The sequence below is a fragment of the Cygnus atratus genome, chromosome 2, assembly GCF_013377495.2.
Source record: "Cygnus atratus isolate AKBS03 ecotype Queensland, Australia chromosome 2, CAtr_DNAZoo_HiC_assembly, whole genome shotgun sequence".
NCBI classification, from domain to species: domain Eukaryota; kingdom Metazoa; phylum Chordata; class Aves; order Anseriformes; family Anatidae; genus Cygnus; species Cygnus atratus.
In genome coordinates this window covers 124,333,952-124,455,847 of record NC_066363.1, presented here as the reverse complement: position 1 = coordinate 124,455,847, position 121,896 = coordinate 124,333,952, and the positions used below count along the sequence as shown (strand labels likewise).

General features: G+C 40.5%; 4 protein-coding genes, 1 long non-coding RNA gene and 2 other non-coding genes across 19 annotated transcripts; 5 read left to right on the top strand and 2 right to left on the bottom strand.

The window, feature by feature from the left end:
* The first annotated feature begins 1,454 nt into the window (after window positions 1-1,454).
* On the top strand, window positions 1,455-23,422 carry PPP1R42 (protein phosphatase 1 regulatory subunit 42). Its single transcript, XM_035563077.2, has 10 exons — window positions 1,455-1,562; window positions 2,412-2,626; window positions 4,827-4,993; window positions 5,374-5,512; window positions 7,389-7,505; window positions 12,259-12,376; window positions 13,687-13,815; window positions 14,672-14,817; window positions 15,575-15,722; window positions 22,408-23,422. The coding sequence occupies exons 2-9, from the start codon at window positions 2,498-2,500 to the stop codon at window positions 15,626-15,628; spliced, it is 999 nt and encodes a 332-aa protein (XP_035418970.1). The 5' UTR covers window positions 1,455-1,562; window positions 2,412-2,497; the 3' UTR covers window positions 15,629-15,722; window positions 22,408-23,422.
* A 4,532-nt stretch (window positions 23,423-27,954) lies between these two features.
* Window positions 27,955-30,978, top strand: TCF24 (transcription factor 24). Its single transcript, XM_035563154.2, has 2 exons — window positions 27,955-28,434; window positions 30,865-30,978. The coding sequence occupies exons 1-2, from the start codon at window positions 27,955-27,957 to the stop codon at window positions 30,976-30,978; spliced, it is 594 nt and encodes a 197-aa protein (XP_035419047.2).
* Window positions 30,979-33,908: 2,930 nt separating this feature from the next.
* On the top strand, window positions 33,909-37,611 carry LOC118256276 (uncharacterized). Of its 8 annotated transcripts, none has more exons than XR_007707818.1 (6): window positions 33,920-33,987; window positions 34,651-34,760; window positions 35,223-35,340; window positions 35,788-35,883; window positions 36,629-36,724; window positions 37,247-37,611. It is a non-coding gene; the product is annotated as an uncharacterized LOC118256276 (long non-coding RNA). The 8 variants fall into 8 exon arrangements; XR_007707820.1 differs by lacking the exon at window positions 34,651-34,760 and adding an exon at window positions 35,056-35,094 and having other exon boundaries at window positions 33,928-33,987; XR_004781177.2 differs by having other exon boundaries at window positions 33,909-34,997.
* LOC118256322 (small nucleolar RNA SNORD87) lies at window positions 36,476-36,553 on the top strand. Its single transcript, XR_004781193.1, has one exon. It is a non-coding gene; the product is annotated as a small nucleolar RNA SNORD87 (small nucleolar RNA).
* On the top strand, window positions 37,086-37,164 carry LOC118256323 (small nucleolar RNA SNORD87). The gene has a single exon (XR_004781195.1). It is a non-coding gene; the product is annotated as a small nucleolar RNA SNORD87 (small nucleolar RNA).
* A 141-nt stretch (window positions 37,612-37,752) lies between the features above and the next one.
* On the bottom strand, window positions 37,753-48,296 carry MCMDC2 (minichromosome maintenance domain containing 2). Its single transcript, XM_050708746.1, has 14 exons — window positions 48,197-48,296; window positions 47,974-48,104; window positions 47,818-47,877; window positions 47,428-47,623; window positions 46,342-46,464; window positions 46,055-46,162; window positions 44,613-44,741; window positions 43,856-44,087; window positions 41,446-41,651; window positions 40,959-41,125; window positions 40,420-40,596; window positions 39,748-39,890; window positions 39,241-39,350; window positions 37,753-38,725 (listed from the first exon to the last, which is right to left on the bottom strand). The coding sequence occupies exons 1-14, from the start codon at window positions 48,294-48,296 to the stop codon at window positions 38,559-38,561; spliced, it is 2,049 nt and encodes a 682-aa protein (XP_050564703.1). The 3' UTR covers window positions 37,753-38,558.
* A 4,311-nt stretch (window positions 48,297-52,607) lies between these two features.
* SGK3 (serum/glucocorticoid regulated kinase family member 3) lies at window positions 52,608-110,478 on the bottom strand. Of its 6 annotated transcripts, none has more exons than XM_050708744.1 (18): window positions 109,793-109,843; window positions 109,200-109,271; window positions 80,950-81,156; window positions 76,683-76,766; window positions 74,644-74,716; window positions 71,781-71,856; window positions 64,988-65,075; window positions 62,977-63,026; window positions 61,612-61,669; window positions 60,726-60,809; window positions 60,500-60,631; window positions 58,381-58,493; window positions 58,128-58,164; window positions 57,928-58,014; window positions 55,694-55,789; window positions 54,753-54,908; window positions 54,025-54,114; window positions 52,608-53,152 (listed from the first exon to the last, which is right to left on the bottom strand). In XM_050708744.1, exons 3-18 carry the CDS (start codon window positions 81,025-81,027, stop codon window positions 52,982-52,984), a joined length of 1,473 nt encoding a protein of 490 aa, XP_050564701.1. In that variant the 5' UTR covers window positions 81,028-81,156; window positions 109,200-109,271; window positions 109,793-109,843; the 3' UTR covers window positions 52,608-52,981. The 6 variants fall into 6 exon arrangements, with proteins under 6 accessions (XP_050564701.1, XP_035418954.1, XP_035418953.1 ...); XM_035563061.2 differs by lacking the exons at window positions 109,200-109,271; window positions 109,793-109,843 and adding exons at window positions 99,272-99,425; window positions 100,067-100,260; XM_035563060.2 differs by lacking the exons at window positions 109,200-109,271; window positions 109,793-109,843 and adding an exon at window positions 110,271-110,478.
* Between the last annotated feature and the right edge of the window lie 11,418 nt (window positions 110,479-121,896).

The following is a 121,896-nucleotide window of genomic DNA, read 5'->3' as shown; positions in this document are numbered from 1 at the left end:
AGGTTGGAAGGACAGGACTCTTTATACCTTGTCTGCATTTCTAACAAAGGTCAAAGTAAAATACGCTTGCTCTTTACAACATTCTGTATTTTTTCCTGTAAGAGAAATAAAGTCCTAGTCTTGGTTGCACTGGAAGCAATAGATTTTGCCACTGACTTCAACTGGTGCACTTTTATGTTCCAACCAAACGGCTGCACAACATGTATGCATTTTTTTGACTTACAGTGAGTTATTCATACGCTTATTTCATAGAATCACTGACTGGTTAAGATTGGAAGGGGCCTCTGGAGGCCATCTGGTCCAACGCCGCTGCTCAGCAGGGCCACCTAAAGCTGCCTGCCCAGGACCATGCCCAAATGGCTTTTGGAGATCTCCAAGGAGGGAGACTCCACAACCTCTGTGGGCAACCTGTGCTGGCGCTCTGTCACCCACACAATGAAAAAATGTTTTCTGATGTTCAGAAGGAACCTCCCGTGTTCCAGTTTGTGCCCATTGCCTCTTGCCCTGTCACTGGGTTCCACTGAACAGGGGAAGGATCACCTCCCTCCACCTGCTGGCAACACTAACACAGTCCAGAATACCATTAGCCTTCTTTGCAGCAAGGGCACATCACTGCTGGCTCATGTTCAACTTGGTGCCCACCAGGACACCCAGGGCCTTTTCTGCAAAGCTCCTGCATATGCTGATGCCTGAACTTTACACTTCTTGTTGAACTTCATGAGGTTCCTGTTGAGGTTGCCATGGATGGCAGTACAACCTTCTGGTGGTGCATCAGGCACTCCTCCCAGTTTTGTGTCATCAGCAAGTAACTAATTCATTAAAATAGGCACCAAAAAGGTTGGTACATTTAAAAAAAAAAAAGTTTCCTCATTGGAAAAGCATATTAAACATTACCCAACCTTTTTCTAATGAAATGATTATGTAAAGTACGGTATTCACTCAATCTATTAAATTTACACATGGGGGTAACAAACCCCTCAAGTTTAGCTTTGGTGTTGCCAGGAATTTGTGCTCACAAGAAGCGGCTGACACACAGCAAGAAGGGGCAACACCAGATGGAAAACCTGCAGCTAACCGAAACCTAAGTGCCCACGGCATTAATAAAATACTAGCAAGGCAACGAGCTCTTAGCAGCAATGCTATTCAACATCCATTTATTTTAACAGGTTTCAAAGCTTCCTCTCCTCCTCTTGACAATCTCCTGGCCACTGGCCTCCTCTACCCCCAGGGACCCCGCTGACAGAACCAGCACCCTGCCCGCCCCTGGGGGCACACACGAGGGACCGAGCAGCCAGAGCACCCCGCCACCATCACCTCCCACAGCCGTTACGCAAACGGCGTCGATTCCCCGGCGGCTGCGCAGCCGCGCTCCCCGCCCTCCGCGCCGCTGATTGGGTGGCGAGGGCGGGCGGCGGGAGCGGCTCCCCCGCCTTACGCTGTTGGCGTTGCGTTGCCGTGGCAACCACTGAGGGGCTGCGTGATGCCGGCGCGGTCCGAGCCCTCACAGAGCCCCCACCTCCGCTGCTGCTGTTGGGAGGAGGTCTACGAAAAGGCTCCGGAAGGTATTTCCGTGATAAAAAACAAGTGCGCTTCCCAATAAAACAAAATCATGTCCCTTCTGCTCTCCCCACCTTTATATAAAAAAACGAAATCATTTTTTTTGCGCCTGGATCAGGGGGGACTGCTGTGCTTCAGCCTTGCTTAGGGAGGGAGGAAGTTTCTTCTGGGTTTACGGTTTTAATCTTTGCTTTTCCTCAGTTTCTCATAAATGTAAGCCTGATAAGGTGGGTTCTCTGTGCCTTGGTTTATGTGGCTGCATGAGATGAGCGTTTGGGTGCTTTTTGCTCGCTCCTCCGTTGTTTTGATAGCACTGATGGGGGCTGTATCATGCACCGGCTAAAAAAAACACAGCCTGTTTGTACTGCCTGGTCAAGTTCCCTTCCTTGTGGTGTTTTCATCCCCAGACTTTACACGCCCAGCTCAAAACGTGTCTTGCCTTCCCTCCCCAACCCCGCTCCTCCAAGTTGTCATAGCCCTATAAAACCTGCCATAAGCAGCTACGTGGTTTTTATCTAGTCATCAGCTCACCAGCTGCCATTAATTAGTTATGTATGAGAATTACTTCCCTGGATCACTGTGCTCAGGTTTCCACATGAAAAAGACAAAGAATAAGGTACAACATTGAAACAACAAATATCACAATGATGCATTTAAATGCTATTGAATACACTAAAAGTTTGAAAAAAAAATACAGCAATAAAGGTGAGGTTTTTATAAGCAGCAAACACTACACAGATGTGTCATGGTAAGCAAAAAGACTTGGTTGGGAAACGTCAGATTTGAAGGATGCACACCAACTTTGTTTAAGACATGTGGTGCAAGTAGCGTAATATTTTGCTTTTGTTTTTAAGGCATTTTATGAAGCTACATAGAAGAGCACATGGAATACACTTAGTGATATTAAAAGAGGTAGAGCAGTTTGGCCTATTACGGAATTATGGTTCGACTAACGACGGACCTAATTGCTAAAAACGTCAGTCACAAGAATCGCAAAGAAGAGGACTTCGGACAGTACCTGCGAAAAATGACTCATCTGAATTTATCAGATAAAAATATAGATGCAATTGTAAGATTTATTTCTCTTTATTCCTTTTAACCTGTCTATTCAAACGTTTTGTTGTTACTCTTCTGATGAGTTGCTTGTAGTTGTGAAGACTAGCAAGCAAAGTTTATATTTTACAGCAGTTACATGTTTTTTTAACATTTATATTTATTTGTAGTTAAGCCTATTTCTGTGGAAACATGCTTCACTATACACAAGTGATGTTATTTTGTAGAAAACTGCTTGTACCTAAAAGTGTATAAATTGATTTTAAATGCAGATGCATTTGAAATATGTAAACAACCTTTTAGCTGTAAATTTTCATATAAAACATCAAAGCAAGTGACTATAACTCCAACAGTATTACTATTCATTAATAATAAATTATTTCTTGATCTGACACTTTTTTATTTCTGTTGCAAAAATCTTGTTGAAATATTTTACCTACCAGAAACTGTAGAAATATATTCAACTATGTGATAGACAAGAAAGATATTATCAGCGCATTATTTTTTGCCATTCATCAAAAAAACAGAAAATCCATATAAGCAATGATACAAGAAAGAGAGGTGAACTGAAATGTTAAAGTGAAATATTATTGCAGTCATTCACAGAGCTATTATTGAAATCTGTAGCTCTAAAAATGTAAACAATTTGCTATTTTGACAATTTTTTTATACAGTTGTTACATTGTAAAGGGCCTTTCAGGAAATCACCAGTATAGAAATAATAACTTTGCTGACTTACCTCTTTAGCCACTGATTACAGCCAGGTTGTTGCCACTGAATCAGTAGGTGCAGGACTTTGAAGGCAGTGCTCTAGCCATACTGAAAACTAGTTGTAGTGCTTTTGGAGACCATAGGTATGAGCTTAACGATAAAAAAAAAAAAGATTATCAGCAACAGTTTATTATTTTTTTTGTTTAAAGATTTGTATTTATTGATGGTTACATTTATAAAAAATATGGAGTGTGGAATAGAGGGAGAGGTAAGGAATTAGTAATTGTGCAGATCAGATTTATTTTTTTTAAGGATGTAATAATGATATTACATACTATTAAGTGCAATGCTTATTTTCTCTAATGCCGTATTTTTTCCATTCTTGGTAATTTTACAAAGAGTTATTAATTTGCAGCAAAATATTTTCAATCTGTCTGTGGTTTATTCCAGAGATTTCAGGGGAAGTCTGAAAAAGGAAAGCAGAGTTCAGGAACAGGATATAAACCAAGAGAGGTTAACGGATTTGGATTGGCGTAATGGCTTTTTCAAATTAGACAAGTTAAAATCTACATTTTTTAATTGCTCCCTGGGGCTTATTCATTAAAAAAAAAAAACATGACCTTTTTATTTTCAAAGATTAAACCTCCAAACTTAACCCAGTCCTCTTTCTGAGCTTAACAGTGTGAAATTTATAAGGTTTCAGTAAGTCCTGAGTTAATTCGAGTCCCCTCGAGATACTGAGCACATTTTGAAACTGCTGAACCCCGAATAACTGAATTGTTGTGTGCAATGGTTTTCTGTTTAAAAAACAAGTGTGATTTCAGTCAAGAAGATTTACATACCTTGTTCCATGGGAACAGACCCATGCAAGCAAATGGTTTTATTCAGCTCACTTTTTGGCATAGTGAGTTGTTACTTTGATCAGTCCATTTGATTAGTACTAGTTCATCAGATGCCATAGAGAAGTTTTAGAGAAACCCTTATAAAAACATGCTATCGTTCGGTTATTTAAGAAGGATACTTAGAAAGAAACTTCACATTTGAGTGAAATCTTAGGATCAGAAATATATTAAAATACATTGATGTGAAAGTTTTTGTAGGAATCATTACTCCTTCGCCAAGAAATGGTTTTTGTTACATCACTGAGATTTGATGGAAAGCACTCCACTAACAATTGGGCTTTTCTGAAATCATTCAGATGAAGGCAGGGAAGGGAATGAAGTCACACAGAATGTGATCTACCTGCTGATCCTCAGCTGTAATCCTCAGCTTCTGTACAGCAGAACAGTAATGACAGGTTTCTGTCATAAATCTATGCCAGAGATTATTATTATAGACTCTAACTCATTCTTTCTAGGAAAAATATCATTTAAAGTGTTAAAGATGAAAATGTAGAAACAGTGCAGCAGAACCTAAGGATAAAAACAATCAACAGCTTCCAGAAGCAGGTAGTGAATACACTTTTTATAGCATTAATTTGTTGTTTGTTTTTTTTTTTTTTTCAGGGTGACATCTCTTTGTGTAGAAATCTTAGAGTTCTGTATTTATATGATAACCGAATCAGTCAAATCCAGAACTTGGGCTTTGCTTCAAATATAACACACCTTTACCTTCAAAACAATTGTATTTCATGTATAGAAAATCTCTCATCACTGAAAAACCTTGAAAAACTGTAAGTTGAAAATCATGTATTTACTTTACTGGTAAAAAGATAGTTATTACACTAAGAAATTCAAAAATAATGTAGCCTTTAACATCCCTTCAACTGTTAAATTTCACATTTCATTGAAAAATCAATTTTTATTTGAAGTATTTATGATATAATGAGTGAAGTAATAACATCTTAACATACTTACTGACATTTAAACTGTTTTCCTTTTTTTCGGCTATCTAATAATAATAGAATCGATACATAAAATTTCTAAAACAGACTTTGACCTGTCAGCTGTATGATCTACTTGCATGTTGTGCTCATTTTTTAAGTATTTTGAAGCCTTGTGTTCACTTTTATATTCAAAGGATATTAAATCTATTTGGGGTTCTATTTTTCAGGTATTTGGGGGGTAACTACATCACTGTAGTAGAGGGCTTGGATAAATTAGAAGAGATAAGGGAGCTACATATTGAAAGTCAACATCTCCCCCTTGGCGAAAAGCTTCTGTTTGATCCAAGATCTCTTAGGTCCTTGGCAGTAAGTACATTTTGAGATTTTCAATGGGCTGTTAATCAATAGGTAGTATTTTTAGGAGAAATAATTAGGACTTGATCATTGCGTGTATTCTTTTTCTGCTAATTGGTAGCAGTCTTAAAAATTCTATCAAGGGACTCCCATCCCAGTTGTCATATAAGCAGGGAGTCCAGCAGATTCTAACAACTGCATTTATTTTTCTATGAAGGATGGAAATGAGGATAAAGAGAAAGAGGAAGTAAGGAAATGTGTGGATGCACTACCCCAACAGAATGTGAATAAACAAAAAAAAAAAAGAGGGTAGGAATTTATCAGAATCAGTTATTTTATTTTATTTAGTAGACTTTATTTACTAATGTTTGTAGTTTTATACTCCAAGAAAAAATCATCTTGCTGTATCTTCCAATGCAGTCAGAGCTTGATGATCTGTTTTGTGAAGATGAACAAAGAATGCTCACTGAGAAGTGAATTCTTTTCATGTGTATATCATAAACATTTTACCTAGCTCTAATTCGTGCTGGTTTGAAAAGAATTAATCCAAGACATGTATTGCTATTATTGCTATTTTCCTTTAAAAGAAATGGGCCATTCCTGTGACAGGACTTTTATTTTGTTCCCTCTATACCGGAGAGATGATGAAAGGAGAGATATTATACAGCTGCAATTTTCCCAGCATGGTAACTCATACACTTCGGTGTTTTGCAGCTTTCTGACATAGATGCACTAGCATTTTGTTCTTCCGAGCTTTTATTTAAGTTTGGGGGAAGGAAGGGGGCTGCTTTGTTTTTGTTTTGTTTTGACAAACACTTTTCATCCTTGACCATGTAACACCTTTTTTAAAGCTACATGTGAAAACGTTCTATTTTAACCCTGTAGGTGCTAAGTGGTTTGTCCCTTTTTAAGACATCACTTCTTTCTTTGTCATCTTCTCCTGTTTTTGGCCAAAAACATAGGGCTATATAGTTCTCAGTGCACTATGAGCAAATGTTTTGCTGATGACAATATCCCGACTCATTTGTCTGAGGAACTTGTCACACCATGTGTATCAGGATGATACTGGTAATTTTTGTCTGAAAGGCAGGTCTTGTTCGTAGCTCAGGTTTTAGAAGAAGGTTATGTTTCCAGATACATACTGCTGAAATAGACATTTGCTAACCAACGGTAAGTACTATATCTGGTATAATTCTAAACTCACTGGATTAGGTGCTCTTTTTCACCTTCTAGAGATACAAGCTTCTTGTTGCTTTTATGTGAAACTACATTAAGTATTTCCTGAGATAAATACCTGAAAGGCATTTACTTCTTATCTAGAATGTAAAGATCTCTGCAACTATTGCCTGTTAGGAAAGGCAAAGTGCATTATGTGACTCACTAGTGTTCCAAAGAAGGGACAAGGAGTAGAGAGATGTATACAGCGAACTGGCAGTATCAAGCCTGAAAGAATAACAGGATAATCCAGCTGTTAAATGAGACTACATGGGTATCAGATACGGCTTTGAGCTCTAGGTGGTTCAGATGTAACCATGGAATAAAACAGTCAATTTCTGTGTCTGTTATCTACTTCAAATGTAGAGTTAGTAACACTTGCAGAACTCTGTAAAGCATTTGAATGTGTTTAGGAAAAAAAAAAATCTGTATTTGTAAAGAATTCCCGAAATGATAGAGAAATAATTTTACTTTGGGTTGATTTCAAAATCAAAATGAACAGCACTTTAGGACAAGATGCGAAGTCAACAGAAAACAACGCTTATGAGGTAGTTGCATTTATGTGTTTCTGCTTCATATGCTTGCTTGTTAAGATAATTTCCTACAAAAATTTACAACTGAGTCATGCATGGCATGAAAAAAGTCATTTTCTGCTTTTTTTTTTTTCCACCAGAAATCCTTGTCTGTGTTGAATATCAGCAATAACAACATTGATCAATTAGAAGAGCTGGCAGTTCTGGAAAATCTTTCTTATCTTAGAGCAGCTGACAATCAACTTCAACATATGAAGGTACTAAAATCAATATTTGTACTATTTAGTATGGATGATTAAAACAATAGTCAAACTCATCTTTATCACAATATAGATGAGTAAAAATAAACTTTACTTCTACAGTTACTGAACCTCTGACTTTCCGAGCATGCTTTTCTCATCCAAATATCTCGTTGAGATTAAAAATAGAGAATCATTTATCTAGGATGTCCGCATGTCCTGTAATCCTATGCAAAGAGCAGTTGTGCATGCATCTGTCAACTGAGTACATTCTGTTTCTTCAGAAAAAGTTAACTTTCATCAGTTAGTAATTATTAAAACAAGTATGGTTACTCCTTCTTAGAACACATAATGCCTTTTACATTGAATTTGGCAGTTCTGTTTGCTACTGAGGAGATTCTAATACTGTATGTGCATAATTTAGCAAATACCTAGGTCAATATACTTTGTTTGGACTCTTAATTTTTTATATTTTAATATTTAAAAATGATGAATGATGCAGTCTTTTTTTTTTCTTCCCTTTTTTTTTTTAACTAGGGTATTATTAATGTCTTGTATTTCAAGCTGTGTCTCTGGCTGGTGGTTGTGACAGAATTCATATAGAAGTAGAATTCATGTAGGCTTATGCTAGATAATTAAAACCATATTGAATGTGTTGGCTACATCAAAATAACTGAAAGCTTTTTAAAATTGGTAGTCTTTCAAAAAGGACTCCTCAAAAACGAGTCTATTCAAAAGAAAGCTTAGTACAGTGGCTTTAATTGTTTCTTCCTTCTTTAAGTACAAGAGACTTCAGTTGTGATGATCTTAAAGAAGATTGTCATAGCCAAACAAGTGATTGTTACTAAGAATGAGGTTGCCAGTTTAAAGACAGCATTTTCAGTGTTTCAGAGGAAAAAACAGTATCTTCTGAAACAGAGCAAGTGGATAAAAAGATTGCATTATTCAGTAACTGGGTGTATGGTATTTAGTTAATTAGTAACTGTGTGTATGGTATTTAGTTAATTATTGCATTTCATTATTCTATCATCAGATAGACAAGAATTAATATTTATCCAAATCAATCAGACATTTCGATTTCCGTGTTATAAGCTCACAGCTTTTGAAAAAATTATGTGGTTAGCATTTGAGCTATTTACTGCTCCTGCTATCAGTTACACTTGGATCAAGCTGTGATAAATTTTGAAAGTGATTGTCCTGTGTTTCCTATAAACAATCTCCAAATTTTGAAAATACAGAGCGGGTAGAGTATTTCTATTCATATTCTTTGAGACCTTTAATATTAATGACCATATTAAATGTGACAAAATTACAGGGTAACACAGCTGGATATCCAGCTTTCCAGCTACATTTACTGTTTTAGAGATTATGTACTAGTACGTCCAGTTATTACAAATATAAATTCTTATTTAAATTAGAAAAGCATTGAATAAGCAGTAGGCCATGCAAAGTATTTCTTTAAAAAATGGTAATTTTAGCTCTGCTTAAGTGCTTTAACTTACACTGAACAGCTACCAGGAGAATGATCTTATAGATCCACTAACTTTTAAAAAATAATTGAGAGAAGTTTTGAGTATGTTTCAATTTTTCTGCACTCCTGAATTTCATGATTCCTTGGTTTACATTATTCTACAACTGATAGTTGAAAAAAAATTAGGGACTACACAATTGTACTACATACATTTAATAGGTTCTGCAGGCTGAGCTTGTTGCTTGCAGCAAAGGCTCTTTCATTCCCACACAATCTGCCTGCATATCCCTCTCTCTTGCTCCCATGTTTTCAAAACTCTGAAATATACCTCTTCTGCATGCCAAAGGCTCTAAATCCCGTTTTCCTATCCCCACTATCCCATCAGTGCCATCAAGAACACCCCCAGGAATTTTTGGCATCGAGACCGTGGTGGTACCACAAAACAGAGGAGCAGTGGAGAGTCTGTCTGCAGCTCTGCTGCACCCAGCGGGAAGGAAGCTGTAGAGGAGCCACCCAGATCTTAGCAGGGCTGGTCACAGCAGTGATCTGTGTAGCAGAGGCAGATGGCATGCAGGAATAAAATGGAATCTGTGCAAAAGAGGGAAATGTGAAACCCTAACAAATGCATGAAACACTTTTCCTCATGTGGACTTTTCTTCACTTTTGTATAATTAGTATTATTACTTTATATCAAACATTTATCTAATTTTTTTCACATCTTTATTAAAAAAAATCAAAAACATACTCCCTCAGTTTTCAATGATGTCAAGCTGATTTCAGCATAGTAGAAAATTAGGGCTAGTAAATTCAAGCACTTAAGGTTCTGGCTAATTCAGGGAATTGTTAGCATAATTAACAGACATCAAGGCTTATGACCTTGTTTCACATGACTGAAGTTTACATAATGTAGTCTGAACAGTAGACTGGTCAGAAATTAAGTAATTTTCCCCAGTTCATGCAAAGTAGCTTACTGTGACTAGCTACCACAAGTTAAAAAAAAAAAAAAAAAAAGAAAGAAAACATGTTATGCCAGTTATCAAGAATATAATCAATTTTAATAGAATTGGCTTTTCTTTGTTTTCTGTTGCTTGCTACTGCAATTATTATATCTTATTGAGCTTCTTGTTTACTTCAGTTAGTTTCATGAAGACTTCTAGGCCTCTGTATATTTAGGTAGGAATACTAAGGGGGATTTTTTTTCACAGCTATTCCTTATAAACTATTCCTGTTTACAGAAGGCCAGAGTGTATGTATGTGTGTGTACATACATACTACACAGTAGGTTTGGGAAGATTATGACTTATGTGAGTGTTTGGATGGGTGGATGGACAGATGGATGGATGGATAGATAGATAGATAGATAGATAGTGAAAATATAGCTAGAAATACCTATGAAAATTTGTATTTCCTAAGTCTTTAATTTATTCAACCTCTGCCCAGTATTGATTATGACAAGAGGATATCACAAAAGATGAATTCGTTCACTTCAGAATTGAGTCAGGAACAAGAGAGAAAGTATAGATTTTCTCAAACAGATTATGACAGGCAGTCAAAACGGTGACAAATTGCTGTCTGTAGATGTAGTTAGGGCAGTTGGAGTAGACTTTTCCGATAAAAAGTGGAGCATACTGGTCAAATACCAATTCTTAAACGGCCATCATTAATTGGTAAGAACATTATTGCCAGCACCCCAGCTGCCTGCTAAGGCACTTACCCTTCCCCCTCTCCCCCCCCCAGATGGAATATAATTTGTTCGTCGGTATTTTGTAGCAGACCTCAAAGTGATAGCATGACATGATCATTTATCAAACGGAGACTGCCCAGAAGAGTGTCTGGTCCCTTTAGTACAGCTTATTGAAAGGCTGGGAAGTGAAAGCACTTTATTAGAGACAGGAAGGCAATGAACAACTAGAGCGTATCGAAAGGGTAATCATATTTCAGCAAAGGATTAGTGTGCTCTTAGATAAACATACACTGGAGTAAGCATGTTCTGGGTCATTTATCAAGTAAGTAACAGCTAACAAAAATCTACAGGACTCTTTGTATGCACTCATCAAAGTTAAACTGTATACATTTTACTTCAGGAGTAGACAATTTTATATTCCAAAACTATTACATGAAAAAATATATTTCTAGTGAAATCCAGAACGTTACAGATTTCAGAAACAATGCTTGAATGGCCAGGTAAGAATACGTAAATACAATTGTGAAATCTTACTTCGTTTTTAATAGCCTAGCCTAAAACCAGAATTCTCCATGCTCACATTACCCAAGTGATTTTCTAGATTTGAAGGAGCTAAGAGACATCTACATTGCTATAAATTTAATTGTTGGCATCAAGCTACAAAATTCTGTAGACTTCACAAGTTAGAATCTATCAGATCACGATCAGTAGATTTTTATTTTCAAATTATTGCAACTGTACAACATAAAGAAATTGCCTCTTCTCTTGCATTCATACAGATTGTTTTGAATCCTTGCTTAAGCTTTTCACACATATAAGGAAGCATAACAAGAACAACAGTTAAGTGAAATTTTGAAAATAAAGTATTTCAGAAGGTAGAGTATCTGAGTAGAAAGGACCAATCTGCTAAGCTTTGCATCCTTTTAGCTTGAATTTATTGTGCTTAAAGGACAGAGCAAGTTTTATCTGGGTCATACTGCCCTTGGGTAACCAGACAGAAACCCAGATGGAGAAAGGTATATTTCAAAAATTTCACTATTTGGGCCAATGCTATAACTGACCACCCACAGTTATTGTAGGCTGGGGGTTACCATTCCTCCTGTAAAATACAATTTTTCATATGCGTAAATAGGCAATCTACCTTGGCTTATGATTTTTAGCCTTTTTATAGTCCATTCTTTGGAAAATATTTATTCTTTCACAATTTTTTCAAAACCTAGTTGGTCACTGATACTCTGAGGGCTCTGTGAGACCATGGGGCTGCGTTAAGAGACTTTATATATCATATATGCTTTCCGGTGGTGATTCCTCTGTTTTAGGTGCTCACAGGTGGGACTGCAGTAGTAATTTTCCATAGCTGGCATTACTGTATCCTTAAAAGGAAAGAGTTTTCCAACTGCATCACTGTTTCTTCTGTGCAATTGTGATATATTGAGGGAATGCTATACCCCACTCTATTTGAAAATGCACATTCTTAATTAAAGTACGTGAATAGTCTCACTGAAGTTACTTCTGTGTGCAGGATTTGGGCTTGACTGAACAATTTACGTTACTATTGAATTCTACGCTGGAGATGGGAAAATAATCACAGTGTTCTGTTCTTGTTTAAACTGCAGGATTTGGAGGCTGTATTAAACAAATGGCCAAAGCTATGCAGAATGGATCTTACAGGAAACCCCATCTGCCACAAGCCGAAGTACAGGGACAGGATTGTTGTACAGTCTCAAACTTTAGGTAAAAAAAATAAAACCAATAGCCAACCCAAAAAACCACTCGTAACCTGTACTGTTATAGAAAATAACTGACACATTATCCGTTCTTGAATTGCACTGTGTATGTAAACATAATTACTGTCATACATACTTACATCAAATGATAAATTTTTACTTTACATACAAGTAATGTAGCTAAAACTGTTCATGTCATCAACTGCACAAAGTTTATTACTCAGCTTTTGCTCGTAGCCGTAGTAAACATTAGTTTTAGTAATAGGTGAGTAGTGAGATTGTTATAAAACGGAACGATTTTTTTTTGTGTTCATATTCCAGATGTGAAACTGATTTTTCAAAGATAAGTTTAGCCTACCCCTCTGTCAGCCCATAGGAGTTGCGTAGGTGTTTTAGTTGTACGGTGACAGTTGTACAGTTTATACCTTATTGCGTTCGAATTCCTGCTATATACCATTTGTCCTTCACCGTAACAGCCTTTAACACTTATGTTTCAAATGTATCTTAACCTTCCTGTGATGCAGTTTATTTTAGCAGTTTATTTGATGCAGCTTATTATCTGTGATGCAGACAATTTGAGCATAAAAGGAAGCAACTTAGTACTCTGTATGCAAGTATTCATACTGTAGAAAAAAGTCAAAAAATACGTGCTCACTTTTTACTTTTTTGGATAGAGGGGGCACTTATCTTAAAAGTAGTAACTACAGAATTTGTTTTTCTTTTTTTTTTTTTTTTCTGAGAGTACAAAGCATTGGCTATTAACAGAAAGGAAAAGCCTATCTGCACAATAAAAATAACAGGGTCTTAAGAGAGTTCCAATGCAATCTACGTCTGTGTCCAAATGAGGTATCTCATTTGGTCTGACTCAAAAATGCAGATGCAACCAAGGCAATGTAGAACATAAGCCTCATGGCACCAAAGTGAGTAAAGTTAATCTTAAAGACAGAAATCTGGATTCCTTCATTACCAAGCTACACAGGCTTGCTCGTATGCTGAATTTCTGGATATATCTTGTGTAAGATCATGCTGTTACTTCAGAACTTTACTGAATATAAATATATATATTTCCCTTGAAAGTTATAAAAATAATAGGTCATTTCTTTTGTAGTTAAGACTTGTCAACTCAGTCTTGCAGCTGATTAAAATGTGAGTATCAAGCTGTAATGTATCACTGGCTTTTATTATTATTTTTTTTTTTACCAAAAGACTAAAAAGAGCAAAAAGATTTGAAGAGAGCAAATACAAATTGCATACAGTTTTGTTCAGCCTGTTAGTTAACCTCTGGTATCACAGAAAATGTTCTCTTCCCTTTGACAGAATTTCTTGATGGGAAAGAAATTAAAGAAATGGAAAGACAGTTCCTAATGAATTGGAAAGCCTCCAAAGCTGCCAGGAAAAAAAACAGAGGAAGAATGACAAATGAACCTGCAGACTATCAACGTTTTTGTAAGCAAACTAATCGCTTACTTCATGACTTTGCAATACTTTGCAATATTATAGAAACGCTAAAATAGCAGCTAACAGTAAATATACTAGAAATGAGACTTTTACTGGTGGTAAGACCAAAACACACGAGTAGAAATTGGATTTTTCCAATGTAAAATTTAATTTTAGTGCTAGTTTGTGGTTTTTTTTGGTTCACCACTGCAGCCTCCCAGAATTATGGAAAGGAGTAGCAAGTATGTTTTGAATGTCTGTAAATACCCATATACCCATGATACTGCTTTCCATATCTACTAAAAAAAAAAAGGGGGGGGGAGGGGACATTCTGGAATAAATATGTATAAAATACATCAGACTTTTTAAAACTCTTTGTTGATACTAATTTCATCGGTTTATATTGCCAATCCTATGAAAGACGTTTACAAGATACATGGCTAGCAGAAGTAAAAGTTTTAAACTTGGGAAAAAGAAATATTGGAGGAAAAAAGCCTTAAACCTAAAAGAATAGGCAGCAGGTTCCTGAAGTGGGAAAACAAATTGGCTTTGAAATGCAAACAACACCTGAAGTAAAATTTAGGATCTTTAAAAAATTGGTGGGAGGTTGTTGTTGTAATTGAGTTAACTGCAGATTAAAACATACATGATTTAACAGCATGTCTTGCCGTCTTGCAGGATCTGGAAACAGACGTTAGACTTCAAATTACTCAAAATTATCTGAATAACCATACTTATAAAATAAAATTGGTGACTGTTACACTCTAGTTTTCCCAAGATAAACTGCAATATGTAATTTGCAGGAGAGAGCAGGTTCATTGTAACCATATCATCTCAAATTATTATTTCATGAAATCTCATGAAGATCAGTTCCTTTTGAAGACGTGGAGTGAAAAGCACTCAGCCTGTCAGTCTGAGACCCAAGGAAGCTGCAGTCTGCTCAATGTTTGGAAGCTGTATGTGAACCACAGTGGTTCTGAAAGTAATATTCTGTCTTCTGAATATGAGGAGGTGCTGTCATTGAAGTTACCCCCGTTGAGATAATGCTGTTCATGTTCATGCTAGTCATTTTATGGTAACTGAAAAAGCACTGTGTGAATTCTCTCTTTGTTGTCATTGTTCTTTTTGTGAGACTAAAGACATTTAACTTGTAAGAATTCTGATTTAGGTAGCTGTTTACTATTTATCTCCATTTCTTGGATCTGTTGGATAAAACTGTTCTGCTTTACATGATGACCTAGAGATCTGTATTATTCTTTTCATCTGCTAAGATGGGTTCACACCCATGGGGCTTATAATGCAGTGAAAGTCAGAAGGCTTTTATTTTGGTCTTTGCTTTTATAATCTCTCATCAGAGTAAATAATTATTTTACAGGCAGTAAAGCATAAATCAGTTGTATCAGTGTTAAAAGATAAAAGACTATTTTGTGTTTGCAATGTAATATTTTAATGACTGTTATTTAACTGCAATTACTTCTGGTTATTATTAGATAAGATTAAAGAGAAATGACAAGAAGTAAACTCACTTTTACAAAGCTCTGACTGAATATCTGCTTTAATATTAAACTTCATCAATGTTTGCAGCACTTCCTATAGTTTCATATAAAGTGTTTGTTCTGTTCTCAATTATCAAATTTGAGGCACAGTACTCTAAGTTTTATTGTTCTGTTTTATGTAATAAGATGTATTGGAACCTGTGACCAATCCTACTGAATATTAAAATTGACTTGGAATACTGAATTCATTCTTTTTTCTTTGGTTTCTGCAGCTGGCTTTGAAACACTGTATCCTATTCTTCCCTTTCACTACAGTCCATCTCTGAAACAAAAACCAAATTTTTTAATTCTGTCCGAGATGCACGGACGAGAACCTCTGCCAAGAACCACAGAAAAAAAGTAAATCAGAGGAAAACTCAGGTATGTTCCTCAGATATCTTCCTCACAGTGCTGTTGGTGATTGCTTGTACAGTTCATGCTGAGTCAGTTGGAAATTCATCTGAAATCTTTTTTTTTTTTTTAATGATGTCGCGTTTGTTGTCTTTGTTTTGTAAAAGACGGGATAAATAGATTTCAGCGTCTGGTTATAAATCAGCAGAGTAGGTAATAACCTTACTCCAGTGTTACTAGTTTGTCATATAAATTTGATTGTCATCTTCAACAAAGGTAAAATAATGTAGATGTTAATTCTTGGAAGTACAGTTACTGTCAGCAACACTGGTGAAGGCTGATACCATGCACGTAGTAATATGCCGAAGAAGTCATTGCTTTTCATTATTGTAGCTTATTTCTAATGGACATGTTCCAGCGTATTATGTACTTGATTGGTGGTTTTCCTGTAGCATCAGCTTAAGACCATCAAGATAATCACGAGAGGAAATCTGATGTCTGTGCCTTACAGACATTCAGACATTAGATGAGCTTAAACAATTTGGAGTTTAGCATATGTATTCCTTATTCGAGGAATACAAGCATCCTCGTGAGCTCTCATGCAACTGTGGGAATAAAATCTCCAAACAGGGATGTGCAGTTTGGGACCTAGAGTTTTTCCAGTGTAACCTGCAGTACCAGCGTTTCTGTTTAGATCAGTATGTGGGATCTAACACCACTTCTTTCAGACTTTTAATATTAGGTATTATTAATATTAACTTTTGTTATTTATCAGCTCCACTGGCTAACAACAAAAAAAAATATAAAAAAAAAAGCAATGTTGTAGGTAAAATAAATGAATAAATTCAACTGACAGAGTCTTTATTTTGTAATGAAGTTATTGAACGTAGCATTTTATTTTACATTCAAATCGTAATTTATTAGTAGGTTGGAAAATTTCATTGAGCAACATTTAACACTATTTTATTCTTTATCAACTGATCGCTTTCCATTCCTTTTTCTTTTGTTCCTACTGATTTGTTCTGACTAAAAATATCTGCCTTTCCTTTGAGAAGGGAAAAGGAATTACAAATCACTTTAGAATTATTGTTTTTGCTCTTCGTATGGCAATAGATATATTCTGTCCTAAAAAGAAACTGAACTCACAGATGCGCCCATTCTTAATTTTTTTTCCTGCTGCAGAGAAGGTAAGTAGCAGTGGAGGTTTCAAAACAAGAATTGCAGGAATTCAATGCTAAAATGAGCTTAATGCACTCAAGTGTTCTGTCAGCCTGCACTTCATCTTTATTAGCATTTTGTCTTTTGAGCCAGGCTGAATAAAACTAAGTTTTTCACTTACCATGTCCCTTAGTCCTAACAAAGAATGGAACATGCTTGTACAGCACCTCTGAGTTATTTTCATCAATGAAAAAACTTCTGCTATCTCCTTTTAAATAAAGCATTCTGACTCTATTAGGTTAAAAAGCTGTTCAATTGTGGAGCTTCTTTGCTTGAAAAAAAATAAAATAAAAAAATCCCCTATTAAGAAGCTGGAGTACTGTCCTGGCCCTGCTGAAATTCCTTCTGACCCTAGAAAGGCAAAGATTGCATCTTCCATGATTGGAATAAAATGTCTGTCTTTGTTTAATTTGCAAATGTAAATAAATATATAAATAGTGATATAAAAAAAGAAATATTTTTACAATTAGGCTTGAAGATTTGGCTTTGATTCACATAAAGATTATAAGTCAGATGAAATGCATTTATTATTTTCAAAACCTAGTGTTATAAACAGGACTTCTATCTTGTATGCTAAAGGTTCCTGTATGTCACAAGTCCATGTGTAATCACTGAACTTAAGACATATTTCAATCTTGTTACTAGTGGAATTCCATGGAAGCGAAGAGTCTTGGGAACTAGTGAAAGGTTTGTGAATTCTTTAAAATATTTAGGGGAAAAAGAATCAAGTCAAAATACAAGAATATTCTTTCTCAGTCTGTATGCAGATATGAAGTAATCACAAATCACGGTATTCCCTAGTCAGATCCAGTAATTAGTGACATGCATAAATGTGCCCACATGTAAAGCAAAGGCAATTTTGTCAAACTGAACAAATACTTACATTGTTTAATTTGAAATTCAGTATCAGAGCAAAGAAATCAGTGAATTTTAATCCTACCCTCTGTGTTAGTCAAATAAATTATTTCAACAGATGTTTCCTCTTTCTTTATAAAAGCTAGGTGATGTTTGACCCTTGGCAACTGAAAAACAGGCATTAAATACCTTTCTAACCTACATCTAAGATCCACTGAGGATTACATAGAGCTTGAACAATGAAAAAAGCCAGTTATTACTGGATTACTGAAATGTGTCATTAATCTTTTTTTTTGATGATATAAAAACAATAGCAATTTCATATTGGATTTTAGAAGTTAGTTTTGAACACTTAGAGATATTGGCAGGAAGTAATTAAAAGAAAACAAAACAACTTAACTATTTTAAAGATACCTAATACCTTCCAATGGGAAACACTGTTATTAATTTTCCCTGAGTAGAGAAGTTGTTGAAATTCTGATGTTGTAAGCTTAAACTGTGACCAGCAGTCTCTGCCCACACTTCCATGTTCATTAAGTCAAATATTGTAATAGGTTTGCAATTCAGAATTTGGTGGGAAAGTCACCTTTTGTCTCTCCAGTGTATGGTATGTAATTGGAAATATGCTAATATATTTAAATGATATATTCAGCATATAACACCTCTCCTGGATTGTGCCAACTAAATATAAGCCATGCTCTGAGCCACCATGTACATACTGTATAGTTCAAGTTCTAGTTCAAAGGGGAGGAACTTTGTAGGTGGCAGTGTTAGTTCTCTTTCTCCATAATTCTACATCTTCTTAGCCCTCAGGCAGGTGCTCTTATCACTGTTTTATTTATTTATTTTATTTATTATATATTTATAAATGTCTAGAGGTGATTTGTGTGACCTGAAATCTATACAGAGTCAATTACACGTATAGCCAATAACAGGTAAGAACGTGCATGTTCTACGTGTGCACTGGGCTGTAGTTTATATAAACCTAACTGGCAATACAATAGATAGAATTGTTAAGGCCTATTTTATCAAAGTTTTTGGGGGGAGGGCTGGTACCGAGATTATAATGTTCACGTACTCAAAGAATAACTTCCAAACATACATTTATTTCATATTACAGAGTATAGTACTCTTATTTGGGGGAGGGAAGGGAACAGTACCTCCAGCAACCTTAAATATCATTCTCTTACTGAATGTCAATTTCAGCAAACGTCTGAACACTCAAAAATAAAGAATATCTTCAGCCTTGGCTTCAGAAAAAAAGGGGAAATACAGAGTTAAGATAAAAATAAGTGAAATTTTAGCTCTGCATCCTTGAGCTGCATTTAGCCACTGAATTGCCTGCAAGCACTCCAACCCTATTCAGAATTAGGTGCGTTAAATATTTGGCAATTGCAGCTGAAGCACTTTGGCAGAGCTGAGAGCATGTTTTCAACAGGCCTGGAGTGCCTTTTGCAGCAGCTACATCCCATCTCACTGCCTTTCCTTGGTGGTGGTGTTGAAGGAAAAATGTAAACATCTTCTTAGTGAGGTCTAGAAAGTATCAATCAGCAATTAATTATGAGGGCTGGGGAAGAGAAATGTGAGGAATTTTCTTGCCATTGATGAGATGTGAGAGCCATGAGATGGGATATGAGAGGAGTCAGCATAATGCTAGGTAAGTTGAAGTTAAAAGAGGAAGAGGTGAAGTTCTGAAATGTGCTGCTGGGGCAGAGCTATTTGAATGGAGAGCAGGTATATGTAGATTCTGGTTCCTGTGGTTCCTGCAAGGTTTCAGGGGGCAATTCAGCCAATTTAGTGGTTGCTTGCCTTTTTCTGGAAGATATGCAGTACCTGCAAAGGTGCGTATAAGTACATTTGTAGGACCAAAATTAATGTTACAGTATGGCATATCTTTATGGTAGTTTCTGTATCCGTGTTTATGGTTTGGCTGAATGTGGTGCTGAATGATTCTGCCCATAATAATTAATTCCTGATCTGTTTAGAAGGCAAAAGATAACGATATCAATAAAAACATGCAAAATTTTATAAAATGCCATTATCTTCTGCCTAAGCTTAAATTTCAGTAAAGGTAATTCCAAAAAAGCAGTTTTCATATATGCCAAACCTGCAGTACCTAGCACTGCCACATTATTCTGCATCACAGAGATAAAAGGCATCCCTTTTTGGCCATGAGTTCTGCTGCTTACGTGGAGGCTACTGATTTGGAAATTGCCGTTCTTTCCTATGCCTGTGCTCCCACACTCCAGCTCCCTGTGCTGCTGGCTGTGCCCAGAACTGGGAAAGAGGAAAATGATCCTTACAGTACAGAACACTTCATGCAGTAGCAGAACACGCACTGATAGACGCACTGAGCCTTTGAAAAGAACAAATCCTTTCTCCAATAGCTGAGAGAGAGTGGGCATCTCCTGAGGAGCCGATTGCCAGCTGGACCGCGCACACCTCTCCATGTCTGGAAGCCCCGATATCGTACACGCACGTTCGTGTCGGGAGGGGTGTGCCTGCTGCTTGGCACGCTGGCAGGAGCACAGTTCCTTGCATTCACCTGCTGCCTCTCGCAGGAGGTGCGTTACCCCCAGGCCTCAGAAGACCAAATGGCACATGCAGCTTGTCAGGCAGCAGTAGGTCCAAAAAGGCAATCAGTGTGCCCTCATCCAGCAACACGAGACGCTGCCTTTTGGAGGACAGCATTACAACCACAAGCCACTTGGTTCTAGGTATACCCCCTCAAAGTCACTTAGTAACAGGTATACCTCCTCAAATTCATTTCCAGATGGGTAAACCTGGCTTGGACTTTAACGACAGGGAAAGAAGAAAAAAATCTTAGCCCTCTTCTAAATGGTGTTTGAGTAGTGCTAACTACTGCTGTTCCCACAGGTTGCTCTCTGTCTCTTCATGTGCAGTATTCAGAAGTCTAAAGGGCCCTGAAGAACAGTGCCAGCTGATTTGGGTTTTAACCCTCTATGACCAGTCTGCAGGGATCTGTAAAACACACGCACAGCTTAGCAAACACTCCTATTTACAGATTTTGATCCAACATGCATGAAGTACATGCAAACCTAGGGTGGAGGCCACATGACAAAAATATCTCTAAAAAACTTCAAAATTTCCTATTTTTCTTATATGTCCCATCAAAAATAGTACAAGGTTTATGTTAATTTAATGCCATGTATTTCTTAACATACACGGGTATAAAACACTACATAGGACTGCCTGCTATACAGTTATAAAAGCCACACAATCCCACAGTTCTGACATTGGGGCAGAAGGAAAAAAACACAGCCAGTAAATGAAGTCAGTGTTCAAGATGTGCCCATTGATTTTTCAGGATGAGGACTCAGATATATGATCTGTTAGCATGGGAAGGTCTGTGTTGTGTTGTTGTGGTTTAACCCCGCAGGCAGCCCAGTGCCACCCAGCTGCTCACTCACTTCCCTGGTGGGATATGGGAGAGAGTGGGGAAGGTAAAAGTGCAAGAACTCGTGGGATGAGACAAGACCAGTTCGCTAGGCAAAGCAAAAGCTTCACACGCAAGCAAAGCCAAGGCAGGAATCCATTCGCTGCTTCCCATCGGCAGGCGGGTGTTCAGCCACGTCCAGGAGAGCAGGGCTCAGCACATGCAATGGTTTCTTGGGGAGACAAACGCCATCACTCCCCATGCCCCCCCCTTCCTTCTTCTTTACCCCAGCTTTTATTGCTGAACATGACACCACACGGTATGGGACATCCCTTTGGTCATTGTGGTCACTGTAACCAATACATTCTGCTTTGATTGGAACAAACAAACAAAAACCCTGTTTTTATTTTGTTAAGTCACCTGGCCTTGAAGGATTCTAGGGTTCACTGCTAAAAAAAGATGTACTTGAATCTCTCTTGATCTCAAATAACACTGTAACCAGAGACTCCAGAAATAACTGTATCTTTCTGTTCTCTTAATTCTGAGCAGAATTAATTGCTGCATCGAAACCAAGGCAAATCAGAGCCAGCTGTGAAATGATTCATACAATAGACTAATATTTTAATTCAGAAAGAGATTTGGAACAATAAGATCTTTCTTTCTCAGAGAGTTAATATACTACAGTATCGTATTCATCACTGATTACATGTCCAGTAACGTTGGGTATAATCAGTTACACAGAGTTTGTAGTAAAATGTTTTGGAACAAAAGACTGAGTCTTATCTGATTTCATTTATATGAGAAATTGCTTTGACTATTAGTAAGATTTTATTTCTCATGGAACTTGAAAATTAACAGTATTTGGTACAGATTTATGTGGCCAAAATTGTTAACTATCACCACTTTGTGTGCATGTGGAAAAAGCTGATCGATTTTGCATTAAGGGTGCGTGTAATACCCCAGATCAGCAAATAATGTCAATTCAGATTCATCTGCCCCCAAGTTTGGGATTGAAAAATAAAAGAGCTTTCACTGCATCACCTGATATCCTCACCTCACCACAGGTAAAGACCAAGCATACTTGGTTCATTTTTCATCTGCAGCTTTTGGTAACACTGATTATAAACTTCGTAGAAAGTTTGTTGTGTGGTCCTGAGACATGTTGATAAAGACAGGAGCTGTAGTGGCTTTGGTGTGGACCTGGCATGAAGATCTCATCTGTCTTTTCTGATCTCTCTCATGTAGGTTGAGGAGGAACCTAAAGCAATGGCAAAACTCAGCTGAATTCTAAAAGCCAGAAGTTACAGGATGCACGGAGTTGGCCATTATTGGATTTTTTTTGCTTTTTTTTTTTCTCCTCAGAACTTAAAAAGAAAGGTATTGGCATCTCTTTGGATATGTAATTTGTGTCTTTGTAATCTTTAAACCAGACAAGATGAAGTTGAACTTAACACTGCCTTTTAAGTCCATTCCACAATACAAGGTGTCTGCCCATTTATTTAGAAGCAATGTTTTGTGTTATAAGCATGTAAAAATATTAGCACTTGGTTGGCTAAACCGGTTGCCTTTTCCTTAAACTTCCTCAAAAAAGGAGTTGTTTTTAGCTAGTGTCTTACCTGGTTTGTGACCTCAGTAAGGTCACAAGGCTGGTTCCTTACGTGTAGGATACTCTTAATAATTATGCAGAGGCATGCTAACGGTCTCATACTTCAAGAAGAAAGGAGCACATGATTTTTGAGAACGTCTGCAGAAGATCTGTAAAATATAATTTCCACCATTTTAATTTTTCCACTTTCTGGTAAATGATGTGGAGTAGTTTGGAAAGAAGGCTCAATAACATTAATGATACCTGTACTGATGAATTTGGGGGTTGGGAATATTACAAATGAATTTGAATTCTGCTTTAAGTAGCTGGGACTTGAGTTTGGCTGCTTTACACTAGTTTGAGTAATTAAATGAAAGCTCAAGACTTCAGCTATAGGGAAATCCAGATGTGCAGATAAGGAAAGCATAGGCTGTAAATGGCCCCTGGAATGAAATCTTTCCTAACGGCGTTTCTCTGTATGAATGTCAGCTCAACATCTCATGCTTGAGACCCTCTCTGAGATAAGAAAGGATATGCTTTCCCACATAAAGAAATCAGGATCTGTCTTTTTGCATTCAATATTTGGTGTATTGTTATCATTTATATTTTATTGCCCTTTAGTAAATGTAAATCAAATAAATTTAACTCTTGTATTCATTCTCCCCCTAAGTAACAAAATATTTATCATTGTCAGAAAAGAAGCAGATTTCCAAAACTAAGGTAGTAAATGGGTGGTGTTATAACGCTGAGGAACTGTTTGCTTCTGCTAAAGCTAGCGAGTGATTTAGCATCAGAGTAAGAAAATAAAAAACAATGAATAAAGATCTGATGTGTAACTGTCATTATTACTCCATTACTGAAATTAGTATTAAGAGCATATGACACTTCTATTTTTAGCTGTCATCATCTGTGATATTCAGGTCAAGCCAGACAGAATTTTAAAAGTTGCTTCTTGTTAAGACAATTCCCAAAGACGAGTGCTAGTACCTGCGGTGAACGTGTTTGAAATGACAGCTGCTGGATCACTGCCCCAGTGCGCGGCATCAGAAAGTCACCTCCTGGCCTTGAGGGCGTGATGCTGTCTGGGGAAGCCTTTCCATCCTTACGCTTACATCTCCTTCTGCCTTGCAAGATACCCATTTAAAAACATTCAGTGGATTTACAGTATTTCTCAGTGTGGGTTTTGCTCTGTACATCATCTAGAGCGTGACTTAATTTTCATAGGTTCTGAGTGTTTTTGGCTTTCCCTTTAAGATTTTCGTTCATTACACATTACATACAATAGGTATAAGACCCACACAAACAGCACAGGCTGCGGGGTTTCACATAGAGATTCCCTCAGCCCAGCAACTCCCGTCCGGCTAAAGCAAACCCCTTTCAAAGCCGTCCACCAGTGAAATTGCAAAATGGGTCTCAGTCTCTTTGAATCTAATCTCCCTCTCACTTTCTATATTCCGTAATAGTTGGCCACGTCCCAACTGCTTACATGCATGCTTATTCCCATTCCTAGGCTTGCCCTAAACCCCTGCATTTTAAGCCTGCAATTCCCCATGAGTGCAATCAGTCACGCTGTCATTACACGCATAAATATTCACGCTCATCCAGCCCCAGCAAGGCCAGCCCTTACCCTGCTCGCTGCCCACGCAGCTCACCCTCCTCACAGTTCTCCTCACCTGGCTGCTAGTGAAGAGACAAGTTCAATGCAGGTTTCCTCTGGTTCTCATCTCATTTCTTAGATTGAGAAGGGCTGAGCTGATGGAGAGCCCCTCAAACTGGCCATCTCTCTCGTGAGCTGCAATGGAATAGCTTTGAAGTAATTCCTCAAATAGGTGGGGCTATGAAATGGAATTATGGTGGCATCTCAGTTCTTCTGTCTTAAAAAAAAAACCAAACACTTAATATTATGCTCTAACATGTACGTATACACACACACAAGAATGGAGCCGTTCCAATACACATTTTAGATGTATTTTAAAATTATTACTGAGGGAAAGGGATGCCTGCTTGTTGGGGGAGCTGGGAGAATGGCATGCGGAACTCACTAAAGCTTCCATTTTGCAGTGTGCCTCTGAATTTTGGGGGGATTTTCTAAAAAGCATTTAATTTTACATATTTGTGTTCATGACTGTGGACAGAAAAATGTAGAGGGAGGACAATTGTAGAGGGGTATAAGATATAGCACATTTCAGATGTTTTGGTTGTTTTAGGGTTGTTAATGAAAATGTTCACAAAAAAACCATTGTCATTTAAAAGGGAATTTTGATCAAGACAGCGTTTTTGGAGGTTAAACTACATTGGTCTGCGAATCCTATCCATCCTATCCTATCCCATTGGTCTGTGTCCTATCTTGTCAGTTTTAAAATCTTTCTGACAATATATAGGAGAGGCACGGATGGGTGTTACTATTCCAGCATCAAGAAGCCACGTTTGTTAGTAATTTAGAAAATAGAATAAAAAGTACTTTGCTACACTGTACTAGGACACATCTGACGTAACTGCAGAATCCCGTAGTCAGTAGTACCGATAGTCAGGCTTCGCCTTATCAGCAGACAAGCGTACTTTTTAAATCCTTATCCCAGAAATGGGAAGGGGTGATGGAACAGATTGGAGAGAAAGACCAGGCGTGCTCACGCCGAGCTGCAGGTGTAACACCAGAGAGTGATTTATGTGAAGAGAGCAAAGTGTACCTGGAAAAACAAGGCACTGTCTCCGTTTTGTACCTAAATCACACGTGAAATACGGCTCTTCTGCGAGCCTCAGAAGTGAAATACAGCGCAGAGGTACGGCGGCACAGCCTCGTATCTCTAACAGAGAAGAAGAAACAGCTGCAGCAGGGCTGGAAAACTCAAAGAGTGGGTTGAGGCAAAGCAAAAAATCACCCGATTCTGTGGGCCCAAAGCCCCCCGGGCTCCACCTTGGCCCGGGCGTGAGGCGAGGCCGGCCCCGGCCCCTGGCGGCCCGTGAGGGGCGAGCCCCGCCCGGCGAGGGGCGGTCGCTGCCCTTGGCCCGGTGGAGCTCTGCGGGGTGGGGGGGGGCTGAGGTGCCTTAAAAGCCAAACCTCCTCTCACAAAATCCGAAAGGGAGCGAGGTGGGGAGTTGTCGCTGCCCGGAGGGTTTTTATTTGCCTCAGTTATCAGCGGCGGAACCTGGCCCCGCAAGGTTTCGGGCTGGGCTGAGGAGGGGTGCGGGTCCCGCTCCGTGGAGCAGAAGCACGGGTGTGCGTCCCCTCGGGTGCTCCCGGGCCCTTGGGTGTTGCTGCAGCTACCTGAGGGGCACCTCCCGTGCCCACAGCTGGGTTTTGGCTTCTTTCTCCTCAGGCCCGGGGCTCCATCCCGTGTAGATGTGAAGCCGCTGCAAGGAAAGCTCCAGCTTCAGAGGGACGTGCAAGGAGATGCGGTTTTTAGGTACATGCTTTCCTATGTTCTGCATGTCATGTGCATTATAGTTGTAAATTTGGTTGCGCACCAACACGGCGAAATCAAAATTGCATGCAAACCTGCCTTAAGCCTGCATTTTGGTATTGCTAACCCAATGTGTCTGTGTCCTTGTGCAACTTGGACTTTTCCAGTAATTGGATAAAACTTCTTTGCTTCAGAGGGATTCGATGGGATGGTGAACAAGAAATCTTGTTGATGAAACCAGCAGTAACACAGACTTCTGCTTTTGTCCATGACTATATTGACTCAGCAGCGGCAAAGGAGATGATGTTTTTGCCACTAAAATGTGCGCAGAACCAACTGTGACTGGGAGGGAAAAATACCAAGAAAGAATACGCTATCACCTTCTTTTAAGTTTAAGTTAAAGGAAATAGACAATTTAAGGACTGCTTTTTTTTTTGCCCTCATTCAAGACAAGCTCATGTAGACTTGCATGAGTTTTATTTTATATAGATAATAATTACCACAGTCTTTGTCTGGGTTCCTTGTCTTTCTTGAAGCACTTCGCAAAGTCAAGGTCTAATTTTGGTAAATTTAGATCTTCACGTTTTAGACATTCATGTATATCAATTTTATTTATTTCTTTTTAAATTACATTGTCTCTGGCTGCTTTAAAAACTCGTTCTTGTCCTTGCTGTCTACCCAGGACACCACAGAAACAGCAGCTCTCTAACAGGGGAAAGCCAGGAGCTGCCTGAGGGATTCGGAAGGCTTGCCTGAAGAAGAACAACTGCCTCAGGTATTATTCTAGCTCCGGAGTGCTGTGCTTCGGGGAGGAATGATGGAATAGCGTATTGCAGGGGAACTGAATGAACTCCTTGAGGAACTTGAGTGGTAGTACAGGTAGAGCTGACAGTCTTTTGGAAGTTGGGAAAGACTTTTCGGCAGTTATTTCTGGCTTTGCTCAAAGGAGGTTTTCTGCCATTGTTTTCAAAGGATTCTTTTGCCCCCCAATGGCCAAAATACAGTTTGCAAGACTTTAGGTTTGACAAGCGCAGAAAATCTTGCGTAATGTTAGGTGTGCAAGGACAGGTGAACGCCGTTCCCGATCCTTTAGACTCATGGACCAAATTTCACCCCTCTAAAACACAGGTGCTGTGTTCTGTGGCTCCATTTCCATTTGCATTGGCAAATAACATTTTTCTTTCTGCAGGTAATGGAGCCCCAATCACCTGTTAGACCATCGACAGAAAATATACAGTCTCACACTGCAAATTATACAAGTGGTATATTAAAAAAAAATCACAGCCTAATTTTACTTGGTTGTAAATGGGAACCACTGTGGTAGCACTGGTTTTTGTCAGAAAAGCCGTGTGATCTGTGGAGTAAGAGTGACTGACAGAAAGCGCTTGGTGTAATAATACTACTTAAACTTTTTTAAGGGCTTATATTAAGGGTTGTGGGCTTATGTTTAAGGGTTTAAGTCTGATTCTGTGCCTGTGTGTGGCATCAAATGGACTGTTTTATGAACAGTGAGCCAAAAAGAAATTCATACACCTGCCTGTAGGCACCCCCAGTCATCCTAGAGCTGGCAGAACTCGGGTTTCTGATGATTGTTATTTCTGGAAGGCATTCACTTCAGCACGGTGAGGTCGACTTAATGCCACTCTGTGCTTTTTCTCCTCTGGGCAGGGAGAGAGCTGTGTTTAGCTAATTATTTTGTTGTGCATACACACAGAACCCACGTCTGTTTGCAAAGATGAGGTTAAAGAAGGGTACCCTGTGCCCAGTGGGAGCACCGGTGGCAGTTGCATGGGGCTGAGGCTGGGGATGGCGAGGAGACGCAATTCTGCCCCGGTGCCGAGGTCCAGAGCACTGAGGGGAGCCCACGGCCGGCAGAACCCTGGCTTTACGGACACTCTTGTCGCTTACAGGATCCTCCCGCTGGCGAAGCCGCCCATGGACTGTAGGCACTTAGCTGAGAGCAGCAAGGAGACTTCCAGCCCCAGCTTGGAGCCCGAGGCCCCGCCGCCCTCCGCGGGGCAGCGAGCCGGGGCGGCCCCCGGGCGACCCGCGGCTGCCAACGCGGCGCGGGAGCGCAGCCGGGTGCAGACCCTGCGCCAGGCCTTCCTGGAGCTGCAGAAGACGCTGCCCTCCGTGCCGCCCGACACCAAGCTCTCCAAGCTGGACGTGCTCCTCCTGGCCACCACCTACATCGCGCACCTCACGCGCAGCCTGCAGGATGAGGAGGAGGCGCCAGGAGAGGGCTTGGGGGCCCTGCGAGGGGACGGGTACCTCCACCCGGTCAAGGTAGGACAGCTGAGGAGCAGCCTTCCCTCAGTGAGGAGGTTAATCGGTGTTAAAATACTGAGATGAAGCTAAAGATTTCAAGCTGATTTACTTTGCTAGAATTCACACGCAAAAAAGACTGCCTTAGCTGAGTACGCCCGAGTGGTATGACCGCGTACCTAGGTGCCAAGGGCCTGGTGGAAATACCCTGGAGCATTTCTATTCCAGCTTCAGGGACTTTGCACAAAAATGTCAAATATAGTCAAAGCCCAAACGTGGTGGGACACCATCTCTTGGAGGTGAAGGAGGGGGCGGCAGCGGAGGAGTGCCAGTATCTTCTTAGTGTCCATGTGGAGGCCTGGGAGACCCTCACCAAACCCATCAGAAGCCACCGTAGGGCCACCAGGGTGGTGAGATGTTCCCCAGCAGTGATCCCAGCCATGGCAGCATCTGCAGGCCTGCGTTGTCTCCTGCTGAGGCAGCCAAGATACAAAATGTGACATTAATTACTGGCCGTGAATTAATTCCTTCTGTGAAGGTGTTTTTCTGATGCATTTACTTCATCTCGCATGTGCCACTATTTCCCTTGCCCCAATCAAAAAAAAAGTCCTGGAGATGCAGAGAGGGCATGAAAGGGGATCTGCTGCTAAAGAGTACCTGGGGATGGAAACTGTTTCCAAATCCATTGCACAGTGACCGATGCGACTCCGAAATACCATGAGGTGTTTTCTTTGGCTCCAATCTCAGGGAGTGAGTTAGAGCACTGCTGGTCTTTTTTTAAGAAGCTAATGAATTCAGAATGATTTAATTAAGATTAATTTGTGAAGTAATTTCTAATTCCTATAAAGTGACTAATTCACAGAGAGCTCCTTGTTCACAGTGTTGGTTGCTGTAAGAAGCATGACGTGAATGTAGGCTTCCTAGGCAATTCAAATGATTAGCAGACTCATTAGGGAAGCAAAACCTTTGCATAAATCAGAAGATGGCAATAATTTACAAAAAAAAAAATAAACATTGTGATGTATTTCAAAATAAGTTCTCACTAGCTTCAGTGAGTTCTCTTGGCCAGGGTAAGGGGACACAGGTCTCTCACGGCTCTTTTCAACAGCTGCCGACTACTGCTGGCACTAAAAATAGTTATTAAAGCAGTTAAATTATCCAGCTGCGCGTTTCCCAGGCTACTGGAATACAGCAACAGTCGATTCATTTAGAAATTACTTTTGATAATCCTATTTATGTGTCATTTACCTGTAGTTAGTTTTGCTAAAGATCCTACCAGTCTGACCAAACTTTCTAAAATTCTGGGTAGTAAATTAATTTTTAGTTGGAGCTGGGATGAAGGTGTCACAGATAAATCACAGTACGTGCTTCAAAAAAATCAAAGGGCAGGATATGAGAGTGCCGGTGCAGATAAGGACTGTGACCACACTCATATCAAGCAGACTAAATATAAAGCGTTAACTAACATATGCAGGTACAGTTTTGTGTACACCAAACAAGAAACGTGTTTAATGACTTTAAGCCAGGTAAAGTCTCAGATGCCTTATTAGTGATGAATTCATAAAGCAAAGCTTGAAATAAAAATACCGAATGAGATCCTACGGTCTTTACAATGTGAGAATGTTCTGCTTCTTTGTGTCTTTAAATAGAAGGTTTGGGATTTAACTGTGTTTCTAATGATTTGACATGTCCCTCTTTGTTACCCAGAGTAAAACTGCCAGCCATTTCCCAAAAGTGTCTTTTTAAAAAAAAAAAAAAAAGTAGTACTTGGAAGAGCAGGCTGGCTGTTTCAGGTATCTTTGCATCACATGTGTGTGACCCGTTATGTTTTCAAACATCCAGCTCCAATAGTCAACGCAGCGTATCAAGCTCGAGCTGAGCTCTTCCCATCCAGCAGAAGGGCACACACCTGAAGTAACACCGACTGCACGGTGATTTCTAGGGCTGCTGAGAAGTGTGAGCGGCAAGAATAAACCTAGCCTGTATTATGCGGGCAGGCTGGCACGAGTTGGTGTATGCACACGGGCTGCAAGCGGTGCAAACACTGGGCTACCCCAGCAGTGACCCTGTCACCACCAACAGGAGCGCTTTGGTTTGTCTCACTAGCAGAGCAGTGAGAGAAAGGCACCGTACAAATTCTGGTGCGATGCCTCACCAGCTTGACTTACAACTGTTTGTTGGTTCATGAGGATTTCAGGAACTGTACCTCACAGTTTACTCCCACAGAAAGTACCAAAGCTGCAATTCCATTGCTCAGCTCGTAGTAACATTTTCCAGTAAGTGGAAAAAATGCAACCTGTTTGTCAATAGGCAAACTGCTGCTATGAATAGCAACAGCTTCCTGTTTTCTGGTATCATGATTCCATCAGCGTTTAAAGCTTTGCTCAGAATTGCATTCAGACTGCAAAGGTCATAAGTATTTCAGCACCGTGCTTGTCTCTTGTCTTGCAGAAATGGCCAATGCGTTCCAGGTTGTACATTGGAGCTACGGGACAGTTTTTGAATCACTCAGCACAAGGAGAAAGTGCAAACCAAGGAGAAACTTCAACAAATTCACGAAACTAATCTCCTTTTTCATTAAAAAAAAAGTTATTTATTACACCATATATATATATATTTAAGTTTAAAAAAAAACACATCTACAGGCTATAATTCCTGAAGTACTGTTTGTGGATCAGAAGGACTTGATTCTTAAATGTAATTAATACCTCAGTAACTTAATGTGGCTTATCATTGGTTTCTGTCAGAGAGGGTGTTGCTGGTATCTGAACTGGGGGAACAGGAGAAGGCAGTAGCTGGCAGCACCAACATACAGCACAGCAACAGAGGCAATAGTGCTAACAACAGGTATTCTCATCTACTCCAGTACAGGAAGTTAACAGGTACACTGCAGAAAAAAGGGGGAGAAGGGGAAATGTGATATTGGCTAAGTATAGTGCAATACAAGCTCTGAAAAGAAAATGGCCAACAAGTCTGGAAATAGTGAAAATACCGCGTGCACTTTCTTCACCCCATGGAGCCAATGGCAAAAATCCCACAGACAGCAGTCAGGACAGGGCTTTGTCCCTCAGATAGTCATAAGTGTATGTAGTTATACTTTGAAAATGTAGGTGCATGTTCACTTCAAGTAAAAATGTGAAGAAAAATATTTACACACATACAGCAAACACAAACTGCTCTGCAGGTTAAATGTAGTTACATAAATTAAGTGCTGCCTGTATCAATCCATATATTTGTGTTGTGTGTGGCAGGGTTTAAAATGTATTTTAAGTGTTACCCCAGTACTAGCGTTTTCAAGACATCAAGATTCATTTATCTTGTCTTTTTTTGTGGGGTTCACACATTCAAGTAAATGAGCTCTAAGAGTTGGCTTGTTCATGGCACATTTTTCACTTAAACATCTTCTATATTTAGGCAAGAAAAATTGAAATGAAATGCACCAATACTGTCTAATGTATCTGTTCTGTTAAACACTGTACTTTTCATATCATTTATTGTTATTGTTAAGGTAAATATTAAATATTATTCACTGGACATTATTTATTGAGTTACAAAATCTGTATCACTTCAGTTTCTCATTGCATAGGACCAGTAGTTTCTAATAATAACATTCTACATTTATAGTAACTTTTCTGAAGACCACTTCATGTTCTTAAACAACATTTGACAGAAAAGGAAAACAAAATACTGGTAAGAACAACCATTTCCAAAAAAAAAACATATTGTTAATTTCATTCTTGGTTGAAACTTGTGACACGTTTCAGAGATGCTGAGCATGTCATTGCAAGTTGAGTCACAGAAAACTGGGTCTCCTGTGTAATAACGTGTATCAGAATTAGCAGAGCCATCAGAAGTAGCTGGATTGACCATCTAGGGTATGTGGGAGAAGCAAAGTGTGATAAAGTATGGTAAAACCTGGAGCTTTGCTCCACAATTTTGCATTCTGAGCTTTTCACAAGAGTATTATTTTTAAATACTAAAAATATATTAAATATTTAAAAAATACATATTTAAGTGTATATATATATTTAGCTATTTTAGGCATATATTTATTTACAATTGTAAGTGGCTTATTATAAGATAAGACCTGTGAGCACCATTCAAGCACATGAACTACTGTTTAATGGAAAAAAATACAAAAGGCCAGCTTTGCAGAGACAAGCATCTACTTGTAAAGAAGAGCCTCGCTTTTTAAAGAACAGTAATCATGGGAGTAAAAAGTGGGTTAGCACAACCTGTCATTGTTGGGACAGCTATTTGTATTGAGAGATATTAGAGAGGAGATGTGAAGGAGTTGTAAAGGTGGCAAAAGATAAAACGCTGACAACTGTGCAGGGTGCCAGGAGTACGTTGAAGTACCAGATGAAGGTGGAAGATGCAGATTATGTTTTGGGCTGAGAAAATGTCAGATAGCAAGGCAGAAGCATAGTGACGGCAGGTTTTGCATGTTACCAGGATCTAAATGAATGGCATCAGGTCAGGGAAAAAAGGACACGTGAAGTTTCAGCCAGAAGTCAGTGTCAAACCTCCAGCTGCTGCTGTGCAGCAGCAGGTGGGCAGTAACGTGCATGTGAATCATGCATATGAAATGGCGTGGGGAAAACCCAGGGTGTGAGTATTGCATGCTCTTACCTAACAGTGGTGCCTCTTAAATAATACACCTGGAGGGGACAGAACTCACGAAAGCCAGGAAAAAAAAAAAAAAAGAAAAAGAAAAAGACTGCCCACCAGATTTTAAAGGCTGTTTCCTCTAATTTAATTGAAAGGTTCTGACTGCTTATTCAGGAGGTAAACTTGTAAAACGGGTAAGAATAAGCACTTTAAAAGCATAGCAAGTAATGAATAGATGGCTTGGAGAAAACATCTCTCAGACATTTGTGAAAGTGATGGAGTTTTTATTTGCCAGAAGACATCTGATAAAAGGGACAAGAAAACAGAAGGGGCTGCTTTGCACCCATACTGTTCATATAAATTGTTGCCATATATGTTACAATGCAAATATTTTACCAGTATCTTAGAGAAGATTAAATCTCTATAGGAATATATAGAATTGCAGCTGCAGTTTTGTCCTTGAGGAGAATTGGACGTATTTGTGAGTCAGGAGTATTTTTTCCGAGGCAGGTTATTACAGATCTCCTGAACTTGTTTGCTTCACATCTGATGTCTGAAGGGAACATTAAATTTCCTAAGAACATTCGGTATTTTTGTGTGCTAGAATACAACTGTCTGGCATTTTGCACTGGCAATCTTCCAGCATTTGGGGTAATATTCTGCCAGCTGTGCTCAGACACCAATACCACAGGATACAATTTTTAACAGGGTGACTTGGGAAAACCTCGGTTATTGTGCTTAAACCGTGCTTGTGCGCACTGAGGAATGCCAGCACCCCACAGCCGGTGCCCCAAGTAAGGGCCGGGCCCCTCACGGGGCCGCCTCTCCCCGCCCCGCCCCCACTGCGCAGCAGGACACTGCGCATGCGCGGGCCCGCCAAAAGCGCCGCGGGCGGCCGCCATTTTGTGCTTTCCTCAGGCGGCACTGAGCGGGGCGGGAGCTCCGGGCGGGTCGCGTGTGTCGGTGGGTCCGGGTCGGTTGTGGGCGGCTGCCGTGCTGGCCGGGGCTGCCTTCAGCCAGGAGAGGGGTGCGGGGGCTCCGCGAAGCCGTGTGGTGGCGGGCGGCGAGGGTTATGTCCCTGTCCCGGCGGCGGAGCCCGGCCGTGTGTGAGGCGCGGTCCTGGGCTTGCTGCTGCCTCGGTGCAGCCCCTGGGGGGCTCTGTTTAAAGGATATAGACTAAAAGAAAGAGAGAGACAGTTTAAAGGATAGGGGTGGCACTGGGCTTTGGGGGCGTTGGGTCACACCTGGTGCTTCGCGTGAGGCGTGCAGCGATAGGTTTCTGAGCTTAAAGGCGTAATTGCTGGCGTTGTTTTATAAACGCCATAAGCTTTTCACTTGAAAGATGAGCGAGTGTTGCGCTCTTGTGATTCTGCCTCGGGTTTGGTCACCAAACGCAGCCGATCTGACACCAGATGGCATCACGCTGAGGCCGGAGCTGTGCAGTTGAGGCTGGTGCCCGCTGGCCGAGCACGCCTTGCAGGAGCGCGCACGTGGCTTGTGGGTGTAAAATGGGTCTAATTAGTGCGCTCGGCACCTGGCAGGCTGTGCCGGCTGCTTTATCTTCTGGTTCATCGAGTCTTCAAAGCAGTAACAAATTAGACATCTCAAGAGACTTCTTTTTTGCAGATAAGTCACTTTCATTGGCAAGCGCATGCCCTAATTCTGAAGATAAATCACCCGTTTTCCCGCTGGGGAATTTGGCTGGTGACCCTGACCATGCCCTTTTTGGATTGTAGGTACGGATCCCAAATGGTCAGAGAACAGGGACAGCCCCAGGGCTATAGCATGAGTACTGACCTTGGGTTCAATCTATAGGAAAACCTATGGTGTCAGTATGTTCCCCAGAGCAGGGCAAACAAAGTAGGGTTAAAGGCTGTCCTGCTGTACCTGGTGGGGTTCTCATCTCCCCAGTGATGAACGTTCATTAGGAGCAGCTTAATCCTACAGTCACTCTTTGTTCTGGAACTTCTTAGGTAAGGTGCTATCTGTTCAAACTTAATCTCAGCTGATGCTGTCTGCTTTTCTCCCCAGGTAATGATAAAGCCAACAATGCTTTCACTAGGTCAGCAGGTAGATTGGTATTTTTTTGACTGGCTTACTTTTCCTGGGGAAATGCTGGTGCCTTCTGCTAGTGGCTCAGAGTGGAGTTCTCATAAATAAAACCTCTTTTGTTCATTTGTTTCTTTTACTTGCTTTAGGCAGCAAAAGAATTTCAGAGATGAATTGGTTTCTGGCTTTGGGAATCTTCAGTCTGGACTGTGCTGTGCTGCTATCATGCAAGCAGAAAGATGTCACGTGAATTCTGGAGCTACAGAAGTGAGTATTTCTTACTGCACTTAATGTTGAGGAAAGCCTCCAGAGCTGCCTCTCGAACCTTAGGTCTAGATTTCTGAAGCTGTTTTATGGCTTTTAAATTTTCTTGCAGGTGGAACAAGGAGGAATATGAGCATTTGCATGTAGGGTTAAGTCTTAAACTGTCCTAGATTGTATTCCGCAGTTAGCACAGACTAATTACTGAGTGCTTGGACTGCTGGCTGGCTCTGCTGTTCTCAGCTTGTGGCATTGTCACAAGTCTTATAATTTTTGGTTAAAACATCATAGGGCATATGTCTCTACTAGCAAGCTGCTGTGATGGCTGTTACATTGTGGGCCAAGGAGCCTAAATATAAGCCTTATTTTCTTAGCCATCTTGACTCAAGTAATATTTCTTTGTTGTACTAAACTTTTTTGCTTATATAATGACTCCATTTGTTTATTATGCAGCTGAATTTTGCCTTTGTACAAACTATTTGATCTCTGGGACATGGACCAGTAGGCCTCTCTTTCTCCTTCAAATGCTGTCAGCATGAATATTGGAAGGTGAGGTTTTTGTCTACTCTTAAATGAACTTAAAATGTTGCTTTTTGTTCTTGACCTCGAACCTTGTGACAGTAGAGAATTTCTTGAAGGCTTTTATTTGATGTCAGAATTCTAAAAGATGGGTGGTTATAAAACATCTAATGCTTGCTCCTCAGAACAAAGCAATTGCAATCCAAGAATCCTGAAGGAATCAGGAGATGCTTGTGGTAGCACTGGAGAATCCAGACTTTAGCTAGAGAGAAACACAAGTTGTGCTTGGAAGCATGCACAGATGCTAGCTGAAAGCGAGCAGCTAAAGTAAAGAACAGTGTGCTCGATTCACCCTCCCTGCTAGCACTTAGCCACAGCAGTCTGGTGGAATGCATGCCCAAGGGAAAGGCTTGAACATATCAGCAGGGACCTACATTTCTTGTGGCCAGAGAGCTTTTCTCTTGGTCCTGGCTCTACTAAATTCATTCTGGTGCTTAACGGTTGGAAACATGCTTCTGCTTTGATTTCCAGAAGCACGTCTGTTGAGACGAGTGTAACAAATCCCCTTGTGTGTGATACCTGGAGAAATAGCAGCAGTCTTAGCACAGGCAGGAAGCTGTTTGCTGGCATAGTGATGATAACCCTTTGCCGTTTACCCAGCTGATTTTTTGATGAATAACATTGTATCTGATGTGCCAGCTCATTAGTATTTTTTAGTATCATGTTCCAATTTGACTTGCTACCTGTGTTTCTGATTTTACTTTGTCTTTTAAAGGCGCTATCAGATGACCTCTGGTGTCCTCAAGCTGTGTGTGTACGTACAGCCAGCAGCAGACTCTGCTGACTCCCAGAAGTGTGGCTGTTGAAGACGGTAAGTTGCTTTCCAGCTGTGGTGGCGCAGCGCTCAGGCTCCAGGCAGCTGTACTGGGAGCTGGTGAAGACGGGTACGGGGCACTGCTGCTGTGTGGAGCTGTGCTGGCTTATGTCAGCCAAAGGTGTGCCCTGTTAGCCAGGGATGCTTCTGGGCTGCTGACTGCCTTTGCTGTTCTTGACTTGTGGCACTGTTACAAGTCGTAAAGTTTTTGCTAAAAGCATCACAGGGGAGAAGCTGGGCAGAGGCAAGGATAGAAAGTTGTGCTCTTTGAAAACTTTTAAGGATATACATTCCTTAGTATGGTTTGTCAGAAATAACTTATAAAACTTCTATTGAAGTCTATTATGGAAGTAATTTTACTGGCATAATGATGAAATCTTTGCCGTTTACCCATCTGACTGGTTATTGATGTGTATCTTTCAATCTGAAATGCCAGTAAAAGTTAGTAACTTTGTATAAGGTTGATAAAGCTTATAGAAAACTGACTAAATTTGAAGTGTTTGGTTTTTTTTTCCCCAGATCAAAAACAGTCTGAAGTGTGGATTTCTAATGCACTTGGAAATGCTGTTGTGGCCCTTGTTGCTTCTCAGAAATGCTGCTTGCTTCAAAGACTGAGTTCAGGTGAAAATGTGAATAATACCTGAATGGAGTTCAGGTGGGAGTGTGACTCTAGGAGGAGAGGTAGCCCTGCAGACACTGTTAGAACTCAGCATTGGCAGTTGAGTGCACTCAGAATGATCAAATTTGGATAAAGCAAGTGTTAAAAGATGTAGGAGAACTTGTGTGTTACCTTGTCTAAGTGTTTATAATGTTAACAGTGGCAACTGTTATGCTCATTTTCAGTGCAGTGTTTGCGTAAATAAAATCCTGAATTTGTGTTTTCAGTGGCTGTAGTTCTTTGCTAAGGCAATGTGAGCTGTAGCAGCATGATCCTGCTGGGTGACCTGAGCAGAAGGCACACGAGCCTTCAGTATTTGCTCAGCTTGCCCAGATTTGAATGGAAGTCTGCACACGCTGCTGCTGCAGTTTTTTTTAACATGGACCTCTGATTTAAAACGTGCTCAGTGTTATGCCTACTGTTATGTCTTTACTAGGAGAACACAGTAAAGGAAAGTCCACAGCTGGAGGAGCATATATCTACCACACTACCTTTTACACTTCATTTTTTTCAATGAGGTAGTTAGACTTGGAGCTCATTGAGCTGCCAGCCTACTGGGTCTGCTATTTTTTTTTGCTTTCCTGTGGGGTTCTACTATCCCTTCCAGTTTTTATATAAGTTCATGTTGTGCAAATACTGTTTTTTTCAAACTGCAGGAGCATACCAACATCCTGGTCTAATACTGTGTTGCTATAGTGTAAAAGCAAGACATAAAACATCAAGCAGTATGGTGACTTTTTTAATACATTTTAAAATTTATGTCTAGTACATGAATAATAATTTTAAAAAGTTGTCTTACACTGGAAAAGTGGTTGTAATGTATTTAAACTATGCCTTACTGGGTAATACATGTGAAAAGAAGCAACAAGAAAAACTACAGAAGTTTCACATTGTTGAAATGAAATGCCAGGTTCTCTATTCCTATTTTAATTGTTAGTAGTAGCCTTAATAAAAAACTTGTCCATTTAAGTGACAGAAGTAGGGGTAGCCAGGAACAGCCACCTCTGCCTTTCAGCACCACTGTCAGAAAACTTGCAATTAGGTCCTGTCAGCTATGCTTTAATCCTTAGCAAAATAGCACTGACCTATCTTGTGAAAGCGTTAAAAAGATGGTTGTGTGTTTCTCCTTAACCCCAGGCCCAGAAGGGTAAAGTAGGAGCTTTGGGCTTTACTTCACTCCTCATTAGTGTTAACATGAATTCCTGGGCCATACGCACTGATAAACTTAAGCAGCTGATGGTGGCACTTCCGTAGGTAAATATCTCTCTGTTGCAGGGAGCTCTCGTTACTGAGGTCAACCGGAAATACAGCATTTGGTTCGATGCATAGTGCAGACTTACCTAAGCAAAGAAGAAATCGATATGTACAGTAAAGACTTGATAAAACTTCTGCCAGCCCTGTTAAGGAGGGGAGGGGGAAGGTGTGACGTAGATTCCTTAGTGATACAATCTTGTAAGTTAGCATTTTTGTGATACACCATTATTCTTTTCTCACTGCCAAGTTTGCGCATGAACAAACGTGACAAATAAATGAAGGGAACACTTTCCCCAGGGAGAGTAAATTCTCTATAGCTACAGTTTACCCTGGACCAGTGATGTAGTTCTAGATAAGCAGTGTCTCTAATGCGTTTTCATAAAGGATGGAGGCTTTGTGCTGTCCTGAGGCCTAATGGTGTGCGGCACTGAGACTCATTAGGCAAGTCAACAAAGATTTTTTCCTTATCTCAGTTCTTAACAGTGGAAATTCTGGGCTTTCACTTAAAAAGAAGTACCTTTATTACTGCAGTCAACTGAGAAACATTTTCTGAACTGACAAAATATGAAAGTGATATGCCCAAGACTAAAGACTTGTTTACCGTGCTTTAGGGTAAGAGACGATTCGAGCAGCAAGATGGCAATCAGCGCATCTTCCTCAAGTACCTTCTTTCTTAAACTTAGCTTGGTATGAGCCTTAGACAGTGAAATCCTAGGAGATGAATATAAGCATGTTAGAAACATTATAAAATAGTGCAGAAATGAATGGATTACGTATTGCCCAATTTCAAACACTACTGTGAATCACAAGTTAACACTGCAGTATCTTTGCGTTTCTTCACTTGTGCCATAGAAAGCTGTGATAATTTAAAGCCCCTTCTTGTTTGTCTAGGCAGCTTTAATAATTCTTAAATCACTTTTTAATGTCTTTATTTTTTTCGAAATCAATATTATAAATAGTATTAATAAATGTTAAGTAAGATTCTTTACACCTGAACATTTTGAAATTTAAGTGTCTTGTCTAGATTTTTACTTAAACTTCGGAGCTGGTTAGCACAATTCCCATTTGAAACGGAGATGTTTCTTTTTCCATGAGGAGTAGGACATACAGAATTTTTAGTGCAGATGCTGATAAGTTTGATCCATGCGTAGAATCTCTTCTCACTCTGCGACTCGCAAGATAGTAGCCCTGAATGAGGTTTTCTGCTTCTGAGCTCATTTCAACATGGAGATTCTTAGCAAACAAAATAAACTAGAGAGAGTGTACACATATTAAGTAACTGCGGAAAATAAAAAAGTTACCTTTTAACATACCCCTGGCATAGTAACATAGTTTAGACAGCATATTTCACCAGTAATTTTGATAAAGATGCATGTCACCATCCAGCTGTGCATAAGGATGGGTTTCAGATATTAATTTGATACCTGTTAATCACACTAGAGATACAGTTTATTTGGAATGAAATATTGTACAAGTGATTGTAAACTATTCTTGTCAAAAGGAGGTATTAGAGATCTGATCTCATACAGGGGTTAACTTAGTATGTTTTTCAGAAACGAAGTCAAACAATTTACTATTCTGACCCTTATAAAGAACTGAAGCTACATTTACCAATAATCCTAATTACTGCTAGTGGGAATGGGGGGGGGGGGAAGGGGTAGGAGGTGAGCATTGACAGGTTTAAAAATAAGCAGAGTATCAGGACAGAACCTTCTGATTCCAGAAACAGTATGATATCCCCAAAGTATAATGAATTTATGAATTATTAGATATTTGTTACCTCTTCATAATCCTGTGTTCTGAACTGCTGTGAGACTCTGTACAGGGTGGCTTCAGGATTAGTGGCTTTTTTCAGGACGTGATGCACAAGAGGAAAAGACAGTCGACATGAAGGAAATTCATCGTATATCAAAAGCCCAAAAACATCTAGAAGATTAGGTGGAAGCAAGCTCAAGTCCTAAAGAGAAAGAAAATTTATTTTGGGCTGCTGACTAGGAGAAACATTGCAGTCTTTTCAATCTGTAATGTACAATATCTGTGCGTGCTGAGTGTTGTAAGATTAGCTAATGAACTATCTGTAAGAGATGCAGTATAGTCTTGTTTCAGTAGTAGCTGTCAAAAGCTATTCTGAATAAAAGACAAGGCATCTACTTTTGGGAAAACTAGCTCATTTTAGAAGATACTTGATTTAAAGTCACTTAAGTTGTAGCCTTTTGAGGAATACTAATAGATTTGTTTTCTGTATTTTTCAAGTCGAAATAAGCATAAACAAATGACTGCCATAGTTCAGTTACTGCCGTAACAGGATGTAAGTTTTACCATCTGCCCGATCAGAAAGCTGTCCTTCGGCATGTGTTTCTTTGAGGAAGAACCCACGTCTACATAAGACCAAAAATTGGTCTGAACTGAAACAGTAACTTGTTGGTCAGCCTCTTCTCCATACTTCTTCCCAGGAATGAACAGTGTTGTTGTCCTGCTCTCTAGAACTAGCACAGGACAAAATACATCAGTTAAGTAACTAATCTGGTTCAACTAAATTCTAGTTCCAAACACGCTAGCTGAAAACAGTAACTATTATTATATTTCACTCCATTGTCACGATTGAGTCTTGGCATTTTCACACCACCAGTTTTGAGGATGGTGTATTTGTTGTTGCTTTTTGTTGCCCTTGTTTCTTCTAGACTTCTTAAAGTAGCTCTTACCTTTTCCCAGCATTTGAGGGCCATAAACTGAAGAACAAACCTAGCCCTGATTTTGCATGTTTGGTTCATTTTGTCCCCTCATTTGTTAGTAGATGTGAAATTACCGGATTGTAGAAGTTCCAGTTTATCCTTTTTGTAGGTACACAAGTCTCCTATGTAACAGATACCCCCCTTAGCAAGCAGAATGCTGCAAGCTTGAATACTAGCACTTCCAGTTCCATGTTTATCTTTGGATACAGAAGGAAAGATGTCACTAGAGGATGGGTGTCGTATGCCACGAGACAGAAGACACACGCTGTAATTCAAAAGCCTAGAAGATGAAATAGTAGTCATAAATTGTTAAAATTACTGTTCAGTTTTTACAAGCTTAACACTGTTCTTAATACTTTGTAACAGTATTTATATATGTGAAGATCTGCTTAAAAAGGATAAATAAAACCACTAGCAAAACTAAACGTTGAAAGTACATTTAAACACAAAGGTAGAAGCCCATGCTTTCTCTCCAACAGCTGCAGAAAGGACTCTGTTTCTTACACATTTAACATATGAGGCTTGTGACAGAAGTACTTCCTAGGAAGCCAAGGTCTTCTAATTCAACCCCTATTATTAACTCCTATTCCTGTTCTAGAGGAAAGTAGAGGATTAGCAGTTCTCCTGGCCGTCTGGGAAAAATGAACGGGCTGGTAACTTGCACGCTCTGCCTGCCAGGGTTGTGTCCCAAATTCTTTTTGAGAAAGGAGGGTGTAGGATTTCTTTTTCAACCCCTACACTATGTTCCTTGGCACAAAAAGGTTGCAAACTGGTTCCACAATCAAAGGCTCCTAATGATTTTAAGATGTCAGAGCATGACATCTCCTATTGATAAATGGGATAAAATTATTAATTAAAATACTAAGTAGGAGTAAATAGACTATTATATCAATATAAATATGTAGGAAATGTCTATTTTGACAGGCTAATGATAATAGAACGTGCACATACAAACAGTACTAATGACAAAGTACCAAGATTTACAGCATACAACCATTTAAATATTAAATATGTTTTGATTCTTAAAACCTGAGTTCCTATTATTTTGCCCATGAAAGCTTACTCTTACACCTTCTGGGGAAAAAAAAATCCTGCAGCCTACTTTTTTTTTTTTTTTTTTCAAATTCAAACTCATCTCTACAGTTAACTTTTGAAATGGTAAATTTAAGAAAGCGTTATTTTCCCACAACAAAAAGCAATAATACATTTGTTGAAGAACTCTCAAATGAAAATAAAATTCATGCCACTTTCAAAGATCTTTTCCCCAAGTAAAAACGAAGCCCCGTTTTGGGGTGGAGAAGAACACAATTCTTTTGAAATGCACATAAGTAAGTCTGAGGCTGAGCAGGTGGAGCGGGGATGCTGTATTCAGCTTGTGTTGGCGGGTCACAGTTCCATGAAGGGGTGAGCACACAGACGTGTACGTACAGAACAGCAGTTTGTTCAAGGCAACAACAGATGGATTTATGACCAGTGCGTCGTGATGTACCTGATTTTCGATACTTTATCAGAATAGTTCTTAGGAAAAAGAGCCATAAAAATACCAGTATCTGTTGTGGTTTAATCCCAGCAAGCAGCTAAGCACCACGCATCACGGGCCCACTCCCATGGCTAACACCCTAGCTGGATGGGGGGAAGGGACTCAAAAGAGCAAGGCAGTTAGAAGGACATTTAGACGAGAAGACAGACGTATAGAAAGAAAACAGGAAACGAAGGGAAAGGGAAGGGAGGAAAAGAAGGAGAAAAGGACAGGAGAAAAAGAAAACTAAAAGGGGGGGTCACCACCATTGGTCACCACCAGCTGACCAGTCCAGTCAGATGGTGCAGGACACCCCTTTGGTCACTGGGGCCAGCTGTCCTGGTTCTGTCCCCTCCCAGCCCCTGGTGCACCCCCGGCCTCCTGGCTGGCAGGGCAGCACAAGCAGCAGCAGAGTCTGAGCTGGTGTAAGCACTGCTCTGCAACAGCTAAAACATCTGTGTGCTGTCACCGCTATTTTCGTCCTAAATCCAGAACATGGCACCGTATGAGTCACTGTGAAGGAAAGTAACCCGATCCCAAGCAAACCAGGACAATATCTGATTTACTCGCTGCTTATTAGCAGAAAGTGCTGATAGCTGGGAAGTTGGTGATGAAAAGGCTCAAAGTGACACAGGATTTGAAAGTAGAGACCTTTGCTTTTATCATCACCAGCTTCTGGGGCAACCTTCAGTTTTGATTTTAGAATGTTTAGTTTGACCTCTGCTAAACAGTGCTAGTCTTAAAAGCTTACTGAGACAATTATGAGAGTGTCAAGTTTTTTTTTTTTTTAATTAGTGAACTTCTGATCTAGATTTATCACTTGAAATAGAGATGTCTCGTGGTCATTTTTATGAAGTCATAGCCCTGTATATTTTAAACATAGTCTTTTGCTTTTCATGCAAGACCAATCCTATTATCTTTAAAAATACTTTTTAACTTATGTAAGAAATTAGGAATCTCTTTACCTATCAATTACTAAGGCGTCGCTTGTCACAACCAACAGATCCAGGTAATCAGCACTTTCCTTTTCACACGTCTGTACTAGACTCAGCAATAGTGCGAGTTTCAGAGTGTTGTAAGTGCCTGGTGGAACAACTTGAGAAGCAAAGATATTGGCCAGTATGGCTGTAAACCTCCAGCATGAATCTGAAGTCAGTGAGAACAGATACTTAAAATTTTCACCGATAAAAGAAGGACCTAATAACAAAGGAGAGATTAGCAAACACTTACTAGGGCTGTGCAGATATATTAGACCATGACACCATTCCAATCCTCATACAGAAGCTCACAAAGAACTAAGATGTTTATACATCTTCAATTCACTTCAATATACAAATTCAGAATGTAAGCAGCTGACACTATTAATTTTAGTACTCTAAAGGCAGCAGACACAATCTTCTAAACCCAATGGAATAAGCACGGAGTAACAAAATAAAGTATCGGGTCCATTTCATGCATGACTTCCAAGCACCTTCCAGTAGGGGGAGATGGAAAGGAGCAGTTGAACTGCGGTAAATAATTATTTCATTTCCCCATGCGTGGAAAGAGAAAGGGGCAGAAGATATTCTCAGCTGCCTGAACACATTTAGGACTGTAGGAGGAAGGTCCCACAGTGGTTTTGTAATCGGGACCTTTAGGCAATAGAGAACTGTATGGAGTTCTCAAGGTTTTGTTCTAAAATGTTTTTCAGCTTTTTTGTCCAGTTTAATGGGACTTTCTTACCGTTTGGTTTACAGAGCCGTACGCTACTGACTTCTATACATGCTGTAGCTTGTGGGCCATTTTGTACACAAGTTGGAATTCCTATAATCTTGTAGTGGTCTCCTATTGTCATTCTATTGGCCAGTTCATCTGGAAATGAAAAAAAAAATACAGGGGAACCTGAAGATGTTTCAGGGCATAAAAAAAAATCAAAGACACAGTCAGAAAGCTTTTATTCACATTCTGACCGGTTTCATTTTTATCACTTAGTTGCAGAAAACAGTTGGATTGCAAGTTTACCATAGTGGACTAGGAGCAAATGAAGCCCGCAATTCTAATTAATTAGTGCAAAAGGTAAGGAAGGCAGGCTGGCTGAGGAAAAGTAGGTTCCTGATGAAGAAAATGGATGATTTATTTATTTCTGCATTGAAAGGAAAATGGACAGTTGTCTGCAAGTATACATTCCTACTCTGAAACTTGTGATGACCCCATTATCAGTTACTGTCCTATAACATGACAAAAAACAGAAGTGCACAAAAAAGAGATCCATAATATACAGATTTCAAAAAAGACACACAAACATAGCTTTGTGTGAAAGTATAAACCTTTGTACTTCTGTACTTATGTGAAGTACAAACCTTTGTACTTCTGTGCATTATTTTTTTCAAGTCACATTTATTTTTGGAAGGCAAAGTTATGTCCAAACACAAATCTCAGTCTGTGAGATCCCGTCTAACCTCACTGATGACTGAAATCTGTGGAATTTTAATGCCTGTGTAGATCACAGTTTCTCACCTATAGATTGTTTTGTAACAGTACATGCATAGTTGCAGTTTGAAGTGTATCTCATGATCTTGGAGCTACTGTGAGTTTTCAAGGAATGAACTGTACGATTCTACAGACTTTGTTATCATATCAAGTATAATAGCGTTGGTTTTTTTTGTCTGATTTTGTTTAAAGAACATTAATGGAAGCGTGACAGTGGGGTGTGATATTTGTTGGATAGTCACATCAGAAATCATTTAATGTTTGCAGTGGAAGGCAGTGGTAGTAGAAGCCAAAAATCCTGACAGAATCCGGAAAACAGCTACTTTGAGGAAGGATGTTAAAAACACACGAAATTAGTGCAAAACAGTATGACCAAAGGAAGTAGAAAGGAGGAAAAAACAAGCTTCAGGTAGAACGTGATACTGCAGAGCTGGCCTGGGGATTGTAATTAAATGAAGTTATAGAAGTGAACACAACAGTTTTGCTATGTGTATTTCTTAATCATCTGTGTATACTGTTTAGTCACCTGGCTACCCCTCTCCCTCCCCCATTTATTAGAGAAAGAACCTCAATGTGAATTATCACGATTTCCACCATTTTATCCACAGAAATGGATCTGTAAGAAAAATGCAAGGAATTATTACAATTCAGTTCTAAAACATTTTTGTCAAATGTCAAAATTAAAGTTCACTTACCTCTCAAGAAAACTGTAAAAGTCTGAATCCTAAAATGCGATTTATTGTTGGAATATCCTTTTAAAGCATTAAGAACTTTTGCATCAATCATTTCAACTATTTGTTTATCTTTCAAAATAAAGGCAAGGAAGAGGTTAGTTCTCTTTAAAACAATACCAAGCTTTTTTTTATTCTTAGATGACTAGTACATGACTAGCTTTTTTTCCCCCCTTAGCCATTTTGTTTACTTACTGTGTAACAGAAGTAGGGAAATAATAGATCTAAAAATAAAATTACGTATTTCCTACCACCAAGTACTCTAAACTTCATATCTTCTTGCAGGGGTGAGGAACATAAACTGCACACAAAATCATTCCTCACTGTGGCAGATTCTGTAGCTCCAGGCAGATGCACTCTTATGTACCTAAACCCTGAAACAAATGAATTTACCAAACGTTTATAAGGAGGATGTGGCTTTCATTTTAAATTTCACATTATGTATAAAAGTAATTAAAATACTGGACAATGAAATTCCAAATTTGCAAGCATCCTGTGTTTCTTCAGATAAGCATGCTTTCACGCGCTACGCTTCAGCTAAAATGATCTCGATCATTTATTGTAGGCTGACCACGAGATGGCAGAGTTTCCTATTACACGTTCCTAACTAAAATGGCTTGGCCTGACAAGCAGCAGGGAGCAACTGACTGCTTCTGCATTGTGTGGGAATGACACTGGATATGTATATTCCTCACTACTAGTACGTGCCCTCATCAAGACATCGTTATGATTTATTCCACTGTCTCCCAGCTTTGGGCTTTAGCTTCTATTTTATAATTTTATGGTCTCTGTTACGGGAAGAAGCAAACAGCACTGCCCTAAAAGTACTTAAGACCTAATCCTGCAAAGATGTATCAGTAATATTAGATAAAGTAGTTCCACAGAAATCAGTTTTCATTAAAGCAAATCTGCTAGAAGCTTTTGCCAGGCACTTAAGCATACTGTTACATGGTCTTTTTATATAAACAGAAGGAATACAGAAGAGACAGCTTCCAAAAAAAAAAAAAAGTACAGTATTCTACTGGTACAGACTTTTTTCCTTCCAGGGAATTCATTAAGTTATACCGGAAATGTATCTCTTCTCATATAAACTATCTTCAGGATTAGAAAATGGATTATTGGTATAGCTGTACTCACAAAACATTTAATAATGCTGAGCAGCCGCTGGCAAGGTCCATTGCTGATGTCAATTAATAAAAATCATGCTGTACTCATTACAAAAAGTCTACATCACAAAACTGCATAGGAAAATGACTCTCATGCTGGATTTTTAATCTGATAAACTATCTAAATTATTAAAAAGCTTTTGAAATAGTATTGATTTCATTTTTTACTACCTTCAGAGAATGGACAGGTTTCCTCAGTACAAAGAAATCTTGCTCCTTGTGTATATTTTGTTACAATTCCCATTGCAATGACTATTCCTTCAGACATGTAAAATCTATGAGATGTGTAGTTAAATGGAAATGCAGAAAGACTGAGAACATAACTTGGTAAAGGTGGTAAATGTGTTGGCTTCAGCAGTATACTAATCTAACAAAAGACAAAATTGCATTAATACTATAATTTTAATTTCAAACTGCTGTTTATAAGTACCATTTACTTACATGAACAAATGCAACATCATATATAAATAGCTATTAGAAAAAAAAAAATCAGTATTTTTTAATATGTCACCACACTTAAAAGATTTAAGATCTAATTGGGGGAAAACAATGCAGACTCACCTGGGCCTCTGCCTGCAATTGTTCAATTAATGATAATGTCTTAATAGCTACAAAACATACCTGTAATTGAAAAATACCTTAATCTTAGAAAGGAAAATCTAGTTAAAATATAAAAAGATGTATTTTTGTCAGCTCTGACTACAAATATACACTTACTGACTGAAAAATCTCTGCAGCTTTTATGGGATTATGAAGAATGTAGTTTCCAAGAGTTGCATCCAATTCAGCAATATCAGAAGGATTTATTGAAATAACAAAACGATAAACAGCATAACTTTGTTTTGAGTCTGCAGGAGCAAAAGTTGTCTTAAAAAAATAACAGAGATTTATTTAACAATACTTATCAACGTTAACAGATTATCTACTGAGTGTGCAATACCGTTATATTTTTTGCAGTCGTGCACAAATTTCTGAAGGCCACCACTTCTGTCAAGGTAAATAAGGACGATTTCCTTCATTTTCTGTATTTCTTCCTGCATCTTCCAGACAGATCTTCGTACTCTTAATCAGAATGTGAGAATAAGCTGTAAAGAAATTAGGTCAGAATTTGCCATGCTGAAATAATAATAAAGATATATGTTAACAAAGACATACAAAATTAGAGTATTTTTTTCAATGTCATTCTTTAATATTTTTAATACTACCATTAAATGGGAATCTCTTTCCAATGGCTGAAGCATTGTCAATTCTTAAAAGAATGCTCTAGTATTTTTCTTCTCTTATTAATGAATTATTTCACTACCCAACCCCTAACCCACCAAATTAAAGGCTGCATTTAGTCCTGCCCTATGTAATTTATAGGCGTAATCATCCTAGCAAAAGTAAGACTTAAATAACCACTTTATCTGAGAAGGCTGTCATAGCTGTTCGAAGTACAAAACCAGTCAACATCTTTTCTTAAATCAGACTTTCTTAGTCTGCTGTCACCTCCTGTAGCATTCATTTAAGGCGTAGATCTTGCACACACTTGTGTTGTGTTGTACACTTCATCAGCGTACACAGGTCAGTTCTTATTCTGATGGAAAAAAGCCTTCAAGACTACAGTTTTGGTCTGGAAGGTGACTGTGCTCTTCAGTGTTGTTTTCATTGCGTGTTACTCCCATATCTGCATTTTTAGAGTAAAATCTCACCACATGAAGCACTTCACTTACAAATTTACTGTAGAGGGAGAACTAAGGCCAAAATGTGGTACACGTGTCTATTTTACTGCCTTACAGGTTTTCTTTTAAAAAGTGTCATCTGTCTTCTCTATAAACGGCCAATATGAAACCACGCTTAAGTCTTCAAAAATAGATTTAACTACTTGGCACAGGACAAAAACATAGAATTAACAGGCTGAAGAGAAAGCAAAGCTCTTTGTTTACGAACGATAACCTGTAGGAAGTCACAGAATTGGGTGTTGGAGTACAAACAGATCAATATTTGTCAGTGAAATAACTGGGTACCCGTGGCGCACCCTTACAGCGGTTGTGTAAAACTTCTGAGAAATGCACCTTGTGGACTGGCTAGATGTGTTGTAGTGCCCTGAGGTATCAAATTTAAGCACAAACTGAAGAAGAATTTATATTTGGGATTCTTTTTCAGTTTCTTTGGGATTACTCCCACACAATTGCTGCTCCATCCCTTAAAATCTCCCACAAGAAGGGTCTCAAACCTAACAGAACCCCAAAGCACCTCAGCACAATGCCTCCCCTCCCTCTCTGCCCCAAGACCACTGCCCAACCCTTCCCACCACAGCCGAGGGGCTGGCGTCCCCCGAGAGGAGCGGGGCGATGAGGGGAGCCCGACGGCAGGAGGGGGCTGCCTGCGCCCCCTGCTCCGCCTCAGCCCGGCAGCCGTTGGCGGCAGGCGGGAAAGGCGCCGCGGCTCCCCGCGGCCGCTGAAGGGGGGAAACACCCAGCCCAGAGCCCAGCCCCAGCCGCTGCCCCCTCAGGCCGGCTACGGCCCTGGGCAGGGCACTGAGAGTATCACGCACCGACCCTACAATAAATAGTAAAGCCAGGATGGTTTTAAAAACAAACAATCTCTCATTAATTAGCGTTGCATAGTCTACTGCATTTAGCATAAGCAAACTTACCTCCCCAGACAACACCACGAAATTCTTTTTTTGCGTGTGTCTTATTTCGATTAATGTTTTTACAACTGCCATGCAGCACAGCCAGTCCGCTGCTCCTGCTATCTCGCTCGCTCTCCTCCCTGGTCAGAAGATGGGAGAGCACAATGGCAGCACCTTTCGTTTGCTTCCACAGCACCAAGAAGAAGGGCCTTAACATGCTTCTCTGGAGCAGGAGATGGATTCCAGTGCGGAACAGTCCCTTTCACTAGGGACAGGCCAACAGCTCAGCAAAGTCTGCTTCCCTTTATCAACTATCTGCCACCTGAGGAAGGGAATGGCACAGGTCATGCCTCTGTAGGTTCCCTTCAGCTCTCAAAATCCAGATTTTACTGTCATTTCAGATTTCATAGAATCATTAAGGTTGGAAGAGACATTCAAGATCATCTGGTGCAACCATCTCCCTACTACCAATATATCATTAAACCATGTCCCTAGCACCACGTCCGACCCATCCAACCCTTCCTTTTCAACTCGGTCTTCTGTGAAGGGGCTACCCCACCTTAAGCTTTTCAGTCATCTCTGAAAAGCATTACCATGAAATTCAGAGAGATACAGAACAAGAGTGCTAATATTTGGAAGTAGGGTGAGGGTTTATTGCTTGATGTTGTACAGTCTTGGTTACTCTACCTGTGCTAGTCCTGATCTAACTGGGGCATTTCACAATATGAAATACAGTAGAAGGAACAAAATGAACCTAAGTATTTGAGGTGAAATGTTGACACATTCACACTTAGCCAAAAAGGCAAAGCTTGCTGAAAGCAAAAAAATACAAAACAAACAACAGTAAGATTAATAAGCAATAAATCAAGCTGCTCTGCAAGAAAACTACCACTGTCATCTTAAAAAGGGAGTGGGGAGGGGGATGACACAATACATTTGACAAAAAAGGCAAAATGAAGCTCCAAGTCTTTTCACCCAGTTAGATGACTAGCTATAGACATCTTGGAAATAGAGGACAACAAGTGAAGTGGTGCAGCATGTACCATACTGAAATAATCTCCTTCCTTGTCATCTCTCCACAGTACTGTACTTCCTTGCTGTGAGAGGTAAAAAAAAGTTGTAATATGGTACATTTCCCCGCTGTAAGCAGAATGCAGTTCCAGCAACCTGCAGAATCATTCCAGGGGTATGAAGAGTAAAAGCTTAGTATAGTTTAGTATGAGAATGGATATTTCCTTTCTTCAAATCAATTTCTCCCTTCTACTCCATTAGAAAGGCCTACTGGAGAGGAGGGAAGAAAAAGGAAAAAAAGGCCTACTGCCAAACAATTACAACTGCAAGAACATGATTCATGTAGTTACTGCTGTCCTGAACAGCTGCATAGATTATTTCCACACTTCTCAAAACTTTACAGTGGCAGTATGGGAAATGAGCACTGCTCCACTCCCACAAATGATAGTCCCCCTTCCTTCCTTCCCTTTCAATGTTAATTCGTACATATTTTACCCAGAGACTCCTTCCCACACCTCACACACCAACTATTCAGCATTACTCAAGCATTATGCAAGAGAAGTGGAATAAACAAAGAATCCCGTTTTAGCTTTCACTTGCTGTTTTCCTGTTGACAACATTAATTTCAAAAGAATTATGATTTGACAGACGGTTGTTTGTGATGTTCTCAATTTTTACCTGATCTTGATGCAATATAAGTAGTACTTCTCTTAGCTAGTTCTTATTTTGTCAAAAAGGAAACCATTTAAATACTGAAATTTATCTAACACTTAACTCTGGCTGCTCCTCTGTGTCTTATCAGACTTCTCTCAAACCAAGGCATTTAACTGAATGCATTTATGAACAAAAAACCACAGAGCATTTTTTGAAGTAACAGACAAAAATAAGTTGTTATTTACAGGTAATATATAATACTACCATAATAGGCTTTTACACACTGTAACTGCAGTCAATTTTTGCATTGTTAAAAGTTTTCCTTAAACAGAAGTTGATCAGAATGATCAGTTTGTCCATACATGTGTATGTTATGAGAAATACAATAGCTTTTCACATTCTAGGAATTACCAACGTAATTTACATTACTTTTCCAAATATCAAGTGAAGATTTAAAAATGGTGCAAAATGGGAGACAGAAGGACAAGTAGCTATGAATGTTTAAGTACAATCGATTTGGAACATAATTAGTGTTTCAAACTACATACCAGTGAGAAAAATGCTTAAATATTTGGCATGATCCCCTCACCACCCATCCCTGGAAGGTTAAAGCAAGATAGCCTTTCAAAGTAGCAGTGATTATTGCTAATTGTATCTTTGGAAAAGCAGAGTTTTAACAAAAAATATTTTTAATGCAGTTGAAATCCAGACATTTATCTCAGGGAGGAAAAAAGGTAGAACATATGATCAGTAATGTTATCAATTCAATACAGTTAATTTGTTCTATCCTTGCTTTGAGTAATCCCCCATGCCTCAGATAATCCAGTTGAGTGAACTAGGTACTCCAGCAAATGCAAAAACGACGATCTAGTTTTACATGCCCAACTCTTCACTCTACAGAAATCCTCGAAGCATCTCAGTGTTAACTTAAATTAAACCTTCATTTAAGTGCTGACAGGTAAGTTAACAAATTTCAAACCGATAAAACAGGGAAAACATTTACCTTTTTTAAACCAGGATATACAAAAGACGATTTGCATAGTTACAATTCAAGCACAAAGTCACTGTAAATAGGTACAAAGGCATTTATAAATTTACTAAATTTGCTGCTTTTTGTGCCAGCCTAGTCTTAGATACATATGAATGTAAACCTGAAGGGACTGAGGAGAACAGTCAGTGTTTTTGCTTAAAAAAATACGTAGATGTAGAGAACATTATTTAAAGTTTTTAAAAATATTTTCTGCAGCAGGAATAAACAGTTCAAACCCCAAAGAAAGCCATCCAAAATGCCCAAATTCCTCCTATACAGCAGAGAAAGTTTGTTCATAGGTTTTAAACCTACATACAAAACGAGGCACAGGTTACACTATTTTGGAATGTGTTCATAACTCTAACATTTCAGTTCATCCCAAGACTTCCAAAACACTGTTGGCTTCTAACTTCCTAGGAAAACATATCTTCAGAAGGTGGTGCATAAGAAAATCCAACAAATGCATCATCTGCCTCTAGGACACTGGCATTAACAATGTTGTAATCAGAAGAAATGCAAACTGAGTATGGGACCATTTCTTCCGTAAACACGGCATCAAAATTCCCAATATCATCTGGGCCAACCTAGAAAACAGGAAGATCAATCATTTGTCATATTAATACTGTGTTTTAAAAAACTATGCTTCTCCTGTAGATTTCAGATTTAACTTCTGAGACCATCTACTTTGTGTAATTCTTTCCTATGTAAATACAGAAAGCTTAAAGCAGCACACTACAGCATCCCTGAAAGTTATTAAAACAGTTATTAAAAGCTTGCTTGTTTCTTTTAGGCTGGCATTCAGGCCAGAAGCGATACGCATTTATGATGTGAAAAACTTAGAGATATTCTTTAGTATTTCTTTTCTTAAGTGACTTTTAGGGAGCTGCAAAAACTTAAAAAATAATAAAAAAAATAATAAAAAAACAACCACAGACCAAATTCTTTCTCCCTTTTTCATTACTAATACTAAAGCATTAAATTCCAGCAACAGTATTTGCTTTGATAGACCACCTTCCCAGTAGCACACCCAAGAACTAAAGCACAGTAGGAGTTACGGAGCGGAGAGAAAAGACACCAAAGGTTTCTCCACCAAACAGATGTAAACTGATAGGAAGATAAACAAAAGTAGGGTTGAAACTAAGGCTTAATAATTACAAAAAAAATCATGAAGTCAGTAATTTGGAGTCTTCACTTAAAGAGGCTGTAAATTATTCTTCTTTGTCTACAGACCCCACAGAAATCGTCAGTCCTTTGATAGGAACGAGCAGAGGGAACAGCGATACATCCAAGTGAGTTTTAAGTTATGAAGACAGCACCACTGCTCGGAAGTGTCACTTCTCCAGAGTGCAGCCAGCACTGAGGGGTTCCCATCCATTCTGATGCACAAATATTTCTTCCAAACAGAAGAGCCTTTAAAGGCAGGATTTTGGCAGCTATGAACTGAAACAGCACCTACCACGTTAGGATTAAACGGTGGCGGAATCTTCTTCTGAAGGAGGTCAGTCCAGCTGAGAGATTCAAAGAATGGGTGCTTTTGAATTTCAAGCTGCAGTAGGGAATAGAGATAACACGCGTTTCAGAAATCCATCCTGCGCATCACAGTAAATACTACTTCAGATTGCACGCACAAACAAAACCTAAGGAAGTCAAGAAGTCAAGTCCTTCATTCGGTTTGTTTTGCAATAAAAGCTGTAGTTGGCAAAAAGAGCAATTCAAATTTGTTAGCCTGCCTCTAAGAACTGGTTTCTGCATTTAAGCCTTAAAATCAACCACAGAGCAGGAATGTTTCCCGATACTATTTCTGCTCCTCTTTTCAAGATGTTAGTTTTTATAAAGATCACTGTCTGAGAAGCAGCAGCTTAAAAAACTCTACAATATGCTTAATAGTTATGAGGCAGTAAACAGCTGTGCTAAACACTACCATCCTTTCATCATATTGCCACCGTGGAAAAAATACTGTCATAATCTACGTGCTCTATTACAAGGTCAACACATGATCTAACATTAAATGACCACAACTGGTGTCTTAGAAGAAGAAATAAAAAGGAGGAAAAAAGAGACAGACTCGTAACGGAGCATTTTCTGCTCTCCCACTATTAAACCTGTGTGGTGCACATAAATTTGGTCATGTCCCTTTAAATGAAAAAGGGCTTGATAAATTTGATAAATTAGGACATTACATACAAAGTCTTCCCTTGCTCCGAGTCTGCTTTGCCGATCTTTCTCCAAAAGTTCTTCCAGAATAGACCAGGCTGTGAGACTGATTCCTGGACGCAGAACCAGGGGCTTATGAAGAATATTCTCATACATCTCAGCAACATCACGGCAGTAAAAAGGAGGCTAAAAAAACAAATGTTATATATGATTTTGAAGGCACATTCAGCATTTTGTTTTGTGTGTATGCATCAATAAACACTTCTGTAAGAAATAGGAACTGCTAGCAACGAAGGAAGAAATCCGCTTCTTACACATTGCTAACTTTAGTTCAGTCATCCCCACTGCCAAGTCTCTACACTTGATAGCTTTCCCCGCCACCTCCTCTTTTCGTAATATGTCCTCACCCTCACAAGTAGCTACAGATGCCCTCCAGATTCAAAGCTCCCACTGAACCTGCCTGAAAAGAACAAGTGGAAAACCAGATCTGTTTCCCTACTTAAGGTCCAGATGCATATAAAACTAAAGAAAACTAACAGAACACATTGTTATTAGAGTGATCACATGTGACTAGAAGAAGCACAGTAAGATTTTTTTCTTTTAATATTGCATCTAAAAGCAGAAGAGCTAGAAGAAATCCTGGAAGACCTAAGTTAAAATACATATTTTAATTTATTGGGTATTATCACTATTGATACAGTTTACTCTGACGTTCCCTCAGTCATGGCTACCTGTCTTCAGAGCTGATGTTCAGCAGTTCACTGGAAAGCAAAAGTTTAAACATCCAGAGGCAATGCAAAATCCAAGAGAGAAAAACAGATGCTATGTTAACACAAACGGTTCATCCATTGAAGTGGAGTACTTCAATACTCTACAAAAGGCAGCATCTTTAACACTCTGGTGTACTTCAGGTAAGATAAAGAGGGAGAAGAAGGGAAGCAATCCCTGCCCCACATGTATTAAGTACATACCAGCCCGTAAAGCATTTCATAAAGAACTGCACCAAGGCACCACCAGTCTACTGTGTTGTCATAGGGCTGCTTTTTAATAACTTCTGGTGCAAGATACTAAAATTAAAATAAAAAATAGAGCATTAGTATAGCAATAAAAAAAACTACGTTTTAGTCACATAACAGTAAACATCTTCAGGAAAAGTTGCTTACAGCAATTTTAAGACTGACTTACTTATCTTATTCTTCAAGGCAAATACTTCATCACCGTCTGGTCATTTAGCAAGTAGGACAGCTGTTTTCCCAATTGAAACAATGCTTTCCAAACACTATCGTTTTGCCAAATTACGTTCCCACCTCTATTACGAAACTTGTTAAACATTTCAAGTAGGCTGCTGTGATGTACTAGAGGCAACGTCCTCCCGGTATACCTCTCTCTCAGCAAGCTGGCCACCAGCCAAGCTGACTTCTGCCATTCCAAGCCTGAGTGCTCCCCATCCACCACATAAACATGAAAGGAGAAGCAGTTCTTTCTGCTTCAAGCTTATCACCGAGAAACAGTATGCCTTACTCTGAATTTCACCGTAAACTTTAGTGAGGGCATAAGTTGTGAATTGCTAAATTATCTAAATTAGAAGTTCTTGTAAAAGAGCTGTCATCTGATTTGTTATAAACATCTGGTATCAAACAACGACAATGATAACTGGTTTCCATCTGCCTTGCAAGAAATCTACTCAGCATCTCAGAACTTACTAACGCTACAGTACAAGCGCAGCACTTCACAGTACAAGACTATTCTTTGTAGGTATGTAATATAAAATTAGTACAGCTGGTTCATCACCATCATCTCAGTTTACAACACCACCACACATGCAGTTTCTAACCCTTTCCCTCAAGGCAAGAGGTTGCTCACTTTTATCATTCCAGTATCCAAATTCTGAAAGTTAACGTGTAAAACATATAGTAGCCTCTCTTTGTAAATGGACAAGGCACAGATATCACTGTAATGACAGGAGCTGAAAGTTATAGCTTATTTGTAGCAGTATTTCTCAAACTTTCTGTATGCGTGAGTGCCCTGTACCTCATTTGTCTACAGATGACCCTGCAAAAGCATGAAAAGCACTTGAGTATTTTGAACTTGTTCTAACCTTTCATAATCTCATTTGAACTTTATAGGTGCTGGAAGTCAAACAACTCAGTGTGCAGAAACAGAGAATACCATTGTGCTTTTAGCAGGATTATGAAATACTTGAATCTGTATCTTGGATTAGAAAGAATAATACACAACTGTTACATTTAGTCTTTACATTTTAAAGAACAAATATTAAGCAACTGCATTAGCATCCTCTTATGCTGCAACTCATGGAAGTCCAAGGTAAGCATTAAAACTAGCTTTCTGAACACTAGACAGAAGTCCCATAGATTTTCCTCAAACAAATTTGAAGTCAGTGTTCTATATATTGTTCGATGAACTTTGTGAAGCATTCAACAAATACTGTTTCAGCTCACATTTACCACTTGGCCTTTTGGATTCCTACTTTGATGATAACAAGGATAAGTTGTCAAATGTTGCTTTTTTTTTTCTTTTTAAGTTCAAATGTTTCAGCTACACACCACTCCTTACCCATCCTTCTCTGCCAAAGGCCTTTTCCGTAATTTATATTCAAAGTAAAAAAAAAAAAAAAAAAGCCACTAATCTTGGCATCTCAGTCAATCCCTAGTACATGTTTAACACTTCCAGATTCTGAGTCTTCCAGTCTATTTTTCTTAGTAAAAAGAGACAAAGTTAAATAAGCTGTCATCAAGTTCAAAGTTTCAGTCATATACAAAAGTTGCTCAAGTCTCACGAGATACTAAGTGCCTCTAACCCTACTAAAAATTAGTGGCAGGATATGGTAAATAAATTCGTACTGGCAAATCTGTCACAGCTGTTACAAAAACCAACTGTCCTGTGTCTAGCCAGTGGTTAGGAGACATGGGAAGAATCAGAGTATGTGAAAAGGGTTGGGAAGAGGGAGGACAGAAAAGATGATTTATGAGGATGTGGGTAGTAAGTAGGAGATACTCTATATTAGCAAGCAGGACAAAGAACAGATCTGCAGTAAAGTCTCCCTTGGTTTGGTTCCATGGAAGAGCTTGTAAAAAGAATGCAAGTCTCCAACAATACAAAACAGAGTATTTGATCTTCTGTTTACACAAATAATTGTCAACAAACAGTAGTTATTAGTCAAAAGATACGGAAATCGTCAACATACTTCTGGTGTCCCACAAAAAGTTGCAGTAGTTTCAGAACTTGCAATCCCTTCTTTACAAAGTCCAAAGTCTGTCAACACAACGTGACCCTGTTTAAGAAAAGAGGGATATTTAAAAAAAATAGAACACGCTCAACATGCACATGAATAAATGTCAATTTTGTGAGAAAGATAGAAAATCAAAAATCATGTTGCGTACTTACTAGTGAGTCTAGGAGAATGTTTTCTGGCTTTAAATCCCTATTAAAAAAAATCATTGTATTAACTCAAAGCAGAAGTCACTAACACAAAAGCTTCAAAGGCATTGGCTTTTATTCTTCAGTTGAAAGAAGCTTTATGTTTTTTGGAAACATTATGTTCAAATTTCTCCCAAGATGATTTCATGCAGCATTTTTTTACTCAGTAATTTGTCCCATTTGAACTTCTGCAGTACAAGAACACAGTTCAGAAACTTACCTGTACACTATATTTATGGAGTGTAAGTAGCCCAGTGCACTGGCGATTTCAGCAGCATAAAATCTGGCTCTGTGCTCAGGAAAGGAACGTTCTCTTTGTAAGTGAAAGAACAGCTGTAAATATGGAAAACAGTAAATAAGAACAAAACACACAAAATCAGGTTAGTAAGGTGCAATTTTAACAGTAAGAAGTCATTTTACTTATCTGTCTACACTTTTAAGAATGGAAAATGAAATAAAATTGGTTTTGCTGCATTACAACATTCCTTTACTCACTTCTTTTCCAGTCTTTTACACTTCTGAAACACACAGGTAACTCAGCTACAAGGATATCCCCTTAAAACCAAGACTAGTCAAAAAAAATAGTGAAAAACCACTAAGCTGTGAATAGAGGCTGGCAAGATTCAACCATGCAAGACAAACCTCCTGAAAGGATATAGCCAGGTGTCAGTCAAGTCATCTTCCATTTCCAAGTATCCTTGCATTCAAAGTTTTGTATAAAAGTGCTTATATGATTGTATTCTGAGAACACCTCGGGAGATGTATATTCCAGGCCGATTCACAAATGTTTTCAACTACAGAGCTTTGGCTTTAAATAGTTTGAGCAGATGCAGAAGTCTAGCCAAAGATTAAATCATATACATATGAAGTTGTGCTACACATTCAATTTTTTTTTTTTTTTTAAGAGAATAGAATTTTTCTGTTTTCTACCTGCAAAATTTAGGAGAAAAACAAAGCCACCAAAAATTTCCAAGTGCTTCATTGAACTTTGAAGGCTGTTTTGAACTGTACTTTAGTTTGCCTGGAAGAATGCCAAACTAAGCTGTAGCCAAAGATTCAGAGTAGAGCAAACCAGGAGTTTGTTAATGCTGTCTAAATTAGATGACAGTACATTAGACTAGAGGAAGGTCCATCAAAGTCCAGACTCCAACACTCAAAGGAGTCAGAAACCCAGGTCTGGGGGCATCACGAATAGTGGCAGTGGGCCTTATAAGTATCTACTAACATACACCACAATTCATACTTCATAATGATTTATTCTACATACTTTATTTTTGTCTGTGTATAGACAGCTGCAGGGACATAATAGGTAACCCTGAGGTATGCTGAATCGAACTGTTTAAATTCTACCCCTCCTTCTCATGTTCTCTGTCAGCTACCAGAGTTTTATCTTCTACAACAGCATCCCGTCTCCTCCTCCTCCGTTCTGCTTTACGACTTTGTAAGGCCTTTGGAAAACGTATGTGTTTTACAGCTATAAGTTACCAAATTGAAAACAGCAACTGACAAGACAGCTCCCCTTTACAGCATATACGTTGGACAACTACTTTCACACAATCATTTTTCACTACACTTTGTGATCTTCAGTCACAGTTCAGTCTGCAATACCCCAATTTTCCATAAAACCTTATGAAAAAATAGAAGCAACATTTCATACCCTTCTCACGTTTATTAGCTATTTGACCAGTAGCTTCTTGAGCACTCCTGGAAGTACTGAGTACTTTGAAAAGCAACATGGCTCTGGCTAAAGACAAAGTGGTCCAAAACATCTTAGTTAAATATCTACAGATTTCTTCCATTTCTTGCACACATTTTCCTCCAAGTTACTTAGTGACTCCTCATACTCAATAGCATCACTTCAAGGAAAAGAATCCTGAGAATAAGGCTATTTGGCAACAAATAATTAGTCAATGCAAAGCCACAGAATAATCCCAAGATTCCTATAAACATAGTAGCAAATTCAATTGCCCATTTCTTTCCTTCCACTTTTGAAATACCAGCATCTCAGCTAATTCAGATGAAAGAGAAAAAGACAGTTTTACATACTGAAAAATGTCAACATATGATTAATTCATAACAGAGATAAATTTAGGTAACTGTAAAAGAGACAGTATTTTTATCTGACAACCATGAATTAATTCTGGATTGAAGTTGTTGATAAGAACAGGGTCTGTATAGCTACAGAAGTCTGCAGGAACAGCATTGCTTTAGATAAAGTAATACGAGGTTCAAAACTTGGGATAATACTGATCACAGCCCACTGTAAAGGATCATTTTATTGTGCTAATTCTAGGTGAGAGGAATGAAGAGACTCAAATCCAAGTAGAATCACCACATACCTCTCCTCCATTAATGAAATCCAGAACAAAGTAAAGCTTTTCTGTTGTTTGGAATGAGTAATGTAATCCCACTAAAAATGGATGTTTCACATTTTTCAGAAGCACGTTACGTTCAGCCATAATATGTTTTTGCTGTAGAGAAGTAAAGGATCAGTAGGTAAATAGGAACAATTTTGTAATTAAGGGAAAGAGAAAGGGGTGAGGGAGATAGCATATTTTTCTTCACCTCTTTCCTGTTAAGAACAATTTTTTTCTGCAGCACTTTGACAGCGTAATATTTCCCATCCAGTTTTCTTTTGGCAAGAAGAACCTGTGAAGTTCAAAACAAACGAAGAAACGTGGTTGCTGTATTTCACATTCTATTAATAATTTCTTAATTTCAGCATAACTGAAAAGCATTAAAGCTATGTGTTCTCAATAGCATCTTTGCTTTTCATGTAGTCAATCACCACAGAGCGAACAGAGTTTAGAGTAGCTAGCACCAATACAGTGATACAGTTTAGCATAATCTGTCTATATAGTGATATCATGAAAGACTGAATTACAGCATTTATTTTCCAGGAGCTGCTGGCTCTCTAGAGATGAATTTCAGCTGCTTTTGTAAGTTTTAAAGTTAATTCTGTGGAAAAACAACACTTTGAAAAATAACTTGTTAAAGATTTCAAGAGGGTTTCTCTGATGCATCTCTTTGGAGAATATCCATATTAAAGTCACTTTTCAAAGTGCTGCTCCATAGCATTAGGTGCTTGACAAAGCAGCCCATACCAACAAAGGGAAGCACAGGATTTGTACTCCAGCTGCCGCACAAGCACAGGGGTACCTCCCTTCCTCCCTGGGGAAAAGAGAGGATCCCTACTGCTCTTAACAAGAGAGGAAAACACTAATTTGTTACTCCCAACAAGTGACCAAGGCAGACTACCACCACAACAGGAATAAATAACAGCACTACTATGAAGTGGCAGCAACAGGAATCTAATACAAGAATTTATATACCATCCTAGGATGATACAGCTTCCGAAGCCTCCGGCAAGGTCTCCAGCCAACAGTCGCTATGCACAAGACACCAGCTGGAACCCTTGCACCAGGTAAGACACAGGAATTAGAAAGCTCACCTTGCCAAAGCTTCCTTTCCCAATAACTTTCAGGAAATCAAAGTCTGTTGGTTTAGCGCTGAAAGATATTTAGAAAGGATACAGGTTATTTGGGTATCAATTACAAGCTTCACATCTGTACAGATGTCTAGCATAACACTTGAATTGTAACACAAAAAGAGCAGTCTGTCAACAGCCTTCTTTATTCTTCATTCCAACCAATACCTGGACTTCCACAAAGCTGCCCTTTGTTTTGCAATTCTATCTTCCTCCAGAAAAAGTGGTAGGGTTGCATCATTTGAGTTTTATTTTTTAATTTTGAAGGTTAAGATACAGAGTAGGAGTAAGACTATTCTTTTGTCCTCCATAGCCTCTAGTGTCTTGTAATTTTTAAGTCTTCATTTCCCCATGACTTTTCCTGGAGCTCATCTCCTGTTTCCCAAGAGCCAAATGGATTCTAAAGCTTACATGAGGGAAGGACGGACCACGTTTGACATCTATTCTATCTTTCATCAGCCCATCCTTCCCTCCATCCATTGCTCCCCCATTTTAAATTAAAGCAAGAGGAGCGAGGCTGTTACACCTTCCTCTTCTGAGCGTGTATTTGTATAAATTCAGTCTGTTTTTCCACTTCCCACATCACCACTCCTTTCAGTTATTTCCAACAATCCCCTCATTTTTTCCTAAGTACAATTCAGAAGTATTTTTGTCAGCAAAGTAATTATCCATCCCTTCAGCTTCTGAAACAACAGTAATGTCCCAATACACCTCTTCATTTATTGTTCCTCAAGGGAAGTACTCTTAAAATTTAATTTCTCACTGCAGTCTGTTAAGCATTTCCCCTGTTAGCCCAGGACAAATCTGAGGAGAAAAAAAAACAAGAAAAAAAGACAAAAAGCTTTGTGCTTCGATGACAAAAGCACAAATTCAGAGACCTGAGAACAGAAACTCTGCAGAAGACACTAGAGAAGCAATTTGTGACTGCAGTGACTAGGTTTGTATTATCAACAAGGTAAGTTGCTCCTTTGTAATGTACTAAAAGGAACTTGTTTTCAGAAACTGGTCACATTCTTAACAGTTGTGGGACCACTCCCAAAGGAAGAGAGTTTTGGTGTTGTTTTTTTTGCTATATCATCCTTAAGTAAAAGGACAGCAGTGTAGTCCCAGGGCACACCGGGCATGAACCTACGGATAACAGCAGACTAACAAAACCTGAAGGTAAAAAGGAAAAAAAAAAAGGGTTTGTTTATTTAGCACAGGATTAAATGTCTTGCTTCCTTCCAAGCAAGGAAAATAAAAAATACAGCCGTATGTCCAAAGAGCTCTTCATACTATTACCAATTATATTCAGTCTAATTTTTCAGTTTGTAGTTAATTGAAACCTACTGAGGATTTCCAGATGGTCCCAAGTTGATATTCTGTGAGGTAGAATTTAACTGTTGGGAGAAACAAAGAGGTTTGTTTATTTTTAAATTTTTCTCTTATACTTCAACCAGTGGTAATTTCAAAATACTTTACTGATTTGCTCCATCTATACCCACTTGTTAGAATAGGTTTTTACAGATATCTAACATCTAAATTGGGAACACTGTAAGTTGAAATATCTGGCCATCACCACGTTGTCACAAAGTATTTCTACACACATCATATTGCAGGATAAAGATAATAAAGTAGTCATGTGCAGATAGAAAGGACAAGATTAGGAATGAAAATTTAAGACTGTCAACAAATGATGTGTTCCTCCTGGAGGACCTAATCCCTTCTGTATTCGCTCTAGGAATACATTTTCTACCTTTTGTTCTAAATTCTCCAAGACCTTACCAATAAAATTATTTTTAAACCCCACTGTTTATGCGAGAGTCTAATTAAAGATGTAGTGCTTTAAAAAAAGAGTGCACATTCCCCCCACCAAGAAAAAACATTCCCAACCTTTCCCATCCTGACATTAAAGGTTAACTAACTAATTCCAGGAATGGTATGAGTCTTACCAGTACACACCCAGATGGGATTTGTAAATTACACAGACAAGAGGAAACCACCTTCGTTTAAGTAACTTTCTCCATTTTGTTTTTAAATAAAGAAGCAGTAGCAGTACCCTCAGCATTATTTTGGATTTTATCAGAGAAAGATAAATTTCAAAGACAAGTTATCTGGAGATAGGCAAACAGGCATCACAAAATCAGCACCCCCACAGAAGCAGAGAATGCCCTGACCAGCAGCACTAGACGTGACTACTACACTAGTAAGAACCAACCACACCATGGCACTAAACGATTTTTAAAGAGCTACTATGTACATTTTAAGACTGGAAGGGAAGCTTGTTATTGTTCCTTGTTGTACAGCTACATCACTTACAGGAACTGTGAGACCATTAACTTTCTATCAAAGAGTATGGCCCAGGCCACTACACGTTAGCTCTCCTCCTATTTTGGAATTTGTTGTGATATGATACATCATGTATTTTCTATGGAAGCTTTCCACACTACTTAAAGTATCTTCCAAAAGAGGAAAAGAAAACTTGTCTTTTAAATTATAGTATTCTGCAACATTCTGCTGTATGCTCGCTGTGCTGTCAAGTACTTCAGGAAAAAAAAAAGCAAAGACTGGCATCTTTGAAGTGAGACTTTCAGAAAACACACTGCATTGTGTGTGATCTACAGTAGATTCAGAAAGGCAACTCTTGCATTCTTTAAGAGGGACTGAATAAAAAGAGAAGTGCTAAGGTCACAGCTATATGCCACGAAGTAAACCAGAGAAAACAAGGTCAATCACGGCACTTCTGCCTTCCTAGAAAGACTCTTTTTTCCAACCAGTGCTGTTTCTGGAGATTGTAAATCACCTTTCAGAGAATCCATCTAAGTTGTACTTCTGTAGTGGCTCTTCTGACAAAAGAGGCTTGAGACCTCACACAGTGTTCAGTGTGAACTGAAATTAAATCCATCTTTGCTCCTGAGTGACTTCTAGAAAGACTGATTTTTTTTTTCCTCCAAGAGAATTACATTTCTCCCTCTCTTTAAAAACCAAAACAAACATAAAACAAACAAAAAACCCCACACAATTAAAAATTCAGTCTCCGCTGCTCCTTGCCAGATGTCCTTAGCAAGAATCTTTGAAGAGACTGAAAAGAACTGTGACAACTAAACTGTGACTAAATCTGAGTCTTTCACCCATAGCAAGTGGGAAAGAAGCAAGACAAAGCTAGCAATCATTCTAAATCTTCGCTGCAGTTCATATCTGACAGGAAAATATCTTACAGCCCACAGCAGAACAGTTTCATTTAAAAGAGCGGAGAGGAGATTTACTGCAAAACCAATTGGTAATTTTCAGTAAGCAATATACTTAAGATTGCTGTCGAGTAGCTAAGGTTTAGAAGACTGTTCTATGTCTGTTTTATTACCTTCTGATTACTCCTTTCATCTTCATCTTCTGATGGATCCGACTGGTGTTTGGGGTTATCCATCTGAAGGAATGCTCTGACGTCTGGGCTAGAAGCACAATTAGATGCATTAGGACACCAATAACCTGCACGATTTCAGCCAGAATCGTAGAAAAACAGTAATGGCTTCAACAGCAGTGGACCAAGAAGTTACTCATCACAAAGTTTTACGCTTCTGGTAATTAAGGACTGTATACAATAAATGTTTTTATAGCAACATAATTCAACTGCTGAGTATGTTACATAGAATAAGTTTTCTACTCACAAAAATTTGACATGTGAAAGTACACGTATGTGAAGACTTCACGAGACAATGCTCTGTAGAACTACATTAAAAATATTAGAAGAAAAAGCCATATGTAAAGCATAAGTTCTAACTAGCCAGCAACCACAAAAAAACTTAAGTTCTTTCCAAAAAAATGAACAGTTAAAAGATCAATTTTAGTTTTCTAAAATTAATGAAGTAACACAACAGAATGAAATATTCAGTCTGTATCCCAAAGAGAGATGCATGTCCCAACAGGTACATGGTAGTAGTAATGTTCCCGTCCCCATCTGCTTTTAAGTGGAAGGTGGTGGTTTTGTAGTCTCAGTGTAAGCTAGCTGGGCACTAACAACAGTGCAATAAATCTTTAAAATTAATTGCAGGTCCAAAATGCTATCCTTCCAAAACTGGCAAGAGAGACTGAAAGCTTCCCATAGTACACAACGAAATGCAAAAGTGGGGCAAAATTAATTCCTAATTGGGTGTTGCTTCTGGCTCGCATACCACTTGAAGAGATGACATTAATCTTTCAAGTTCCTTCAGTTCACTACCATGATAACTCCAATACCAAAATCATGAACAAATCATCCGAGCAGCCAAGGATCAGGTTAGGAAAACTAAAGCTCTATTAGAATTAAATCTGGCCAGGGACATCAAAGGCAACAAGAAAGGCTTCTATAGGTGGGTCACTGATAAAAGGAAGACCAGGGAAATTGTGGGCTCTTTCTAGAAGGGAATAGGAGACCTGTTTACCTGGGATATCGAGAAGGCTGAGGTACTCAATGACTTTTCTGCCTCAGTCTTCACCTGCAAGAGCTCCAGTCACATAGTCCAAGTCCCAGAAGACAAAGGCAGGGACTGGGAGAATGAAGAACCACCCACTGTAGGAGAAGATCAGGTTTGAGACCAACTAAGGAACATGAAGGCGCACAAGTCCACAGGACTTGATGAGAGGCATCCGTGAGTCCTGAGGGAACTGGTAGACATAGTCACTAAGCCACTGTCCACCGTATTTGAGAAGTCATGGCAGTCTAATGAAGTTCCCACTGACCAGAAGAGGGGAAACATAACCCCCACGTTTGAAAAGGGAAAAAAGAAAGACCCAGGAACCTACAGGCCAGTCACTCTCACCTCTGTGCCCAGCAAGACCAAGGAGCAGATCCTCCTGGAAAATCTGCCAAGGCACATGGAAAATAAGGAAGTGACTTGTGACATCCAACATGGCTTTACTAAGAGCAGATCATGCCTGACAAATTTGGTGGCCTCCTACAACAGGATCACAGAACTGGTGGATAGGGGAAGAGCAAGTGACATCATCTCCGTGGACTTGTGCCAAACATTTGACACTGTTCCACATCATCCTTGTCTCTGAACTGGACATACATGGATGTGAAAGATGGATCACTCAGCAGGTAAGAAATCAGCTGGATTGTTGCACTCAAGGAGTTGCATGCAGTCAAGGGCTCAAAATGTCCAGGTGGAGACCAGTAACAAGTGGTGTTCCTCAGGGGTTGGTATTGGGACTGGCACTGTTTAACGCCTTTGTTGGTTTGCTGATGACACCAAGCTAAGTGGTGTGGTTGACACGTCAGAGGGAAGGGATGCCATCCAGAGGGACCCGGGCAGGCTTGAGAGGTGGGCCTTTGCAAACCTCATGAGGTTCAACAAGGCCAAGTGCAAGGTCCTGCAACTGGGCCAGGGCAATCCCAAGCACAAATACAGACTGGGTGGAGAATGGATTGAGAGCAGCCCTGAGGAGAAGGACCTGGGGGTGCTGTTTGACAAGAAGCTCAACACAAGCCAGCAATGTGAGCTTGCAGCCCAGAAAGACAACCATATTCTGGGCTGCATCAAAAGAAGCATTGACCAGCAGGGTGAGGGAGGCGATTCTTCCCCTCTACTCTGCTCTTGTGACCCCACAGCATCCAGCTCTGGGGCCCCCAGCACAAGAAGGACACGGACCTATTAGAGCGAGTCCAGAAGAGGGCCACAAGGATGATCTGAGGGCTGGAGCACCTCTCCTATAAAGACAGGAGAGTTCCTATAGCAGCCTTCCAGTACCTAAAGGGGTCCTACAAGCAAACAGGAGAGAGACACTTTATTAGGGAGTGTAGTGATAGGACAAGGAGTAGTGGTTTTAAACTAAAAGAGGGTAGCTAAAACAGGTTGCCCAGAGAAGCTGTGGATGCCCCATCCCTGCAAGTGTTCAAGGCCAGGTTGGATGGGGCTTTGGGCAGCCTGGTAAAGTGGAACAAGTCCCTGCCCTTGGCAGGGGGGTTGGAATTAGGTGATCTTTAAAGCACCTTCTGTCCCTAACCATTCTATGATTCACTAAAAGGTAGCTAGCTTATTCAGGAAGAAGCATTACCCAATTTCAGAGGAAGTTTTTAGAGAAGCTCCCAGGACAGCCTCAGATAGAAAACTCTGCATGAGTCATTCAGTATGAACAACAACAAAAAAAATGGAGCTGCCCTTTCATCACTAATATATACAAAATAGGGTAGCTTTTATATCAGAAGCAGATACACTTTGCTCTTTTCCATCTATTTCACCCTCCACACTTCCGTAAAGCAAGGATCAGAAGTGAGAGCTTAGCTGTTTTTGACATTTCTCCAGCTACTGTATTTCATATTAGCGTTACTGAACCTAACTCGTGTCATAAATTACTTGAGGCTCACAGTCTCCATCGCTTACATTCTGTACTCCTAAACTCTGCATGAAATCTATTTCAGTTACCATTAGCCTTTCAGGTTAAAGTACAGCGACAAGATTGTTCGTGCAATTTCACACTACCGTTTCAGCTTAATTTTTCCCATCTTACATGAACTTCACATTCTGATCTATTTCAGGGTATGTTTTGTATCCTCGCTCCCCAGAATAGAAAAATCACTGTTGTTTGAAAATTGTGGTAATATTGACTCATCACACAATAACTGAAGTCTCAGAACTTCTGTATATTATAAAATGAAGAACAAAAAGTTAACATTTTTTTCACTAGACACAGAGTATCAAAACCTGACCTTAATTATCTTTCTGCATTAATTATGTTGGACAACTGGCTGATTAAGTAGAGCATGTTGTAATACATCTCAAATAGTTACTATAGTAACTTTGTCCACCAGTGAATTCAGAGCAGAAAAAAATAGTTCAGTGAAAGACCACTGTACAGTCAGAGTATTCAACAATTCTGCAGTATGTAGCAGCCAGAGGCATACCTGATCATTGTTACACAATTCTCATCTGTAATTTTAGAAGTTGTGGAAGCATTGCAAAAAAGTAATGAATAAAATAAAGTCTAATGAACCAATTCCTTAGCCAAGACTGCAGCAGCATCATTAGCTCATGCTGTATTAATTCAAAGTATTTTAAAATACACTGAAACTGTTCCTAAAGTAACTTCACATATCCAATTAAAAGAGTTAAGAAAATAGTTTAGAAAGGTATGTTCAATATACATTGTATATTTACTACCAGAACGTTGTTTTTGTCTGGACTTACACGCTGGACTAGGTAAATTTAGTGAATTTAGTTTACGGATCATCTCTGAAAATCCATGAAGGGGTCCCAAGCTCTGCCTAAATATGGTTCCTTCTAGTTCGTAAACACATGAACCCCCACAAAAATTGCGGATACACAATTCTGTACACACACAGAAACATGAACAAGCTCAAAAAGTTAAAATCTTTGGAACTAAATGGTAAAATTAATAAATATTAAGACCCTGTCAATAGCAAAGACATACTTTATCTAAATAATGGTGCCCAGCTACTCCCCCTTCTCTGCACACCTTTTTAAAAAATGCAAAACACTGCTTTCTTTCTTATGCAAAAAAGATAGTCAAAAAGCCATGAAGTACAGGAAGATTTTAAAAGAACCAGACTACTCTAATGCAAGGTTTAACTTTTCCCAACGTGTATTGCAATCCCTTGAAGTCCAGAGGTTCCATATTCATTTTTATATCCACCAGATTTTGACACCAGAAACTCTCGTCACTCTAATTCTCTTCTAGGGAAGTAATACAGATACCTGCTTCTCACTTAAAGAACTGATAACTCATTTCCCCATAGAGGTTGCAGGGTATTGTTATCCTCAAGTTCTTCAAGTGTTATGCAAACGTACTCATTTTCATTAAGGAGCTACTTTGGTCTATTTAAAAATAACTATGGTACATCTTTAATGCATTCACTATTATACACTGGGATTCAAACATTTTCTTTGGACATTATCTTTTCAGTGAGGACCCACGTTTGAGGAGGAAAGCAGCTGAGTGATTTAGGTGATTCACAGTGTTCACAAGGAACAAATTCGCAGATCCTATCATTCATCTATGGGGAGGAAAGACCAGATCTCTATCCCTTATGACTTTTTTTTTTGTGCGTGCTGTATCCGCATTCTACCCATGAGAGCAAGTTCTCCTACAAATACAGTTAACTGAGTAAACGCAGCTTGAAGTTGGTCCACCTAATTCCAAATTCACTCTAAGACAATGGTTCACCCAGCCTGGTATTCCACCTGACAGGGACTGCAGGAAAATCATCCAGCAGCCCTCACAGAGTCTCTGATCACTCTAATGCACTTCAGGTTTTTGTTGGGTTTATTATTGAGCAGAAACATTTGGGTTTGATACAATATTCAAAAACATGACTAATCCAAGAACAAAATTCACTGAAGGATAAAAAAACCATAAAGCTACATATCAGAAAATCATGTAAGCATTTCTATCTTGGACACACTGAACCTGACATTTGTGCTTTTCAATTGAGATGTTCAGGTGCCTTCCCTTCCAGAAAGAAGAAAGCATCACAAACAAACCTTAAGTTTTTTAGTGAAAGTTTACCCAAGCAAGACTTAAAGTATGAACTCCCGATACTGGTTTTAATGCTTGAAGATTTAGTGGAAGGTGAGCTTTCTTAAACGTCTCTGAAAGTGCACACACCCCCAAGTCTTCCTTGTACATTACTAACTTTCTATAAGTTATTTTACTTAATATCAAATTTACTGGCACATTGAAGCAAAACAGTTTAAGAAAGCATGTATACGGGCTTACTGTAAAAGACTCAATTGCCACATATTCTTTGAGCAGTTTCTAGCAGGCTGTACCAGAAAATACGGTTGTCATGTTTTGGTACTTCTTTACTGCTCATATTTATTGGCACATAGGAAAAGACAACAGATTACGTAGCTATTAATATGATTTGCTGCAATGTGTGATGCATATAAAAAAGAAAAGGATGGCTTTCCATTTAGAGAACAAATCTAAAATGTTTTGAGATGAAATAATTGGTATTTGGAGAAACTGAAGACCAAATGAGAAGGGGTTGTGCTAAATTAAAAAAAAAAAGTATCCGTTCCTAATTGAACAAAACAGATTAGCTTTCAACACATTATTTTACAGTGCTTTCTATTTTTTCCCAGAGAAGAACAATACTATGACCACAAAATTCACAGCATTTCCTTTAGTGGAAAACTATTTCACCATAAAGACTGTGTTTCAAAGTTTTTTCCACTTGTCACAAGGAATACATATACAAAGACTTTTTTTTCCTTCTTTTTCAAAAAGGAAAGGAAGTACATACGTCAACTTAATAGACATTAAATAGTTGGAAAATAAAATCTGACTGCATATTTCAAATATCTGACTGCATATTTCAAACTGCAGCAATATGCTCAGGTATTTTTTTCCTGTGGGAAAGGGACAGTTTCACAGGTTGTACTGATAGGCTAATTAAACAAAGCACATGCAATAAGGAAACTCAGTAATGCCAGACAGAGCTTTGCTGTTTTACGAGATCAAGCAATGTAGAAAGCTGCATGGCTTTAGTTTAAATTTATTAGGTCTAGATTTATACTGAAAGAAGTGTGGTTTACCCTCAAGATCAGTTTGCAAACACACCCCCAAGATTTAACTGGAGCTGTTTATGATGTACGACCATCTATCTCATCACTGTCCCACTGACAGAGGTCATCACGCCTGCAGTTCTTCTGCGAGAAGAGTCTACACAGAACCATAGTTGTGTGCTCTAAGGTGGTCAGTTTGGTTATCCCAAGCCACCTAAGGAAGCTGATTAAGCTACTTGATTGACATGCTTAAAAACAAGTTCTGGAGAATTGCTCTAACAAAAGGATGCAGGCAGTCACTCCTAGAAGAGCAACACAGCAGCAAGTGGTAGAGTTCTCAAACAGTATAAACAAGCATCCACCCTAGAGCAAGAGAGTTTATACTGGAACTTGCACCCCTTAAACTAAAACCAGTTCATTGCAAAACTTTATTTTTAGATTGGCTTTGAGAAAACAAAAACATTTTTTATTATTCTTCAGCCTCAAGATTTCTCTTCAAGAAGAGAGCCACCATATTAAAGATTATCTATTATACTTAAAAGCACTGAACAGGTAAAATAAATGTAGTAAGAAGTATTTAATTTGCAGTTTTGTATTTGACATCTCATGTCCTTTAAATAGTCCTTATAAAACAGAAATGAAACTACTTACTGGTTGCATAGCTCTGGCTGTCTAACTAAGTTTTGAATGAATTCATTCAGTCCTGCTCTTCTCTGTTTAATAAAATCTGAAAAAAAGATTTATTAGGAATGATCAGTGAGATCATGAAAAAGACTTGTTTTCCAGTTTAATTTTTCCTTTTGAGGACTTAAATGGATAGCAGTTAAAAAGAACAAATGAAAATCACAAGCTTAAAAACGTTCAGGTGAGGTGAGAGAACAAATTTCAGTTTATCTGTAACACTACCTTAAAATGTAGTAAGACAGGTGGATTAAACATGAACTGAAGTGCTCCAAGAGCAACGTGCAACCACAGTGGGCTAACCTGTGCAGCCTCCATTGCATGGATGAGCCCTTCAGGTCCTAATTTCACTCAGAAAAAAAGCCAGAGGCAAAACTTGACCTCAATTGCACAAGTTTTTACACAAACAGTCCCACTGAGCAGCATATTTCCATAATAAAGGTATGGCAGTGGAAAAGTTGCACAATCAGCCAGCCAGCAGGCACTCAGATGTTACCATGATAGACATTTAAGTAAAAATACATCTCTTTCCATATTGGACATCACCTCCAACTTTAAAAAAAAAAAAATACATAAATTATCAGAATCTTCAACCTCAGACAAAGCTTAAAACATGCAACTCTTTAAGCAATACGGAAAGATATATGAGGGACTTGAAATAGGAAAATAACGAGAAAGCATCGAACAGAAAAATCTCATCTTTCACTGCTCGCGTCAACCACAAATACTTATTCCACAAACATTAATTTGTGTACTAACTTTTAAGGTATTCCAATGACTGCCATAAGCAGGTTCCTGATAACTTACAATTTTCAAGTCCCCCCCTCCCCCAAATATTAAGAAAAATGTTCATGTTTTTTCAGGAATATAATCCCTAAATCCTTGCTAGGTTATTAAATAATGCCCAGAAGGAGGTAAATTTGCATAAAGATTTTACCTAAGTCACCAACATCTACACCAGCTATTTCAGCATGGTAGATGTAGAATGCAATCTCCACTCTAAGCCTACAAACCTATCCATGTTGTTGAAGAAAAAATATCCGCACCACATCAGCTCAAATGTATGCTGTAATTTCCTACTTCTGTATTTTGACTGGTTCCTATGATTTCCTTCTGTCCTGTTTTTAAAGTTAAAATGGAATTAATTTTGAAATAACCCAAGTGACAATAAAAACAGTGTTTAAATGATAATGTACATTATAACAGTATTTTAAGTAGATTTTGGGAAAGGGATATTTCAATTTCACTCTGCTACGCTTATGACTACAATACACTACTACAATACTGCATACTCAAGTTGCACATTAAAGAATGGACTGACGAAATTAAAATACTTTTCCAAAAATCTGTAAAATGTGACTTATTTCAGAAGCCATCAGAAACCTTATATGAAAGCTTTAGTAAATCAGTTTTAAGATAAAGAATTATTTAAGTGTGTATCGCCCTGCCCTGCAGCAAGAAAAATCTTAAGAACTATTTATTTTCTCATGCTTCAAGAATTTCAGGATAGCTCTCAGAAATTGAAAACAAGACTGAGAACTATGTTTTACAAACATGGTTTTATTAAAGTTTTATTCCCTCCATTCCCATTTAAAATCCCATTTTCTAAATTTCAGTCCAAGAAACCTCACTGTATATCTGGCTGTACAGAAGGCCAGGCTGTGTGACATTAATAGGTCTTCAGCCAGTTCTGAAAGTCCCAAGTTTGGATAAAAGAAACCAAAATAAAGCAAGAAGTCCCTGTAGACACAAGACATGTAGAACTTTTGGACGTCCTTTACATTTTTATCAGAAGCAGCCATCGGAGGAAGGCAACATGAAAAGGAAGCTTCATGTCAGGTTCCAGATAATTAACTGTAGCTGCTAAAAATTAAGATGTTTGAAAGAACTCTTAAAAAAATCCAAACACACACCAAGAAGGTCAACACTTTTAAATCTACTTGTACTTGAAGCACATCCCAAGAAGGTCAATAACTTTGAATCTACTCGAACTTCAGCAAAGAAGAATAGGAAACCTTTAAATAGGTGCATGAGGAGGTGAAACTACCAACTCCGATGGATCACATCAACAAGCCAGGGGAGGGAGGGAATTTCCCAATGACCCTCAGCAAAATCCTTAAGTAAAAAGGGTCTGAACGATGAGTATAAACACTCAGAGCAAAGACCTAGACTGCTCATTAGCCTTTGTATTTATTCATCCATAGTGCCACTTATGTTGATTAGATGCACTTTTAGGAATGATTTTCCATTAACATTTTGATGCAGGCAGGGCAAGCTTAATTGGGACCTATCACTCCTAACTGGATCACACCATCATCTCATCAGACAGGCTTCCATAAGCGCAACAACAACAGGAAAAGGTTCGTTTTCGTCTGAACTGTCCAAGGAAGCACATTTAGATACAAAGCTCTAAAGCCTTCAAGGACAAATCCCTTAGTTATTTATTTTTTAGGGGGAAAAGAGTCACGCAAAGTAGATTAAAATTTAATAGGCATCTGTTTAGAAGAGTCTGTGATTTGGCTTTTGCTCTTACATAAGGGAGATTACAAGCGACAATTCAGAATCTCTCACAATCCAGAACATGGGACAGTTTGGAAGAGCTGGAGCACTCAGTACAAGAAGTATCAGGCCACCAAGCAATAGTTTGTTCAAGATCAGAAGGCAGAATACCTACCTACGCTAGCTCCTGTTCTTTACTGAAGTATGACTAACCTTTGGTTTAGTCATTGGTTTGAGGATTGCTGTAATACTCATCTAAGATAGCTTCTTGTAGGCTGCAACAAATCAAGTCTAAAATGAAGACATTGACAAAACAAGTAACAAGATAACTTACCGGGATCAAAATTATCTCCGAATATTCTTTTAGCTGGAATCTTCAGGTTCATAGTTGGAAATTGCTTCTTTAGCTGAAAATAAAACACGTACAATTGAACTGTGCTTAGACATCAAGTATCTAGAAATAATTGCATTTTGTTTGATTTCTGAGGAATGGTTTGAACACCTGATTATTAGTAATTCTGCTCTTCTTTTCCCATATGCTTGGGAAAAAAACAACTTGCACTCAGCTTGTTTGTGCCAGTCACACCCTTTTAAATCCACATTGCAGCTCACTTTAGAAAGCTATGGACTGTCTTCTTGCAGTGTTATCAAAATGGCTTTCCACTTGTCCCAGATTAAAAAAACGTAGGCTAGAATTTCCATGTTGGTTTTATTCTCCTTGTTTCTTCCTCCATCAATTTTCTTTCTCTCTTGGGTGTTCCCTGTCCCTCCTTTCTTTTTCCTTTTTTTTTATTTTCTTGCTTCTGTATGCTACATATGTATGCATGTATGCTTTTTTATGTATAAAAGTCACAGGTGGTCTACCCCAAGTCAAAACTGCAAACAGATGCACAACCTATGCTTTATGATACTGCATTTGATAATTGAATTACATTCTGTACTGATAAACTGATCAGATCATGCACAACATCATTGAATTTCACCAAAAAAATCTGATGTGAGCTGAGCCAAGCCAAGCCTTGATCATATTCACTTCATCTTCAGGTACTCCCAGGAAGAGCAAATCTTATTCTCCCATCCTCTTTTAAGAAAGTAGATTTCTAGTACAGTAGCTGGCAGCTGTTCTTCCCTTGCAAACATCTGTATCTCTTCCAGTTAGCAATACAAGTTATTTTTGATGTTTTACACTGTAAAACTAGAATGTAAAAATAGGAACTAGATGCTTCCCCATGACCTCCATTTCTACATGCATTAGAAAGATCAGCACTGAACGAACTTCAGCAGAGCAATGACAATCTGAACAGAGAAGGAAGGGAGTGTAGCAACAGGAACAAGATCATTGAAATGTCTTACCAAAGGGAACGGGATCACCAAAACACACTCTAGAGGCACTGAAAAGGGGATGCTTTGTTTGCACATCACTTTCAAGTCTACCCCAAGATACAGGCAAAGCATGGCATGCTGTACCTAGGATGACTTCAGCTCAGACCTTAAGACAGCACCAAGCTGATTGCCTGCATTTGTATACCACTGCCAAATGTAAATCCATGTACAGTGAGGAAGGGGGAAGAAAGACTGACTACTTCTGATAAGGGCAATGGAAGGGAAACTGAAGCACCGTTAAGCGGTTGGTATCATCTTTCCTTACACAGATCACAGAGAATTATTTCTTCATTTATTAAAGCAAAAATTGCAGGCTCCAAACACGAAGAACGAGAGATCAGTACTGACACAGGACAGGTAACAGACTGCACAGCTGAGGAAGTATTTGCTGTACCTACCCACTACATAAACAGGGCAAAATCCTCTCCTAGCAATGAGTCAAAGAAATCCTCATTCAGTTGCTGAAGAGGCCTCTTTCATTTGGACCACCACCACCGAATTTGGCTATGAAAATACAGGTAGCAATTGCTCTGACTGACTTCATGACTGACTTTTGTATTAAGACAAAAGGTTGCTTTCAGTCCTTCATTGCTTTCAGTCCTTCAAAGTAAAACACCTACTTGAAGAGAAATTAATCTAGCTAGATAGTTCAAGTTTCGCTATGATTTTTACCATCACAAACACACACTTCATGTGCTTTGACAACCTGTAAATTGGAATTACTACACAATGATCTCCTCACTCACAATGATCCCAAACAACAACAAAAAGCAGTGACCAAAGAGCCAATTTTCAGTTTAAAATTCAAACAAACCAAAGTTTAAAGAAAATTACAGGGTGGGTTTTTTTTTTTTTTTTAAACAGGCCTCCATGGTTATTGAATGTTGACTCGAACTCCTCGATGAGGAAATTAACTCGAGCCGTAACACTGCAAACAAGTGTTACCCTGTGCTATCCTGGCACAATGCCATAAGCCTGCCTTTTGCTTACCGTATTGTAGAGCTTATCAAACTCCGCATACCGTCTGAGGACGAACCATTCATTTCTGCCAACCGAGACCAACACTTTGTAAACCTGCAGTAACACAAGGATAAAGTTAACGCCAATAGCAAAGTTTAGAAAAAACTCCCACGTTTAATCCTTAGGTGAAAGTCAGGCCAGCTTGTTAAGTTTATAGTGTATACATAGGTGAACAATTATGTTTTTCTGACAACGAAGGCATAAACAGCAATGCAAAGGATTAAAAGAACAATCAAAAGTGTCTTGCCTTTTACAGAGATAGCTTTTGATTAGCTGGTGCTTGAATAAATTAAAGAAAAAGCAAAGCTGATTTCATTGAGTTTGATAAATTCGTTCATATCCAACAGGATCTGCTAGGGAATGTGTTAACACCTTGATAATTCATAATGAATGCCACCATTAAGGAAGGAAAACATTTAAAAGCTGCAGATTGCCTTCACCAAAACCTAGGGAGCAAGCACATATGGAAGACAGGTATATGGAGAACAACAACTCGCAACATCTTGAATGCATATTATAGTCAGGATCCTGACAGAATGCTGAGGACTTAGAACGATTTGGGCTGGATTTAGAGTTGTCTATGATGCCATGAATTGTTCAGGGGGAAAAACGTGCTGTGGCTGACATACAGTGCAGGTTACGTAATGCAGTTTTGGGATCAAGGGAGGAGTAGCTGGAACCTGCTGCACAGTTGTGGACATTCAAACCCGTGGTAGAAGAGGACTCCAGTAACCAGGCAGACTGTGGATCCGGGGCTTTGTAAACCTGGTTGATGGATGAGCGTCCGTGGTGACTTCTCCTACCTCTCATCAACACCTTTCCTCTTATGCAACCTGTTGAACTCCCTTCCCTATCTTCTTGTGCTTCCAGAAAGGGTCTGTCTCTTTCTTCAGGGGAGAAGATGGAGACGGCAAGGAAACAAGTACAGAAGGCTGCTAATTCCTGATTTAGAAAGCTGGGAATGCCCCAGCAACAGCAGCTCACCCCTCTCCTTTCAGCTCCCTTAGTTGAAGCGGCAGACACCACCATCAGTTCCTTAGCCTGAGATCTGTATTCATGCAGATTAGCTTCTCAAATAAGCTGCCCTCAGTCTTCCCTGGGGAACACAGGAAGCTGGATGGAAGCATCCACTTCGGTGATGATGAGACTCTGCTTGGATAACTAGCTCTCTCTTATACTGTTAAACATGCTTTAGCATAAAGCCTAGCTATGCACCTTTCTAGAGCCTCCCTAGTTTGTTAACAGCGAAAGTTTCAGCACAAGTTTCGGCTGCAAAACAAGACTGAGATACTGTGCTTATTGCTTATACAGCAATCAAGTCCCGCAAATAATGCTCACACAAAATCACCACTCCCTGTGACTGCACGGCAGATCAATGCAAACCAACTTGAGCAGCAAGCCATGGACATAATTTTAAATTAGCAGGGCAAAATGCAGAGATGAGCGTAACTTCAGACGCAAGATGATATCCCCCCAGCTGGCAACCTCGAAATTAAAGCTGTTTTGTTCTTGCAGCAGCTAGCTGTAAGAACAATGACTCAGACAGTATGGGAGAGCATAAAGACAGAAGAACCGTAAGAGGTGAACCCAGCTCACACCATCACCTAAACTCCTGCATGCCCAGCTAAAGAAAAACCCCAAGTTCAACAGATATAAAAGCACTGAACATCATGAACACGTATGGCATCAGACATATTAAGATTTCTTAGTATGTCCGTATGTGATAGTAGAAGACGAGGACAGGTCAGAAGACAAGATTAAGCCTCAGACATTAAAACAGCACAGGCATAAAAGCAAGAAATCCAAAACACAGCTGTTTCATCAACACAGGGAAAAGAAAGCAGGCCGCTATAAAGCAGGACCGAACGGCAATTAATATAGCCTAGTATAGTCCAAAACAAGCAAATATTTTTTGTCCTCCCCCTTTTTATTAAAAAAAAAAAAAAAAAAGACAGTGAATGTTGAATCTTTAGAAAAAGGCAGGACAGTGATCTGGATTGGATATACAAAGAAGCTGGCTACCAGGAATTAAGTGGAAGCAAAAAAGCTTCCTGGTCAGAAAACCTAAAAAATTCAAACATGAAATTATTATTAGTCAAAATACGTATATATGTTGGTAATAAACATATTAAATGCAGGTAGAATTTAATAAAAACAAATGAAATGTTCAATAAAAGGTTATGAAGATGCTCAGGAGGAACTAAGAGCTCATTTCAAAAAGACAAAACTGAAAAGCTTGACTTATCAGAATAACAAGTACACAGACACGTGTTGTTTTTAAAAACGCTTCAGCATGGCAAGTGTGAGAAAAAAAAGAAGAGCTAGTAGACACTAAGTTGCATATATTTATGTTGTTTCTGTGCCAACATCAAGTGAACCACAATAAGGTTTGAGCTAGAATTCATAACTTCTGTTGAGACCAGTGAGATTTTAGAATAGTTTCACAGTAGACACATCAGTGATATATACTGTAAGTGATATTAAGGCAAAGCTTATACAAAGTGGTCACCTGAAGTCTTAATCTTTTTAACGTTTTCTTTCGCCCTCAGGCTTTTATTGCTGTTCATAGAGATTGAACTAACACTGCCATCAGAAACAGACAGCTATGACCTACCACAAATTTGTTAAGAACAAAGTGTTCACCCCACCCTTCTCTCTCACTGCTGTCCAAAAGCAGTACTGACAGGCTCCACTCATTATAGCGCAGCTACAAAAGAGGAGACAAAGCAAAAGCACTCTCAGACATTCTGGAATTCACAGTTCCTACCACAACGTTCAGCATTACCCTCACTACTGTCATCAAATCGTAAAATACATGTGATAACAGTCAAAAGCTTGGCTGTGAGAAGTGGCTCTTGTCAAGCTGCTTGATGCAGAAAGCAGAGAATGCTAAGACAAGGCATACCTCCACACAGCCAGGATGGATTCCTCTTTACCCCCCCACCTCTCTACATTCTGAAGTTTCCTACCGTTGCTGGTAGAGCTTTCTGAAGGGCATGCCCGGAGAAATCACCTTTAAGTAGCTAAGGTTGTCACACCCCTTAAAATGACCTGGACATCTAAACACTAGTAATGTGCCACAAATGTACCACACTGACACATTTTAACAGCAGGACTGCCAGCACTGAGGCAATAAAACAAGCCTGTTTTGCTGAAGTTTAGACTTTTATCAAGTTTTTCTTGCTCATTTGAGTTTCCCACACATGCAGCAAAGTTCTCTTTTGCTTGTTCCTTTTACTAGCACGCTCCTGCCTCCAATTACATCTTGATAAACTTGAATCAAATATCACTCTTCTCTGAAAGGAGGGGGAAGAGGATAGACACAGATAAATAGCTACGTAAATCTTTGTTTTGCTGTATTCTTCAGGCAGCAATTCAGCCTAAGTTTGTTTACATTCCACTTCTGAAGAGTGACTAATTCAGAGAGAGACAGACAGAGAGAGAGCAGGCTCAGAGGAAGTTTCACAAGAGCAATGAAGCAGTTTGAGCTTTTTAAAGGAAGAACTATTAAGCTGTCTTTATACACTAACATAAAGAAGTGCAAAACTAAAATCCACCCTGCACTCCTTTATTTTTCAGTCTGCAATGCAGAGAGTTTCCCCACCGAATGGTATGACCACTTCCAGAAAGAAAGTCAAACTGGGAGACCAAAAAAGGAAGAAAGGGAGGGGAATGACAGGGGTGGAAATGGGAACAGGATAGGAAAAAACTCATAGGCATTAGAATCAGGAAAACAGGAAGGAAGACTGAAAAAAGGTCTTTCACAAATGTGATATTTTACTTTTTTTTTCTTTTACAAAAAATAAAAGCATAATAGGATACCTATATGGGGGGAAAAAGGCCATTTCAAAAACATTTTATTCCTTTAGAAAAATGTTTTTCTTAAAAATAATCATGTAGGATGCCAAATCTTAATTTGATTTGGTACTAAAATGTTAAACCCGCATTTGAACACTTCCATATTTTTATGTGAAAACGCTGCTATTTGGGGGTGGGAAGTGGAGTATCAGAAATTTGCAAAGCCAAATCCTTTTTGCAGAAAGCAGAGTTAAACACTGTAAAACATTCACAACCTCTCACACTGGACTATGGCCAGTGCTCAGAAGAGCAAGTGAACGGATTTCTGTAAGCCTGTTGAAAATAACAATAAACTCACTACTTAAACCAAGAAAGTAGCACTTCTAAGTGTTAATAACCTATGCATTTGCCTACAGTGCTTACGCTTCTCTATACTTACAGTAAATCTTTTCTTCTTCTCTCTGTGTTCATCAGAGCTGGGAATGCTAACGCTTGGGCAGCTTTCTTTGAGATCCATTGTACGTGTTCTTTTGACAAGTTTGTTACAGGACCGCGCTTTGGGCGCTGCGATCAGAAGGTAACTTCAGCGGTGCTGATCCGAGATACGCCGCTCTTCTTGAGAAAATTTGAATTCCATCATGTAATCCTGAGGTGAACAGAAAAAGGAAAACTGAGGGGAGGAGCACTTAACTGACTGTGCTAAAACCCGTGTGACACAGACTTTTCCTCACAGGAAAGACACTTTACTATGTATATATACAGATACAAACGTTACAATTTAGTAAACTTTCCTGCCTGTGGTCCTTTGGCAGCTCACTGAAATTACTCACGTTCGCCGAGGACACGAGTACACCCCAGAAGCATCGCGCTGTGTAGACATTCTGGAAACAGACCGAGTCCATACAGACAGTACTTTGAAAGAATAAAGATAGACCATGGATAAATACTTCCAAAAAAAAAAAAAAAAAGATCACATATCAGCTGAGAAAAGCCAGTAACATGTATGTTTGGAAGGGTTTACTTCAAAACAAGTATTTCCAACTGCACAAGTCTGAACCAGAGGGCATTTCGGGTTTGCCAGAACATGCCGAGTGTGTTTAATTATCACATCAGAGATCAAAGACGACAAAAGAAATTTTTCTTTCACGTGAATTTCAGAGAGGGACACAGGCACCTTGTGTCCATCTGCGTGTCCACCCCCCTACCTGGGGTACTTTGTGTTTAGCACAACAGAAAGGTTGTCCACTCCTGTCTCAAGTTAGCTTCCTTGCAGAACTCGAGGAGGGCAAAAGCCCAGAGGATAAAGCCATCAGTAAGACGGCGTACTTCACCTTAATGAGATGCCCTCTCATTCACTGAGGAGGAGTATTCTCCACACCTTTACTCAGCACAAACCCAGTGTTTACCAGACTGCTGCAAGTAACAGGAACTTCAGTACTGCCTAAAAACACTGGGCATTCACGCTAAATGCCTTCAGCTCCCTGTTCAGGCCTGCACAGCCAGCTGCAGAGTTTTAGTGAATGTAGAACATCGTGAGTCTGACCAAGTTACAAACATGAGAAATTCAGTTGTTGTTGTTTTGGTTTTGTAGAAAGAGGAGACCTCTGTTCTCTCCAAAACACCCAGAGGAAAAAGGAGGGCCCCATTCAACATTTAACTCCCTGTTTTCTTAAACCAGGGAAGTATTAAACTGGACCGCATATTTCATATCATGGATTTCCAAAAAGCACAAACTAATCTGATGTAATTCTGCTGTTAGAGAGACACCCATATTTATGTTGGCAAGCAGGCTAAAGCCCCTGGAATCCAGGGAAAAGATGTTCTTGATACCCAGCTAATCTCAGTCAGTCACCTATTTTTCTTCTTCCCAAAAGCCAGATCATCTCCCTGATGCAAACTTCCATGTTATTATTCCTCCTGCGGTCATTAAAAAATACTTAATTTTTAAAAACCTACGTGGTGACTTTAAACAAGGAGCGTTTGAAACTCCTGTAATCACAGCTGAGTAACAGAACAGCCAGACTGCAACAGATCCAGAGAACGGCTTTGCTACATTTGCACTCCCCTGAATTGGACTGTTCCCTACTTCACTGATTAGGCAATCACAGGCGTGAGCATCTTTTTCCTTCCCCTTTTAATTTGACTACACCACACTTAATCCAAGCCAGTTACACAGACCTAGAGTTTCAAATTGGTTCCTCTATTCCTTTGGCAAGCCACTGTTTAAAAAAAGCCTTATTACAACAAGGCCCTTTTTACACTGGCATTTCCTTAAGGCTGTTCTTCACCCATTCCCACGCACTAAAATTAAGATCTAAAAAGTTAACTGTGCCCTTCTCCACCTTAAGAGGCCCACGAAAATAGTCCATGTGCACTGCTTTCAGTGTTTCACTCAGCTTACACTTTGCTGAGATACAGCGATCTGAGATACTTCAGATACAGCGTCAGGAACTGAAAACAAGCCCCATCTTCCTGCTCATCACGTTAAAAAAATAAAATAAAATCGGTAAAGCTTTAAAAAGAATGAGATGTTTCCTGACTAATATCACTCACCATCCTTCTCCTCTTTTCAATTGCCATTCATTACAGAGGTTGCTAACATGCTTGCAGTCATTCTCACACTTCTCTCCTCCCTTTCACTTTTGATCCTTGGTGCCATAGCCTTAAATACTATTAGAGCAGTACGGATTAAAGGCTGTAGTGCAAAATATATCAATTGGAAGAACGAGTTTTATTCCAGATCTGAAGCTGAAAGTTCTAGGGAAAACAAAAGGAGGAAGTGTCACCCAGATTAATTCAGGAAAAGTTTATTCATCTTACTGGAGGGGGAACAAAAAAAAAAAAAGGAATCAATCACCCGAAACACTGAAACTGCGATGCTCGTGTTTCTTTCCTTAAGCCGCCTGGAAGCTCACTGGCTGCAGTTATTTTCCTTCCCTGAGGCATCTCCTCTGAGCTGTGCCCAGGTCACCAACACGACGCCGAACTGGCACGCTGGGAAGAAATGCATCACCGGCACCAGCAGTTTGGCCACTGCGCTCCAGAGGCTCACAGCCTTCTTTCAACTGCTATTCACCACGAGCATATTAGCTCTCAAGGGCTTCTACCTGCACTACAGACCTGCCTGTACAACCAACCAGGGATGGATTTGCCTCAATCTTTGCCACGCGGTAGTTCTGGAACATAGCCGCAGTGTCGGCAGCAGGTAAAGCCACTGCTGCTGCGGTAACTACACCAAGTAGTGATGAGAAGCAAAGGGATGAGACACATTTTTATATGTAGCTTCGAATGTGTAAACTGTGGTGTCTTGTGGGTTGCCAGATACAAGTGAATTTAATAGACGCTGTCAGTTGTGAAGTCTCTGCCTCTGGTTATAGCTTTTCTTGTAACTAAGAGCAAGTAAACCCTGGCCTCCGCTTGGTAACAAGCAGAGAGGAAGAGGAGCTTTTAGAGAACAGATTCTAAAATAAACATCCCTTAAATCTTACTTGGGCACTAGTGAAAGAGCATGTAGGTAACACGAGACATTACCACTGAGACCAGTGGCGTTAGAAGCAGTTGTGACTAGCTAAAACCTTCAAGTCACTGCAGTATGAGAGATCTGGGACAGGGGAAGGCACGGTCGAATACATTAGGGAAGAACAGAAGTCACACACGCATCCCCCTGGCAAAGTTAAGCCTATCAAACAGCTCCACTGTCCAGTCCCTCCCCGGCGGCTGTCAAAAAGCAGGCAGTATTTTCCCTGCTTCCTGCAGGAAGCCACAACGTCGAATTTCGGGCTAAGTCCTGCCTCTGGTGAAGCAAGAGCAGAGCAGTACAGACCTGACACCATGAGAACAGACACAGACCTACTGTGCTCACAAACGAAGAACCTACTGAACGCCTCGCTATAAGGTATTTTGTGTAATCTCCTAATGGTTACATGTAACAGGCAAACGCTATCTGGGATATCTGGCAACCTCCTTTCTACCTAAACTCAAAAAAAATCAGGAAACATTTCTGAAGTATAATCAGATACTTTGTTCTGTGCTAGACCATTTTTTCTTTTTCTTTTTTTAAAGCAATAACAGCCTGAAGATGCTACCACTGTATAACCAAAGACCCTTGTCCTGTGTGCTAGTGAGTCAGCCTCTCCCAAGACTAGGCTTGGAAGCTACGTACTCACCTGCTGCCTTCACAGCAGTAGCCAAATTGCCTTAAAAGCCTCTGACTAAGGCCAGAACAAATCAGCTACCATATTCACCCCTTGTGAGTAACAGAAGGGAAGCGGAGAGAACAGTCCAAAAGCCAGTCACCCAGCAAGCCTATCTGAAGGCTCACCGGGATCCGTACTCACCTACCAGAACAGAACAGGCATTTCCCCTACGCACTCCTAATCCACCTGGAAAAACTTACTCTGGGACTGAGTCACAAGTGAGAACAGCTGCTGGAAATCCCACCTGAATGCAATTCCAGCTACAGAAGGAACTTACATATACAGAAGCCAGAGTAAGAAATGGGAGGCAGGCCTATTATTTGCTATAAACATTACTTTACGCCCTCTTACTTTAGGGAGGGTATCATCCTTGGTACACTTTTCAACACTTTCCCCAGCCTTCTCCACAAATACCCTGACAATGACTCAACATATCGCTGGACATGACATTTTTCGAGAAAGCCTACGAGGTCAACTTGTTCTCCGCTGCTGTGTGACAGAAGGGAGCGTCACGCTCACTTGTTACCAGACCGGCAGCTGCCACGCAGGAAGCAGGAGGCGAGCTATCCAGAACCCAATGCAGAAGGACCGGGCAAGGACAGCCAGGGGCTGCAGAAGTCACAGGCTTCAGGAAGAAGAGTCAAAAGCAAAGCGCAGATCACTGATCTGGAGAGAGGTGGGTGGCAAGAAGCTGTCGAGTAATTAGGCTCTGAAGAAAACAGGCTTCACCTAGGCCACCCTTTCGCACACCACATACCTACCATTTTAAAATGAGAACACTCAGACACCAGTGCAGACCTCTAGAAATAGCAGAGGCGAAGAAAAAGGAGAACAATAACCAAAACACTCCGGCCAGTCCCTGTCTTATCTCCCAACACCCTTTTAAATATAATCTGAGAAGAGAACTGAGAAGAATTCAGCTGTTAATATAAAGGAAAGGAAGGCTGCTCCCTGTTTACACACCACGCACTACCTTGCTTTTTTGGAAATCTTTAGTAGCACCACCACAGAAAGCAAACCACCACTCCGCAGCAACGTGGGCAAAGTCCAATTCAACTGCCGCTTTCTACGTGTAGAAAAAAACAACAGGTAAAGTGAAAACAACCCAGGGAAAGAAAGAAGTAACTTTTTTTTTTTTTGAGGTCTCTATTACTTCCCACGATCCTACTGCACAGCAGAAACAACCCTTTCTCCCTGCCCCACCTCCCAAATTAAGCTCCATTAAGTTCCTGTAACTGGCATGTAACGAGATTCAGGGCTCGGACTGGAACCATTTACATTCCTGTTTATTATTATTACATGACAGAATACAGGCTCTTTGCTGTGGTAAGCAATCCCCGAGTCATAAAACGGTTCTTAAGAACAACTACTGCCAATAAAAGATGTCTGTCTTTTAATCCTGAGCATAGGTGTCTAATAAATCCATTTTTAGCCGTTGTCTAATGTATCTGGAAAGGTCACTGTGTCTCAGGTGGTATGGCTTACTTAAATAGCAGATCAAATGAAAATCAAGTTTGCATTACACATGCTACCTGCACGTCCCTGGCACGCTTCTGCCTTCCTACACACAGGGTCCGATTGAAGTTAAACGCAGATGCCCAGGGACAGCACAGAGCAGGAGTTGTAGCACCAGCACCGCGAGCTCCTTTCCAGAGGTCATGCACAGAACAGATACCAGCCACTTGCAGCATATTCAGTTCTACATAAGAGGGCAGTCAGGCTTCAGTAAACACAATGCAAATAATCCCAGCCTCATTTTGCCCCTCTCGCAGAAGATTAAGATAGAGAAACCCAAATTTCAATTCCAGATGTACTGCCTGTTTATTTATTTTTTACATGACCTTGAACAAAAGTCACCAACTGTTCTCCCTGTTTCACTACATAAATAGATCTGATTCTCCTTTAAGATCAATGTTGTTATTAGTCCATCGAGCATGGGGAAATTTCCTGGATTTTCTGTACTGTCATTGGCAAAGGATCCGCAGAGCAGAATACATCAGGATTTAAAAATAATCAAGTACGTAAATCCAAGCTACAGTTCACAACCCAGAAAACACTTTTGAGGTCTGCGCTGTACAGAAGTCATAGCTGCCTAGAACCACAGAGCTGTTGGACAGTGAAAAGGCAATGATGTAAATATCAGAATAATAAAAGACAAGTAAGAGAAAGAGCTTTTAGCAATATCCAAATTACACGCCCAGCTCACCACCGCTGGACTCCTCGTGTTACACCAGGGCAACTACTTCTAGTATTTTACACCCCTTTTGCAAGGACAGCTTACTTATTCCTATAGGTAAGTATACACATGGACCTGTTGTATTTTGGAGCTGCACAGAGAATACAACGGCGTTCTAATTCAATAAATGCAGGGATTCAGAGAACATTTGTTTATGCATGTGTAACAGCTTGGTGCAATAACATCAGATGTGGTGAGGCTGTAGTTTACAATCAAAGGGGGAAATTAAGGCTGGAAAACAGTTTTCACACAATTCATCACCATCCTATAACCACAGGTGATACTTCAGCTTTAAACTGCCGTGGTAGTAAAACAACTAGCAGTTCTCACTGGCCCATACAAGTTAAACATGATGTATTTCTGGCCAAAACCAGCACCTCAAAATATCTTTTACGCAATAAAGAGGTCAGTTTTCTAGCTGTAAGTTATTAGAAATGCCACGCACGGAGACAACCCTGACAACGTTAACAGTGAACTTTCCAAAAGGCTTTCCAAAAGTTTGGAACATTTTTTTCCTGAAATCTAAAGTGTCTTCAGGAAAATACTCCTCCACACACACCTTCCTTTTTTTTTTTAATATATAATTAGCTCGAATTGCTGTCATTATAGACACTGATGTGGAGGTGAACACTTAAAAAGAAATTTTAATCAGAGCTATATTCAGATACTTAGGCTGAAAAAAAAAAGCACTGGAGTGGTTATGAGGAAGCGTATTTGAGAAGAATCAAAAATGGAATAAGAGCAGCCTTTAGAAATCCAGATTCATTTCTTTATGTGTCTGTAAACATGCTAAATATATGTTTGAAGGGAGTTATATTAAAAAAAAAAAAAAACACAAAAACAACAACAACAAAAAAAAACTTAGCTACAAGAGGAGAGCAGCAAGTCATATTGAGGGATTTCTCCAGTGCCAGCCAGCTGGGAGAGCTGTAATGGTACTGAGGCGATAACACCGTGCTAGAATAAATGCAGAACCAGCGCTAAAAGACATGTATACAAATACGAAGTGGGCTAAAAAATAACCATACCACACTGCAAAATTACCTCACAGCTAGAAGCGGCACGGCTGCATCTTTAGGAGCTGCTAGAGGAGGAAAACCACATAAACGTTAACAAATAAAGGAGAAGCAGGCAGGCTGTCAGAACAGCTTTAGTCTCGGCAATCAGAAGAGAGTCGCCGAGTGACCTGCAGACAATTACACGTGAGTCCTCTGGGACCTTTGGGGGGCTCGCTGCCCGTCCTAAAGCCTCCCCCCCCTCCACCCCAAAAGCCTCCCCCAGAGCCGCCAGCCTCTCACCTCCGCCGGGTCGCAGCTCCAGGGCAGCGTTTCGCCTCCTGCCCGCCTCCACCCCACGCCCGCCTCAGGAATGCCGCGGGCGAACGCACGCCCGTCCTCCCCCCCAAAAAAAAATAAACGGGAAAAAAAAAGGAAAGGCGAGGAGGGCTCCACCTGGGGCCGCAGGACGCCCCCGCCTCGCCGGGCGAGCAGCAGCCGCCAAATGGCCGCGGGAGAGGAACGGAGCGGCGGCGGCACCGGCCCGGCCCCCCCCGCCCACGCAGCCCCACACGGGCAGGAGCGGGGCGGAGGGCAGGGAAGGGGAGGGAAGGGCCGGGCCCCCAAGGCTCAGCCCACCCCCGGCCCCGCCAGGTGGGGAGGTGGGGGCCGGGCCCGCTGCAGGCCGAGGGAGGAGGTCCCGGGATCTTCAGGGAGCTGCCTCTGCGCCCTGCGAAGGCATGAGGGAGGTTTGGGGTGGCCCGGGCTGGGCTCCTCCTAGCAGCGGGTAACCGCTAAGTTGTACCTGATGCACACCAGCCCTAAGGAAGTCGGCAAAAATAGGGAATCCATGGAAAAAATCCCACCCTCTTTCAACGGCAGTATCACTTCTACTTTATTTTGATAACCAGACCTAAATGCACAGGAGTTAGAGGGGCACCTGTGCATGTTGAGGTACACACAGTCTGTAAGCATTTGTCATTGAGGCAAGGCTGAAGAGGCAAATACCTAATGCTAGCCATAATACCAAGTCTGAGGCAAAAGCTTATGGTGTTTTCACCTCCTCTATGTAAATCCCTGATGTGATTCTTTGGATTTCAAAGCGATTCTTCGCTTTGTGACTGCAGCATGAACGAGCCGAAAATGCCACGCAGCGCCCGCGTGCCCCCAGACCCCAGCAGCTCCCATCAGCAAACTGCTGGGGAGCGATGACGGAAGAGCCTCACATTCTGCAAGCACGTCCTCACAGGGCTCGCACGCGGGCCTGACGGGGCACGATGATGCTCATTTACGCAGAGTCACAGGTATTGGCATGTACACCTAGCGAAGAGCAATTGAGGAGAGCCGGTTTCCGAGGAGCCCCGCTGTGAGTGCTCATACCTAGCGCTGCGCTCGTGCGTCAGGCACCAACAGTCATCCGAGCCGAGCGCGCTCCAAAAACCAACCAGCGTGGCAGCCCGGCATTGTTTGAAATACGTCAGTGTGTTGATGAGTGTGTTGTAACCCCGTACGCACAAGCTACAAGTCAACTGGATTGCGGTCTGCCATTTTAGTGGAGCCCTCCCAGGAAGGAATGAGGAGTTTTCCCATCCCAGCCCGCCCAAATTTCCAATTTGGGAATTTCATATTTTGGGGCAGGCACTGCTACAGTCCTCCTTCTGCCTGTTCAGATCAGGCCTTACAATCACAGAGGGTTTTTAAAGAAAATGTGCTAGCACTTCTTGTTCTGATCCCAACATAGAAGGCTTTGAACTTCAGTCAGTTAAAGTAACTCGCTGGCAAATAATTCAATCAGGTAATCTGTATTCAAGAGTTATTTTCAAGTCGTTTAGCAGTGTTCATCTCCTACCCGGCTGATAGTTTTTGGTTAATCATTCACTTGTCGGCAGATCCACTGAATGGAGCCACTCGACTGATTTACAGTAGAGGGGCCTCAGTGTGGGAGAGCAGAGAGAGCCCTGGCCAAGAGATAATTTAACTCTGCCTACCTGACCACACAGTCTAAGCCCTAAAGCTTTGAATAAAGAGATAAATTTGTCCTTCCTTGCAGCTGAAAACTCTCCGAAGACCGGGCTGTCAAGCGTTTAATCTTACGTAGTTCCTCTCACTACTCCAGAGCTGTGCTCAGCCTAAGTAATTACAGAGCAGCCGTGTGGTACGTATCCCTAAACTGTAATTTGCCAGAATGAATTCCACAGCAAATTTATCTATATATTGCATCACACCATACAAACCACTGTTAAGGTCCTAAAATTTAAAGAAACCGTAGTTCACAAGTTTCTTTGGTCAGAGCTTTTAAAGGCTAGTACTCTAATGCCAATTTCCTTCGGAATACCTGGTGGTTACCTGTGTTTTTGATGCAGAAACACATAGGGCTAAACTTGCCTTTAAGTGAACTTACAGGTCAGCATTCACTCTGATGTTTTTATCCACAGGAACTCCCTTGCATTCCCTGTGTAAGTTTCCCTGGCAAGGAATATACACAATGATTCTCGCTTCCACCAACTGCTTTGCAGTACTTGGCTTCTAAGGAATGTTACAAATCCGCGAACTGTGCTGTCTTCCCAACTATTTCAAATCTTTGTTGAAGAATGCCAGTAACTGGGTGACAGAGCAGGAAGAGGAAGGGGAGAGGAAAAAAAAAAAAAGGATAAGGGAAGGAACCATCTCATCCCATTTCAACTGGATTTCTCCAAGCCCAGTATGAGCAGGTAGCAGCACTCTGAACTATTAAGTGTAAAGTAAATACTGTTTTCATTGAAACTGTGCTTAAATTAGCATGAAAAACCCTGTCACTGACCAAAGATCAGAAGTATAATCTTAACGGAGGCCTAAACAGACAAAATACAATATAAATAAAAAGCATTGTCATAAGACAAAGAGAAGCAGGAATGCAAAAGACCTGCTTAAACATAGCCATGAGCTTTGTTAGTGAACACTGTTCCCTATGTACATTCTGCAGTACTTAAATATATGTTCAAATATTTACACAACAAGCACAACCCCAATCATTTGATAAGTATAGTCCAATATTTTTAATTACTGTTAAAACACTGTGGGTCAATTGACTATGACCTTGAAATAATCATCTCACTGCCAGCTTCAAACACTGAGGTGAGAGCTTTCTGTTTCAGTTACAGTATCTTGAAAATACTTAGCCTGTCACGTTTAACACAAAGCTTGCTATCCCGCTCCTTGTGCTCGGGGATAACACAACTTCCTTGCCCCAGAAAGGACAATTAATAGAGTCATCAGTTTTGGACACTACGCTGAGATGATGTTTGGAATCAGACACTCCTCTGTGATGGTATCTCTCACATACCAGCAGCTCCAGTTAAACCAAATCCATGCCTATATAAAGCCCTCCAAAAGGCATGAACGTGACAATGCCAGATGAAGTGATCTTTTAAGTAATTACTGTTAGCCTTTAGCCTATAAAGCCCTAAACTTGGACTTCCCTCAGGAAACAACTGAGGGCCATTGTACTTAACTTCACATTTGCCAAATGATTTTTATCCAGGAACCCAGCTCCAGCTACCTCCAGATACACAGCGCGTTTCCAGAGGACGTAACCCTTTGGAAAGCCTCGAGCTGTAACAGGTGGGCCTCATGATGGCACAGGCATAGCAGCTCGAGGCAAATATTGTCTAATACCCGAGATTCTCACTGCCACAAAGACCCCATAAAACGTATGAAGACGTATATACACTTGCCCTTTTCTCTAATTTTATGCTTGGTACTTATCAGTTATATTCACACCTCCCGTTTGGATTCACCTGATTAACCCATATCCATTCCCACTGCCTGCGTAGGAACTGGACTTTTAAGAGGCTTGGAAATGGGTCAGTTGGGATCAGGCACTCAGCGCTGCAAAACGCAACAACAGTGATACATCTACTGGAGAAAAACATCTTCTGAGAGACTCCCTGAGTACATGAGATTACCAGAAAACATGGGCTATCAAGGATAAAATCAAGTAAGAAGTGACACACAGTGGGCATGTGCTTTAGCTGAAAGTCTTAAGAGTTAAAACTACAGAAAAAAAAGATGGACGAGACTTAAACTCCACAGTGCACATGCAAGCAACAGTGTCACCAGGTAACTGTTCTTTACCAAAGCTGGTTTTGTAACACTTAATGCATGTATGCATATTAATGGCTTTCATTTAACTCATTTTCATAGTTGCGTGCCTGTGCTTATTAAAGGAGTCTGAATAATGGTTCAGTTTTACATGAGCTCCGTAGGAGAAATGTTTTTTTCCCTACTTTCTTTTCATGCTCTAGATGAACCACAAAATGTCTTCAGAATACAGAGACAGTCTTTCAGTTTGGAGGAACTGAATAAATACTTAAGACACTGATTTGCAGTGAACATATACTTCAGCCCCTACTCCCAAACAAACCAACCCACCACCCAAGACTACCACATGGCACCTCAACAAGCACTGCCAAAAGATTCAGTATTATTTCAACAAAGCATAAGGTCTTGAATGTAAAGGAGGCTTCCCAATCCTGAGTGACATTCACAGCGAGCTGACAGTTTTCCAGAGCTCCAGTCACAAAAATGATCCATGCATTACAAGAGTGTCCTGTAGCACAGAGGCTGGTGGAGATCCAAACCGGAATCTACAACACTACATGGACCCACACTTCGCATAACAAACACCACAAACCAGGGCAATGAAGGGATAACTATAGAAAAACTGCTAAATTGCATCATTTCACAAACATCACAGAGGATGCATAACATGGACCAAAAGAATGACAGCAGCACCAGATCAAAGAAATCCTTCAGAGAAAAGAAAAACAGATTAAATCAAGTGAAGCATATGCTGGAGATGAATGCTGGTACACAAGCAAGCATTGTGCCAAAAACAACAGTGTCACACGGAATTAAAGAAAAACAGGTAAGACTGAATGATTAAAAAGGCGAATTTATCCCTACCTAGGGGAACATGTATGCCAAGTATGCTGTTGCATACACTGGAAATGCAGATTGCCTACCAATGCTCTTCAGAGTAATTACGTTTTTTGCTTAGAATATGTTAAGCTCTCAGTCTCTTTGACAGTGCATTTACACCCCAGGAAGATGAAGCCAACAGTTCAGAGTTTCTCTGGCAAGCAACTACTTTCAGTCACAAGAAAAAGGATTTCAGTAGCACCTCTGTCTTCAGTGTCTTGATATTTACATTGATCAACAATACAGCACGTACGTAGCTCATCCTAGAAGCAACAGCCTCGCTCTGGATGCTCACTGGACCTATGTGGGACCTCTCAACTTCTACAGTCTGGACTGAATGGCCACTCTTACTTGTCCGCTGGGTATCCAGAGCTCCAAAATCAATGCAAACAGTTCACGTGCTCTCCCAGTACCACCTCCAGCAAGAAGAAAGGAGGCATCTCTGGAGAAAATTAGATGTGTGGCGCTTTTTACACGTCTCATCTCAGTCCAAGCACTGCCCTCATTCCTCACACAGCAGAAGAGACTTGGCCTACGAATGCCTCCCTTTCCCCTCCCAAAGGCCACTTTCATACCCCGGATCTTACTGAGCTTCAAGGAGTTTTAATTCCCTGAAAGACTGTGATCACCATGCTCTGAGCTGCTTTCTTAAGCCACGGCATGTGGCTGTTCTTCATATACTTCATGTTCGGGTATGTTGCATATGGTCTTTCACGAGAAAGAATCTGTTTCCAACAACAACTATGGGCAAACACCCAGCAGAGAGGGGAGTTTATGGACTTAGCAGCTACCAGCACACTGTGGGGAAGTATGCATAAAGATCTGGAGACAGCAAGTGCAACGTGATGGGCTGAGCGGTGGGGGAGGAAACCTCAATCAGTCATTCCACTAGGAAAGTTATGTACCTCAAACACAGCAGAGACACCCCTCAAGAGCAAGGTACCGACTTGTAATCCATACCATACCATCATCAGCCTCACATTTTATCCAAATAAATATTAGGGAACACACATACGTGCAAATCAAGTTGATGTCACAAGCATTAGACAGGATTTTAAGTGATGGAAAATAAAATGAAAATATGAGGACAAATAAGGCTATAAGTTATCCTTCTTATCCTTTAATGCAAGAGTTCTAGTTTTTTACGTTCTCAGCATATTTTTATAATACAGTCTATAATTTTTATCAATGTTATTTAGGAAAATTCATTCCTTCTGTACAACACTACGTTGTAACTAACAAACCTCTGGGTAATTTGATATAGGCAAGCAGTTTTGGGCAGAAATTGCATAAATGCATGATGGGATTTCAAGATAAAAAAGCAGTATCAGGCAGTGAAATACCATATCTGTGCTTTAAATACACGTAACCCTATTTTCCTCACTTAATCCTCCTCATTTCCCTCATACATAAACCAGAATATAATATTAATATTGCAGCATCAGTCATTTTTCAGTTAAGGCAAGCTGAACAACGCATTCTGGTACAAAGCAAACAACTCTGAAGATCAGTTTCTAAAAATTACTTGCAACGCGAGGCATTTCAAGTGCCATAAGCTGCCTGACAAGGCTCGCTTCAGATCCGAAGCCCCCCGTTTACACCCTGCTCACTTTCCCTGCTCGCTGTCCACCAGGAGATGCAATCCAACTACAGCCACCTCTTCACGAGGAGCACCGCTAACCGCAGGTGAGTGGACGTACACCGGTATATAAATACACCCACCCGTACAGACAGCCCTCTGGGCCCCGATCTCTTTTCCCTTACACCTACCGTCGCTCACTGTGGTGTGCAGCGCAGAGCAGGTACCCAGACAAAATCTCTACAAACGAGTTCAGCTGCCAGCTGGAGGATCACGGTGTGAATACTGAACTCAAGGTAGAATCATAGAACCATTTAGGTTGGAAAAGGCCCGTAACATCATCAAGTCCAACCACAGATTGCCCAGTTTACCTCAGCTTTCCATTATCGTACAGACACACGCTGTAGGTTCTGCCTCGAGCCACCTCTATTTGCTTACATAGAAGTTTTATATGGGTTTTACATAGGTTCCAAGTACATGAGGAAAAGAAGCATGCTAGACTTGATTTACCGATTTATAAACCATACAAAGTCCTACAAAAAAAAAAGAAAAAAACCCACACATATAACAAAAGGGCAAAAAAAACCCCAACAGCTCCCACCTCACAGTATGGCAAGACCTGCATTTCATTCTCAACACAGACCCTTTGGTATTCAGCTTATAAACACGGTTCCATACAACAGGTCAGCTCTCTGAGTTTGCCCAAGATATGAGCAGTATGTGCAGGAAGGTATGCTAGAGCTAAGCTAAGTATAATAAAAAAAGCTCTCAAAGTAGTAATTCTGTATGGATGTTTCTTAATTCAGCCTCCCGAATCCCAGCTACAGCACGTTCTGCTAGAATTGCAAATACGGGCTCGGGTGAACAAACACGCTCTGGTAAACAAATGCTTTGGCACACAACGGTATGTAGGTGGGGTCTACCCAGAATGTCAAGAATTCTTCCCTAAATCAGAGAGATGAGCGAGAACACAACCGCTGCATTTGCGTTTTCAAGCTATTTACTGGTTGTTCACCTCTACGGGTATCGTATTTGAATGAAACTAAAGAAGGGTGGTGTGGGGGGGCTGCTCCTCATTTTCCCCCCACCCCGGTCAATATCTTCACTGGTGGGCACCAGACCAAGAAGGTTCACTTGCTATTGAGATTTTCCACCGTCAAGCTACTCTCTCACTTCCTGGTGTGCCCAGCCTTGGGAAATAAGCACAGGCATAGCAGGGTGCAGAAGCCCTACTCTGACAGAAGGAAGGATGCATCATGGGTCTTCTTGTTTGCCAGTTGTTTTCCTATTTGCATTTGCTCACAACCTCTTCCCAAAATAGCAGCACTTTAAAGGCAGCCTAAGATTTACAGAATAGGCCAGATTTGGATTTACTATTCTATTAATACCTCTAACGAATTGTTTACGTCAAAAGAGGGCGTGCGTTCTGCTACAGCACTGATACACGTCAATTCCAGAGCACAAAATGGGTAACAACAAATTAAAATTGCTAAAATTTAAAATTCCTGCTACCGAAGCAGGATGCTCTATCTCGTAATCCAGAAAGGACAGAGACTGAGGCAAAATGTGCAAGTTTATTATTTTCTGTCCTCACGTTGTTTACTTGTTTATCTAGCCATTTCCTCAGGTTTGTCAGGTGCCCAGCCCGTTCCCAATCCACAGAGAATAAGTATTTCCACCTACTAACCACAGTCTGGTTTTTGTTTGTTCTCCAAGCATGAACAACTCTTGTTCAGTCCTAGGATTCATGAGTCAACGTTTTAAGTGTTTACATGGGTCTGAACTACTAAGTGAGTTTCAGTAATAGATTTATATAAAGATACATACATCCTGTCCTCTTACATCAGGTAAAACCAACACAATACAGGAGGACGTCCAAGAACAAGCTCGGGCAGAGGACACAGGATCAACTTTTGGACTCTACGAAACATATCTTTCTTTTTATGAGAAACAACGTGGCAACCTAGCAGAAGCCAGTTAACAGCATATTGTTCATCCTGAGAAAACGTAGATCCGAGTGTGAAACATAACCAAAAGTTAAGCACATCCCTCTAAATCTCAATATTAACTCAATACCGCTGTTTCATTATGCCATTTTAAACATGGAAATGTCAACATTTAATCTTTCTGGTCAGCATTTTTTTATTGTACTTGTTAGCTATTGTGGCGTTGGGTGGTAAAACAAACAGAGAAAAGGGAAAGATGTTGTAGGTTACTGCATGGAATATCAAAACTAAGTAGGAGAAGTTGTCACAAAATTGTACTTGCTGACATCCTGCTTCGATGTACATACAGCCATTTTAAAGGGACAATAAGAAGCCAAAGATTTCAAAGACATCGTATGTTCTTCATCATTCAAAACAGTCAAACGTTTCATAGGAATACGTTCGTGCACCCCGACCTAAACTACCCTGTTTTCCTTCAGTAAGACATGAGAACATATCTCACTCCAACTTCAGCCTTCTCTAACAACGCTGCACGAATTAAAGTAATTTTTGTAGATGGCAGAGCAATTTTAAGCTTGCGTAAGAACACAAAAGAACAAAATGCCAAAGTTTTGTAATTACATGGCAATCTTACTTCATGTCAACTTGATTCATTAAATGTTTTATAAATCTTCCAATTAAGCAAAGGAACGTTTTTGTTCTAGAAGTGAGATGAAGTTTGTAAAGCCATGAGAACTGAGCATGTTGTACATCTCACGAACTGAAGCACTCAGTAAATATACTGCTACTGCATCGATAGTAAAATATGGGAGCTGCTCATCATTTGCACAATGTTTGAGCAACTACCAAAAATCTCTGTTTGGATGCAGGGGCAGTGTTGGTGAGGATATCTAAACTGGAATATGCACCACGCTAACCAAAGCCAACGGGAGGGTGTTGGAGAAGGGTGCTGGTATCTTTTGCTCCTGAATAACCAACGGAAACTTAACTTCAGTTTGAAACAGACACCATGTCAGTGCTCCAGTATCTATCTGTGTCACAGTAGCTCCGCTTCCCCTCAGGTTTGGGATGAGTCACTAGCAGATTTCTACAAATTGCAGCGCTTTATAGAAACGAAAGGTACGTTTGAATCGGAAGCAAACAACAGCCCTTCAAAATACCCTCTTTAGAAATACTGTTTCATCGTTCACCTTTACATAAATAAGGTTCTCCCAGCCCTACACTAATCAGCTTTTTCTTTGTCACTGATTCACGCCTACCTGCAGACAGTCGAGAACACACACGCAAGATTTGGGGAGGTTGGTACCTCTGGTAGGAAATGGCGGTGGTGGGCAGATGCCAAGCCCAGCGGTCCTCACCCACCCCTGTGAAACCACCGCTGGTTCCTATGGCAAAATTAACCAATAAAACCATGACACAATTCCTTTCCTAGAGCTTCCTTGTGCTTTCAGTCTGCCTGTCACGGACCCTTTACCATGCCTTTCCCTAAACACATGTCCCTTGGGAAAAAAACACAGATCTCCATTAAAATAAAGTCGGGGTAATGGTGGATATTTCCATTCCTTCACCCATTTGTCTCTACTATTGATTTGAACGTACCTTCAAAATCAGAAAACACAGCACTGTTATTTTCTCACTCTTAGAAGAATAATGGCTAATTTTGAAAAGAGAAATGCTTACGAACTGAGGGGAAAAATAGTTAATTCCTTAAATGTCAGAGCAAGCAAGATGGCTGTTGATACTGCTGATTCCTGGCTCCAGTGTTCTTACATGCATAATTGCTCAGTAAAGCTTTTCATATACACTTTATTGTGTTCATTGTGAACTTGCATAGTTAAACTAGTACCAGATTTTACAATCTTGTTTATGGGAAGGATGCCTCAAGTCACATTAGCCAGAACAACTTAACACTTTTATTGGATCACGGAGCAACAGCGGAGTTTCTATCAACTAACAAAAGGACCAGAAGCTGAGGGAGACAAAAAGAGAGCACACAAAACATTAAGCTAATGCCATAGAGAAAGAAATTTTGGACATTTCACAAAAATGCAATCTTGAAAGCATTAATGCACCTATCATGGTGGTACAGAGTCAAACTATACCTATGTGGGTGCTAGAATTGTTGGAGTAACAAAACATGAAGATATGAGGATTAGTTATCGAATTTACATAGGACTATATTTTTGTTTTATTGTGTGTCCAGGAAAGCTGAGAGCACAACCCATGGCTTCCTGTAGTGTCAGGGGGGAGCAGACAGGAAAACGCACAGAACTCCCACTCCTCTACTATATAATGAAGTGAAAAACACACAGAGATTTTCTTCTGTGTGAAAAAAAAGGTGTATATATGTATATGTGCATGCATATATAGGGGTGGTTCCAGACTTACACAGAGGGAAAATACATCAGAGTAACAGAAAGTCGTTTCAGAAAATACTCGTCAGTATCTTCTGAACACATAAACCATGGGATTTGTATTTTACATTATAGAAGAAAGTTTTCAAATACTGTTACGTAATCTGCCCAGACATGAAAAGTTAAGCGGTCAGTTTACTGAAGAGCCTTAAATAGAGAATTGGTCTGACACTGGTCTGTGGTTACTTCTGTAGAATGCTGGCATGGAATATATCCCAAACTTGGAAGAAGTCAGACTAAAGAAACAAACCAAATCCCAGATACTGGCTAAAGAGAATAAATTAACAAACCAAGGTCTGAATCCCAATAAATAGACTAAGTCGCATTTTCTTTGCTTGTAGTAGTGTTTTCTTGGCCGAACTTGCTCAGATTCCAGTGAACAATAAAATTAAGACCCACTACATTGTAAATCATGGAAACAGCAATAAAAAAGTACCTGCAACACACACTAAAAGATTCAACCAATGCACATGGAAAGGTTTTGCAGTAGAATGAGGAAAAAACGTTGAGTCTTCAAAATTTCCGTCAGCTCTTAGTCATTGTCCCACAGTGGAGTAAGAGTGCTTCCAAAGGACAGCCTTTTCATCCAGCTAGGAAAAAAAATCCCAATTGGTCCACTTCAAAAAAAGACCTGCACTTGTTACTTTCTTCTGAAAGCACCCCAGTCCTTACACTGATAGCTCATTTGTGTTAACAGCTTAGCAACAGCAGAACCACTGGTTTATGTACAAATTTTTGGTACACAACTCAACAACCCCAGCGAGATTGGAGCTCCCTATGAGTATCTGGGTGCATGCATCAATATGTTCAGGGAATTAGTTTGCTAAAACTATTTTAATCTGTACTTAGGCACATGATATGAAGGGTTGCAAAAAGTTAACATCAAAATCCCAGTCAGTCTTACTTTGCTGTAGACATTAGTACAAGCGGATCCTTCTCACACTGCAGCTGTAACTTGGCTCATCTCACCAGTGAGGAATAAAAGCCAGAGCACAGTTCTTTGGGAAAGAAGTTATCTTTAGTAATTTTGTGCAATCCATCTTGCATAATGTGGACTTGATGCAGCTCTGAGTGCCTAGCGCTTGGCCATGACAAAGACAACTATGTAAACTTACATATACACCTATGTATTTTAACACACACCCTCTTGATCATGCTCAATGGACTACAAGGCTTTACATTTTCAAAATCTTTCTATTCCTAGCTCTTAAGACTCAGGTCAGATCCACACCTTTGTGTTGAAGCTTCAATTCATAGGAAACGTTGCTTGGATTGACATCCCAAAGAGGGCTGGGAATGCTCGTGTTGTCCTTTTTTGCTTATTCTGGCTTTGAAGAAAGTCAACAGTAAGCATCTAGCAACACTGCTCTCTCTGAGCGTGGATTCATGAAGGATGTCTTCTCTTTCTGGATGCAGTACCATATTCCCTTCTGAAAACAGTAATGGGAAGCATGTAATCGATGAGGTCACTCAAATCACAGAACTGTTGACTCTAATTATGTGTTTTTGCTAAATATTTTGCCTTATGCTGACGGAACAAGCAGTGGACCTAAATCTCACACCTACATCCATGGTTGGAAGAGCCTGGATGCAGCATCCCAGCTCTGTGGAAGGCAATCCGCGCCCACCACAGACGGGTGCAGGTTACTGACCAGAGCTGGGGACATGCAGTAATGGCACATCTGAAAGCGTGCCTGCTCTTTATTTCACTTTCAAACCAGCTGTGGTAGATCTGCTGGCAGTGGGGACAGTGATGGACAACATGGGGCAGCGGCCTGCAGGGTCTGAAGCACTGCAGGAGCCAGCCTCTTGTGCCAGCAGGGCTGGTCTGTTTGAAGAGGCCTGTAGCCACTTTAAAATATCTAGCAGCACCAGAGTTATCCGTTTGGTACCTCAGATGGAGTTATCACACAGGTAACAAGCTGGACACAGAACTGAAAAGCCTGGAGTGGGACTAACAAGGCATGATACCTTGGTATCTGCACGGTATCGGGAGCAAAGGCCTGTGAACCGATGTGAAGCTTTGTCATCCTTTAGACTCACACTCCTTTTATTTTTTAATAATTTTTTTTTAATTAAAAATGGAGAAAATATAGAAAGCAGCAGATCATTTAGATTTGTTTCTAGGCAAGTGGAGAGCAACCAGTTCAGACAGCAAGCTGACTAAACTCATGACATGGGAGGTAAGGGAGGGAGCTCATAAATGTAACGAAGGCAAAGGCAACACACTCAGGTACAGAACATCTACCTCAAAAGAGAAACTACTAAAAGAGAGACATGAAAACAGCAGTTTCCTTTCAGGAACAATAAAAAAGAATAATCTGTACTTGTGCCCTCTAAAAATAAACCATAGAAGTTGTAGAAGGAGACTTTTTGTCTAGGTCTTGTGTTTCGGGATCTGAGAGAAGCTCAGGACAGAATGTGAAAACACAGTCACATTGCGAGCAGTATGTGTAACATCTCCATGAGTACATAGGCAAAGGAATCAGCATGGTTAAGACAGAATTATAATGCAAGTAAAAAAAAAAAAGGGTAGCAACAAAAAATCCATATATTTGTGTCTTAAGAGCAAGGAAAACCTTGCTGCCTTACATCCATAAGGAAAGCGTGCATGCAGGTGCCTACAATGAAGAAAACAAACAAGCAAACACAACAAAACAAAACAGGTAAGAATATTAGGCAAATTAGAGATTTACAAAGTGCCTGGCCTGATGAATTTCCTTCTAGGATGTAGCTCAGGGTTTTAAGAGTTACAGGTCACTCATGAAGGATAAACAATGTACTACAGCAGAAAACTGGAAACGAGCAAACATAGCACCTGTATCAGTTAAAATGAAATTACAAACCCAATGAATCAATTTAACTTCAAATCCCTGGGGAAAAAAATAAATAAATAATCCAGAACGAATGAATTAGCAGCACCTTAAGCTTAACCAGCAGCCAAACGAGATTTGCTAAATCACATTGCTAACCTCCTTTGACAGGCCTTCCAGATAGCTAGAAGACAAAGCACAGATGTCACATCTTTCCTTTAGTAAGGCTTCAAAATTGCCTCAAGATATTGTAACAATTAAACTACAGATGCAGGAAGAATAAATAGTTTAGTGTGTGAGAAACAAAGGTTAAATAGACAATTGTCAGGATAGAGTACTAATCTCAAAGGACAGAGTGAAATGTTATATACAAGATAGTGCCCACAGGCAGGAAACATCAAATACAGGATGAGAAACAACACGACAGCAGGCTACAGTAGGTCACAAGAGACAAGTACCAAGCTGTTCTAAGAAAGGCAAACGTTGTTATGAGATATCAAAAGAAGTGTTGGAGTGCAATGCCTGAGCATCATCTGCTGAACTCAAAAAATCTTTCTACTTCACTCTGCTTGTAGCTGAATCCCTAGGAGACACATGGACCCACCAGAAAGGGTCTAGGGGACAGCAATGAGAATGTGAAGTAGTCTTGAAAATATGACCTACGGGTGAGGTGGACAAGCTAGTTGTTAGTACAGGGGAAAAAGATGTAAGGGGTGGATGTTATTTTACAAGACTTCTACAACAAGAAGGGAATCATCTCTTTTTCAGTCAACTATAGACAGGACAAGTCCTAATGAGCTTATAATGAGCACAGTAAAGATTCACTGGAGGAAGGGAGGCAAGAACATTAAAAAAAAACAAGTTAAAGTTAAAAAAAAAAAGTTAAAGTAAAAAAAAAAGATTAAAAATAAAAATAAAGTAAAAAAAAAAGTACTGAAGCACTGAGAGAGATTCCACAAGAAAAGACCTTTAAAAACAGCTGAGGCAAACACTTAATAAAAGACAGATTTCACCTTTGGGGCAGAGACAGTTAGATGACCTCCTGAGAATGAAAGCTCATGGCTGGAAGCAATGTTCTATGAAAGAGATGGTGGCCAACAGGAGCAAGAGGAAAGGAAAGTGGTTTGAAAGCACAGAGAGGGGAAGCACTGAGGGAAGTCAAGCGATAGGCAGGAAACAGAGGCAAAGAAAGATGAAAAATGAGACTGCTGTTTGCAGGGAGAGCCTTTTAGTAGTATGTTAGACTTCCATGAGCAACTGCTTACGAGGTTGCATCTAAAGTCAAAAGAAAAAGCAGGTTCCGGGTGCTTGCACCTGCTCTTGCTGTAGTTTTTGTTCCAATGTCTATCTTAGCAAGTAATGCAGTGCAAGGAAAGCACATCCACTGAAGGGAAGACAGCTGATGTTGAGGCCCGCCTATGCTGGCATGAGAAGATTTGTAGGTTTTTCTTGAAGACAGCTCTAGCCTGACCCTGTGGGCTGAGCACCTGGGGGTGGTGGCTAGCAGCGTGCTAGCAGCACTGTGGCAGAACATCCTTCAGTCCGGCTTCATCTGAAAGGACTCCAAGAAGTTCACGTTCACCCAGCAAAGCGAACCAAGATGCAGTAAGTGGAAAGGATCAGATGGCGTACTTTACCATTGCATATTGACCATTCTCACTGACATCTGATGTGGCATACGGACATCTTTGGTAGGTCTGTAAACAAACTGTAGCAGACAATCACAAAGCATTCACTTATTAGCTACATCTGCTTTAAAATGCCATTGGTAATAATCTGTGCCCCCTCCAATGAAGAATGTCTGGGGGCTTTCTGACTCTTATAAAAACAGCAGAAGCAAACCAGAAGGCCAAGCAGCCAGGCCATCAATCTCTTCCAGCTCCTGAGTCAGAAAGCAGTCACCAAGACAAAGGATGTTCCAGCTTCCCATTGCCAGTTCCTCATTTCTTGTCAACATATTTTTAATTCTTGATGCAACTTTTTTTCCCTAAGAAGGGTGAAATTGTGCACACGTGTGTGCAACTGTCTTTGAAAGACACCTCTTTACGTTGAGACATATGGCCAGCCTCTTTTCCTTATGAGGCCCTTGCTCTGCAGCAAAGGAGCTGCCAGTGCACCTTCGGAAATATTCAGCACCTACACATTCCTTATCAAGGACTGTCTGGTTTGCTAACCTCACGCATCCAGCATGATTCCCTGAATAATTATCTGTGCTTTGACTGGGTGGTTGATGATAGAATTTCTTGCAGGTCATTTCAAGTGATGCCCCTACACAAAATATTAAACTGATTTTTGCACGTCAACAAGTTTGCGATTTCATTTCTGAGTAAAACCCTGCAAGTGTTATGCCATTCCTTATTCCACCTCTATTTTAATTCTTTATAAACTAATTCATATGAAACATGGAAAAAAAAAACCAACAACCTCAACTACTACCAACAAATACAATTAAAATGTTTACACACAAATTCTGGATACCTTTTAATACACAAGAAAAGCTACAGGATTCTGGTTTTATTCCCAGATAATCACACAACAGGGAGAAGGTCTGAGGGCATCAAACACATAAGAGTATCTTAACCGAGGATCCTAGCCAGCTCATGTTGCAGAGCTATGCCTGCAAGACACGCCTTATTTACACATTCTGGGGAAGTACTCCACAAGTTTGACATTTTAAGGCTGTTCATGAATTTCTAATAGCCTCCGTCAGTTCACATAAAATGTGCTTAACTACCCAGATGCTATAACCCAAACCAAGTGGATCATAAATCCGACGGCATGCTGAACTGGTGTAGGTTAAGTCAAGCTTCTAGTTTATATTTACATTGCCTTGGATGTGTAAATTAAAATCCAAGCAGAAAAATTTATTTTTAATTGGCGGGGATGGTAGGTGAACTCTTGTTTTCAGTCTGCCTTCTGATTTTTAATTGGGTAGAAAACTACTGTAAATATTTTCTTCTTTCTCACCACTTCTTCCCAAGCATTTTTATAAACAAGTGAAGTATTGTTTTGCTGCTATACACTACATCCCACACACCCCAAACCAAAACAGAGAAAAAGTACACATTCAAACTGCTACGGGGCACTTGGGTTGCTACAGATTTTTTGACCACACTTCAGAGCAACTTGCATACCTCCACATAAATCGATCGGTGCAACTTATAGCATATTTTTACCTTTGCTTTTCGTTATAGGCTGAAGGAGAGAAAAGTAGAGTTGGAAACCTCAGCAAACGAACCTAGAAAGATTTGCTCAGCAGCCTCTGAATCGCTGGTCAACAGCTCTGCGCTGTTCAAAGCACAAGTACAAGTGCATCACTGTTCTCTCATTTAAATGTAGAATAATTCTAGGATTCATGGCAATGCCAGCTTAAACTTAGCTCCAAAGAAACCCTTTGTTTTCAAATAAACCAGTGCCCGGTTTTAGATAATTCTATAAAGAATCCCATTCATCCACCACATAACGTATTAGTGAACATGAAAAGCGCACCAAGAAGGCAGCCAACCTCCAAAAAAACCTGAAGTGAAGTTCAACCCATCTATTTAGCATATGCCTTTAGAGTTACATATAATGTGTGTGTACGCGTACACAAGATGTAAAACATCACTGGGAACAGCACCGTTTGTTCTTGATACAAACACTTTACAGTAAGACATTTGAAAATTTACGAGCACATCAGCCACCCTCTCCTGACAGAGCCATGCAATTACTCATTTTTTCTGTCACGCTTCCAAGCACCACGTGATTTTTTTCAAGGGACGCTACTGAGGGCCAGTTCTGTGGTCTCCTTACAGAGAAGCCCCATATGTTTTCAATAAGGGCTCTGAACACAGAGGGATGGCAGAAAAGAGTTGTTAGACGCAGCGATTCCAAAGAAAACAGAAAACATTTTAAATATAATCAAGACGCATCACTCCTGCTTTGCAGCAAGGAAGCAGAAGTCCCCCGGTCCTTTGATGTCCTTGTCTCCAGGCACTTGACAGCCCGGGTACTTCTGCCAGGTAGCTTTTATTTCTGAGCTGTTCTAAAATGTCTCCATTTAGTAGTTTCTGGTAGCACTCCAAACTTCTAGGCTTAATGCATCTTCCTTTTGCAAGGTATGATTAAATCCCATCCAAAAGTGACTTTTTTTCTTTAATTACCTCTTATCCCAATTCCGTGCTCCTTCCAACATTAAAGAAAAACATATAACATAAGCTGGAAATTCCAGAGCATTTAAGTATTCATTTTCTGAATGCTCAGTCCTTTCTTATTTACTAAACTTGGTAAGAAACATATTTAAGGGCTTGATAGCAATCCTAGTTCATAAATTGCAGAGCAGGAGATGGGGCCTCCAGGTAGGAAACACTAAGCTGAGGCTGAGACTTTTTTTTGGTGGCATCTCTCATGGTCCAAATACACAGTTGTCACGGTAATACCATGTTATAGGCAACATCACAGAACAACAAAGCTCACAAGCCCCCCAAACACAGCTTCTCATTCAAATAATAATTTCAGCAAAGATTAATGGTGCAAAGCTGTGAAATAGCCATCAAGGTAGTTTCTGAAAGCATGCACTGTTTCCAACTGGTACCATGTTTAAACAGCAAATAGGAAAGTTGTAATACCTAAAAAACCTGACACACACTTTGTATATATTAACAGATTTTGCATCCTGCATTGTTTAGATAAATAAAAATATCTGGGAATAACTTCATTTCTACAGTAGTTCAATAAATACTCAAATACGAGGTATAACCACATAGACAATTATTACGGTCTCTCTATATATCTGCAATATACAATATTGCAGAGGTATAACCACGGCAAGACCATTTTGGCAGGCCACGTGTCATCTTGTTTCTCAGCTGAGACCCACCTGCACTTGAGCAGCACACCACAGACAGCGTCGGATGTTGGTACTCCTTTGATTTGCTTTACTCCGAGAGAAATATAACGGTGTGTAAAGTTACACAACTCCTACGGTGGCAATATTTTGCAATAGCATTTGGCAAGGCAGTTAATACTAGCAGGTTGCCCGTCACCCTCACAATTTCAGACAAGACTGCCAAAAATAAGATGTGTTATCTCTTTGAATAAAGGAGCTTTGAAATGAATGTAGACACCAGTGTTTCTTATCCACACTTCCCCCAAAAAAACAGGTGCTTTCCTGCCCTAAAACAAAGGAACACTGTCCTAGCAAAACAAAGCATTGCAGCTATCACAGAATGAGGAATTCCCCTTTCATCCTCAGATGATATGTGCCTTAAAGACCCAAGTGAAAAGACCATGCGAAGATGTAACCTGATTTCTTCCTGTTCCTCCCTTAACTGGCCAAGCGTTCCTCCTCTCTTCAAACAAGGAGGATGCGGAAATTCCCACCTCTGATAACAGCCTTATCACCAGCAACCAAGCCCTGTAAGATGTGGCGCCCCAGCCCTCCTCCCGGGAAGCACAGGGAGCGCTGCAGCAGCCAGGTTCCTGCTGGTGCTCCCTCATTTCGGTCTCCGGCGGCTTGCAGCCTCTTCCAGGAGACGGCCCGGGTTAAACACAAGGGTAGAAGCACGCCTCCCACTCGCTTACTTCAGCCTGTGCAACAGCTCCGGAGGTGGGGGAAGACGTGGGTTTGATCCCCCTTGTGCACAAGGACCAGGAGGCCAGGTTTTGATTACAGCCTGCCCTTAAGGAGTCCCACCGCCGCCAGCTTGTTATGGCAAGGTGAACGCTGGTTCCTCTTCTGGCGATGCTTTAACGAGAAAGCCTGTACAGCCGATCCTATCAGCGTGCGTGTTTACAGCACGCTTGCCAGGTGTCCCAGTTTCTTGATCTCCTAAGAGCTTTGATGCTCGACTCCAGCAGCTCTAGATAAGGCGCTTATAAACTTTCTGCTTCACCAGGGAGACACACCACCTTTACGACAGTTTTGGAGTCTGGCAGACACCACGTAAGGTGGTTTGGAAGACTTGGGTATACGAGGTCCGTCTGTTTGAGGATTAGGGATGCAAGAAAGAACCCGATTAACACGCTTTTAAGTGTTCTCACACTATTCTCCGGCCTTCCAGTTCCGCTTTGGAAAGCGAACGTGTTTGCTTTGCGGGTTATTTTAGCATATGGATGCTACTCAAACTAGAACAAAATGAATCCTTCAATGCAAACACTCGAAGTGCTAACTTCAGATAAAAACAACATATTGCTTTACTACAGCTCAGTCTATATAAATACATAGATTACTTATGCCAGTTTCTAGGATCCTTGATCCACAGAAAAAAATCATAGCAGATTAAGTCTTCAATGGCTCATGAGCATCCAAAAATGAAGTCGAAAGAACAACCAACAGTGGCTTTGCTTTTGGGAAGCTCCCACTCCTTAAAAGTAACATTTTTCTAAATGCCAAATTAGACAGCCAAAAATAAATATTAATTCACAACTACAAATATGTATAATCTGATCTCGATTTACATGCAGAAATGCTGGGCATTTCTGTACAAAACGCCTTGTCTCCGTGGGACAAAAATGCCCTGCTGCTTTGAATGCAAATTACAAAACCGAAACCATCTGGAAAATGATCTGGGATATAGGCAGGATAACCCAGGAAAGTGCTGCTGTGTGGATGCGGCTGAGGGATCAGAGCTTATTAGAAGCTTATCCCGTATGGATGGGATGGAAAATAAGATCTGACATACTCTCTTACACGGCGGTGATTAACCTGAACTTGCAATTAGCATGCGTGGCATTATGAAATGACAGATGATTTCCATCATAAATCCTAGATCCCAGGGGAGACAAGAGTTGCCACGCATCTATTTTTATTTGCTAAGACCTGTGACATTTTATTCAATACACTTTATTTTGGGAATTCAGCATATTCTTTTGAAACGTCTTGTTGCTGGGTCAAGTCAGCTTTGGAGGCTGGCAGCCAATCCAGCTACCTAGGCTGAAACAATTCTGCATATTAAAAACCAGCAATCACTATTTTAAACACACAGCGTTACAGTCAAATTATCTACCTACTTGTGGATTGACTTCAAACAAGTCAAAAAACGAACAGACTAGTAATTTTAAAGTGCCCACATCTTAAAACTTGAACTACTAGCTCCCTGCAATACATTATTTTATAAGCAGATGACAGCAGAATGGGCTAGAAACCACCCAACTAACGTCCCTTGTGGGTCCTCTGCAGACCTCTGCTCAATGAGACGTGAACATCCAGCTTGTGAGGCTTCTTAGAAAGCCACCTATCCTTAGAGAATGAAAATGCAGACAGCAATAATGAAAAGCAACAATTCCTATCAGTTGATTACCGAAGTGAAGATCCCCTCAGAACAACTCTAGTGCATTACAAGTCTTTCAATACTCTGGATGCAGCCCATGTATATACCACTCCTGACAGCTCTCATTCTCCTGAAGAAACAATTAATCCTCTTTTAAGATAACAATAGATACTGATTTTAACAGAGTAATATGAAAGAAAATTAAACAGAAGGGTTGTCGGTGTCTATTTTGAGAGTACAAGATACATTTCCATGCTGTTTCAGTGCTCAGAGCACATAATGAAGAGGCTGTAGCACTTACGAGAGAGGAATACAGAGACTGCTGACTGGTTTTTGCTGCCAACAAGTGCATATTCATGCTCTTCATACACTCCTAAAAATTAAGGGAAAGCCAAGTTGACAGAGCCTGCAGAGTTCAGACGCAAACAAGCCCTGCGGGAGCACGTACACCTCTCCGAGGAGAAGCCAACAAGAGAGGAACAATGCTCACAGAAGCACCACAGACGTCCTGCAAAAACCAAATCGTGCAGGTGAATGCCGCATGGTATTCTTTCAGTGCAAATCCCCTGAGTTTGTGTCAGGATTTTACCCTTTCTGTCAGAGCTCTGTGCAGAGAGCACAGACACACTGCAACTCCTGCACAGGAGAAAACACCGCTTGCATTTCCCCCTTGCCTCCAACCTTCTCTCACATTTAAGGCATTTAAAGGGGTGGAGAGGCAGTGCTGGTGCTCACCTCCCTGGCACACAGACCTCGGAGCTGAACGGCACTCACTGCCCGTGCAGCACGGGGCAATCGCAGAGCAATAGGGTCTCGCTGCTCCTCGGGGGGCTGCAAAAGGGCTTCCTGGAGCAGGGCTCCTTCAGCTGCCCTAATGTACAAGCCAAGCCTTACCTCCTGACCGCCTGCTTCCAGCCCAGCGTCGCTGTGCAGATGGAGTTAAGCAGTGGAACCGAAACAGAGCCTGGTGCTGGCCACAGCCGCAACCCACAGACAACTGCCTCCCAAACGCAGCCGAGCAGAATAAGGCACAGAAGCAGCGCGCTTACAGACAGCAGGGCAAGAACACCACCAGCAGCAAGTCACGCTGCTGGAGGGGGGAAATAAGGAACAGATGAAAGGAGAACATGAAACGCAGAATGACTTGGCAACTTTTTTTTTTTTTTTTTTTAAAAGAAATGGAGTATATACATTTCCAGCGAGTGGGGGGGAGGGAAGGGAGCACTTGCCCCCAGCCTGTAGCGGAGCACCCCGGTTCCTCCGGGGAGCGCTTCTCGGGCTCGGCCGGGGGCTTGCACCCCCACCAGCCCCCCCGGCGCCGGGGGAGAGGGCGAAAACCCAACCCCCCCGGTCCCGGCCGCCCCGCACCTACCTCAGGCGGCCTCGCCCCTTTCTCGCTCCGCTCCGCTCCCCGCGAGGCGGCGGCCGGGCCCCTCCTCGCCGCGGCCCCGGGGCTCCCCCCGGCCTCGGCACGCAGGGGCGGGCGGTGCCGGGACCGGGGCCGGAGCTGGGGCCGGGGCCGGAGCCGGGTCTGGGGCCGGGGCCAGCGGCCGAGCTGCCCGCGCCGCCCCCGCAGCCTCGGGGTCAGGCCGGGACTCGCGGGCGGCGCCGGGCGGCTCCGGGCAGCGGCCCCCTGGCGGCCGGGGGGGCCTCAAGGGGCCCGGGAGGGGCGAGCGGGGAGCTGAGGGCGGGGGGGAGCCGGCATGGGGGCACCGGCACGGCCCCGCTGGGAGCCCGCCCGCCGCGGGCTGGGGCTGCTGCTGTGGGTGGGGGAAAGGGGGCGAGGGGGGTGAGGCGAGGGAGGGAGCTCCTGTAGGAAAAATAGGAAGCACTCCCTTGGTAGGGAGTTTTGATCGGGGAGAGTAGTGACAGGACGAGGGGTAACGGCTTTAAACTGAAAGAGGGGAGGTCTAGATTAGATATAAGGAAGAAATTCTTCACTCAGAGGGCAGTGAGGCAGTGGCACAGGCTGCCCAGAGAAGCTGTGGATGCCCCATCCCTGGAGGTGCTCAAGGCCAGGTTGGCCGAGGCCCTGGGCAACCTGGTCTGGTGGGTGCCATCCCTGCCCATAGCAGTGGGGTTTGAACTGGGTGATCTTTAAGGTCCCTTCCAACCCGAGCCATTCTGTGATTCTCCGATAAAACACACCAATCTGAAGGGCCTGGCCTGCAAATCTCAATAGGAAGTGTTTAAAAGCATCTCCTCCTCCCCCTTCTGTCTTCTTGGCATTACTTTGCTCATTTTTCAACGCAGTTGCTATCTGTGTTCATTTCTCACAGCAGGATGTGGTAAAATTAGGGCTACCAGTTTGTCTCCAGCAGCATTTGTTGTTTCTCTTTTGGCTGCTTTTTCTGTGCTTCCTGCCACACTTTCCTCTCCACATATTTCCACAGGATGCAGCCCCCTGCCACAAAAAGTCCCACCCTTAATTTTAGCAACCCTGGCTCAGAAAACTGTACCATGCTGATCGTTCTCAGTATGCCTGTCTGAGATTCCCTTGGAGCACACCTGTGAGGATACTAACAGCTTGGAGGCTTCACAAAACAAGCAGAATTTCAGGAGGACCTTGGAGAGGGGCCATGAGACGAGGGAGTTGTTCTGAGCACAGAAGTGGCACAGATGCAGTTCCTGAGTGGCAGAAATAGGAAGGCAGAGACTACTGAGAAAGGCAGCAGCTCCTGCATCCTGACGTGCCAGGAAGAAGACAGAGACTGTAGTATGGGCAAAAGTGAATCCTAGACAAAGAGCTCAGTCCGATGTTCCACTGCAGTTAATCTGACGTCCTACTATATCTTAAAATAACAATCACCACCTTACAGTCTCCCTTCAGCACATTTTGGATGGTTCTTTCCTTTCTTTCTTGCAGAGAAGCAAAGCAGTGAGATGAAAAGGTATAGCTAAAAGCCATGTGTGTTTGATGAAACATCAGAACAAGTAGTTCTTGTCAAGATGGCATGATTTCATACAAGCTTCCTTGTTGCTCTTTTAATTTACATATTTTGCTAACATGTTTTTAGTGGGAATGCTATTTTAGCCAATCATTATGCCCAGTCATTTGACTGCACCTGTAATTCACCTCTGATCTTTGTCTTTTCTTTCGTTTACCACCACCGTCTGGAATTGTGAACCCGAGCTTATTCAACAATTGCTGTTGGGTTGAACATTTCTCTTTCTGACTGACAGCTTCTTTAAAACTGTGCTCATGGTCCAAAATATCACAAGCACGAAAAATTGCCAGATTATTTAGATCCTTTATCCTAGAAAGCTGAAGTACATTTAATCTTTGCTCTAACCTTCTGCTTCAGGAAAGTCTTGCATACATTTAACAGTAAATCTTGCATACATTTAACAGTACCTCCAGGTGGGTGTCCTTGATCTATCTTCCATGTGTAATTGTTCAGAATACAGTCATACACAAAACTTATTTTCAGGACAATTTCAAAAGGGCAAAGCTCCAGACAGCCTGGCAAAAAGTTTCTAGTGTAGACCACAACCTGCAGATGTGGCCTCATCCACTTCATGATGTTGCTGTCGTGGTGGAGCCCCAGACAAGTGTAAGTTCATTCTCATTTCCAAGTTGCAGCTCTCTGCACCAGAGACTCAGCCTATTTCTCTCCTGTACAACCACAGCATAAGACCTAACTATCAATGAGAACCATTACCAGTTCCCTTCACTATAAGCAAATTTCACCTAAGGTGAAAGCCTCTTAAAAAAATAAAAGAACAAAGACAAAAATTACTAGCCACTACAGTCAGTGTTTTCTTCCATCTTAATTGCACTGTAAGAACAGTATGTCTTCTTTTTGTTCTGGTGTTCCTCCGTGAGGACATAAGTACACACTCAAGGTTCCTAATGCCACATCATCTATAATAGGAAGCACTAAAGCCAGAAGATCTGTAAAAGGTGAGTCTCAGTCCTTGCTGCTGAGCAAACAAAGCTAATAATGTGCCTCATTTGTTCTGTCGTCTGTTTGCTCTATCGTTTGTTTTCTTACACATATCCTTGCAGACAGGTTGATTTGTTTAACTACACACAGGTCAATGTCTGAATAGCTCACCTAGAAGCACCAGCAACACCGAAAGAGAAAATGGGGAAAAAAGCAGGTGATGATGACATACTGTTTTTAAAGCACAGCAACATCAGCAGTCTGGTACACAGATTAAGGACAGAGTAAACCCTTTGTGCAGTAACCGAGTATTTGTACAGATGTACTCCCCACCTTATTGTGAGATACCAAACCACCAAAACGGGGAAAAATATCTCTGGTGAGGTCACCATTACTTCTGTCAGCTTGCTGTTCATTCTCTTCATTCTCTTTGTTGCCTGACCTATTTGCATATCTCCACCTTTCTTCCCTTTGCACTTCTTTCCCCATAGCAACTCGGCCTCCATACATCCTACTTTGCCTCCTCCCACACCAAGAAGCAGTGCAATAGTGCAGGCTGAAGGAAAAATTACAAAGACTAAGGGTTTGTTAGCCAGTGTAGGCTCGTTGTGAGCTTTCTAGACATAGCATGGAGAAAAGAAATAGAGACTAACGAAGATCAGAATAAAAGAAGACAAAAGTTTTAAAATAGGGAGCAGAAAGCAAGTTATAGGAGGTGAACTTTCACCAAGGATTATCTGTTCAGCAGACCAGACTGTACACACTCAGGCTAGTTAGATCCCCCTCAACCACACACAAGCAAGATTTTTACAACTACATCAAGGAAATAAAGTACATTAAGGTTATAAATCAACAATTACATGTCATAAGGCTCACTGTGGCATAGCATTCATCTGCCACTAAATCCATGTTCATGAAGAGGTTCCTATCTTCAGGCACACAAATTCCCATTTTTTTCAGAGCTTAGCTTCTGAAGGAATGATAAAATTTGTCTTCAGGGAGCTAGTTAACTATTAATATTTCTAATAGGCTTAGCACTTTACGATGTGTAGGTATTGAATTTACTTTCCCACAGTAAGGTAGTACAACACTTATATGATTTAGTGAACATTTGAAATATGGACTACAGCAATTAAGATGAAAGTTTAACACAAATATTACATAAAAACAAACATTTAAATGCTTTAATGAGCTACTGGAATTTGGTTGCCAGATCACATCTGGGAATCCTTGTCTAACTCCCATTGTGTCTCCAAGGAAACATTTTCTCCAAAGCATTACCATTAGACTTTCATATCAGCACCAAAAGCAGAACAGGTGGACAAGAGCAGAGGTCACCTTTCTCATAGTCACTGTTTTAAGCTGTTTTCACTTTCTACCCTGTTGGATGCTTTGATTTTTGAACTTCAGTTTGTACTCTTCGTTGTCATAAGCAAATCTAGATCAGATTTTGCAGAATTTGAATCTACCACAGAAGTGGAGCTTCCCGACCTCCCAAGTGTAATCAAAGACATATTTTCAAATCTTGGTTGTTATTAAATAATGGTCATTAGCAGCCTAATCCTGAGACAAGGTGAATCACTACTGGATTGAGTAGGAAGAAGATACTGCCAAGCTTGAGGGTGATGTTTCAGGACACGTAAGCACCTAGCTTAGCACCTAGCTAGGAGCAGCTTTCAATGCAGTAAGTACAGTTCTTTACCCGAAATGGTGAGAGGTAAGCAATTAAGCATGGGATCTGCAGTCTAGGTAGCTAGTAAGCACATTTCATTTGCTCTCCCTCCCTCCAAAAAGCTGCAAGTAATTTTTTATACTTTTATCATATTCTCTCATGCAACTACTGGGACATATTGTGCTGCTGTTGAATGTTTAAGTATGTTCTCTGTTAAGCTCAAGGTTAATTAGACCAGAAGGTTCACTGCTCTTCAGTTTTTGGGATTTTTTGGACATGGTAAGGAACAGCAAGCTGACAGAAGTAATGGTGACCTTGCCAGAGATATTTTTCCATTCAACACAAGCCTGTTTAATTTTTACATACAAAGCAGAACCCATTGTTTGCATTCAGGATTCCCACTGCTATGAACTATTTGTCATATGAAACACATTGGCTACAGCATGTAACATTCAACCTCTGCAATCAGAATTAACTAAAATAGTGGAAGACAGTATATTCTTTAAATCTGTAGTAAAAATATTTTAAAATAATAAAACTATTCATCTTTAACATAATAAATAGCAGTTCTTAAGCATCCAGGCAAGAATAAAATGCTATTTCCCCCCGCCAAAAAAAGGCAATATGGCATGTATTACAGGGCACTACATAAATATTATATCTAGATATCTTCAAATAGAAAACCAGAGTGTATAGCAAAGAAAACATGAGAGGATTTTAATCACTACAACATGCAATAATTAAGTTAGAGGCCCTGAGTAAAACCTTAAGTCTACTTTTCTTCTTAAGATACTTTTATAAAAGTAAATAAGGTTTAAATCCTAATTCTCTAGGGAAAAAAATAAAAAAGTGATATACCAATGAAAATCTCCAAGAAGTTAAAATTGAATTACTTTACCTAAGTTTCAGCGTACAAAACCATCTCGCTTAGAAATATAGATTTATTTGATGAAGTGTTTTTTTTTGTTGATTTTGTTTTTTCTTTTCCCTTTTAATTCAAGCTGTGGTTGTCATTTTGGGGAACAAGAAAGTCCCTGTGTCAGATGTTTCGCATGAGTTATCAGGAAGTACAAAGGATGAGGCAATAGCCTTCCCAGAAATAAAATCTCAAAACCTATCACAAATGGAGGTGGTGTTATTTCTCTTAATACAGAAGTTAGGGTGTAAAGCCCATAGAAGAAGAGGAGAATAAGCCTTTTGAGTGGGCAAGAGTAGAAGACTATAAGGAAACCAAGTTACCATTTTTAAGTAAAGTGGAGGGGTTAATAAAGTTAATATAAAGTCTTTTCTTATTTGCAGAAATCAGAAGTGTTGCTTAATGCTCACTCTTCATTAACGCGGACACTGTTTTTCAGCCCTGCTGACAGGGAGAGTATGATATAAAGTTCAAATAAAACTTTTGCTTTCCTTCAGTTTTGTTCTGGTTTCTCATCTTTGCTGTTTCCTGTTCGGTGAACTTTTCTGCACTGTAATGCAATAGAGATGAACTGTAAGGAAACATGTATAGTCTCTTTTTCAGGGTAAACTGGAAGAGATACGAAGTTGCTCATCCTTTTTTTTTTTTTTTTTTTTTTTTAATAAACTTGCACGCAGAGATAAGCAGAGAGAAACACAATGGGTATGCAATGAAAGGATGACTGAACTGAGCAAGCAAAGAAGAGCCATTCACATCACTAAAGCACTAAAACGTACTGCCTGGGGGCTATACTGCCTAATGTGCTATAACTCCCTTATAGAAAACTCTGTTTAGTAATCAACTTCTGCAGAGCTCCAGCAGGAAGAACGGAGTGGGTGTTTCAGATGTGCTGACCACCATGTGTATGCATCTGCTCTGGGCACAGCATGTTTGAAACACCGTTTCAAACGGTGAACGCCTGAATCCAAGGCAGTGTCTTTGCTGGTGCTGGTAGTTTAAGAGAAATCCCTTTGCACACATGAAAGGAGACAGCTGCTCACAGAAAGTCCATTTTGAAAGTATCTCAGAATGGTTGAGGCTGGAAGGGACCTCTGGAGATCATCCAGTCCAACCCCCCTGCCGAGCAGGATCACCCAGAGCACGTTGCACAGGATGGCACCCAGGTGGGTTTGGCACCCAGGCAGGTTTTGAATATCTCCAGAGGAGACTCCACAACCTCTCTGGGCAACCTGTTCAGTGCTCTGTCACCCTCACAGCAAATAAGTGCCCCCTCATATTCAGCCAGAACCTCCTGTGCTTCGGTTTGTGCCCGTTGCCTCTTGTCTTGTCTCTTAGGCACCACTGAAAAGAGGCCGGCTCCATCCTCTTAATGCCCTCCCTTCAGATATTTATACACATTAATAAGATCCCCTCTCAGTCTTTTCCAGGCTAAACAGGCCCAGCTCTCTCAGCCTGTCCTCATACGACAGGTGCTCCAGGCCTGTATCATCTTAGTAGACCTCCTCTGAACTCGCTCCAGTTGCTCCATGTCCCTCTTGTACTGGGGAGCCCAGAGCTGGACAAAGCACTCCAGGTGTGGCCTCACCAGGGCTGAGCAGAGGGGGAGGATCACCTCCCTTGATCTGCTGGCAACATTCTTCTGAAGGCACCCCAGGGTACCATTGGCCTTCTTGGCCACAAGGGCACATTGCTGGCTCATGGTCAGCCTGCTGTCCTCCAGGACTCCCAGGACTCCCTCTCTGCAGAGCTGCTTTCCAGCAGGTCAGCCCCCAGCCTGTACTGGTGCTTGGGGTTATTCCTCCCGAGGTGCAGGACCCTGCACTTGCCTTTGTTGAACTTCATGAGGTTCCTCACCACTCAACTTTCCAGTCCTCTCTGAACACGGTCCCCTCTGAGCACAGCCCTTCGGGGCACTGTCCACTCCTCCCACCGTCGTGTCATCAGCAAACTTGCTGAGGGTGCTCTGTTCCGTCATCCAGGTCACTGATGGATAAGTCGAACAAGACTGGATGCAGTCCCCTGGGGGACACCACTAGCTACAGGCCTCTAACTAGACTGCTACTGATCACAACCCTCTGAGCTCTGCCATCCAGACAATTCTCAGTCCATCCCACTGTCCACTCAACTAACCCACGCTTCCTGAGCTTGCCTATGAGGATGTTATGGGAGACAGCGTTGAAAGCCATGACGAAATCAAGGTAGACGACATCCACTGTTTTCCCCTCATCTACCCAGTCAGTCACCCATCACAGAAGGCTATCAGATTGGTTAAGCACGATTTCCCCTTGGTGAATCCATGCTGACTACTCCTGATCACCTCCCTATCCTCCACATATTTGGAGATGACCTCCAGGAGGAGTGATTCCATCACCTTTTCAGGGATGGAGGTGAGGCTGACTGAAGTCCTCCTGAGTGAAGGACTGAGCAGTATCTGAAGGACTGAGTAGTGTCTGAAGTCCTGCAAAGCGACTGAGACACAGTATTCAGGGGCTTAGACAATTAGACTTAAAGCAGTGTTGAACCAGTGGTAAAAATGCCATGTTTCTAATTTGGAATATTTTCAAAGAGTATCTATTTCTAAAGAGCTATTTGGGGAAATTGCCCCTGGTCTCTTTCGTACACCCAGACATGAAAGGCAAAGTTTTGGACACTGTTAACATATCCTCTATTTTCTTTTCCACCTTAGGGAGCTGTAGTTAAAATGCCTGCCTGAAGCCCATTGCACAACGAGGAGGAGGGACAGCTGGGGCTCACTTTCGGCAGAGCTGGGGTCCCTCATTTCTCACCCTGCCAGAGGCTGCTTTGGCTGTGTCCCCGTGCCATATGGACCTCTCCCCCACCACTGCCCCACTGGTCCTCCGAGTCTCTGCAGTCCCCAGTCGAATACTTCCCATCGCATTTTTACTTCAGGGAAGTAAATGCATCAGGGAGCTGGGGAAGAGTTTTGGAAGAGCTGAACTGGGAAAAAAGCTCTTGGGAGGAGCAACACCCTTCAGTGAAAATATTCTTTGATCTGCAGATTATTATAAAATTAGCTGAAACTCTCAGCTCTGCTGACCTACATACAAGAAGATGAGCTCTCAGTCTCATTTTTCTGAAATGCTCATTTTGCTTTTTTGTTTTGTTTTGTTTTGTTTTCCTAGCTTTCAATACAGCCAGCATGTTTTTGTTGTCTTCCCCAGAATGTGAGAGTTCACCCTTAGCACTGGGCTGGCTGCTCATGGTGTGAACAAGGAGGTGGACAAAGCTCTTAGCCACTGGAGGGATGGGCCTCGCAGTCACAGATGCAAGATAGGAAGGGGAGTTGAGTAGAGCAGTCAGTTTATCATGAAGCAGTATAACCTCAGACATATTACTTCTTGAATAGTCTCATTTTTCACCATATTTCTTTATTTACTGAGATCTTGACTCCTACCTCCAGTCTGTGTTTGATACCAGCCACAGTTACCCAGCTCTTGCATGCTTACATGAGGTCACCCATTATTTCTCACACATCTCCGTTTTTTTTTCTAGACTTATGCTTATATTTTGTTCATCTGCCTTGGACTTTGCCCCGTTGGTTCACATACTCCTTGAAATGAGGTACCTGCACACGCTGTGCTTGCAGGTGCCCCTGTGTTGATCATACTATCTTACCTGTGACACTTTTGTACTAAAGCCTTTAGAAGGCTTTGCATTTTCATAACAATATGACATGACTGACTCACGATCAGCGCGTGATTCACTGTATACCCTGATCATCTCTGAAGAATGGTTCCAATAAATTTATTCCATTATCTTGTGATTATAAGTGGGACTAACGTATTGTAGCTGCTGATTTCTAAACCTATTTATTTCATTGGCTTGTCAAGATCATTATGAACTATACATTTATCCCTCACAGTGCTTCCAACTCTTTCCAGCTTAGTGTTTCCCCCAGGTTTAATAAGTATAATCTTGCATGTAATTAATGAACAGATTGAGGACAGATGCCTGCATACCCTTGTTTTGATATGCTTTTGAGGTTTGGTGGTGACCAGCTGCTCTGCTGGTTACATAAGTGTGCTATAATCATGGCTTTTCGAGCTGGGACAGCAATAGCTGATCTATGAAGTGTCATATGAGAGGATACCAAAGCTCATGAATGTCCAGATAAAGCAGCTATCGCTTCTTCTCGTGTATGTGGCCTGCTACCATTTCACCAAGAGAAAGTAGGTTACCATTTTGGACTGGCATTGTCAATCATCCTCATACTGATAATGTTTCCGCAAAATGTCCTCCTTATATCCTTGTATCTGTGTAATTGTGCATTGCTTTCTACTTTGACTTCCTTGGATTTTTATTTATTTATTTATTTGTTTATTTGCTTATTTATTTATTTATTATGTGTGTGTGATTGTATTGGTTTCTACTTGGTAATTTGATGTAGGTTGGTTTTTTTGTTGTTTGTTTGTTTTTTACAGTTGTACAACTTGCTTGCTACTTGTTTTCACTCGATAGATTTTCTCAGAGCCAGATCTAGAAAACCTTCCCTGTAGGATGCCTTACTTATCTCCTGTGCCAACAGAATCTCTCTCAAACTTTCTGCCTTTTAGCCATCTTTGTCCTACTGCATTATAGTGTGATGTATTTACTAGCACATAGCTGTTAATTTGAGTAGTAAATGTGTTGGTAATGAAGGACCTTAGTATGATTTTATTTGAAATCCTCCCCATAAAATTATATCCACTGAATCTTCCTGATGCAGTGGTGTATGGTAAAGTCATAACATAGTGAGACCTTTTCTTTGCTTTCTCTTCACCCCCATTTTGTTGTTATTTGAGCAGATCTCCTGCTATGTTCTGGACCCCAGAGCAGGTACTCATGGTTTTAATGCACACTGTTCTTCAACAAGCAATGTTCTGCTGTATCAATGTGCATCTTGTGAATGACCCCACCACATCCGCTATGTGAATGAACCTCAGTGTGCAAGCAAAGCTTGACTTGCAGTATGTCCTGCTCGTTTGCTCAGTTGTATACAGTCATCTAGGACGTTCAGCACTTGGCCCCTCTGCTTTTCTATATTGGATTAGTCAGATAAAAGGCACTAGGGTGACAATGCTGTTGTACCTTATGGCCCTAATGCATCATCCGTGCAGCGTGGCAGGTCTGGGGATGGATGAGAAGGTTCCCTCGGTGAGCTTCTGCTGACACCTACTGCCAGAACTGAATCCAGCAAAACAACGCAGGAGAGAGTTTCAGCACTGTCCCATGATTAATGGTACGTGGCTTTGGATTCAGGCTATCTGCATGGTACTTAAAGAAATTAATACCATCCATAATGTTATGGATATATTAATACAGATCAGAAACTGCGAAGTCTCCAGGAGTGATTTGTCTTTTTATTGCTCTTTTTCTAGTAAAATTACTGAAGGCCAAGTGTTAATTGAAAATCACCTTATGCATTTTTCTTCCATGGTACAAGCAAATGATTTTATGGCACAAAGTGAATCAATGCAAAAAAAGCTGTAAGTTTTTTTAATAGATGATACGTCTTCATTGTTACCATGAATGGCTTTACATCAGATTCATGAAAAGTATCTCCTCAAAGCAATTCCTATTCAGCAGTAGGGTCATGTTTCTTAGTTTTTTGAAGCCTCCTTTTTTTTAGAACTTTAGATATGTAAAATGGACTAAGAATATTTTGAGATACCTATCTACATGTACGTATAATATATCAAATTATTATAACACCTTGCTGCTGGTGGTAAGGGTATTTATGCATGTTAGTTGCTAGAGTGCAATAAATCAGTCTGAAGAGTACTTCTAGTTTATATTTGAACTGTAACAATACCTAGGTTAAACTCCTCAGGAGAAAATTTGAGGATAGATTTTGGTTTTGGTTTCCAACCATCTTCTCCACTCCCACCATTTCATACTTCATAGGTTCTCTCCTATGTCTTCAAATCTGAGAAATACAGGCTCTCAACCTGTCAATTACTTCTAAATTTAAGCACAATCACAAGCCAGGTATCATTCTGTATAAGAAGCACTCATTGTGTCACCCATTTACACCCTTCACTCGGAAATTCTTCTACGCTGGACATGGTTGTTCATTCATCTCTTCTAAACTGGGCGTTTGCAGAGAATTTCGCTAAGGACCAGACAATAAATTGGGACACATAAATACGTGTGAACGACATGCAGATTTAAGCAAACCTTTAACAGCTGCTGAGATCAGTGACTGTGCATTCTCTGTGAGCACACAAATCAATATGGCAGTCAGTGTGTTAGTTGCTCAACCTATTTTATTTTGAGGCATTAATCTTTTAGTATAATGGGATCGTACCATTTCTTCAATTTGCATTTGACAGAGCACTACAGAAAGCAGATAAATATTCACAGTAATTGCCATTGAGATTTCCATGTAATCAAGTTACACATCTAAGCTAATAACACTTACATTCTCCTCTTTTTTAATGGTTGAGTGCCCTAAAGATGGATTTTCTATTGACGGTTGCTGGACACTGCCTGTTCTGATGAATCAATTTCATTAATTGTCTCC

Excerpts from the sequence above, each read along its gene's own strand:
- SGK3 (XM_035563060.2), bottom strand. The coding sequence starts at position 81,027 with ATGGATCTCAAAGAAAGCTGCCCAAGCGTTAGCATTCCCAGCTCTGAT. Across the intron at positions 65,076-71,780 it reads CAGCCAGAGCTATGCAACCA|CCCAGACGTCAGAGCATTCC; the intron begins GTAAGTAGTTTC and ends TTGTGCTTCTAG. Across the intron at positions 55,790-57,927 it reads CTTTTTGTGGGACACCAGAA|TATCTTGCACCAGAAGTTAT; the intron begins GTATGTTGACGA and ends TTTTAATTTTAG.
- MCMDC2 (XM_050708746.1), bottom strand. The coding sequence starts at position 48,296 with ATGCAGGAAGAAATACAGAAAATGAAGGAAATCGTCCTTATTTACCTT. Across the intron at positions 41,652-43,855 it reads GACGCCTTAGTAATTGATAG|GCTTTTGAATTACAGCGTGT; the intron begins GTAAAGAGATTC and ends TTCATCTTCTAG. Across the intron at positions 41,126-41,445 it reads ACTGGAACTTCTACAATCCG|TTCTAGAGAGCAGGACAACA; the intron begins GTAATTTCACAT and ends GTCCTGTGCTAG.
- PPP1R42 (XM_035563077.2), top strand. The coding sequence starts at position 2,498 with ATGGTTCGACTAACGACGGACCTAATTGCTAAAAACGTCAGTCACAAG. Across the intron at positions 12,377-13,686 it reads TGTACAGTCTCAAACTTTAG|AATTTCTTGATGGGAAAGAA; the intron begins GTAAAAAAAATA and ends TCCCTTTGACAG. Across the intron at positions 13,816-14,671 it reads TGCAGACTATCAACGTTTTT|ATCAGTTCCTTTTGAAGACG; the intron begins GTAAGCAAACTA and ends AATCTCATGAAG.
- TCF24 (XM_035563154.2), top strand. The coding sequence starts at position 27,955 with ATGGCGAGGAGACGCAATTCTGCCCCGGTGCCGAGGTCCAGAGCACTG. Across the intron at positions 28,435-30,864 it reads GGTACCTCCACCCGGTCAAG|AAATGGCCAATGCGTTCCAG; the intron begins GTAGGACAGCTG and ends CTTGTCTTGCAG.